The 117,476-nt window shown below is 40.5% G+C and overlaps 7 protein-coding genes across 15 annotated transcripts; 4 read left to right on the forward strand and 3 right to left on the reverse strand.

Moving 5' to 3' along the window:
• Window positions 1-43,733: 43,733 nt before the first annotated feature.
• On the reverse strand, window positions 43,734-46,061 carry LOC108657906 (fibrinogen-like protein A). Its single transcript, XM_018110562.3, has 5 exons — window positions 45,767-46,061; window positions 45,656-45,702; window positions 45,488-45,601; window positions 44,024-44,563; window positions 43,734-43,964 (listed from the first exon to the last, which is right to left on the reverse strand). Exons 1-5 carry the CDS (start codon window positions 45,878-45,880, stop codon window positions 43,823-43,825), a joined length of 957 nt encoding a protein of 318 aa, XP_017966051.1. The 5' UTR covers window positions 45,881-46,061; the 3' UTR covers window positions 43,734-43,822.
• A 114-nt stretch (window positions 46,062-46,175) lies between these two features.
• Window positions 46,176-48,699, forward strand: LOC108657905 (microfibril-associated glycoprotein 4). Its single transcript, XM_089263743.1, has 4 exons — window positions 46,176-46,345; window positions 46,895-47,085; window positions 47,117-47,695; window positions 47,754-48,699. The coding sequence occupies exons 1-4, from the start codon at window positions 46,244-46,246 to the stop codon at window positions 47,896-47,898; spliced, it is 1,017 nt and encodes a 338-aa protein (XP_089119869.1). The 5' UTR covers window positions 46,176-46,243; the 3' UTR covers window positions 47,899-48,699.
• On the reverse strand, window positions 47,931-66,049 carry LOC108657505 (uncharacterized). 4 transcript variants are annotated; one of them, XM_089263742.1, is made up of 4 exons: window positions 54,650-54,850; window positions 54,199-54,385; window positions 50,906-51,058; window positions 47,931-48,349 (listed from the first exon to the last, which is right to left on the reverse strand). In XM_089263742.1, the coding sequence occupies exons 2-4, from the start codon at window positions 54,340-54,342 to the stop codon at window positions 48,197-48,199; spliced, it is 450 nt and encodes a 149-aa protein (XP_089119868.1). In that variant the 5' UTR covers window positions 54,343-54,385; window positions 54,650-54,850; the 3' UTR covers window positions 47,931-48,196. The 4 variants fall into 4 exon arrangements, with proteins under 4 accessions (XP_089119868.1, XP_030242652.1, XP_089119867.1 ...); XM_030386792.2 differs by lacking the exons at window positions 47,931-48,349; window positions 50,906-51,058; window positions 54,650-54,850 and adding exons at window positions 51,304-52,096; window positions 52,170-52,265; window positions 65,727-66,049; XM_089263741.1 differs by lacking the exons at window positions 47,931-48,349; window positions 50,906-51,058 and adding exons at window positions 51,304-52,096; window positions 52,170-52,262 and having other exon boundaries at window positions 54,650-54,838.
• A 2,318-nt stretch (window positions 66,050-68,367) lies between these two features.
• On the reverse strand, window positions 68,368-94,314 carry LOC108657506 (uncharacterized). Of its 2 annotated transcripts, none has more exons than XM_089262981.1 (8): window positions 94,182-94,314; window positions 70,206-71,071; window positions 70,046-70,147; window positions 69,568-69,720; window positions 69,437-69,505; window positions 69,220-69,363; window positions 69,097-69,156; window positions 68,368-68,983 (listed from the first exon to the last, which is right to left on the reverse strand). In XM_089262981.1, exons 2-8 carry the CDS (start codon window positions 70,944-70,946, stop codon window positions 68,642-68,644), a joined length of 1,611 nt encoding a protein of 536 aa, XP_089119107.1. In that variant the 5' UTR covers window positions 70,947-71,071; window positions 94,182-94,314; the 3' UTR covers window positions 68,368-68,641. The 2 variants fall into 2 exon arrangements, with proteins under 2 accessions (XP_089119107.1, XP_089119106.1); XM_089262980.1 differs by having other exon boundaries at window positions 70,206-71,636.
• Window positions 81,990-107,586, forward strand: LOC108657503 (uncharacterized). 5 transcript variants are annotated; one of them, XM_018110133.3, is made up of 7 exons: window positions 81,990-82,228; window positions 86,113-86,282; window positions 98,259-98,366; window positions 104,619-105,001; window positions 105,931-106,075; window positions 106,145-106,366; window positions 106,433-107,586. In XM_018110133.3, exons 2-7 carry the CDS (start codon window positions 86,145-86,147, stop codon window positions 106,496-106,498), a joined length of 1,062 nt encoding a protein of 353 aa, XP_017965622.1. In that variant the 5' UTR covers window positions 81,990-82,228; window positions 86,113-86,144; the 3' UTR covers window positions 106,499-107,586. The 5 variants fall into 5 exon arrangements, with proteins under 5 accessions (XP_017965622.1, XP_017965626.1, XP_089119110.1 ...); XM_018110137.3 differs by having other exon boundaries at window positions 105,946-106,075; XM_089262984.1 differs by lacking the exons at window positions 81,990-82,228; window positions 104,619-105,001; window positions 105,931-106,075; window positions 106,145-106,366; window positions 106,433-107,586 and adding exons at window positions 99,705-100,039; window positions 100,094-101,835.
• A 1,950-nt stretch (window positions 107,587-109,536) lies between these two features.
• LOC108656574 (transcription factor 15) lies at window positions 109,537-110,490 on the forward strand. Its single transcript, XM_018108712.3, has 3 exons — window positions 109,537-110,001; window positions 110,067-110,197; window positions 110,283-110,490. The coding sequence occupies exons 1-3, from the start codon at window positions 109,742-109,744 to the stop codon at window positions 110,420-110,422; spliced, it is 531 nt and encodes a 176-aa protein (XP_017964201.1). The 5' UTR covers window positions 109,537-109,741; the 3' UTR covers window positions 110,423-110,490.
• An 882-nt stretch (window positions 110,491-111,372) lies between these two features.
• dgt3 (dim gamma-tubulin 3) lies at window positions 111,373-113,883 on the forward strand. Its single transcript, XM_018108698.3, has 6 exons — window positions 111,373-111,530; window positions 111,588-111,916; window positions 111,983-112,345; window positions 112,400-113,065; window positions 113,125-113,302; window positions 113,380-113,883. Exons 1-6 carry the CDS (start codon window positions 111,513-111,515, stop codon window positions 113,542-113,544), a joined length of 1,719 nt encoding a protein of 572 aa, XP_017964187.1. The 5' UTR covers window positions 111,373-111,512; the 3' UTR covers window positions 113,545-113,883.
• The last annotated feature ends 3,593 nt before the right edge of the window (window positions 113,884-117,476 follow it).

The raw sequence follows: 117,476 nt of genomic DNA on the forward strand, positions 1-117,476 counted from the left end.
TTTTGTGATTCGGAAAAGCGAAGGACGCTGTCAGGTCAACGGGCGTGGCTGTGTGACAATCCAAGCACACTCACGCACACGCACACACGCACACACACACACGCACGCACACTTTAGTCAGGCAATTCAAATAGAGGAGAAGGCGAACGAGTCCTGGTAGCAATGAACCTTTACAAATTGAATCGCTGATCCTTTTGGGATGTTCGAAGTCAGGACAGTTTTGACACTTGTGGACACACGCGAGCACACGCACATACACACACGCACACTGTGGAGACACTTATGATTGTGAGTAGATGTTGACTTTTTGTTATTTGCTCGCTTGTTAAGTTTAAACGCTGTAAATGGCTTAGAAAACTGCCAGGCAACCAATCATTTTCACCAGCAACAATAAAATTGGACGCAAATAAAAATGCTATTGACACAGTTTGTCAAAGCTGTCTCAAACTTTATTATGGCGTCCCTTTGGCTTAAGGTCCGCAATCCCAGGCGAACTCCATCGACCTCGCCTTCCCCCTGCGTCCGCCCTCAGCATCTGTTTCTCGTTGCTCGTTGCTGTTGTTGTTGGTGTTTGTGTTTTTGTTTGTGTTGCTGTTGCTGTTGTTGGCCCTTTGATATAAGCTTGATAGAGTTGCTATGGCTGTTGCCATTTGTGCTCATCGCTGTTGATTTGTTTTCTCTCGTGTTGCGTTTGCCTTCGCTTTAGCCTTGCCTTTGTTGCTGTTGCCATACTCATTGCCATGGTCAGCCGGCCGGAGCCCTTGGGCAGGAGGGGCACAAGAAATGAGCAGTCAAACTGTTCGCCGAACAAACAGAACAGAAACAGAATCAGAAACAGAACATAGGCCAGTCAAGTGTATTAAATGTTGGCCAATACACACACACAAACACACACAGTCACACACACAGACAGCCCATGAACCGAATCTATATGGCAACACCCGAAAATCCGACACCCTGTGCAGAGGCCCTTCGGTGCGGTGACAATGACGAAGTGTTGACAAATGTGTTAAGGGATTTGCGGTTGGTTGACTTTTATTTTCGTCAATGATTTTTGAGTGTATTGTTCTTGATTTACTTTGCAGTAATTTTACTTTGTTATTTCTTCGTTTTTTTCTTTCTTACTTTTTATTTTTGTTTTCCCGGCGCTGAACTTTGATTATGTATTCCCGGTGATCTGTTGAACCCCGAGTCGATGCCCCGACCCCTGCTGGGCTGTTTAACGAAAAGATGTGGAAATGCTGAGCTTGGGTCATGGGCAAGTGATGAATCTGAATCAGTTGACTGTAAATGGCCGTGCGGACCATGCGCTTGTTTTTAGCCATAAAATCAGCTGTGCAGACGCTATTAGAGCCGAGGGCAACGCTGAAATTTGACTGAGCGTGTGTTAATTGAGACAATCATAGTCCATACTATTGAAATATGTATATTACAATACAAACTATAGAGCTGAATTGGACATTTTAATAAGAAACCATTCTTGAGCTCGTTGCTTATTACTAACCTCATGCAGGTGTTTACTAGAAAGGGTTACTACAGAAGTAAAGAGAAAGAGATGGATTAGCAAATTGGCTATTTTCCTGTATATATCTCTTTCCGTTCGTGATTAGGAGGTGCATCGGATCAAGGCGGGGCGTGCGTGCTAAGTGAGTCGCCATCTTGCATTATTTTCCCCTCTCCCCTCCTCTTTTATATTAACCAGCCAACTGAAAAGAACCCGCTTCCCGCATTCTCCCTGGCATCCCACACCAAAAAATACACTTTTCTTGTGAGAGGACCCTAGTTTTTTACTTACTCACGCAAATGTCATCTCAACCACAGGAACTTTGTTTTGTAGAGGCATTACTATGTTGTGCTCCACAAATCCACAAACGAGCTCGCATTAACATCTTGGAAATTCGATTTCAAAGTCCATACTACTATGGTTCGACTGCCGATAATGGCGAAAGCCCGAACTAATGGGGGATACCGAAGAAACAAACTAGCGTTGGCCAACAAAACCACGATATATAAGAACACCCTAAGCCCTAACTTGGAAATACGCCTTAGCAATATACGGCATTGCTTCAAAATGAAATTTGAACAACATTAGGGTCGCCCAAGCACAGGTTCTGAGTCGAATATGTGATGCACCATCTTACATGAGGGCCCGAGACATCGAAAAGGATTTAATGGTTCCAAAGCTTGGCGATGTCCAACATATGTACATACAGTGGCTCACAGCTTATTTCAACCAGCACCTCGAGAAAAGATCGAAAAATTTAAGCGCAGGTTGTTCATTAAATGACGACACTGTCGTCGTATGATGAAGGGGAAGATGCACGGCTATCATCAATATGATTACCTATATACACATATATACATGCATACATACATACATAAACATACACTAGACGTGGCTCGGGTAATGGCGGGCGGAATGGTCTTGTTGCCTTTAGCTCTGTCGCCGTGGGGGTGCGTCCTGCCATACCGTGACCATATGTACACAAACTTAAAATTTTTAGGATTTCTGGACTTTTACATAGGATCTAGACGGCACTAATACAAACAGACGGACAAACGGACATGGACAGCTAGACAGACGCGGAAGCCGAGGTAGTATTGGTTTCACGCTGTCTTCACCCAACCCTACCATGATCCTCGGTTGCAAATTTTGATCGAAGATCCCAAAAAATTTTCTTTCAATTTTTTTGTATTTTTTCTTCTTTATTTAATTATATATGTATATAAGAGCATGATAGAGAGGGGAAGTAAAGGGTTTATTAAGCACTCACAGCTTTTTCTTGTGTCCACTGATGAAAGGCCTTTCTTCGTAGTGACTGCTGCTGCTGAATGGAGGTTTGGCGATACCTGGTGAGCGGGTGGATATAAAGGTGGGGGTAAATTTTAACAAAAACCGAAATTATATAAAATGCATCTAAATATATATAAATATTTCAAGTCTCTAGCTTTAAAGATGTAGTAGATATCATTTTATAACTGATTTTCCATAAAGTTTTTTATCGATAAGAAATATCGCCATGCTCTAGCTCTTATATCCTCTGAGTAAGGGACGGACAGACAGACAGACAAGGCCTAATCGCCTCAGTTTGTCGCCCTGATCAAGAATATATATACTTTGTAGGGTCTACCACGCCTCCTTCTGCCTGTTACATAATTTTAACAAAACCATTATACCCTGATTTCCCATTTTCAATGTGTTCAGGGTATAAATACTTGCATAACTTTGACAGCCTATTTTAACCTTTGGCGCCAAAATTTTAGCGTCCATTTTCAAACCAAACGAACAGATATGAGTAGCATATTATAACTCGATAGCTATTTACCGATCTCGTTAACTATTTACCGATCTCGATAACTATTTATCGATCCCGATAACTTCTCATCGATCTCGATAGCTATTCACCGATCTCGATAACTGTTTCTCGATCTCGATATCTGTTTCTCGATCTCGATAACTATTTACCGATCTCGATAACTATTTATCGATCCCGAAAACTTCTCATCGATCTCGATAACTATTTACTGATCTCGATAACTATTTACTGATCTCGATATATGTTTATCGATCTCGATAACTACTGATCTCGATAACTGTTTATCGATCTCGATAAAAATACCCTGTAATATATTTGAGCGCAAGCAGCTCCAGCTCACTCTGCGCGTTACATACAGCTTAACAAAACCATTATACTCTTATTTCCCATTTTCAATGGGCTTAAAAAAGTATTAAACAGGTCTCCAGTTCTACAGTTTTTGGTAAAATACCAGGCACACAGAAATGAGAAGTAGAGTGTAAAATGTTCGCTAACATAATATAAAAATAGCACTGCGATTTCCCTGTTATGTAACAGCTTGTCAACATGCCTATGTTGTTACCCCTATAATTAACAGTTTGTTAATATAATTCTGTAAGCTAGAAGTGTACTCCAAATGGACAGTTAACTTACATTTTTCACCGTACTATTCATTTCTGCTCACCTGGTACTTCCAGGACTTCTACAGTTCTCCAGCTCTACGGGTTTGATGAAATACCAGACACACAGAAATGAGAAGTAGAGAGTAAAATGTTAATTAATAACACATTAACAGTTTAGAAAGTCATGACAATATTCTATTAAATAACACTTTACCTTTTTCATTCTGCTATTAATTTCTATTCGCCTGGTACTTTTGAACACAGCCGTTATAATTTGGGCGCCAAGGGCCACTACAACACGCTCTCTAAGTTATGCAACTATAATTTGTACAGAGCATATTTTTAACCGTAGATTTTTAAAGTTTAATTTCCAGTAAAGAAGTCCGGTTAAATATTTAAAGGCAAAGTTTAACGGTGATTAAAGTCTTATCATATGTTATCAAAAAATGGACCCCTATAATTAACAGTTGGGTAATATAATTCTATTAGATAGAGAGACATTGCACCAACCTTCGCAGACAAAATACCTTGGCATCACCCTTGACATATCAGAAGCTTAGCTTTTTCTAACTGTGCTGTTAAGCTACTACATTTACATTGTAAGGATTCAAAGCTTAACCATATAAATTAAAATAAAACAAGGAAAAAGACTCTAGTCGAGACTGCTCGACTAGGAGATACCCTGAACCCTCCAAGCCGATATTCTTATCATTCTGCACTTCTTTTATGCACGCACATATACATACACATGCATCCACCCACCGCGATCTGCTAACTGCGCAGTAAGCAGCGACTGCGCCTGGACTGCGCTGCAGTGTGGACAATAGTATGAGAATTTACTTGGTGAATAACTTCTTTTGTAAACATACAATCTTAATCAAATTTTTAGGGCGTAATTATATAGTCAAAATGTGTGTACATTCCAAAGCACAAGTCTCTAGTACTTGAAATACGTTTTTTGCGAATTGGGGGCGAAGGGGGCGTGGTATCCAAAATGTGTTGTATTCAGCATATGTATATACACAGTAAATTTGAAGTCTCCACGTCTAATAGTACTCCGTTGAGGCTCAAAAAACCAAATCAAAGTTTCAATTATTCTCGATAAAAAGTTATCGGATGAGTTATCGAAAAATAAAGCAAAGTACTGCGTATGGTATACACGGTTATGCACACAAAATTTCAGCTCTCTAGCTCTTAAATCTTCTGAAATTTCGGCGTTCATACGGACAGACGGACGGGCGGACAGATGGACAGATGGACAGGGCTATATCGACTCAGCTCGTCGTGCTGATCAAGAATATATATACTTTGTGGGGTCTGCGATGATTCCTTCTGCCTGTTACATACTTTTACACAAAACCATTATACCCTGATTTCCCATTTTCAACGGGTTCAGGGTATAACAAGTAAAAACGTTGCAGTCCGGCGCTATCGACTGCGGAATACTCATTCACATCCCATCAGCAATTCCGTAGCTAAGTTTAGCTCAAATATTTTAAAAAAATTCAGTTTTTCTCGATTTGACACGCTAGAACTCGGCGTAGACATTTCATTTTTGGGCAGCTCTAACTGCAAAATTTGGATACTTACACTCCAAAAATGTGAAAATTACTGGGTATTTTTTGATATGACATATAATCTTTTTATTAATCTTTATAGTATCATAACATACTATGCCACACCCCCAGTGGGCGGATCGGGAAAATTGTAACACTTTATAAATCAATTCACTAGCTTCAATAGCGCCGAAATAACTAATAACTAAAAACCTTTTTTTTAGCTCAACAGATGTTGGCAAAACTAGTGTCAGTGCATTGCACATTATTTTTGATAACTTCAATTGAGATATTTATAAAAACTGCAAGTCTGAAGGGACTCCAAAAGTAATTCTTCTTATCCATATCTAACGATTAAAAGTAATTTTTCTTATCCATATCTAACGGTTGTCGCCTTGTCACAATGCAAAGTTAATTTGAGATACAGCGCTTCGATATCGAGGGAAGCACGATAATCGATTTCTCAGTATTGAATCTGTCTAACGAAAGTACATACATATGTAAATGACAAGAATTCAACGATCTTTAAATACATATATGCATAATCTTCACATAATTATTCATGCTAATAATATTTGATAAATTGGTGCGGCTATTATACAATATAATTTATATAGACCCACTTTGTAAAGCGCATGCCGGGCGCTCTTTGCCTTAGGAAGTAAAGTAGCTTAGCTTTGTCGGCCCCAATTTAAAAGGAAAAATATGTAAACCTGCAAAGAGTAGTTCACTGTGCAGCAGTACGACTGGCACCGCCGTCGTTTCTTGCTCAGAAATGTATTTAATGCTAGACAAAAGGCGCATTAACTGCAAAATCAGCTAAACCAAAGAAGCAACCAACTCGCAAGGCAATGAGCTAGTAGCAGGAGTTGGAGCAGTAGCAGGAGTCGGAGTGGGGCGGCAGCAGCAGGGACCAGCTAAATGGTTGGTTGCATTGAATTGCATATAATGCATGGGCCAACATAATTTTAATGAGTTTGCTCTTAATCCGTTTGCAAGATGCTGTCAATGAGATCGCGGTGGCCTTTTATCCTGTGTGTCGTGCATGTTACAGAGCTCTCTGTTGTTTTCACCAACGTCCACGTTGTTATTCCCTGGGTGTTGCCCAGGTACTTCCTGTGATTATGTATACCCTGCAAATGCCAAAGCGGGTGGCTACTGCCAAACATATATGTACATTCCTCATCATCTCGGCGCAGGCTAAAGCCATTTGAGAAGAGAATGGATGGAAGTTAAAGAGACCTCAGCTTGAGTCCCATACCTTATTCAAAAGCGAGCCTGAACCGCCTCTGGTTACATCAGCTGCAAACTGTGCACAGGGTATCGCTTTGTCAGGTCCTTTCAGCTGGAGGCGCCGCACTTGTTTCATAATGCAACGCTGCCGGCGTCGCACTGTGGGCAAACTCGGAACGTTTCGCGCTTAAAATCCGAAGGATCTCCAGCTGTATGAATGTCTCGCTGCTTATGTGATTGACACTAAATGATGTGATGATTGCACAGTCAACTTTTTGATAGCTCAGTTGAGCTCTGCGCAATATGCAGTCCGCAGTAGGGTATATAATTAAAGCTCCGCTTAACGGATTGATGCAGATTCGCTGCTTTCCCGCACAAAAAGTTCCTTATTAAAAGCGCCACAAAACAACAAATTGAATGTTTGACAGCAAAACAGTGGAAACTACGTACAGTGCTCTACGGCGTACTCGGCTCACGGCTCCTGGCTCTCTGCAGTTGCAATGAGTCGACTCAACTGCTGTCTGTCATCGTTTAACGCTTCACATTTCCCCAGTGTCTATATATACTATATACATATATGTATTTGTGTGTGTGTTTTTTGGAGGTATGTTTGTCTCTCTATCTCTATCTGTATCTCTGTATGTGTGTGTGTGTGTGCTCATGTTTTCTTTCTATCTGTTCTGCTACAATTTCCCTTATGCCCTTAGCATTTTGCGCTGCCAGTTTATTTTTGCCAGTTGCTGTTTGTTATAATTTTCCGCTCTTTGCAGCATTTTAATTTGATTCTATAAACGTTCTTTTGCGTCTCAGGCCTTTATTTCTATATTAATACCCTTTGCCAAGTCGGCACTATAACTTGCCCATCCTGCATGCCAGACTAATGAGGATTACCAAATGATAAAGCTTAGGTTTAGAGCTTTTATAGTTTTGTATTATTTCATAGAAATAAATTGATTTGGTTTAGTTTACATAAATAAAGTGTATAAAAGTTCTTTATACTTGCCTAGAAATTCTATAAAAAACAAAGCAAACAAATTCATTAGTAAAATTAGTTTAATCCACCACAATTCAAACAATAATAGAGAGGTCTGTGAATAAGTTTGAAATACCATTATCTTTATAAAAATACATTTCAAGACTTCTGCATAGTAGTTGACTCTACTGTAACTACTGAAAAGTTAGTGCTTAGGTCCTTCGACTTGGGCCAAGTCATGTTTTTGCTTGAAGTTTTGCTTTCACAGTTTCCAATTACTCGAAACAGCAACTGTGTGACATATTTCTTTGATGCTCACTTCGCGTTCAGAAGATGGGTATATTCCTTTGATGAAGTGCTCGTCAAGTTGCCCACCCCCAAATATGCGTAGCTGGCATATATAGTGTATGTGTATTTCAGATAGGATCTGTAGGATATTTGCTAAGTCTGTGCGTCTGTGACTCATAAAGTTTTCTGAGTAATGAGAGCAGCGTGCAGAGACTTGGACTCAGATTCCTAAAAACCAAATGGAAGCCTGACAGAAATTTGTTGTGCTTTGAATAAGATTTGCATTACATTTTCGGGAAATGAGGAAGATCACGAAGATCCTCGAGTACAATCGACTATATTTCCTGCAAAGTAAATTTTTTGTGAACCCATACCCGAAAAGGCAGACCATATGATTTAAAGATCTATCTGTGGAATGTGAGAGTTATTGTTACTACTTTAACTAGCAAAGTAATTAAAGTTTATTAAATCTCGAAAACGGAATGACTTTATTGACTTTATTCACTATTAAAAAATATAGATAGATAGATTATGGTACTGTTAGTTATGTAATTTTTCATGTTTGTGTTCGAATACAATAATAATACTAATATTAGATTCAGTCAATGAATAATGGGGAATGAAGTTCAATTACCACAGATAAAGGTATTTGATAGGCTTAAATCATCAATTAAGGAAGTATTTAAACATTTCAAGAGGCAAGGGTACACATGAGTAAAGATATCAAAGTCCTCTATAGATAGATGGACAGCTGGACAACGCCAATATATTCGCTTCATTGTGTTAACGAGAGTATGAATAGAAAAAAGCTGTCTATAAGCAGAATTAAAGGATTTGCACTGCATGCGCAATGAGAGATCAAATTTTATATTTTATTTGATTTTTTTTTTTCAGTATAATTAGAATCAAATGTAATAAAATACATAAATAGTAAACACAACTTTTTCCGGACACAGACGCTAATACTGGCATTTGTGAATTAACTTTAATTAAGCCTAATATAATCCTCCACATAAAGCGCGAAATAAATGGAAAATATGGTTTTGCAGGCGAGCTGTATGAAATTCGAGCTAATTTGCGAGCGGAGGAGAGGCGGAGTGCTCTGGCCAGGTGCGTACGCATTTCGAGCCTGGGGCTGGGGCTGAGTTTGGGCTAGAGCTTGATTTGACCCTTGCCCGGTTGCCTGGAGATGCGCTCAAGGAAATCAGAAATCAGAAACTTCGAATGCCTGTGCAGCCGGCAGGCCGAAATCAAATGCTAAGGCCCAAATCAATTGAGCGAAATACCAATTAAGCAACAAATGTATCTGACCATCGGCCTTCAAAGGGAATGCTATGCTAACCTGCGAATGCATAAGCAACAGTCCGGAATTCGGGGCTCTTCGGCTGGTGCGGCTGTCCGGCCAGGAGACGCAGCTGCTCGCAATCAAAGCGCATTTCGGGTCCGAAAATGCTGAGAATTTCGTAGAATATCCAAACATGAGTTCGCTGCTTGCGGCTGCCGAAACCCAATTGGAGAAGGCATCGGAATCAAAGCTCGCTGAACTACAAACGAATATTTTGGCGGCAATGAATAATAAAAATATCGTGGCATACTTTGGCGGGCCGTAGCCGCAGCCGCAGAAAATGTAAAATATTTTCAATTAATTTGACGCCGCGCTTCATTTCGAATTCTAAAATAAGAATATATTCATTTGACAGGCCAAAGTCAGAGCGAGAGTCAGAACCAGGGCCAGGGCCAGGTCTGAATTCGGCCAACTCACTTTTATGTTGATTGCTCATCTAAGGCCTCAAACATCTTCCACTCCGATTGCCCGGCAGTATTTGCGACCTGGGCCGGGCCGGGGCCAGCCCTTTCCCGGCATTCATTTAATTTGGCAGCGTTGTTTGTGCAACACTCGAGCGCGTAGCAAACTAAAATAATTTATTTTTGCCTGGTGCGCTTGGCTCGCGCTCGTTGCCTGCCATCAGTTTGATTGGAACGTAAGACTTGGAACTTTCGAGGAGTTGCGCTCATATACCTACCACGTGTACATATATGTATGTATGTGTGTGTGTGTGTGTGAGCTGACTTTGTATCATATTTTTTTTGGTGCGCTGCTGCTGCAGACAATTAAAATCGGTTTTTAATAAAACTAAGCTATGTTTTAGTCAAACACACGCACACACAGACCAGCGAGACACGCTGGACCAACATTCAAAGTGGCTGCACAAAGGCCTTGTCGGTAATGCGGCTTATCAGCAATGCGGATAAAGCCAGCATAATCCGTGAGTGTGGGCGATAAACGTGGCCAAATTGATATTTTGCAAACATATAGAGCACATTCAAACACACGCACATGGTTATATATGTATGTCTGTGTGTGTGGGTGTGTGCTTGTGTGCATGGGTAAATATTATATAATGGGCGGCATAAATTCGCATCGTTGTCGTTCGACGAAGCGTGGAACACCGTGACAAGGGCCCGGGCATCATTGACATTCATTGGATTTGGCGGCCATTCGCACCTGATGCCCAGACAGACCCGAAAGTGCTTTACGTGTATTCAAATGCGACAACTCCGTGTTTCGCGATTCGCACTTTGCACTTCGCATTTCGCACTTCACGTGCCCTCAACTGCCAAATGATTTAGAATATGCATATGGAACGAACTTGGGTTTTCCGCTTTGCCTCAGCCCCTGAGTTCAGCTCCGCTCAGCTTGTTTCGCAGCTTTATGGCGCTCAATAATTTTTGGGCGATTATTGTGACCATGATTTATGACACAGGTGAAGACTGAATAAGGCGCACACTCACACCCACGGGCAGTAAAAATAATAACATTCCAAATGAATCAGTCCCAGCTTGTTGGCATAACTAAGTGTATGAGTGTCTACTTCTTGAATTGGGGAATATACTTGCATATACTTCAAGTATAATGGCCATGTCTGACATCTTGAAGGTACTCTTTGCTATCAGTTGATATTACTGTAAGCAAAAATAGAATATGAACCAATTGAATTGGCAATAAAGGGGCTTTACGCAGAGCTACTTCAACAGATTTATACTCAATAGTTGAGGACGTCATTAGTAAGCAGGTGGGCAGCAAATATGTGTAAATAATAACAAATAATTGGTATTAAAATGGGTTAAAGTAACTCACAAATCGAAAGGTTCTGCACCGACATCTTGTTGCTTGCAGAATATAACTGTCTTATGTATATACATAGATACGTGTATATACATAGATAGACGAGCTGAACCCAATTTACGCTTCCAACCGCTACATGTTCTCAGAGTTAGAACAATAACATATAATAATAACAATAATTTTTGTAGATCTAGATCTAGATCTTGTAGATCTAGTTTAAAAACTAACATTTTTCCTGTAATTTTTATACTCATTTACGAAAGTGAAACGAGTATATTGGTTTGGTGCAATGTGCGTCTTGTCCGTCCGTCTGTCCGCATGAACGCGATTTAAAGTTAGAGACTTGAAATTTGGAACACATACTCGTGTATATCTCCGATTTATAGACCATAAATGAGGTACCAACGCCCAGTAGGGGCGGTATTAGAGGTAACCTTAACTACTAAAACGCTGTTGGGATTTGAATGAGTATTCTTCAGTCGGTAACGCCCGACTGCAACATTCTTACTTGTTACATTTTATGTTTATTCTCTTAGTCTTCTTTTAGGTTTCCCTTTAATAAGCTTGGCGAGAAACAAACATACCCCCTAGGATAAATTCACAATTTCATCCGTATAATTTAAATACAAATGCTACTTAAACATATTAATAGTAAGGTATATATGTAGCTTGTCAAGGTAGATCAGAATCTATGTCGTCTTTTGAAATACTTATATGCTTTTCTAATGTGAGATTGTTTGCTGCTGGATCGCTGGTTAATATAAAAAGATTAATTTATCACAACAGAAAATACAATAAAGTTTTAGTTCTAAAATCGTCAAATGATATAAGAATTCTTTACTTTATTATTTTATTTTATGTTTACATAAATCAAATAAGTAAATAACGAAAACTTCATGCCTTGCACATTGAAATATTCCATTAAAAAAAGTGAAAAATTGAAAAGTGCAAACTAAATTAGAAATAATATAAGCTGATATGTAAGGAATTCCAAAATAAATTCCACTCGCTGTGAAAAATTGGCGAAATGCATTTTGGAATTCAAGCTGAAAAATTATGAACCAACTGATAACGATTAAGCTTTAACTAAAGCACATTCCTTGTGACAAATCAGAGAAATATTTTGAATTAATTTGCGTAATTCATGTAGAGTAATTCAATAAATGCATCAAACTGAATTTAGAGCTTGAGCGCATCGGCTAATTTATTTATGTATTTACACTTATTAGGGTCAGATGTGCTGCTTGTCCATTAGATATTAGTTGAGTAAATAATTATATATAAATGTTGCACATAGGCAGGGTAGAGTGCTCTATTAGCAGCGGGCCGACCAAGAGATACCCTGAGAAGATTTCTTGTCATATTCTTTATTCACAACAAAGAACAAGATAATGACATTGTTATGTATTTATTCAGTTTATGTTTCAAGAATTTTAAATACTCTTTGAAAGTTTAGAGGAAGGAGGTACGGTTACTTAAGTCAAAGATATACAAAATATCTGTAAATGTATTACAAAATTACACAGTAGCTGGCGAATCTCCACCTTTTGCGCTTTACTAGATACTCCGTTCATACAGACGGACGGATGAGCCGATATGTGGATATATCTCGATCGGCTCAGCTCGCCGTATTGATATACTGATATACTCTATGGGGCTCACTAGGCTTTTTCAGTTCCCCGATTTCGCGCTTTCTTGTGTTCAGGCTAAAACCTCTTTTATGCTTCTAGATCTGTATTTAAGACAACAGAAACTTATTGGATTACAGCTCAAAGAGTTGAGCTGTCGAACTTTTAGAATTTAAGAAATATTCCTCGAGGCATTATTCCCATGAACCGCTAGTCGTTGCTAAAAGAATAAAGACCAAACGAGAGATCAATAAGTTGAAGATAAAAAAATACATACAAATATAAATAAATAAATACAAATACATGTCTATATGTATGTGTATCATTGACGGCTGTGCACAGGGTATTAGCTGGGAGGGCACCTCGCCTCAACTTCACAGGACTCTCACTTGTTTATTCACCTCGACTGTCTAAAACCATAGCGAAGTTGGAAGCGAAACTTTATTTTGTATATCCAGTCCAACTTTTCTGGGCAATAGCTTTCACCTCACACCGACACACAGCACACAGACACAGACACACCCACATATATCAAATGGTTAACTTTGTACATATACAATAAAAATTGCAACGCCAGAGGAATACCGCACAGACAGACGCTGCCAGACGATGGAGGCTCAATGTGGATGGTAACGACCCGACTCGTCGGCTAGTTTAACTGTTTGCCTCGCCGCCGGCCGTCCCACGCCCCCCGCCCCCCTCCGCTGGTGTCCGCTCGGCAGGTGGACTGCCAGAGTGTCCGGACGAACAGTGACAGCCATCCGTGTGTACGATGTCCAAGTCAAATGTGCATTCTGCAGTGTCCAATGCCAGAGTGACATGTGCATTGGTCAAGGCACTGCAGCTCGTTCCCTGACATGTTGCACTGCTGACCATATTTTATTTCGGCTCACAGCAGTCTGTGCGCCCTGGCAGGGGAACATACATACCTACATGCGTCCATATATGTACATATATATATACATATATGTATGTATATAAATAAAATACAAATATACTTTTGCGTTCATTTTATTAATGATTTCGGCTTATTGTTGTTTAAAGCTGATTTATTGCGTATTATACAAACAAAAGTGGTCCACTTGGGGCGGACCGACTAGAAGATACCCTGGAAAGAGGAGTAATTATTGGCAGTATATATCCAATGAGCATGGAGGTCTACTCCAGATGTGAGACATTAACTGAATTAGCTATATTTTATGCTGAAGGGAAGATGGAGTGTTTAAAATATCTAGCTCTTCAGCTTTGAGATATTCACACTTATATCCTAGAGCAAATGGGCTAGATCTAGATCTATATCTACGTATAGACGAATTCGACGATCTATCACGTCTCTTAACCACCGTTACATACATATCCACATAAACAACATGCCGTAAATAGATATTTCAATGGGTACGCCGTATAAATTGCATTTAAAAGAAGTCACTTTACTGCTATGAAGTCAGCAGTCCAATTTACAGAGCTCTTTATTAACACGAGAATGCTTAAGTGTAATTATATATAGTTCTTTCTTCCGATGTTGCAAATACCATTTATATTTATCGATTTATTTTCCCATGCGCAATGCACTGGCTTTTCCTTACTGAAAGGAGGAAAAACTGTAATTAGTTTAGTCTCATCTCTGGCGCGTGGACAGTGGCTCTTCAATATTAAATATGGAGGCCAGCTCTACTCGTACTGGGCTGGAGTGCGCCTTAGTCGGCCCCAAATAATACTAATGCGAATGCAACCGGACGGACGGGAGCATCACACGCCAGCGACACGTGCAAAGAGTGCAGTTGGTAATTCGGTACGGCGCCGGGGCAGATGAGCTGCTGCCGCCTGCAGCTTTAGGGGAGGGGCCGTATCAGGTGGATTTCGACAAAATGATTTGGGTGCCGGAGCAGAACTGAGCATTCTCATTAGCGCCATGTCTGCAGCCCAAAATCGAGTTACTGCGCAAATGGCACGCCTGCCAGTGCTAATGATAAACAAATTCGAATGGCCTGCCAATGATAACCGACTAGAAAAAAAAAAAAAAAAACCGATTACACTTTGCGCGCATAACTTCTGGGGATTTCGCAGAGTTCAGAGCTCAGAGCGCAAAGAGCACAATGCTTTAACTGAAGCAAATCCCAGGAATGCCTGATCGTACTTCAAGCATCTGTTTCGACTATCGCCTCTGACCTTTCGTGTTGGACAGAACAATGCCACCCATTCACGTTCACGCTCACACTCTTTCGATTATACTTAGCAATTGAATAAGCAATTGAGTATATTGGCTCTGTTTAATGCTCGTCCGTCAGTTTGACAGTTTATCTGTCCGTCTGCTCATCCGTCTATCCGTCCATTTGTTTGTCCGTCCGGTCGTATGTCCCTCTGTCCATCCGTGCATCCGCATCAACGAAATTAATTTAGACACTATTGAAGCGAGAGATTTGGTATTTGGAAAAAGTACATTTGGGTACCATGCCTGGTAAGGTGCAAAGATTTTCCCACACGATTCGATTTTTGGCAATTAGTCCTGCCGGAGTCTTAACCTAAAACGTTGCAGCTGTTTTTTCAACCGTAAAAGGGTATTATGCAGTCAGTAACTGCCGTTTCAGCTGGATTTTAGCTGAACTCCGCTGCCAATTACGGCAACACCTATGCCCGTGTCCGTCTATATAAATGCGTATACTTTATTTATTCTCAATTATGTCTGGCTGTCTGGCTGTCGGATATTGGGGTTTGCTGACCTTTGTCCGTGCTGCGGGCCAAAGCTTTAATGACGTAGCAATCTGTCGCAGGTAGCTCATGAAATTAGACACGAGTGTCCGGTTCGGGGGCGGGCGGGGCTGGGCGTTGCGGTCGTGGCGCCACACCCCCTGTCTCCCCCACTCTCCAATGGGCCACAGGTAGTCGCATAATGCCCGGTGATTTGTTATATTTTTTCATTTTTTTTCTCTCTTTGTTGTTGCCTTTTGTTGTCCCTGGAGATTATTTGGCGGGGTGCTATTAAAGCATTCACCTGAAAATTTTACAATGGCAGCGTGCGACCCATGGTCAACCGGAAGGCTGGCTGTCTTGGCTGTTGGCAAATTTGCCAGCTATTTGCGGTGAATTTCATTTAATATTTATTTAAGTTTTCCAGCAGCCCATGGCTAGCGTTTCGATGGCCTTTAAATACCCTAGCGCTTCGCAAGAGAGTTCCAAATCAAGAAATTTATATATCTGACAGCGTTAACGAGCTCGAGCTATAAAAGTCATTGAATACCAATGCAGACCTCAACCCTACTCAATATATTTATGAGCTATAATACTATATAATAATATAGTAATGAAATAAACCAACAAGAATGTGATTGATTAGATAGAAGTGCAATGGGAACATTTAGTTCATAAACATTTATGTTTACTATCACCTAACTATTTTACTCGATCCATCGATTCCATATTCGTGTATAGCATATCTCATATTCGGCAGCAGAACTAATCTCTTGTTTTCACACTTGTTAAGATGTTTGCTCTGCCTACTTATTGGCTGCTGTTCGACTTGATTGCAGCTAAAACAAGCCTTGAGCACACTGCTCGAGAGCTAATTACACTAATTAGAGCAAGTAGAAGGCTTTAAACTGAATATTTGTCTTGTGTGATTTCTTCCACCGTGCCTCAGACCTTCAAAACTTGTTAAATTTATACAAAAATTCTACCAAAATATGCCCATTGAATTGCAAGCTGACGGCTTAAGAGATCCAAGTCTAGACTTTTGTTGTTTTTGGTTAAATTCACGTAATTAATGACGGTGCTGAGAGTCGAATGATGTTGCCCCTTTAAGGGAGCTCCCCCAGAGGAATGTTCAAGTGAACATAATGCGGCAGTCACATTTTAAGGAACAAAGCCTCTTTGAGCTCGTAACACACTTTGCAAGCAGGCAGCATGTCGCACGGCTGCCAGGGCACGGCTCAAGTTCCATGCACTGAAATAAATTAGTAATAAGTGAAATATAGACAGCAGAGAGGCTATGGGACAAAGAACTAAAGTGGACTGAAAGCGCCATCACTCATCGAATCACAGATCTGATAGAAGGCAAGCCTGACTCTGAGGGAATAGCATCGGAATAGAGAGCTTTTGAAATAGGAAGCTCATTCCTCTGATATGGTCCTCAATCTAGCCTTCTTTCCGAACTGAGCTCGGGATACGCAAAAAGAAGTAAGACTCACACAGCTAACTCAATTTACCTCATATGCCACAAATAGAGTATTGCAGGAGTCGGTGGGCGGGCAGTGCCTTATCATAATTGGTTTTTAATTGTCCGTTTAAAATGCCCTCGCTGGGCGAGAACTATGTATGTAAGCAGGAATAGCATTTCAGAGCCAGCTCAGAGGTTCTCAACTACACGAGCGTAATTAAGAGTTTCAGGTGCTAATACCTGGTTGTTAGCTGAATTCGGGAGATTGTTTATTTGTTAATCGTTAAAAGGCAGCGGCAATGCAGCAGAGCTCGCTAACACGCTTTGGCTTAGACAAATCGAAATAAATTTAAGGCTAATGCCTGAAAAATACTCTCAAGCAGGGGAGCTGCCTTCGAGTTGGTGGTGTTTGAGAGAGAGAGGGAGAGAGAGATAGAGAGGGTCTGTGTGTGAGTGTCTGCGTGGATGTGCGTATAATTAATGTGGTTGTTTTTTTTGCTAGCTGCTCCACCCGCTGTGACTGCGCCTCTCCATGTGGCTGGCCGTTTGCTTTTGGTTACACTTTATTTCAAATTATTTGCTGCTTTAGCGCGCTGCCTCGATAGCCGCAGCAACAAAGATAACAACACGAACAAGTAAAAGCTCGGCAACTCAAGTGTAAACCAACTCGGCCCATACTCTGTACGGCTAAATTTAGTATAACTCGGAAATATTTCTCTTCGGTTCTTAGTGACTCTCTGCGGAGTGGGAAGAAGGAGATTGAAGTTGGCCTTCATGGAAATTTAAAGTCAAGGGCAAACACTATAGATAAACTGGTTGATAGACCTTCCAGACTTTCTCTGGTTGGTTTACATTCTGCATAGCACAATTTGTATTTTGCATTGGCGCAAAATCAATTCGAAGCTCAGTTTTGCTATCGATTCATTGATTTGTTATATCTACTTTCATTTACTTAGTTGAGCCAAATACGCCCGTCTGGCCTGTGTGCGTACAGGGCAACAGAAAAACAGCAACATTATTTTCACATCATTTAATTTAATGTGTAGCTAGAGGCTGGCAAAGGCCAGCCAGTTTGTTTGCTTTGTTTTATATATATTATTTCACTTGTGGTGTTGGCGGCGACAGCGGCTATAACACCAAACATAAATTCCAAGGCAACGCGACGCTCGCACTACAAATTCGTGTACGGGCCCAAGTGGGACGTCGCACGACACGGCGCGACACGACACCCAGTTTAAAAACAGTAATTATTTTAAGGGATTTTTTATGCTAAATAGTATGGCTGACATATGTATAGGCACACACAGACACACACACACACATACGCCCATACATAATTGCCTAGGCCAGGGAAAACCGACATCCAGGCGGATTGAGGGTGGCTTTGACTGCGGTGAGCCGCCAGCCGACTAGTCAGGTGTGAAGTGGCCATGTCGCAGCATTGAATAATTACATTTTAATAGAGTGTCCGCCGAAATGTCTTAAAAACAATTTTTAACAGAGTCCCCCGCATGAGGCAACATTGAATAACAAAGCAGAAATGCCTCCAGTATGACGAATCCCGAATACCCTTGCAGGCGAATGTGGCGTCGTGAGAGTTGTCAATGGAATCCCTCGGACTGCTTTCTGCTCCTGCCTCGATCACCGCACATACTGGTAAAAGATCATCTGTGAAAGGCAGACCATGCCATGATAGTCAGCTGAAAAGTCTGCCATGCGTTGAGGCAGGGTATGCGATGCCGTATGGAGCAGCATGTGGCTGTGGTGGGACATTCCAGCTGCTTCAATAGCCACTTAGTACTGCATTTACAAGTATAAACTTCTGAGTGAAATGACTTGAGTGTTAGTCCTCGCACTCAAGTGTTGCCCAATAACATGGCCTTTACTACACTTATGCTTCAAATTTCATAATTCCGGCCATTTGACATTTCACGCAATTACGAATTTTGTAGTCGAGTGCCCTTTTCGAAATGAATATAAAAGCTATAGCTTTCTTTCTACTGACTTTCTAGGTATGTAGTAGAAGTGAGCGATACAGAGAGAGAGACAGATGAAAAATGGGAGAGAGAAAGACAAAGAAAGAGAAAGAGAAAGAAGGAAAGGGAAAAGTAGAAAGGAAAAGAAAAGATCGATAGTGTATAAAACATAGAAGTATAGAGATAAAGACAGAAAAGAGATATATGTATATAGGAGATAACAGCGAGGAAAAGCAGAAATATATATAGAGAAACTGGAAGAAACAAAGAGAGTGTAACATGAACTGAGCCAAATGAAAAGAGAGAGAGAATGTGAGAGAATAAGAATAAGAAAGAGAGAGAGAGAGAAGAAAACAGAAGCGTAATGAAAGATAAATATATATAAGTAAGGCACATGAAAGGAGAGGACCAAATAATAAGAGATAGCGAAAAGGAGGCTAAGAGAGAGAGAGACAGAAATAGAGATAGTTTTATTCTTAAATACAAAGAGAATAGAGACGTATCGAGTAATACCCTGAGAGTGAGAGAAATACATAGATAAAGACAGAACTTTATACAAATTAAAGAGATAAAGAGTGATGTAGAGATAAAATGCAAAGAGCGAGAGAGAGGAGAGAGGGTAACTCAGACGTAGTAACCAATCACATTTTGTAGATCATTGATGCTTCATATTGCATCACGACTCAATTTGGCTGAGCCAAGCTAATTCCGCTGAATTTAAACAATGTCTACTATTTAAGATTTATTAAAGTGAATACTTAAAAAACCGCATTTGATCTCTTGTAGCAGTCTTTAACTTAATACATTGAAACGCATTTAAGACTACAGCAAAATCAGAGGGATGAAGGTCATATGGTATCTGCTCCCATATTAGAATACTGTTGCTTCTCTCTATTTCCATTTCAGGAAAGCCCACTACAGCACCCTTACTGGAACGCGGAGTAGTTAAGTTAAAAAATATAAGAGCTAACACAACAATCGATGACATATTCCAACTTTTCTTAAAAGAGTCCTGTTCCATCTTAGTCAGGGCACTCATATGTCGGTGTAGCATCGTACCTGTTCGTGTACATACTAAGCCTGCCGTGGCTTCTTATGAGGCTGAATGGCTATTTTTATTGGCCATAAAGTAGCCGGCTGAAAAGAGTTGCTGTAACTACCTTTGGCCGGACGGACATAAAGCTGGGCTGCCGTGGCCATAGTGGGGAATATACTTTTGTTAAAGCCGCTGGCTGAAACGCACAAGATGTGAGCCGTGCACGAGTATAATAATAAATTTCATCAAGTCACCAAGTTTCGCAATATGCCACACGTACGTCATTAATCTTCAGTTTTGAGCTAAATTTGATGAATTAGTGGCCAATGCGTGGCCGAGCGCACAATAACCGGCAAAACAAACAAACTGGCAGGCCGACAAACGGTCGGGCGGGCGGGCGTATGGAGGGACAGACGGACGGATAGTTGGACAGCCGGAGGCATTAAGTTTGCTGAAGGTTGCTTTGCCAGTAAATGACGAACTTGCCAGCTACCGACAGCGATGCTCTGGCAGGATATCAATAAAGCCAAGCGGACAGGCTAAAAGCCACACAAACACAAACACACCCACACCCATACACACACACACACACACACACACACACACACAGTCACAACTTCACATAGAGCAGATTTACTGAGGATGCTTACGTTTGATTTGGGCTTACAACTGCGAGCCGTGAGATTGAGGGCGACTGAAAGAAGTTTAACTAAAATAATAAAAGTCAAACAGTGTACAAACAGCTTTGGACTTGGGCAAGTCCGGGAGAGTGGGGCCAAGACTTTATTTGGCTGTGAAGCTATGTTAGATACGTTTTATGTCGGATACGTCTTGCCGGCGCTTACGTGTTCAGTTTAATTGATATTGTAATCATGGTAGGAGAAATAACATTTTTATGGCCCAGCTCAAGGCTTGAATTGGCTCTTCAATTGTTTTCATTTATTATTCAATATGAGAGGGTAATGGAAATTTAACAGAGATTTTATGATCATATCTGATCTACAGTGCCCTAGCCCTTAAAGGCCTCAGCCCTGTGGTATTGGCAGAGGCAAGCTAATTATTTATTGTCCTATGACATCCGTATCTTTCGTGGGTATGCTTGATTGAGAACGTGGCAACGAATATGCTTCGGTGACTCAAGCCAACACTAACTCTCAGATAAAAACCAAATACTTATAGGCCATAGTATATGGGAAACAATTATTCAGAAGGCAAATGGTGCTGCGTGGCACGAAATAAGCTCAAGGTTCTGTTGTTTACTTTATCTATAAGGAACCACCAGAGCAAGTATACTCAGATATTGTCCCCATAGGTTGCCATAAGAGTCGAATTCGACGATATGTCATAGCCTGAAGCGTCAGGGAGAGGAACATCACGTATAAAATTGCAAAAAATGGAAGATGCAATTATTGTGGCAATAGGTAAATTAGGGACAGTTGAGAAGAAGATTATGAACTATTTAGCTCTTTTCTATTACGATTATTTACAATTTGAATTCATGGACAACTACATGAGGTGGCCAGAATTTAGGATCACAAGATAGATAAGAACACTTGTTTTAGAGGAGAGGCGACTCAGTTTGAACAATTGGAAAGGAATCCAATTTTCGACTTAGTATTTCTGCATCAGCAGCCATGTCACTGGATAACTGCTTAGCAATTTTCTTCACTTTTAAAAATTCAGCTCTCACAGCCCTATACATTATCGAAAAGTTGATCTGCTTTTCAAAGCGAATCGGAAAAGACCAGTGTACGCCCACTAAGACCTGCAGACTTAGTAAGCATTATTATCACACAACCAGCAATTTATAAATTGGGCTTGTGCAGAATCAACTGCCTGCCTGAATGTTCAACACTTTTTTGCAGCAACTGATATTGGCAATCGGTATCAAACAGAATTTACCGAATGAAACAGAAAGATAAAAACAAAGAGAGGTATACAGTATGTCCATTAATTGTTTGCAAAACAAAAATGTCGTACAAATTCAACTTTAACATCATATTTTATTAGGAAAGACACTTTTTCTCAGAATTTTTGTTGTACATTATTACACCCTGAACCCATTGAAAATGGGAAATCAGGTAAGAAGGCTCTAGTCGAGACTGCTCGACTAGGAGATACCCTGAACCCTCCAATCTGATATTGTAATCATTCGGCACTTCTTCTAGGTACACATACATACATACACACGCACGTATTAGAACGCGCGCAGTAAGCAGCGATTACTGTATGAGAATTTATTTGTTGAATAATTTCTTTTGTAGACATAAAATCTTAATGACATATTCAGAGCGTAATCATATGGTGAAAATGTATGTACATTCCAAAGCATAAGCATACTTGAAATGCATTTTTAAGAAATTGAGGGCGAAAGGGTCGTGGTATCGAAAATCTGTTAGTTTTAAAATGTTTCAATGAGGCTGAAAAAACAGAATACATTTTTCGATTATTCTCGATAAAAAAGTTATCGGATGAGTTATCGAAAAAATAAAGCAAACTCTTACTGCGTATGGTATACACGAGTATACACACAAAATTTCAGCTCTCTAGCTCTTATATGTATCTTCTAAGATCTCGGCGTTCATACGGACAGACGGACGGACGGACAGACGGGCAGGGCTATATCGATGCAGCTCGTGCTGATCAAGAATATATATACTCTATGGGGTCTGCGATGATTCCTTCTGCCTGTTACATACTTTTTCACAAAAACATTTTACCCTGATTTCCCATTTTCAATGGAATGAATAACAATGAATAACAATATGGAGTAAGTATGGCAAATTTTGTTATTTTATTAAAAATATTTGCCAAAAACTAGCCGGAATCTATAGAAAATCAAAACAATTCGCGGCTACAACCCAGCTCTGGCGTATTACGCTCGGAACTAGATGGTGGCAAACGGTCGCCGAGTCCTGGAACACAGTGTGCCGGCGCGTCCAGCCCAGACCCTGGTGTATAACGCTCGGAGCTGGCCACGGCGTGTAACGCTCAAAGTTTGTCGCGGGGTCACCACTGCACCCTGGCGTATAACGCAGAGAGAGTGTCACGTGGTCGCTGCAGCACACTGATCGAATAAATTTTTCGCGCTTAGCGCTGAACCTTTGATGCTCAGAGCTTTCAATTCTGCCCGCCGCGGCGTCGCTGTCTATAAGCGCTGCGTGGGTGTTTCAATGTCGCTATGCACTCTCGCTGCGTTTGCCTGCGTTATGCTATTGCAAGAACTTTTACTCTCGCTCTACGCTCCCAACCCTTTGCCGTTGCGCTGCGCCTAGCAGCATAAGAGCTGTCAGCTCTGCCCGCCGCGGCGTCGCTGCATTTTGCTCTTAGCACCGCTCTTAATTATGCATTTCGACTGCGCCACTAGGCTTGTAGCGCTACGCTCGTACTCTCTTTCCCTCGACCGCGCTGTTGCGTGGGTAGAGGCGCCGTTAGATCTCCAATGTTGTTTTCCGTCGTCGTGCGTTTTGTCATTGTTGTTGTAGCTAATGTTCTGCTGATCTGTGTGCGTTGTTAGTTGCGTGGTATAGACTGTACTCGATTGCCGTTTTAATTCTTGTGCGTTGATTTACCATTGCGGTCCGTTTGTCGTTGTTATTGCTGGCTGAGCGCCGTTAGATTTCTTCTGTCGTTTTTATACGCTGAACCCATTGAAAATGGGAAATCAGGGTATAATGGTCTTGTGAAAGGTATGTAACAGGCTGAAGGAATCATCGCAGACCCCATAAAGTGTATATATTCTTGATCAGGACGACGAGCTGAGTCGATTAATCAATGTTCGCCTATCCGTGCGTCCGTCCCTATGAGTTCATCGATCTCAGAAGATGCAAAAGCTAGATAACTGAAATTTGGCATGCATACTCGTATATACCATACACAGGAAGAGTTTGTTTTATTTTTTCGATAAATCATCCGATAACTTTTTATCGAGAATAATCGAAAAATAGATTTTTCTTTTTCAGCCTCAGTATATGTTCCGAATTTCAAGTCTCTAGTTTCAATAGTGCCGTACGGACAGACGGACGGACAACACAAAACCAATATACTCATTTCACCTTCGTGAATGCTCAATAGGAGCTAGCCATAAATATTCGTGTTATTTCATTCGTATCAAGTGATTGGACAATATTCTGCAACATTTTCGAATTTACTTCGTAAAAGAAGTTCAATTCCACAACGAAAATCCAAAGGATCCCCTCAGCCAAGGCGTTCAGCTGTCTTTCGAACTGCAGCTCCGCCACCTATTTAGATCCCAAGTTGGCCTGCCTCGCCTTTCGGCTCCTCTTTATCTTGCCAAATCGAGAGCTGGCCAGTGGCTGCCGCAGAGGTGGCTTTAAGGGAAGCAGCGTGAATTCAAACGGAGCATTGTTACTTGTTTACTTTGTGGGGCAACACAATTTGAGTGCTCGCATTTCATTCTAAATTTCTTCCTATGAATGCCATAATTTAGCTTTTTCTCAGTTTTTAATCTATTGTCGCAATCGCATGCCCCTTGGCTCTAGCTGAACTCCAAAGGGAATGCCCAACTAACAAACCGAAACTGAGAATTACATATATTTATTTCACATAAATAAGTTAGGAGTACAGTTAAGTTATTAGAACCAAATTTAGTTTAGTCTTATATTAGTATATTTCATACATTGGATATGAAATCTTTGCCATGTGAATTCATAACTGGGTATGTGGCAGTCGCCCACCTTCGGCAAGGCTCTTTTAGTTGTTTTTAATTAATTTTTATGCAAGTAATTAAAAATGCCAGCGGCTTGCATTGTCGTGGCTAGTTTTTGTTTTGGTTCTTTTTGTTATGCAGTGCAAATATCATGCAGTGGAATAAGCATGAAGCGGGAAATTAATTACGTGCCCTCGTTGCGAGCGCACGAACCTCTTAGGTTGATAGTCAGCTGCGCTAATACCCTGCAAATGAAAATGAAAACTTTAAATTTGGGCAGACAAACAGTAGACTTTATCAGATGTGAGGCACGCATAGAACAACTCTTCTAATTCACCGATAACAACTCAAACTTGTTTCCATCTCGAATTTGTTAAAATATTCACAAGTCACTTACAAATCGATTGCAGAATTTTTTCAAATATGTTCGGATCAGATCAATCTAGCTAGAAATGCCCGATCGAAGTACATGCTTGATGTTCAAGCATATATTTATATACACACACTCTCGTACCCATATACAGTCGGTGCAAGCCTCTCACTTGACTCGTAAATAGTATCTGCTGCGCTTCCAATTGCATTCATATTTCAAGAGCCTTTGCTATATATGGCATCGAAACGTGTGTTAATTCCGAAAGCGAAATGCAATTCCTTTTAGCTATAGGTCAAATTGTCTGAGTGTTTATATATGTGCCTTACGTGAACACTTAATTCACATTTGGGTCCCAACTGATTGTTAATAAACATAAACTAAAAGCAGACTTAAAGTGAGATGCGGTTCATGAATTAGTTTGAATTTGCTGGTAAATAGGCGAAACTCGGGTTACTTTGAGTATAGTTTAATATGCATACATATACATATGTATCTGTATATACATATAAGTATATGAATGTATGGTGTGCCCACGTATGCCCCTTAGCCTGCATTTTCAATGGGCAGCGGGAATAGACAGCTTGAAGAACAAAGCAGAAAAAACAACATTCACGCGTTGCCACAGCTAACAATAATCTCCCCCGTACTCGTTTAGAAGAGCTCAGCAGAGATTGACATCCATATATCTTCTACATGTATGTATATTTTTTACATCAGTGCTGTCCATGGACAAAGCTTAGGAGCACAGGGTATCAGACAGCTTCAATATGCTTCTTCACTGCGCTTTTAAATATGTATAGGATATCAGCTATAGGCTGGTATTTAAGTCACCTCCGTTGCAATTGCAAATGCAAGAACATTCGCAACTGATGGATTTTAATGAAATAAGTAACTATCCGAAATAAGTGGGTCTATTCAATTTGAATATGTTACCCGAAATGCTCGCCAGCTCGCAGCTGAGCACACGTGGGATAAAATGCAGGACGAAGCAAAGGAAGCAAGGCCTATTCCTTAATGCCTAAGCAGAGCAAAGAAACCTCAAGTTGTAGTGCTATTCAATAACATCTTTATTAGCTGTGTAGAGTGATGATTTCATCCATACAAGTCGTCTGTCAGTATGGACAGCCAGACAGCGAAGAGAAAGCTGAAATGCTTCCTTGAATTAATGTGAAGCTAGGTCATTGAATCTATGGACATTTATGACACATTTAGATCCCCAATTATTATTATTAAGCTTATAATACGTAAGTAAATAAGTATAATAATGTGCGAAGTTTAAAGTAAAGATTGAAATTCATATATACTTTTCCCGAGAATGTGTGTTAATATAGGTACATTATCGCATGTATTGTGTATAAATTAGGATTTATGGGTTTATTATTTTACCTACTCAATATATACATATATACACACATTTAACTCTTCCCACTCACTTGGAGTACAACACAATTCATTGAGAAATAACACTGACGATTTCCTGAGCACCATTGGATCAATATACTTACTAAAACCTTCATCAGTTGCAGTAGAGTTAATGCTGCAAAGCTAGATCGTAGATCGTCTAATTATACATATCCAGTTTATCGAAAGCACAAAATAAGTGTTAAGTGTAAATAGTTAGCGAATTATATGCATGAATTACCATGGAAATAGTATTATTGCTTCAAAGGCCTTTAGTCCACACTAGGTACACAAAAATTTATGAATTCGCTAATGAAAATCGTTGACATTAAGGTTTCTGTTATTATGAACAATGTTTCAGAAGTATTTGATAAAAAGAGGCGTAGATCAGAGAAGAATTAGTACACTCTTTAAATATGTTTGTAGTTGAAATAGGTCATAATTTCATAGTTCATGAGGTAAGCCCAGCCAATTGGCGGAATGGATTGTTAGCTCGTACATATACATAAGAAATTCTGGCAAGGACAGATGTAAGAAACTTTAAGTGTCACTTCATATTAAAAGAGAGCTTGTCTTTGTCTGTAGTTCTATTTAAGAAGTCAATCGGATTTGTTGTGAAAATTACTGATTGCCTCTCTGGCCCGCAGCTCAATTAAAATAACAGCTCAAGTCTGAAACTTCAATCTCATAACTCATAACTCTTGAGTTGAGTGCATGCTGCACCGCATCAAGAAGGAGCAAGTCCATGTTTTTGTTAATTCTAGCTTACTCAATTTAACAAAAATAGTTATTTAAATTGGAGTGTTTCCATATGCCAACCGAATTTCTTTTTGTTCTGCATGCAATTTACAATTCTTTGCTACGTCTCTGCTGCGAGTGAGGAAGACCTTTTCGAATTTTTCCAACGTTTTCGGGTCAGAACCTGAGACTGAACAAAAATTATTAAAACAAAAATAGATAAAATAAAAAAAAATACAGAAGAAAAACAAGAATGGAAACAAGTACAGTTACTTTTGAAAAAAGGAAGAAAACACGACTAGGAAATGCCCTCTGCTGAGAGAGAGAGAGAGAGGTCAGAAGAGCAAGATACTAACAGAGAGAGAGAGAGAGAGAGTCCCCATCATATACAGTTTTTCTCGCTTTTCCTTCGCCATTCTTAATGGGTAGCGTTGGCTGTTAACATTTCATTTTGTTTGCAAATGTTTTGGGCGTCGCAGCAAACATTTTAATTATGAGCCCAGTTTGTTCAGCTCCCTTGTTTGTGGTTATTGTAAAAAAGCCAAATGAAGAAAGTCATATGAACAAGTGGGCCGTCGTTACAGGTGCGGGCGCAACTGCTGCGATGAGATGAATGTTGAATGTTGAATGTGGAATGCTGAATGCTGCATCCCGCATGCCGCATGCCGCATGCCGCATGCTGAATGTACATGTGTATGTAGTCTGTGTGTGGCCGTGCGGACGTGTGGCTATTGCCGGCGCTAAATGAAAAACAAAATGGACTCGTGGCGGCGCATTTTGTGGCGGCTGCCTGGCGGCGACGAAGATGCCAACAATGATACGGACGGAGGCGACGAAAGTAACCAAATGTGAGCCGGAAGCGCAGGAGGAGGTGGCGATGGTAATGGAGAGGGAGTGGGAGTGGGGAGCTAGTGACGGAGATGGACTGCTAGTCATACTGGTCTCATTGCAGTATTCACAATTCAGTCCGATGGCGAAAAGTCATTTTTTAAACAGCTTAAAAGAAGCCAGATCTTAATGTTAAGTACGAAATACCCTTGTACTCCGTTGGAGTACTCTATATAGATGTTATGCCATACATTAGAGATGAGTCTTATGCTCAGAAAATCTATTGATTCTCAAATTAAAAGAGAGACCTTTGTCGCTTGGTAGCCATCGACTGCATAATAAGTGCAGGCATAGTATCCCTAAGGAGTGGAGGCTTATTTCATGCTTATTTCAAGATATATGTACATATATCAATACCGCAATGATAAATATAATATATTCTAGTATCAACATATGTAGCTGTAGATATACCTACATAGATATACTGAAAGTAGATGTACTCATTATGATGTGTCTCATTATTGATTGGATTCTGTTTAGTTATTTATTCACAGCTAAATTTTTTTGGACTATATACCTTCTAAGTATTTAATTTTGTGACATATTCAATATCGGGTAGTTAAGGCAACAAAGTGTTTTCTGGGATAGGGAGTTACCGTGAAATTGATGATATGACACACATGTTTATACATATATGCATTTCTGTTAGTCTTATACATACATATATGAAACACACATATATTATATAATAGAATGATGCTCATAAGATCATTCTAATACCTAAATGTCAGTTTATATTAAGAGGCTCAATTGGTCTATTTCAATGAGTTCAAGTATAGGGAGAAAAAGAGAGACCTGTAGCTATGGTATGTTATAAAGTATAGAGAATCAATCCACATGGTCCATTGAATCAGCTCCACATATGTATATATGTCCAAGTAAAGAGAACAAGAGAGAGGCCTATGGATAGGGTATATTAAAACAGTATACACTCTACTAGAGCAGTTATACATGCTGTGCATGTGCTCTTGTGAATGTATCTTAGTTGCCTCTTTCTCTCTCCCTCTCTCTCTCTCTCTCTCTTGTTCTTGCGACGTGTCTGTGTGTGTGTGTGTAAGTGACATGTTAACGACGGCGCTTAAATGACTTTTGTGCGGTTTTTAGCCAAACTTCAGAGCACAGCAGCCAGTGAGCACTCTCACTGTGTGTGTTCTTGTGTGTGTGTGTGTGTGTGTGTGTGTGTGTGTGTGTGTGTGTTTGTGTTTGTTGCTCTAGCTTCTTGCACTGCTCGTTTGCAGAAGCATTTTTCAATTTTATGGTTTTCAGATGAATTGCGTTTGGCCATAAGTGAATGCCATGCGATGCCAGCTCCCCGTTCCTGATTTAAAAACGTGGCAACCGCGTCAGCTGCAGCAAACAGAAAACAAAGAATCAGATGCGCCCTCCGACCAGTTGCTGCTTTGTTTTTATGGCAGACGCATAAAGTTTAACTTTTTTTTGTGTTTCTGCCATTCCGTTTGTTTTGTGGCTCTTGCGGAATTGACTCTTGCAGCAGATCTAAACAAGGCCGTCTGCCACTGGACTTCAAAGCCATTAATTAATATACTCGTCGCTATCCATCTATATATAACATGCATAGGCGTTTTTTTCGCTGACTAACTGATTGACTGACTCAATGACTGACTGGCTGATTGGTGAATGGCAAATCCTCCTCCACAAAACTATTTGCAATTCAAGGTATGCATCAGTTAGGCAGAGAATCTTCAGCCTGCCAACTCTTATATATTGCGGTTAAGCCTCGGCAGCAGATCTGATATCATCTGCCTGCCAATGCATTGCATACCTTTTGATGGTAATTGACAGAAAGCAACGAATGAAACTGGGAAATGGCACTCTTTGCATTGAGGCCATCAACATATGTATGAATTTTCGTACAGGGTATACTTACTGGGGTCTCCCTCCTTCCCCCCTCTTTCTATATCTATCTATGTATGTATTTCACTTCCCATCTTTTGAAAAAGTAAGCATCGAACATAACCATTTATAGTGCTTCGTGTGCGCTCACAGTGAAGAAGCTTTAGGTATTATTTTTATCACATCGGGCACTTTTCCACTTCCTAGAAAAATATTCAGTTTTCTTTGTGTTTTCTGCTCCTGCAGTCAGCTTTTCTATTTCTTTTTCTGCGCGTAAAGCAGACTTCAAAGCTTTTAAAAATCTCTGTTGCAATTCAGACAAGGAGTTTGGAATAATAGCATGATTGATTGTGCTGCTCCAGACATACAAGTCATTGTCAAATTTACATCTAATCGGTTAAGTTTGGTATTATAATAACATGTGAAAAGGCGTCTCTAAATTTCGGTCGACATCTCTTTTTATGCTATCAAAAGTAAGACTAATTGGCTTCAATGTTTCCTCTAAGCTGTCCACGAAGATTTCTGTTGACTGGAAGGACCAATCACCCGATGGATTTTTAATGGTAATAGATTTAAGCATCAAGTGTTAGGCTTAAGCGACATGACGTACATTTCTCGAATATAGCAGAGCTACTATAACTTATAGTACAAGGTAGCGGGAGGCCGGTGAACCAAGGCGAACAACGGAGCAACGCAGCATCGGGCAGAGCCAACGACAGAACGGACGGAGACAGAAATCAACAGAGCACAGCAACATCAACAACAACAAGGGCGAACATCGGACAGAAGCAACGACAGAACGGACATAGAGACAACGCTGGAAACGTAACGGTGCTGACCAAGGTACAGTCTGCATTTCTCGCTGAGCTATGGACACAGCGGAGCAAAAAAAAAAAAAACAACAACGGTGAGCGAATGTGAGCAACAAGGCGACGCTGCTCAGCAACAGCAAAACAGCGGACATAGACGGAGAAAAACGTTGGAAACCTAACGGCGCCTCTCTGCTGCTACGCAGCGCAGCACTTACAAATGCAATTAGCGGCACAGATCTAAGAGTGCGTAGTCGCGCTGAGAGCAAAAAGCTCTTAGGCAACATAGAGCATGCAAAGGCACACAGCGAGCCAAAAGCTTATGCGCAGCAGAGCGCATGCAAATGCACATAGCGGAGCGCAGACGCGCATCGCAGAGCAAGAGAGAGCAGCAGCAGCTGAGAATCCAGAAGGCATGTCGCCACGCGCAGAACAGAAGCTCTTTCATTTCTGATCAACCACTAGAAGCGAGCAGACGTAGCAGCGGACAACATGACGCCTCCTGCTGCAGATCGCTGGTAAGCCAATGGGCTTCCGTTGGTTTTAGAGAGTGTAGGCCGAGTCGAGTGAGTGTAGGTTAGTGAGTGGTAAACAAAATAAAGAAAGAATAAAGAAATGAGATGAAATAATGACTTAAAATAACAAAATAAAGTAACGAAAATCAGCTGCCAAGGAAGTGTTTACACAACTAAAATAATTAATTCATTATAGTGATTTAACTACTAAAACTTTGTGTTGCCGTGTGTTATACACCAGAGCTGGGTCGAGGCGGTAGCCAGCTTGGCTGTGCCATGGGTAGTAGTGTTTCTAGGTATCTTCTCACAGCACACAGCGGATACCGCTCTCTCCTACTCCGAGTGTTATACACCAGAGCTGGATCGAGGCGGTAGCCAGCTTGGCTGTGCTATTGGTGGTAGTGTTTCCTAGGTATCTTCTCACAGCGGATACCGCTCTCTCCTACTCCGAGTGTTATACACCAGAGCTGGGTCGGGGCGGTACCCAGCAGGGCTGTGCTCGAGGCTGTTCCATGGGTAGTAGTGTTTTATATGGTCACAGCACACAGCGGATACCGCTCTCTCCTACTCCGAGTGTTATACACCAGAGCTGGGTCGAGGCGGTAGCCAGCTTGGCTGTGCTATTGGTGGTAGTGTTTCCTAGGTATCTTCTCACAGCACACAGCGGATACCGCTCTCTCCTACTCCTAGTGTTATACACCAGAGCTGGGTCGAGGCGGTAGCCAGCTTGGCTGTGGTAGTGTTTCCTAGGTATCTTCTCACAGCACACAGCGGATACCGCTCTCTCCTACTCCGAGTGTTATACACCAGAGCTGGGTCGAGGCGGTAGCCAGCTTGGCTGTGCTATTGGTGGTAGTGTTTCCTAGGTATCTTCTCACAGCACACAACGGATACCGCTCGCTGCTACTCCGAGTGTTATACTCCAGAGCTGGGTCAAGGCGGTAGCCATTTTGTCATAGTGCTTCTACGTATCTGGTCACAGCACACAGCGGATTACGCGCTGGTTTTATAATGTAGTTTTTAAACAGTTTTATGTTAATATTTATTTGTATATATGTATATATTTTTAATAATTTTTTAGTTTCAGAGTTCTGACCAAGACTACCGTTCAAAAGCTTTTTGGCTGCCCGATAGAACTTTCGTGTTTTAATGTGTACATCGAGCTTTTTGTCTTTCACAGTCAATATGGACGAAGTGTTAACAAAACATCGGCTACATAAATTGTGCTCATGCTCCGAGCGTTATACCCGAGCGGTAACTACCTGGGCTGTACTCTAAGATAGGCTATTGGTCGTAGTGTTTCTAGCTATCTGGTCAAAGCGAACAGCAGATACCGCGCGCTCCTTCGCCGAGTATTCTACACCAGAGCTGGGTCAAAGCGTTTGAATTGAAATTTTTGTTCAAATGTATGTAATAGCCAGAAGGAGGAGTATATGTAGTTTTGATCAGGGCGACGAGCTGATTCGATAAAGCTCTGCCGGCTGTCCGTCCGTCCGTCTGTCCGTATGTTTGAACGCATCGATGTCAGAAGACATAAGAGCTAGAGACTAGTAATGTTTTCATATATGTATACAGCGGATATCGAGTTTACCTCCTAAATTCAGTAACTTATCCCGTTATTTTTTTATCGATTAAAAACCTTATTGAAAATCAGTGATGAACTTAAGTCTGTTACATCTTTAAATCTAGAGTGTTCAAATTTTAAGTATATATTAAGTCATATTTGTAAAAGACGTATTTCAAATACTAACAAGGAAGAAGACTCTAGTCGAGACTGCTCGACTAGGAGATACCCTGAACCCTCCAAGCTGATATTCTTATCATTCTGCACTTCTTTTGATGCACGCACACATACATAACCATGCATCCAACCTCACGCGCCCGCGCTCTGCTAACTGCGGAGTAAGCAGCAATAGGGTGAGAATTTACTTGGTGAATAACTTCTTTTGTAAGCACACGATCTTAATGAAATTTTCAGGGCGTAATTATATGGTTTATAAATGTGTGTACATTCCAAAGCACAAGTTTCTAGTTCTTGAAATACGTTTTTTTTACAAATTGGGGCGAAGGGAGCGTGGTATCCAAAATCTGTTGATTACAAAATGTTTGTATTCATCATACGTATATACACAGTAAATCTGAAGTCTCCACGTCTGATAGTACTCCGACTAGGCTCAAAAAACAAAATCAATTTTTCGATTATTCTCGATAAAAAAGTTATCGGATGAGTTATCGAAAAAATAAAAAATAAAAATAACCCATTGAAAATGGGAAATCAGGGTATAAAGGTTTTGTGTTAAAGTATGTAACAGGCAGAAGGAATCATCGCAGACCCCACAAAGTGTATATATTCTTTATCAGCACGACGAGCTGAGTTGATATAGCCCTGTCCGTCTGTCCGTCCGTCCGTCCGTCCGTCCGTATGAACGCCGAGATCTCAGAAGATATAAGAGCTAGAGAGCTGAAATTTTGTGTGCATACTCGTGTATACCATACGCAGTACGAGTTTGCTTTATTTTTTCGATAACTCATCCGATAACTTTTTTATCGAGAGTAATCGAAAAATTGATTTTGTTTTTTGAGCCTAGTCGGAGTACTATCAGACGTGGAGACTTCAGATTTACTGTGTATATACGTATGATGAATACAAACATTTTGTAATCAACAGATTTTGGATACCACGCCCCTTTCGCCCCCAATTTGTAAAAAACGTACTGCGTAGTGCTTTGGAATGTATACACATTTTGACCATATAATTACGCCCTGAAAGTTTAATTAAGATCGTATGTTTACAAAAGAAGTTATTCACCAAGTAAATTCTCATACTATTGCCCACACTGCAGCGCAGCCCAAGCGCAGAAGTGCAGAATGATAAGAATATCAGCTTGGAGGGTTCAGGGTATCTCCTAGTCGGGCAGTCTCGACTAGAGTCTTCTTACTTGTTTTATTTTATTTTTTAAGCGAAATTATATTTATATTTTTTTATAGGTCAACGTACTGCTATATTATAAAATAACAGATATTTAGCAGGTCTTCAGAGTGATGGCGTTTGAGTCTAATCTTTATAGCTGCTTAATAATAGTGCGTTACAATACACTGTGAACTAAAATGTACCTTAATGTTTTAAGACCTTACTTCTCATTTTGTTTGCATGTTACTTTACCAAATTTTTTGTATTCTGTGATCATTATACTCATTCACGAAAGTGAAATGACTACATTGGTTTTGTGTAATGTCCGTCTTGTTGTTCATTCGTCTGTGCGCCCACCTGTCCGACTGTCTGTTTGAATGCAGTTTTATTCGATGCTATTGATGCTGCAGACCTGATATTTATAACATACACCCCCGGATTATAAAGTGTTAACATTAGCACTGTTAAATCTGAAAATTTATTTTCCGGTTTGCCATATATCCTATCACTTGAAAACCTAGAACGCAGCAACTTTGAATGTACATATACTCGTGTTGACCACGGATATATCTACGCCCACAGAGGGCGTGACAAACCGCAGTTTAAAAGCTAGAACCTTCAAATTTAGATATTTGAGTTTCTGGTAACCTCCTTTATTAATAGCCTAAAAATATTTACTACGGCTTATTAGGGGCTTGTACCCTGTAACTTTCACCGTGCTAAAGCGTAAGTTTACATAATTAACAGGTATATTAAAATGTTGCCAAAAATTAGGATTGTATGCCAAATGGAGGAAATAGGGTAAACGTGCATTTTGTACAGCATTTGATTTAGAAACACACAACATAACGAATAAATTGCTAATGGCACCCTGTATTGATTAATTGTACACATATATACCGATTTAGGTGTGTGAATGAGTATTCCACAGTGAGTAACGCCCGCCTGTAACGTTTTTGTTGCTCGGCTTTACACAATTCTTTTTATACTCATTATGTATATTGGTTTTGGGGTCTGTCTGTCTTGGGTACATCCGCGTATACGTCTGCCCGTAGGAATGCAAGCCATTTCGCCGCTATTCGAGCTCTAGTTAGAAGATGTAGGGTATCTTCTCGTGCCCCCTGAGCAGTCGAATTCGTTTTTATACCCTGAACCCATTGAAAATGGGAAATCAGGGTATAATGGTTTTGTTGAAATGTATGTAACAGGCAGAAGGAGGCGTGGCAGACCCCACAAAGTATATATATTCTTGATCAGGGCGACGAGCTGAGTCGATTTGGCCCTGTCCGTCTGTCTGTCCGTCCGTCCGTCCGTCCGTCCGTCTGTCCGTATGTATGAACGCGTCGATCTCAGAAGATATAAGAGCTAGAGACTTCAACTTTTTTTTAAAATGTCCGTATATATCACGCGCATATCGAGTTTATCGCTAAAAAACGATAACTCATTCCGATACTTTTTTATCGATAAAAAACCTTATCGAAGATCACTTAAATAATTATATCTCCTACATCTTTCAAGCTAGAGTCTCCAAATTTAAAATGTATATTAAGATGAATTTTATACAATTTCGGTTTTTGTTCAAATTTACCCCCCACACCTAAATCCACCCCCTCACCCTCATCTTTGTAAAAATCGTATATCAAATACTAGAGACTTGAGCTTCGGTATACACATACATTTTAACATTATGATTACGTTCTGAAAGTTTCATTACGATCGTACGTCTAGAAATTAAATTATTCAACAAATAAGTTCTCCAAATATTGCCAACACTGCAGCGCAACCCAAGCGCAATCGCCTGTATATGTGAGTGTGTGTATGCGTGTGTTTGTTTGTATGCGTGTGTGTGTGCGTGTATTTGTATGTATGCGTGTGTGTGTGTGTGTCTGCGTGTGTGTTTGCTAATTATTTTTGAAATATCAGTTGCTTGTAGGGTTCAGGGGATCTCGTAGTCGAGCAGTCTCGACTAGAGCTTTCTTACTTGTTTATATTGTGGTGGCTTTTATTGCAGGGGCATTGCGCATAGAAGCGCTGCTTATATGACTGACCCCGCCCATCCATTAACCGCCATCTGCGCTGCTAATAGTATAAAAGTTGAGAGCTGTTTATTTAGGAGTTAAGCGCGCATTCGAATAAGATTTGATGGTTATAGTTTTTAAATAGCTGAGGGCCTTCAAGCTGAGCTCCGCCAATGCCGCACACTAAATGAGGCAAATAAATACAAGAACTTTAGATGCAATTGGACAATGGCAACACATAATTCTCTATGTAAATAAATCAGAGAATTTCATAAAAACTTGTCTCGCGTCAGTGCGCAATAAATGCCAAGATTTGTCTGCTGTCTTCAGCAACCACAGCAGCAACAGCAACGGCCACAGCAACAGCAACTGTAACAACAAATCATCATGCATCAACGTTAGACTATTTGCTCAACTGTTTTTGCTCGCTCCGGCTTCAGGGCAAAACATACACTTAAAGCCAATGACCAAAATGGCAAAAACGAGAAAGCAGCCAAACGAAAAGAAACGAAAATTTGCGCTAAAAATTACAATAAACGGAGAGCTGAGATCCGGACGCTGTACTCCGCATGCCGTACGCCGTACGCCATACTCCATACTACAAACTCCGGATTCGGGGGGGCAGAACGGAAGAAGCTGCTGGCGCCGCCTGCTGCCACACGTTGACATTTCACGGCTGCTCCGTCTGCTGCGTCTGTGTCGGCATCGCAATTGTTTGGCTGTCAGCTTGCCTCCCGTTATTTGTTGCAATTTAAGTGACTTGGAATTGCAATTTATTGTTGCCTGTCGGATGCCCCAAACTTGGCCAAGCTCATTCCAATTCCACCAACAACAACACATAAAAGAATATAAAGAGGAATGATTATGTCTGGCACGCCGAACCTTAAATGCTCTCAAGACCATATGCGGAATCCGAATCGTATGAGACTAGTCTCTTCACTCGTGATTAGAAAACCGAATCCCATTTCATAACGTATTTCATATTCACATTAGCAGTCTCCTTCAACTCTAGTTCATTTCAGACCTGCAGGGAAGAAAGACTCCTAGATTATAGCTACGAGAGAGAATTTTCGTATAAGTCGATGCAAGGTCGAGTAGATCTTGAGTAGTGCTATGTGTAGTGCTTCGGGTATCAGTTATAAGAAGACTATCTAGGCCTTGGGTGAGTACCTAGGCTTTTGAGGTATTCTTTGGATACCTCTTGGACTCAGTCGAGTTATCGTGGTCAGCTTTGACGTTACATACCGCATGCCATACTGAGAGCACCCTTGGCGAGAATATGAAAAGTAAATAAGAGATTTTAGGTTGACACAGTGTGCCTGGGCAATGCTCTGTCTATATACCCAAGTTTTTTCAGCTACATTAGCCAAGAAACCAGCATGTGCGAATGTTTTCCATAACTGTGCAACTGTATTTATATTGTAAATATCTTTTATCAAATATATGTATATGTATAATGCGAAGCAGTTGACTTCGCATTGAATCCACATTTAGTCAATTCCTATAAGTTTATAGGGTATTATAAGTACTGTAACTGTCTTTTCGCAACTGCTGCGCTCAGCTTTAGCTGTACACAAAATATAAGAATTTAGTGTAATGTAGTTTTTATTGCATTTTCATGAGTGGAATGCGTAGCGCGGCATTAAATCTACATACTCGCATCTGTTCACTCGACTCGTGTGGGTTACGTTCACACGACAATACATTTTAGCTCAAGTATGCTCTTTTACTCCTCCCACTCTTACTCCTTCTGCCCATTCCGCTTCAAAAATATGAATTAGTAATTCCTTTTTCCGTGCGAATCTTTCACAATGTATTTTTAATATGCGCATCACAACTCAGCTGAGACAATATTTAGAGCCAGGCTGAGCAATCCAATGGCTTCTGTGTAAAATAACAGAACACACTTACACAAATTTCTAAAAACAAACCTGCTGTCCTTTCCAAGAAACGGAAACAATATACAGTGCTGTCGATATTAGACGGACTCATCTGGCAACCACATATCTTTAGTACAGCCAATTTAAGAGTTATCATATCAATCAGCGCTGTCAACAAATCTTTTAGAATCAAATACAAAAAAAATGTGTTTTTCTTTAATTACAAAAAATGAGCAACCTTGTAGATTATATCGGACTCTATGAACTACCCTGTAAACAGTCGAAACTGTTCGACTAAAGGATCCCCTGAGCCTTGGAGAGATGATAATCAATTTACACTTCGTTATTCAAACATAACAAATACCACAGCCATATTCGCAATCACTCGCGCTGCAAACGGCGCAGTTGACGCAGTGGGTGAATACTTACTTTTGCATAAACAATAGTATGGGTACAAATACATGCTTAATTGTGGAGTGTAATTTACCAAACGAATTTCCTGCCACCCTTAGTGGAAGCTTATCGTAGTTTTACACTTAAAGGAAAGAAAAAAGATATAAGGTAATGGAAAGCGTATGTTACAATATTTACAAAAACTAATCAAATATTGCAGCAGGGATTCTGTAGTGACATCAGCACCTCACTATTACTTTTGTTTGCTCCTCTTATTAGCAGGCTTGTGTAGCGTAGTTTTACAAGCTGAAAATAATGCTGTCTACTTTCAGGGCTATTGGAATATTAACAACTCCCAATGCATTGCAGGAGCGCATGCAAACGTTAAATATGACATTGGATTTAATATGTAAGTTTACTAGGTCAGACAAGAAGTCTTAGAAGTCTTCGGTCCTTAGCAAAATACAATCCAATATACTCTTTAAGATTCCGACCAAGTACATAACCTTAAATTTGTATGTCTTGCAAAAGAGCTCGATTCCCATGGGTATTCGCTTGTAAATCGAAAAGGAATAAATGTAAGCGTCTAGTTCTACTATTCTTTGAGCGAAACTATAGACCATGGACTAAGTGGGGCTGGTGATAGATACATATATACATAGATATATTTGTGGCAGTCGCTTTGTGCTGCCTGAACTTTTTGACAGAGTCAAAATGTATTAAACAAAAGCAAACAGAGGCAGCGACAATGAATTGCTGCATCCAAATGGGTCGGTTCGCCTGCTTCTTTTTAAATTTTCATAAAACTTTTGCTCGTTTGCCGCTAATAAATTATTTTGCAGAAAGTTTGCACCGTAGGCGACACACCGATGTGGCGGCCACTAAGCTGTCCACAGAAGGGACCCAGCCTCCACACCAACACCAACACCAACTGCAACACCAACACCAACACCAACGCTAGCTCGAATTCCAACTTCGACACCAACTCCGAGTCTGTCTCTGACTATGACACGGATTCCAATTCCGACTACAAGTCCGAGTGCAGATTGCTCCGAGTATTAGTACATGGCTCGTACACTAACTGAACGACTATTATAACGCTCGTTTGCGCCTCTTTGTTGTCCTCGGCGTTTGTTATTCCTGTGTGCTCGCTTTGTTCATAAATAATTTGCGCCACAACTCAATTTCATGAGCGTAAATCACAGTGTGGTCACTTGGTACTCTCCATTGGATTGGACTCGGGCTCTGGCTCTGACTGTTTTGCTTTGGCCATTGGTTTGTGGGGGGGCTTTGGGTCCGTGGTCCGTGGCCCGTGGCCCGTGGCCTGTGGCCCGTACCCGACTCCGCTTTTTGACTGTCAATGCTGTTTATTGTTTCACTTCTTCTTTTCAAATAATTTTTCAACTTTTTCTATTTTTTGGTTCGTTGTTAGTGGCCATTTATCATACAATTCTTTATTTATGTCTGCCCACAGAGCCAACAACAAGCTATAAGTTCCCAGCTCTCAGCTCTAAACTTCTTTGTGTGCCGCAAAACTTTTTTGCCAAGCGCCTTGAGGGAGTCCAACCGAATCAAGCGAACAAAAGGGAGGCCCACTGATAGTCCGGGGCTCGCTTTGTGCCTCTGTTGTTTGGCATGCGAGTGTTAAATCAACACAAAGTTCCGCCAACTTTTCAATTGGTTTGACAAATATAATGAAATTTACAACATCCCATCGAATATGGGTCGCATAAGATGGCCGACAAAAAACACGAAAAACGCCCCAGTCGAGGCAAATAACGAACACTGGGACACAGCCAAATTGACACCAATCTAAGCACTATAATCGTATGCTCGCCATATGAAGAAGTCACGAATCAAAACTTGTTACTTTGCTGAACTCAGTTGAACCCAGTCCATTTATAGTTATTTCAATTACAGCTATCAACTATGGGGTGCGAGCAGTGAGAGTGGGCTTAGAGGCTGGAAGTTATGCAACACTAGCTCCGTATACGGCGTCTTTTTGTTGAGTAAGTTCTAAACGAACTTGTCTTACACCCAATGATGATGATGCAAACGATTCGATTAAATTCAGGGTATATAGATTTTGGAAGTTTTTGTGTGGAAATTAGCCTTTCTATCCAAGCTTTACTGTTAAGCTCTATGGTTTTCTGCAAATGTAAGTAAAAAGCAGTTTGAGCTCCCTTTTTGCTCTTTCATAAACATTCACTGATCGTGTGTGATCGCCAGAAAACAAATTAATCTGCATTAAATATCATATATTAGTTCCCCTAAACCGTCCGCATATCAGCGTTTGTATAACCTTTCCACAAATAAGAATTGAAACGAAATGTCGGACCTTTGCTTAAGGAATATAAGCCATTAACTCATTTTGATTTCTGATGCATAATAACTTGATGTGTTGAAAAACTTTTGTTAACGTTATAGTCGGAAAAAATCAAATCCTAAATTATAAGATAATTGAACCTTATGAGACGAGTTGAGTCAATTTGTCCCTGTCTGTATGTCCGTATGCTTGAAATCGTCGATCCTAGAAGATCTGGAGACATTTTTTCGAGTTCAGATCGAGTTTGTTTCCAAAAATCTCCTTATCGGTTAAAACGTGTAACGAGTTACGTTATCAAGCGCAGATGGTAGAATAGGAGGATTAGAGCAGTGCACGCGCTGGATCCGGCCAATGGGTCATCGGGAGAAGGGAAGGGGGTAAGAAGAGGGGAACTGCGACTCCTAGCGCTGCCAAAATATATTTATTAATACAAACATACCTGTCCAAGCTAGGTCTCGCTGCGCAAGCAAATATGTGCTTGCTCAGCGAAAGTCGGCCTTAGATATTAAGGCGACCGACCGTGCCCACCCTACCTTGGTCGCTGGCTACCTGCCTATATTCTCAGCGACCCCTTTCCCAGCTTGGAGAGCTAAAAACCTATAGGAACGCGCCGCATGGCCCCAAAATAATGAAACTTAATTAAACTTCATTGGATTTAATCTTAACAAAATAATCATACATAGGTAAATAGTAGTTTTGGGCATGAAGAATAAGTGAATATAAGCAGACGAAAAAAAGCTTTTGGGGAGCTTTTTCTCTCAGCCTTAAACCAGCTGATCGAAATGGGGAATGGAGAAGTGGAATAGAGAGGTTAATAATTATGCATTAAGTTCTTTTTTTTTATGCAGCGGGTGTTAATAATGCTGACGGAGAGTAATAAAAAAAAATAAATATGGAAATTGTTAAATATATAATGTAGCTCCACTTACGGTGCTGTCCCGCGATGAAAGCGCTTCCATTTCGGTTTGGCTGCAAGCTGTGCTAACAAAAAAAAAATGTATATGCAACTACAAAAAAAAATATAATGCACAAAATGCGAATGGGAAATGTTCATCGGGAGGAGGTGGAGGTTAAGCTTAATGACTAATATTATTTTTAAATTATTCCATTATTTAATTATTATTTTGTTCATAGTGAAGTGCAAACAAAAAAGATAAACTCTGTGCCTATAATGCAAATTAACACATCAATATTCGCCAAAAGTAGGCCTTCTTAAATCAAATAGGCAATGATTATTTGATGATTATTGTGCAACAGGTGCAGGTGCGGAGATATAAGATGCGGTATTCTGCAGCACTGCTTAAATGTGTTTGTGCGCCGATGCAGCCATCCAAATAGTGCGATGCGTAAATTTAGTTGTGCGCAGATGCAAATATTTAATTGTGCGCAGAGGCTGCCATCCAAATAGCGCGATGAGATATTCAGTATGCGCGGATGCACGTCGGCAAAAAAAAAAAGAATTCAAATTGTTGCTGGGAGCCAAACCTGCAAAGAGGTTTGTGCGAAATGATGTTAGGCATATATTCTGACTTATGGAAATGCCACTACTTTCTTCTTACCGAATTCATTAGTTTGGCACTTGCACAAAAGAAATAGTACTTTCAATTTAAAATTTAACTTTAATATTAACTTTTCACTATTTCACAGTGTGATTTTTGCACAACCTTTTCAGTCGGTGGTTGAGATTGGAAAAGAAAGAGGAAACAATGGCCGATCCCATGAAGCGGCAAGTCATCGCTTGGGAACAGTTTTTTATGGCCTAGGTGAGAGTGACAATTTCTCCTGTTATTAATCCAGATTTGGGATTGCCACATCCGTGATCGCGTGATCAACTTTTCCAAGCCACTCCAAGCTCAGCGGATTGCCTACTTTTAGGCTGCTTCTTTTATTCTATTCCAGCGCCACTACAAACGCTTATCGGTAATCTGTTTAAAACATATATCTCCAACATAGTTTCAGCTAGAATTTTCAAATTAAGTAAAATGTATGTAATGTAATATGTTCGATTTAAGATATAATACTCCTCAAAGCTTCTGTATTTATATTTCTTAAAAGCGTATTTCATTTAGTAGAGAATTGTGCTTTGGCAAATGCACGCATCAAATGTTATTATCACAATCTGAAAGTTTAAGAAAATAGACCATATACAAAAAGTTATTATTATTATGCTATGAATTTATGTTATTAAGTAATTTAAGTCATTAAGCTTTTTAATTTAATAAGCAGGCATATTAGTTTATTGAAGAGTTCAGAAGATCTCGTACATGAGCAGTGTCTGCAGAGGCGCGAATTTCAAACTCCAGGGCTTTATAGGCCTCGCTACCAGCTATTCACAAGTACAATATGTTATTTGTTTAGCTAAGTACAAATCTATTATTTTGTTTAGCTTCAGACTCAAAATAATTGAGTCTACTAGATGAAGAGAGTCTCAGAGTTAGATAGAGTTTGAGTTCAATTGCCTTTCTGTTATGCACTTCTACATTTACAATGGAATTACTATCATTACCATCTATCTACTACATGGGGCACACAGTTCTCAGACCATATAAATGTAATTGTGAATGCAAATGGGCCAAATTTATTTCTCATGCTCCCCGGAAACAAGTTCACATCTTCCGACATTTCCCATTGTTGTAATAGATCTAAGTATGCCAATCAATTCAATATTATTTAAAGTGAAAATCGAATATAATTGCAGTAATTAAAACCCGTTTCTGAACGCACTTAGCTGTTGCATGATGTCATGTTCGAGCTTAGCGTTCGATAAAAATATAAACACTAACCGCAAATATGCATTGCAATCGTTCTGCTCTACGTTGAATCCAGGTTGTATTTTCCCCTTTAACAAAACTCTGTATGAAACAAGAGCAAGTTGGAAAATAACATACTTGCAGTTATTCCTTAGATACTGCACCGGGAATATATCACCAAATGTAGGATTATATTTAACTAGATGGGAAAAGTTTTGATTCCATCAGGTAAATGTACTTTCAATCAAACTAGCGCAATCAACTTTAACACTAATGTGGCTAATGTTCCATCCAATGTCAAAGTGGACTTGACTCAATATAAAATATGGATAAGCTATTTTGCAATCTAATTTTACATGTATTTTTGGAGTATTTAGAGTTTCTTTAGTCAGGTATGTCAAGCAGTGGCTATGACCGCTTGTAGGGTCGGATTAGCATGCGAACATATCGCAAAGAGCCTTTGGGACCGGGCTGAATGTGATTCCACAGAATGCCCTTGTAGTAGTCAATCTGTTGCCCATGCCTGTGCTGGAACGTGCCAAAGAGATTGCTAAAATAAAGCATACATAGGTTAGAGAGGAACATGAGTCAAGCTTATGACGGAGCTACCTCTTAACACAAGTGCGCCCATACCACCAAGCGCCCATATGAATGGGAGCACAGTTCTGGCCGTTGTCGTCGTTGTCCTGGTCGTAGGTGGTGAATTTCTTGCCGGCGTGGTGCTGCAGCGCGTTGCCGGCATTGCCCTTGTAGGAGCCCAGCACGTAGAGGAAATACTTCTCGGCCTCGCTGCCAATGCTGAACTGATCATAGTTCGCGAAGTACTCACCCTCCTCATTTCTCATTATGATGAGCAGCTCGTGGGTGTCGCTGTGGGTCAGCCGGTAGAGTTTGTCCAAGCCAATAAAGAATTCGGAGTTCAGCGAGCCAAAGCCCGTCTTATATGTGTCCCATTCCCGATAGAAATCCTCGCTGCCATCGAAACGATAGGCGATCACCAGCCAGCCACCGTCATGCTTCTCCTGATCACAATTAACGTAGAACGGCTCCATATCCGGCGAGATTCGGATCCGCACCAGGCCATGCTTCTGGCCAATACAATTGCGAGGCGTGTCGTCGACACTTGGTGTCCCAGTCTCAAATAGCTGCCTAACGAGAGACTGGGAATTACTATTGGCATATTTACTATTAGAATAATTCATAGAAAATGGCAGATCTGAGTACATTGTTTTGTTAAATGGATGTAAGAGGCAGAGCATGTGACAGACCCCATAAGATATAAGTATATGTATATTTTTGATCAAGGCACCCAATCGACATAGCCCTTTCCGTATGCATGAGCGCACCGATCTCGGAGATTTCAAGAAGTATGGATCGTGCAGATCTGTTTTTTTTTTCTTCAAAAAATCGATAGATACTCCCGTTATTGTATTATCGTTAAATACCTCATCGAATAATAAAATGATATCTACTATATCTTTAAAGCTATAGGCGGCCACTGCCAATAGATTCACAGTTTACAATATAATTTGGAAAATACATTGCTCAAAATATCAGAGGCTCAGACAGATATGGATAAACTGAAAATCTAGATCGGGCTAGATCTTTCGGCTGTAAGCATTATCAGACCCCACAAACACTAACTTAAAACCTTCACCTCTGTATATCTTTACTTTTACACATAATTTTCAATGTACTGTGTGACATGCTTGCAAGATGTAAAGAGAACTGCAAAAAAGACGCTCAAAGTGCATATTTTTGGTTAGAGATGTATATGTATTAATGTATAAAGCACCAATTATGCATAGTACAGGTAACAGCGCGCTAGAGCTGACATTCCAATCAGATACAGGTACATGCACATCAAAGCACGCGCTCTGCGAACTGCGCAATTAGCAACTAATACGCTTGGTTGGGCTGCAGTATTCGATTTTAGTCGATAAGTAAATGGGATGAGTTATTGAGAAAATATGATGAATTCATACTGCACGCCTACACATATGAAATGTCATGTCTCTATCATTGAGAGTTTTTTTCGAAACTGTTCTATGTAGAACTAGTTGATTCACTTACATCCGCGTCTCTATAGGCCGCCGTGGCGCTTGGCTCTTGTACTCATCGATGAGCTGCTGCACTTCGGTGAGATCCGCGTGCAGAGATTGCAGCTCGGCGGTCATAGAGTGAACTCTGAATGAAATCAACTGTGACATTGGCACCGCCTCACGCTTAAGCATGACTTACCGCATCATCAGAGCATCGAGCACTGCCGCCGGACAGCCAAGGGTGTGCTGAAAAATATAAAGTTTAGGAACATAGGTTCTTCCTAATGGAGTGTAGTTGATATTGGCGTACATTGCGAAAGGTCAGCGTCGAGTCCACCATGATGTTTGTTACCAAGTTTCCTGGCAACGTTGTCGAGGGGGTGCTCAGGCAGGTTAATGCAGTGACCAGGGCTTCCAGAGTCATGCTGCCAGCTGGTAGAAAGCTGCGCTCTCCGCACGGACTCGGACTACTGAATTTGATGTGCTCGCCAGTAGCTCTGACAGCCAACTGCGATGTAATCGACCCGCAGCGAGTGCGCGATTCGCAGACTAGCTACGAGTCGCATAAGCTCAAGCTCGTCTAACTAACTGATAAACTAGTTACGCCACCGACTGCATATAGTAGAATACTCGTTTGCAATACGCCCGCGTGCACCTGTATATAACGCTGCTGACTGGAGCTGTATCCGATGACCTTTGCTGTTGCCCCTGGAGAAATCGCCACTGTAACAGATTCAGCGACGAGAACCTCTAACTTAGTATACTCGTGCATCTGAGCCGGGGCGCAATGTCGCAAATGCTACAGCTGGATGCGCTGGTCACAATGCTGGCCTGCCTAACAACAACCCATAATAATGTGACCGATCAGGCGTTGCCTCCAGACGATGCGGTGAGTCATAGAAATTCCGTAGAGTAGCATAAGGTAGAGGTAGCTCAAATGTGCGAAAGGGAAATCAGAAATGAGATATATTTGTTTGGTTAAAATTGGTTTAGCAGCCAGAATGAGACGTGGCATAAACTATCTATATTCCTGCTTAGGCCGGTGCGCTGAGTCGCTATTACACATCGGTATATTCCAATGCGACGATTTGAGAGCCTAGAGACTTGAATTTTGTTTGTTCCCTGTATATCACGCTCAGATTGGGCTTGTTTCAAAATATGTTTTACATCTTTATAGATCATCAATTTGAATATAAATTCCAATGTATCTCACACTATTTATTTGAATTATATTATTACGGGCCTCAAATTCCACCCCTTCCCTATAGATCTGCAAAATACGTATTTTTTTAGAGATTTATCACATTCTGAAAGTTCATCTACAAGAAAAGTTATTCAACAAATGAAATAGCCCAAATTGCAGCACAGGCGAAGAAGCTGCGTCAACTGCGACTAAGGAACTATCTTTAATCATACAGCTCTTGCATATCCCTTGCAGGCATCAAGCAACTGTCCTCTAGCTACGATTAGCAATCTGAACACAAAAATCCATTCGCTTTCCGAGGACTTAGCCAGAGCCAGGGAGAAAATGGGCATCCTGCAAGAGGAGCTGGTGGATCTGCGACGCTGGGGTAGCCCCAACAGTGCTGCGTCTGCAGCACCGCTGGACAAGACCTTTAGCACACGCATGTAAGCTGGTCCGCTTGACATATATTTTTAGCTTTCTTAGAACACATCTCACACTTAATTCCAGTCTTGATGTACAGCCACAAACGCAGGTGGATCCATCGGATACGCCCCAGAACTGCCTGAAGCAGAAGCACGGCGTCGTTCGGATTCGATTGCAGGCCAATGTGGAACCGTTCTTTGTGTACTGCGATCAGAAGACTCGGGGTGGCGGCTGGATTGTGGTGGCCAACCGTTTCGATGGCACCCAGAACTTCACGCGCAATTGGGGCGACTATAAGATCGGCTTCGGGTCTATCGCGACCGAATTTTTCATTGGCCTCGAGAAGCTGCATCAAATCACCAACAGCGAAGACAATGAGCTGCTCGTTATACTCGAGAACCGAAAGCAGGACCTGCGCTATGCACTGTACGATCTTTTCAGCATTGGAAGCGAGTCGGAGCAGTACATCCTGAAAGTGCTGGGTAAATATCAGGGAGACGCCTCCGATGCGCTGCGCCAGCACTTGGGCAAGAAGTTCAGCACCCAGGACAGAGACAATGATGAGAGCAACGCCAACTGCGCAGCTGAGCAGTCGGCTGCCTTCTGGTACAGCAACGTCTGCACTCTGAGGTAGGTTGAGTTCAATCGCATGAGCTTAGGACTCCAATGTCTTCAATGTCTTCCACAGCAATCCGTTCGGCGTCTATCAGCCCCAGCTAAATCGGGATGTAGATGGCTATCAGGGCATTTTGTGGCACGGCTTCCTGGATGGTCCCAAGGGCTCGCTGAAAAAATTACGCATACTTGTGCGCCCACGCTCCAGCACTGGCTGAAAGATATCCACTATGGTCATACAACATATAAATAAACACAACCAATCCTTTATTTTTGGCAGTACACGAATCCCAAACAAAGCAAAACAAATATTATCATAATACGTACACACATATGTATGTGTGTAAAAAAAAAATTAAATATATAGTATAAATTCTTTAGTAATTAAACGTTAAACTTTAGCCAAACAAATGGATAACAAAATAAGCGCGACTGGGCTAAAGTATCGTATAGCATATAGCAGTATTTATATTAATAGTTTAGCCGCACAGCTGAAGCAGGTTATTAATGTAGGGACTAGACCTCATTTTCTTTAAATGCCTCCTCAGTCGTCGTCGTCGTGCGCATCGTCGTTGTGGTGGTGGGATCCTCGTATCCTTTGACTACCAAGGCATCGCCAAAGACGGGCTTGAAGAACAAAACGAAGCGTGAGTAACGACGTGCCGAGTTCTGGAATAGAAATAATTAAGAGTAAATAAAAAGGAGAATTATTCACATATTTCAACATATAAGACTCAAGCATTTTTAACATGTAAGGGCGCTCTACTCGAGAATGTACTAAGAGATCCCCTAAAACCCTCGAGCCAATCATCATGCTCTTATTTATATACAGTGGCTCACACCTTATTTCGTGCAGCAGCATAGTAAAACTTTGAAACCGTATTCCCGCTAAACCAGTTAAGATATCCCAAAAATTTAAATGAGGTCTTTTTTATTGGTTATTCATTATGTATTAACGCTTTCAATTATTTTTCTATTATAATTAATAAGATTTAAAATTAAAGAAAACTAAAAAAACAGCCCTTTTCCATGTCACAGCTTATTTCGTGCACTTCACTTTCAATGGCTTTATTGTCCAAAAATTCTGTAATTATGATAATTTTTTAACTCCGTTTTGTTTAATCACCTCTTTGAATCGTGATTCCATCCAGTTTACTTACTTTCGGGTGGTTCCGCTGGAGATTTTTGGCCAATCCTCCAACACGGCCGTTTTGAGGTCATTTTTATTGAATATTGACCATTTCCGAATGGCCACGCCCAATTTTGCCCACAAATTTTCTATAACGTTCAGGTATGACCACTGGGCCAGCGGATTTACCACATTTGGACTGTTCCAGATCAGCCAGGACTAGTCAATACCCGGTTTATTGTGTTGGTCATTTGCCTGATGCAATCGGGATCGCCCTTCTAGACCCAGTTCATCTGCATTTTGGAGCAAATTCTTCTTCAAAAAGGATAGGTACATGTTATTGTTCATATTACCATCAATGAAAACTAAGTATCCAACTCCCAAACCCGACCTGCAGGCCCAACCATGCAACAGCCACTGCCATAGCTCATATTTGGTTTTATGTGCTGATCTTAGAGCTCGGTATTTGGTGGGCGCCAGGCAGATTGCTTCCAATCCGACCCATATATATGCACATGAGTCGAAATATTAATATATTTGCGTCGGATGGGTTCCAATATGATTGCCGCTAAGCAAATACTGAGCTCCAAGATCAGCACCTAAAACCAAATATGATCTATGGAAGTGGCTGTTGCATGGTTGGGCCTGCAAGTCGGGTTTGGGAGTTGGATACTTAGTTTTCATTGATGGTAATATGAACAATAACATGCACCTATCCTTTTTGAAGAAGAATTTGCTCCAAAATGCAGAAGAACTGGGTCTAGAAGGGCGATCCCGATTGCATCAGGCAAATGACCAACACAATAAACCGGGTATTGACTAGTCCTGGCTGATCTGGAACAGTCCAAATGTGGTAAATCCGCTGGCCCAGTGGTCATACCTGAACGTTATAGAAAATTTGTGGGCAAAATTGGGCGTGGCCATTCGGAAATGGTCAATATTCAATAAAAATGACCTCAAAACGGCCGTGTTGGAGGATTGGCCAAAAATCTCCAGCGGAACCACCCGAAAGTAAGTAAACTGGATGGAATCACGATTCAAAGAGGTGATTAAACAAAACGGAGTTAAAAAATTATCATAATTACAGAATTTTTGGACAATAAAGCCATTGAAAGTGAAGTGCACGAAATAAGCTGTGACATGGAAAAGGGCTGTTTTTTTAGTTTTCTTTAATTTTAAATCTTATTAATTATAATAGAAAAATAATTGAAAGCGTTAATACATAATGAATAACCAATAAATAAGACCTCATTTAAATTTTTGGGATATCTTAACTGGTTTAGCGGGAATACGGTTTCAAAGTTTTACTATGCTGCTGCACGAAATAAGGTGTGAGCCACTGTATATGAAAATGGGAATCAGGAGGCGTGACAGTCGATTTGGCACTGTCCGTCTGTCTGCTCATCCGTCTGTCCGTATATGTATGTGAAGAAGATATGAGAGACTTCAATTATATCTCCTACATCTTTAAACTAAGATGAATTTTATACAATTTAGATTTTTGTTAAAATGTACCCCCCACCCCTAACCTTTGTAAAAGGCGTATTTCAAATACTAGACTTGTGCTTTGCAAATGCATGCATATCCATGTTATAATCATAATCTGAAAGTTTCATGAAGATAGTCAATCGACGAGAAAAGTTATTAAACTATTAAATTTCCAGGTCCGCCCACACTGCAGCCAATGCGTGCGTGTGTATGCCTGTTTGTGTGAGTGTATTTCTGCACGTACGAATAATTATTGAAATATCAGTTGTTCGAAGGGTTCAGGGAATCTGGAAGTCGATCTCGTAGTCGATCTCGCAGTTAGAGCTTTCTTACTTGTTATATTTTATATTTTGTATAATTATTTCATACTATTATCATAGGAATTTTATAAATAATTAATTTTGTATAAATAATTTATACTGTGCTTCATAAGTCCACAACTCAACCTCAAGTACCACAGGGAATTAGTTATTGATCTAGCTTATCTGTACTGATTTTCCATCGTTACGAAATTTATATTTTCCCAATTGTTACGACTGGTCACTGCTTTGTCCATAGGTTTCTAATCTCTTACGTAAACTAACAAATATATATTTATATATACTCACCATTATTAAGCGGGAAAAGGCTTGAGATACTTGGGTGACCGTGCGGAAAGATTTGGTGAACAAGTCGTCGGGCAGCTCGAATGAGACGTTGTTGCGATCCAGTTCCGGCGCGTCGCTTAGATCTTTGCCACCGGCGCGGGCTCGTCGTTTGGTCTGGTCGAGCCGAGGCAGCGAAACGAGATCGAAAAGAGAAGAAGAAGAAAGAGAGAGGATTGTAAGTAGGCCGACTTATCAAGGCATGCGACATATTAAGCATAATGAAGACAAGGCCAAGGCTAGCGCTGTGTCGCCCCAGGGTTGCATTGAAAAAATCGAGTTTGGTTTTGGTTGCGTTTGATTTTCTTTTTTCATTGTTTCGGTTTTTAATGGATTTCTGATACATATGTAAAAATCACGTGTTTAATTTATCGTTTTATTTAGTCGAACGTTACATTAATATATATATATATGCGCCAATATTTACAAACATGAGTACAATGCGTAGCGTAAAATAAACTTAGATATTGCCCTGACGACAAACATTCGGAAGCGTTAACAAAATTTCAAACTTATGTCTAAACTACAACAACAAGAGAAAAAAAAATCGTACAGAATTAATATGCCAATGAAAGAGTGCGAGCATCAGAGGAAGACTTAGGACAGATCACTCCTCCAGAGTGTGTAGGTGTGTGAGTGTATGTGGCGTGTATGTGTGTGTGTGTGATTTACATAAATTAGAAAACCCCAATGCAGAACGGACAAACGAACGATCCAGATCAGGTTATCCAATTAGCCTGCCAACAAGTTAGCCAGGTAGCCAGTGAGATGGGTGCTCTAATAGCCCGCCTCATCGGAGTCGGGGGCCGGTGTTGTGACGCCAGCTATGCCATTGGCACCGCCCGACGACCCCTGCAGAATGGGTCCCGAGAAGCTCAAGAACTTGGACACGACGTTGCCGAGGCCGGCGTTGGGATTGCCATTGCCCGACGAGGAACCGCTGAACGCAGTTATGGTCGTCAATACGCCGGTCGTCAGATCGTTGGCAATGTTGCCGATGGAGCGTATCTTTGGCGACACCACTGCCGTGATCAGAGTCTGGAAGTCCTTGATCGGCACCGGCGACTTAATGTCCCACTGCTTGTTCTTCTCGATATTCGAGCGATCCAGCTGCTCAATCACGCGAGTCTTTGTATCGAGAAAGTTATCGATCTTCTGCAATGGCATGTGGTTGGGAGCAAACATTAATGGATCAATGAATGGCAACGCATCAAATGGCACTACTTACACCAAACACAAATCCGAGCACGGCATTTTTCGCCTCAAATGTCGCATCGGGCAGTTTTCTTTTGTTGCGCTCGAGCTCGCCGGCGCCTAACACCTCCTAGAATAGAATTGTATAAGAGAGAGAGAACAGACACTAAAGAGCTTGGCTTGATGGCAATCGATTCTTCTATTTGCCAAAGTAAAGCTAGCAGCTGCTGAGAAGGCATTGTAGGGTGCTACCCTCCCAAGGCGGGGCCAATCGTGTAGCTTTCACTCTTGTGAATATATTTATATATATACATATATTTTTGAGTACTATAGTACGATATATATATCGCATTACCCCTTATGCGCGAGCGTGTATTTCAATTACTCAAATTGTGAATCACAAATCTGGTTAGACTTGAACTAATTACGCGCCTGCAAGAAAACCAATTGAAACACAGACATGCACGTGATTACACACCACACACACACAGAGACACGCTTAAACCACTTACGTCTATTCTTAGACCTTACTCTATTGGTATTGGCATAGACTGGGCTTTGACATCGAGGCAATATTTCGGCATTCAATATAACTATGCTTGTCCATGCTTAAAATTCACAGCGTCATTGGCAGCAAAACGCGAAACACTCAATATGTATGCACTTCTCGCATGGGCCCAGCTCCAAATGGACTCATTTCTAAACAAGACGCATGCGCCCGAACCGCCCAAAGTCAAACTATTGTTGCTGTTGCTGTTGTTGTTGTTGTAGTCGGTAGTCGGTAGTCGGTGTTGTTGTTGCACAATTAGTTTATAGTGCATTTGAATGTAGAAGCGAACAGGTAATTAAGCCGTCGAGTTGATGATGTTGGCTTTGTGAATTGCTAAAACAATAGATAGCCGCGGGGCCCTCATAAGGAGCAAACAGCTGCGACTCGATGTCAGAAATGATGAATGCATATTTACTCATGCCTAAATATCAATTGAGAGCTACAGCCTAAAATATCAAGTGATGCATGAACTGTTTTTCAATATCTCTAGCAATCCCATACGAGATCTATTCATACATACTGACACATGTATGTTTCATATATCCATCTCTAACGTTTCACCATATATATATATTGAAGATTTCGTTGTTATTTATTCATAATGGATTTACGAATATTCGCATTATGCTGTAAATTACTTAAACACAATTAACAGCCCTGTAGTCGACTACGAAATACCCAGTCATAATCTCTGCATTATGAATATGACTCCACGATCAATTTCGATTGAAGAATTGAAGCCAGATCTATCTAATATTTGTAACTACCAATCCTTCTATCAATCTTCTATTTAAGGTATAAGAGTCTCTATCACATGCTTACAGAAAAATAGTTTACAGACCATTTTGAGTTGAAGTAAATATATGTGGTCTGTTAAGATAGAGCTCTATATACGTCTATGCTATATACAGGCACGCGAAAGAAGTTTTCTAACAGCTTGCGTGGTAGCTTCTAGTCGGGCACTGCCTAGTGTGAGGCTCCTCTCGAAGATCATGTTATTCATGTTGGCGTAGGTCGTGCCGTAATACATATATCCATTTCTATATATACATATATCGCATTCACGCAAGCTTTCGCTTTCGGTTCAAGGTCACAGTGTTGAAACTCGAAATGGACTGATAATTGGATTATGCAGTTGTCTGCTGTGCGTAGATCTGATCTGGAACGGATCGGGGATCGGATGGAGTGGACAGAGTGCAGCTATGGCGGAAAGACAGTACAAGCTGCGACGTCAGTCGACCACAAAATTAGCAAGCAGCTTGCACAACAACAACAGCAGCAACAAAATAACAAAGAAAAAGGCGCAACAAAGAGGCTTTGCAAGTGACTTTTACGCCTCAGTAGCAACAGCAACAGCAACAGCAACAGCAACTGCAACTGCAACAGATGGTGGGGCAAAGGAGCCAACAGCAACAAGTTTTGCCCCTCTCGTGACACAGTCGCTGCTCGTGGCTCTGTTTGCTTCCTAGTTTACTGTTTGCTGGTGGCGTTTGGTCTGTGGTGTTTACTTTACCTCTGCATTGATGGGGTTCAGATCGGCGGGCTCGCTGCCGTCCTGCAGTTCGAGCACCGCCTCGGCGGGCGCCGATGTCGTCAGCTGTGTTATGGCCAGCAGCAGCAGCAGCAGCGCCATCATGCAACTCGTGGTAAACTGCATTTTCCTTGAGCGTTGGTCTTGTTATCCTCTTGCGCTTTCAGATCTAGCAGACAGAAGCGAATGAAACGAAAAAAAAGCGGAAAAAAACAAAAGTTAAATAACGTTCAGAGGTATTCGTGTTTATTTGCAGGCGTAACACAGGGCGCATGCGCAATGTCGATGATGTTAGCGACCTTCGGCCGTGGGGGGCCCTCGAATATGCTTTACACCTCTTACATACATATTATGAGCACACACACACACACTCACACACCCCTACGCTCACACACACACACATGTGAAGACTCTACACGCTATGGGCACGCACCAACTGAATTGTAGTAACTGAACTCTCCGCTAGCCACAATTGGTATGCAAACTGAAAAGCAAGCGAGGCGACGAGGCGACGAAACAGCGACTACACAGAGGCAAAACTTTTGGGAGCAGCTGCCGCAGATATGCGATACTAGCACGTTCACTAACTTTAAGCAAATGACTGCAGACGAAAGTTACTTCAATGATTTAGCAGTGGCCAAAAATCGGTTACACAGCCAAAGCGCAGTCGTCGAAGTCGAAGTCGAAGTCGAAGCTTTTGCAGTCGACGTCGGCGTCCGCATAGACCTCATTTGGCCAACAGCCAAAAAATACAAACAACTCAAATACATTCGCTTCTCGACGTCTGTCTCACTCTCACTCTCTCTCTCTCTCTCTCTCTCTCTCTCTCTCTCTCTCTCTCTCTCTCTCACTGCTCGATCATACACACAAGTGCACATGCGCGCGTGTATTGCGTGTGCAGTACGTATGATATGTGTAAATGTGAATGTGGATGTGAATGTGGAAGACTGAGAAAACCGAATTGAATTTTATTGCGCGCGCGCGCGCTCGCATAGGCGTCAATGGCTCGGCAAACGGGGAATATCAGTATTCAAGGCGGCGTCGGTGGCGACGACGCCAGCGTCAACGTCAACGTGAACGTCAACGGCAACGGCGACGTCAGCGTCGATGTTGGCGCCGCCGTTGCCGATGGCAGCCGCACTGAAGCTGCGAACACGTTTTGAGCGAAAACTTTAACAAAACAGCTCAATAAAGTGCAAAAGTTGTAATGAACAGACAGCAGCAGCTGCTGCTGCAACAGCAACAACAACAGCAACAACTTGAAAGGCTCGAAAACCTCTTTAATTTGTTGCAGTTGTAATTGTTCGGCTGCCAGTTTTTTTTTCGCATTTTGTATTTTGTATTTTTGCAATGCTCTTTTAATTTGAACTTTTGGATTTTAATTAAAATACAAACTACTCTCATATATACGTACATAATTACATAAACAAATACATACATATGTATGTACGTATGCGCAATCAGTGTTTTTCCTTTTTTCACTCCATTCTTTGCCCAACCGTAGACGATGGCTCGCTCCATAGATCGGGCTGCACTGCACTTGGACTTATGCAGAAGCAACTCGACGAGCGAAAAGGAAAACGCTCATAAGATCTGAAGAATCGTACGTTTAATTTGCATAACTTTATATACCCATAAAAATGGCCATAAAAATGTTTTTGAATAATAAGTGAACCCCGACCCCAATAAAATATATATGTGAAATATGCGTGCCAAGTCAATTAAGCCGTGCCTGCCTCGCCTTCCCCTTAAAATAGTACTTGGCGATTGTGTATGAAATGCGGATAAACTTATTTATTATTTGATTACTTATCCCTCGCCTTAAGCCAAATCTTTGCATTCCTTATAAAATTTTCCATCCGATTTATGGATGTTATTTACTTAATTATAGTTAATTTACAGATATTCTATTTACAAATAATATATTTATTAATTTATTTTTTTTTATAAAATATATGTATAATTTATATTATATATCCATGTTTAGTTTATTTTATTTATATTTTATCTCATTTTTCGTTTTATTTTATTTGCATCTAAATATTTTAATAATTTTTTGATTATTTACTATTATTTTAATTATGGATTTATATTAACTATTTAATTGATTTTATTAGTTTCAATAATTTTGCTGTTCATATTTTTAATTTATATTTAATTATGTAGAGCGATACTTAATTGTTTATTGATTATTTAATTTTATTTATATTTCAGTGGCTATAGAACTTGTTTCATCACCATTTGCTTTCTTTCTTAAATTTGAAAATCCACGTGAAGCCTCATTTGAAATTATAAAAATAATATGGGAAGAAAATTTAGTAAAGTAAATTTTGTAAATTCAGTAAAGCTAAAGTAAATTCTGTAAACAACTCTTAATGACACTTGCATCTCTTCGTCTTTCATGATCAATGAGTGGATATTCACTGCATTTGCACAGCAGATGGCCTTAATTTTATTTCGATATGTTCACAGAGTCAACATGCTTTCGCTTGACTGGACTGAAAATATACTTTAGTAGTTTTCTTTTGGTGACTCTATTCGCAAGGAAAAAAATAAATAAATTACAGATGAATTGGAACTGACTGAAATTGAAGATAACGCAAGTTTAACGTTTAATTTAAATTGCAAAATTAATTTAGTATACCTCAATATTTATTTATTTATTAACAAAAAAATTAAAACCTGAATGCTCGACTGTCAGAGACGAGGAAACCAATATACTCTTTCTTTTGATTTCGCAAGCGAAGCCAAAGACGACAGACGGCAGATGGCAGACAAAAGATAAAGCAAAAACCATGCGAACTGTTGGTAAAAATCCCCAACAAGTGTCATCGTTTGTAGGTCGCAAGGTCGAACCAGTTGAGAGAGCAGCCAGCTAGCTGTATTCACAATTCAATGTCGATGTCGATGTCGATTCCGATGTCGAAGTCGAAGTCGATGTCGATGTCGGCGTCATAGTCAAAGAATCTGTGCCATGTCCTACAGATCGAGCTGTGCGTTTCTCTAGTCAGTAAAGACATATACATACTCTACTTTTTAAATTGTAATACCTAGCAGATAAGACAAGTTTAGATCGCTTACAGCCGCCAACCCACCAAACTTGTCGATATTATTGACATTCAAGCTTTGCCAACTGGCCAAAAACTTGTTTAGATCAATTTATGTATCAGTCAAGTCAATAATTCCATTTAACCCACAGCTCAAATCAGAACATCGATGACAAATATATAACAGCCCTTCAAGATTACAGCTGCTTTAATGGGCTTATCCAAAGATTTTTAATCAGTCTTGAGCAAACGGCCAAAATGCCCTTTGATTATATTCCATGCTTTTAACTAATTCTTAACCAAGGATAAATAATCATTTTGATACAGAGCTTGAGCAAATCGCAAATTATTTATGACTAGAATAATATTGATATTATATTTGTTGACATTTGTCTTTCCGATTCATTCATTGCTATTTATCTATCTATCGAGCTTTTCTATAGAAATAAAAATAGTGCTTGTGATCTTTTTTATACCCTGAACCCATTTTCAATGGAAATCTATGCAGCAGGCAGAAGGAGGCGTGGCAAACCCCATAAAGTAATTTTTGAAATGTCCGTATATATAGCATATATTTATCTCAAAAAACTCGATAACTCTTCTCGTTAACTAAATATCGATTAAGAAGTTGATCGAAAATCAGTAATAAATTTATATCTGCTACACCTGTAAAGTTACGGTCGCCAAATTTGTAGATTTATATATACCTTATGGAATTTGGATTTTCGTTCAAATTTACCCTCCACCCCTATGTCTACCCCCTCATTCAATACTTTGTAAAAGGCGTATCTCAAATACTAAAAATATTTTCATTACAATCTGAAAGTTTCATGAAGATAGTCCGTCCCCAATAAAAGTTATTAAGCAATTCAGTTTCCTTTGTAAGCCCACACTGCCTGTTTGTGTGAGTGTGTTTGTGCATGTGCGAATAATTATTGGAATATCAGTTGCTCGATGGGTTCAGGGGATCTGGTAGTCGAGCAGTCTCGACTAGAGTTCTCTTACTCGTTTCTCTTTCTTCTTAGTCCTTTCGAATGTGTCAATGGGTTAATGGGCGCTGTATGAAAATTGAAAACGGCTGTCAGTCGGGCAGCTCAATTATGAGGAATGGCCATTAAGAGGTGCTGCGCAAGCTACTTGGCCAGCCGCGGTAATGTTGTTTAGTAACTCGAGCTTGCAACTGGGTGCTGTTGCCTGTTGCTGTGTTGTTGTTGCCTGTTGCCATTGGTGTTGACGACTTGCAAATGGGCTCGTACACGAGCTGCACGGCGCTTGTAATACGTTTTAGCTGTGTTTTATTAGGTTTACATTTGATGTAGTCGACTTGGCGCATCTGCACACTTGTCAGAGCGACTCGTTTTGGGGTATTCGACATGGTCAAGACCCCGACGGCGCTCGCAGTTTTAACTGCTGCAACGGCGCGACGTTGTTTTTAATGCTTACATCGACATTTCACCGGCTGACACATTAGCAATAAAAAATACAACAACAAAAGCAAACATAATTGCGATGCGGCTGATAAGCGCGTCCTTGCCCACTTGGCCCGGCTATAATAGATGCGTTATGCGTGCGCCAAAAGTTCATTGCGCAAGTGCTGAACGCTCGATGGGTCACTTGTATAATAAATTCACAAGTCTCTCTGTATGTGTGTGTGTGTGTGTGTGTGTGGGGGTATGTGTGTTACGAATGCATATGCATGTTGCCAGTCATCTGCCATAGACATTTTAGGGACCCAGTTATGGCGCATTTAATGTGTAGTAGCTGCAACTCCGACTTGTTCTCCATTCGCTCGTCAACAGCCATAATTTGGCATTGCCCAATGCGCAAGTCTCTGCTCGTTGTCTGTTGGCGGCAGTTGAAGTCGCGTCGCTCAAAACGATTGTCATTATACATTATTCAGTTGTTTATTAATGTCACATGCTCTCAAGTTCTTTAATGCATTGCGCTGTACCAAATACTCTGTTGTGGACGGATCAGGGCTGCTGCAGCGCAGTGCAGCGCATAGATCATGATAATCTAAACCAGGTCCATTGCCTAACACAAAGTGAGAGTCTTGCCTTATGGCCATAGACTGCAGAGATATTTGAATCTATGCAGAACTCAATTTTAGAGCTTTTGCAACTGCAGATGATGCTGATAATTTAGCGAATTTTGTATAGAATGGCGTGAACTTGCATTCGTGGTATATAATCTATATTGCTGCAATCCCATATGTTAAGCATTATCCCAACTGTTTATCATCAATATCGGCCTGACCATGATTTGTTTGATTAACTTCTTTTGTATGGGCTTTCTTCCTTGCAAAATATCGTTTCCTTTGCTCTTAACCTCTCCCAACATATCGACTCCAGCGCACGTTTCAAAGGCGTTTCACTTCCCTGCCCCCTAGATTGTCAAGGGCATCTGATAGTCTGTGTATTCAGCCGCTGGTTCTTGTCGCATGAACAATGTGTGCAAATTATAATAGTTGAATCCAAGTCGAGGTCTCTCAGCTGAAGTACTCTTACGGGCTACGTGATGTTGTTGCTGCACTTCTAGCCATTTTGTTGGACTTATTAGTGCAAGCCGTCGAGCCGCTGTTTAGTGCAGGCCAAACTTGATCTATGTACGTACGGCAGAAGCCAATGCCAAGATCTGTTCTGGCCACTCGACGTAATCCTATCAAGAATATATTCTCGAGGCGAATCAAAGTTCAAGCTGATGCGTACAGTGTGCACAAATAAGGCGAACAGCTCTCCAACTCAGTCCTCCCATGCTACAGTTGGCAGGCAAACTAACTGCAACATTCTTCTCAACTCGAATGGGCGTGGCAGCCACTTGCAAAAAAAAAAAAAAAAACAAAAGTTGTTTATTTTCATGTTTTTGTAGATTATAATGATTTGTTTTGTATTTTAGAAGAATGCAAAGGTTAATTCTTGGTGCACATACGTGGCTGGAGCTGAATTCTCGATGTCGACTAATCGTGTCTCGTGCATTAAGCTCGTTTACGGCTCAACAATTACAGCTGGCCAGCAAGTCAGCTTATAAAATGTGTATTCATATGTACATAAGTTATTTGCTACTGCGCGAGTCCGAGCGCCGTAGTTAAACGGGCGTGCCAGCCTTGTTTGGATAATTATAAATTTAATATAAATAACTCTTTGAAGGTTGTCCCGAGCGCGCTGAGCTGCGATGTAATTCACTTGAGATAATTACAGAATCAAACAAAATATTTCCATGCACTTGCATTCAAAACTAATCAAATCTTGGATGCATAGAGCGAAGCTCTCAGGCGTTAGTCATAAGTCAAGGAATATCGTACAGTACATGTGTGTGAGAGACTGCTCGTTCGCGAAATGATCGAGCATTGCAATTTCATATCGATAGGGATAAAGATAGATATTCTAAGCACTCAAAATATCTGTACAATTTGATACATAAATCATGCACTTCAAACCTCGCTCTAATTACATAGGCCTTATATAAAAGTTAATGTGGACATTTATTGTAATTTACATTTGAATATTTTTGAATTGGAATACAAAAAAGAGCTCATATACTCTTACGTAAAATAGATGAAATCTGTGAGGCGTGCTCTTACAAAGTTCTACGGCTTTTTGAATACATCCACCAGCTGTTTGGTATATAGAGCAGAAGTGTGCTTATAAAAAAAAAAAAAAAAAAAAAACAACAAAAAAACCAAATTGTATCCTCACTCAAAGATCAAAGCGTTTTGCAGTTTAATCATCAACAGGGATTGCATCATCCAGATGAAACTATACATTTGATGGAGCGACTCGGGTATTCATATTGTGATATCTTGAAAATTCTATGAAGAAAACAAAATGATAGTGATTCATACAAGAAATAGTTTCAGAAAACAGTTAAACGAAATCTGCTTAGCTAGTTTCATTGCTCTACAAAAAATCCAGAATTTTATGAACATTAACAATAATTGTAACATAATCCAGAGACTGTCAAAGAATTGTCACAATCATAATCACACTTACATGTTCGCTCTTCGCACAATATCCTTGTTTACATATTAAAGCCGTCGACCGGTTTGGCCATTGTGAATGAGCTCAGCCCCATTAAAAGTGTCGCTGAGGCACTTAATGCGCCCAAGGTCGCTGCCGTCTGTTCGCCCCGAAGGCAATCTTAATTACAACCGAAGCTTCAGTGCGTACGCAACCAGAAGAGCCTGCCATTGAGTAACTGTGACAAGCTGAAGACAACTCGCACGTTGTCACTGACTTCGGCTGACTGCCGGATCGAATCTGATTTGAGGAGGGCAGCCTGTTCCCACTAACCGAGTCTCAGCCCAGCCCTATCAGCACTAGGCCAAAAATAGAATTTACCAGAGAGCACCTCGTGCAGTCGTTAATTGCATTCAAATAGCATCAGCACCAGCAGCAACAGCAACAGCTACAGCTACGAGTGCTGCGATTACTTCTACTCGTGTCCTTGAAGCTTCGCACAAATTTGCTGCACTTGTTCAACGTCGGCCTTGAATCTCCCTGCCTTCTTGACATGGCGCAATCTGTGTCTGTGGCTTCAGCTCCAGACCTTGATTCGTCTAAAAATAATGCAACGACACCAACTCGTCATTATCTGCACGCCACCGTTCATTTGGCCTGCAAATCCCTTAGCAGTATCCCTCCAGGTGAAGCTGCCACAAAACGATTTTCAGCTGCTGCAATGCTATCACGTTTGGCTAAGATCTTCTGTTCGGTTTCCATTTGAGGCATGATGATGTACTGAACAGGCAAGAAAAGGCGTGGTCTGCATTAACCCAATGAAACATCTCAACCTTTAAATACATATACTTTCCAGTGCACATTACGCACCTATAATCTCTTTGCCGACAATTTTGCTTAACTTAACTAGGCTTAACTTCAATAGTGAAAATAAATATGTTTCATATATGTACAAATATGGATAAAAGAAGCTTAGAATGATTTGAAAGCAGACTAGAGCATTTCATTTGGAATATATATTTATATGTCGGGGCGATGCGTTTATCGTTCATGCCTTCCATTATAACTGCGCGTACCAACGAATTCCCGGTGTCGCTTAGTTCTTTTTACAACGCTGTAAAGGACATAACTAGCTGCCTCGCTCTCACCTAGCAACAGCTATAGTTGTCTCTTTCCTAGTGACAATACATCCTTTGATTGTCACTACAATGCCAAATCCATCGATTAACACGAATTGCTGGTTGTTCTCAACACTGTTGGATCAAGACATCCCTTAGTAACTTCAACATCAGCGTAATATCGCACTAATGCGACATATTGACAATAAGTAAATGAATGTCCAAGATATTATAACCGGACTTCCCATTTTGATATTGCTTTTGGTAATCTAATAAACTATAACTGTATCAGCTATACAAGAAAAAGACTGTCCTCTAGTTATACATATATACACATCCACATACAAGGCCTAAAAACTGGAAGCGTAGCTTTCAACCAGTAGCCAAATCATTATCTCATAGTGAGTGTATCAATTGAACTTGGCACATCTCGGAATCACAATCCATCAATAGCAATGTGCCCTTAACCCCATGGGCCGGGATATCAAATGCCCGTTTGAATTGACTAAATTATAGTCAGTTCAGCAGAGTGTTTAATAAATGACGCACAATCATTATGTAAAGGTAGACTTAATAAATTTACATAATGCGAAAACAAAACCAGAAAAGAAAAGAAACGAAATGAAACGAACAGAAAAGAAATGAAGAGATGAGAAAACCCATAAAAAGCAAATATAATAAATAACAGACGAATGTGTTGATGTAAAAACAAAGGCTGAAGCGCATTGTTTTATTGCCAATTTGATAAGTTTTTCAGTTGCCCAAACTTTGATTTGCCCAACCAATTTGGGGGCACTGAAAACCAAAACTCTGTGCGAGAAATGAGAGTATTCATTACGAAAATAAAGCCATCAAATGTGTTAAAACGGTCAATAAACTTATTGACCGACTTATGCTTATGATGCATACAGAGTCACACACACGCACACACACACACACACACACACACATGCACATACGGGCAAGCTGAGATACCTGTATTGCAACGCCCCCTCGCTAGTTTGCCTTCAACGCGGGCAGATTGTGCTCCACTTTCATGGCATTTACTTTCGCTTTTTATATACCGCACACACACACGCACACGTACGTGTGTGTGTGTGTGAATACTAATCGCTTCAATGCGAGGCTTTGTTATTGTTCAAACTATGTCGATGCTTCTGCTGCTCTGCTGCAGCTGCTGCTCTGCGGTTTATCTTGATTTAAGCCATCGCAATCGAGCCCAGTCAACCCGATGAACGGTCCAAACGCACAGTTTCTCAACGACCTTGAGACTGTTACCGGTTTCTTTGGCCCAGCATAAGCACGACGTATGTGTGTGTGAGTATAATTATGTATGCCTACATGCGTGCATGTGTGTGTGTTGTGTGTGACTGTGACTATCTTTGGCAGCATCGTCTGATTTCACGCTCATCTTCGCCTCTCTAATATGGTATGGGTTGCCTCTAGTTAAGATCATTTGGAACAGTTTTAGCCTCAAATTGAATTATTTACCCATAGCAGTTGCATCGAGCCATCTTTGGCCGGCTTTGCGCGGGTTTCACCATCGCTGCGCCTTCGAATTCCGCCCGCACTACCTTGAGACCTGAGGCAAGCCCACAGTCAGCAGCAAAGACTTCTAGAGTTTCGACTGGAGTGTTCGAAGCTTGTATGACTATGTTTGCAGTTATATTATATCGGATACACATGAATTGTACTACCTATACATAGCCAATGTTGCCTCGGGTAACTAACCTTTGCTAGTTCAGTTCAGTCCTCCGTTGCTATGGGGCAAGTTCAGTTGCAGTGACCATCTCTGGCACACGTCTGTATGTAAATGAAAGTCGAGCTTCGTTTTGTTTGCTTTAGCTGTTGGCTGGGTCCAGCTGGATATTGATTTGGGCTGTTTCAACAGATGTATGATTTATTAATAAGGCTATGCTAATCGGAGCTGTCAGGCGCATGCACACAGCCACTCTCTAATACACACATTTGTTTCATATACATATATTGTTTTATTATAGCTCTTAGCCATGGCTAGCTTAAAATGCAGGTGTATGTGTGTGTGTCTATGTGTATTAAAATTAATTTTAACATTCGCTGCGTGTTGCAATGCGATGAAAGCGTCATTTGTTTTGCAAGCTGCTGGTTTTTGCTACTGTTATTGCGCTTGCCACCAATGCAAACGTAGCTGGGGCTGGCCCATTGCCGAAGCGCTGCTCGTTAGCAAGTTCGTTGCCTAAGTCATTTGATTTGTCACATATATACGCACTGGGCGAACTCGAAATTCAGATGATTTTAAGCGCACTGCGCGCAAAGTGAATTAAAAAGTGGATACAGCAAATAGACATGTATGAGCAAAAACTTAAAGTGGCACATGTAGCTCAGCTGCTGCTGCATTGAGTGGACGTTCAAGATGACCTAAGCTTGGTTGTTCAACCAATCATTAGTATTTATATTTACCAAACTGCTTAGCTCTTGACTTTCCGTCGCATTAGACCCCGTTTGGTGTATCAATTAATCAATAGCATTCACTTGACATGTTTTCTTTTGCTTAAAAGCCTTGGTGTAGTCCTTGGTTCAATAGTTAACTAAAGGAGCTAAATGATCCATTTGTATCGATTCGCTTTTATTGAATTTCTACAATGTTATCATAGTAGATCCCATCGCTTTGATTGTCATGGAAAACCCAGAATCGGAGTAGAATGCTGTTTCTTCTAAGCTTCTCTTTTTCTCAATATTTCCCCTCTCCCTATCTCTATGTTTATTCGTCTGGGACGGGAATCGTCTCCTTCCTCACTTTACATATTCTCTTTTTCTGGCTATGTGTTTCTTTGTTTTCTCCTCCTCTTTTTCTATCTTTACTTTTATAATTCTTATTCTCATCTTTTTCTCTTTCTTGATGTTTTCTACTTTCCTACACATTTTTTTGTTTCTCTCTTTCTATCCCTCTTTCTTTCCCTATTTTTCTCTCACTTTCTCCCCCCCAGAATTTTTCTTTTATCTCTCTCTATTCCCTCTCCCTATCGCATTATATAAATTTCTCTCTCTTTTCCCTTTTCTCCCTCTCTCTCTCTTCACTGGACATTTTAGTTTTCTCTCTTTTTCTCTCTCTCTACACTGAATATTTTAGTTTTCTCCCTTCCTCTCTCTCTGTCAGTCTCTCACTCTTTTTCCCATTCTATCTTAGCATCTCAAAAAAAAACTTTTAATACCCATCTCAATTTTTATTTCTTTTCTTTTAAATTTCATTTCAACCCTGTTAAAAATAAATTGTAAAACATAATACAAGTTTTCATTTAATAATGTAAATCATTATCTATGTGTACCTATGTAAATATATTAAGTAAGAAACAAATGTAAATATTTTTGTTAACCTATACCTATGTATATACTTGTATATTAATACTCACTGCATATATTTTGAGTTTCGCTGGCTGTTAAAATTTTTTGTAGCAACGTGAACTCTCACCGGCACTTAGCACTTAACAACGATACAATAACAACGATATGATATACATATGTATATATATTTTGATATAATTTCGAGCTGGGACTAACGCAAAATCTTGCACTCAAATTTTCTTTTGCACATTAAGAATTTTAGTAAACACCCAAAAATAAAAACACGTATATGACACTTGAAAAAAAAAAGAAATAAAAATAAACAAATAGTTTAAACAGCGCCAAGCCGTCCGGAATGTCACTTGGTCTTGTGAAAGATTCACGCGTAACTGAGGCCGCGCAGCTGACAGACGAGCTCGAAAAGAAATACGTAAAAAGCACAGCGCAGTAATAAGTAAAAAGCATGCTTATAAAGTGCCCCGCACCGCCCTGCCCCACCCAAATGACATTGTTACATGCAACGAAAAGAAAGTGACAAAGTATGCGCTTCACTGGCAAAGGCAGCTGGAGTTGAGAGCGAAAGAAAGGCAGAAAGAGAGCAGCAGAGCGAGAGTGAGAGAGACAGATAAAGAGAGAGAGAGAGAGAGAGAGGGAGAGGCGGTAGCAGTGCAAAGCAATTGCGAATAACATTGGACATTGAAACGGAAGCAACTACGAAAATCAAGTCAAGCCAATCGAACTGCCAGCACGAGCTGCCATTACCATTTGCCCAGTGAAGGGCTGCAGAGCATGCACTCGACTGAAACACACCGCGCATCACACAAATGGGGCGACTGCTAAAAAGAAATATAGAAACAAACCCAATATTGCAGTTAGCCCTTGTTGCAATCATTCAATATGCGTAGCATATGCAAATACACAATAATAACCAAATATTTTTATATGCGCCAACTCTGTAAATATATAAAGTATATAGGAAATAAACATACTTCGTCATCTAGTGTAGGAACTTAATTTCGATCAAAATTAAATATTTTAACTAGTAAATGTGTGACCAACAAATGTGACTATACTAACTAGTACAGTGAGGACAGCTAGAAGAAAAGGAATCGGAGACCATATTATTCAATTTAAATCAAATGATTCAAATGATCGAAAATGATCAATCATTAGCAATTTTCTTCAACGATAAGCAAATGTCACCCATAATTGATAACTTATCTAGCGAAGCTCATTTCAAGGGGTATATACTTATTATTATTATATTAAAGTATATATGTATGCAGACTGATCTTATGTGTAGTTTAAGCTAATAGACATATGCACACACAATGCTATACTCAACTCATCACCGTGATCAAGTGTATATGGAGTACATTGTTCTTCTGCCCTTAATATAACATTATACAAAACCTTTTATACCTAGAATTCCGTTCTTGATGGGTTCATAGAACTTCATTACTGTCTATACACATGCATATATATATGTATATGTAAATATATGTTGGGTTTGGGTGAATTGAGTCACCCCATTAATACTTTTTCAACTGCGCTCTCTATAGAACTCAGAATGTGCTTTAATTGCTCATTGAGAGTGACTGATTTAGAGCAATTGCCGAACAGAATATATTAATAATTGGATAACCAATATATCATTAAAAGCACTCTAATTTTATTTTATCTAATTTTTTTTTTTTTTTCATTTTAAGCTTTTACGAAAATAAGATCACATTATACTTTGACACACACTCTCTCTCTCTCTCTCCTCTCTCTCTCTCCTCACTCTCTCTCTCTACTCTCTCTCTCTCTCTCTCTCTCTCTCTCTCTCTCTCTCTCTCTCTCTCTCTCTCTTTCTCTCTCTCATGCAAACACAAACTCAAATAATATTTTTAGCCTTCCAAGCAGGGTACCAACGAGGAGACACCATCATAAAATTGAACAAAGTTGACCAATTTTTAAAGATCATCCCACTCACTCAAATCTACAATACCACATCATAGCAATTCTACATATTTTGTACCCGTGCTTTACATCGTCTTCATCAGGAACTCTCACCACTTAAGCTGCCGATTATTCCAGCGAGGGGAGTCACTATTGAATTCTCTGAAATTGCGCTTAGAGATAGAATTTATTAGAATCTCTCTCATGTCCAGCCTGAACATTCAAATGTCATTCAAGTGTCGCGCATTATACAATCATTTTAGAGTCCAATGACTGCTGTCTGTGGAACAAAGTTCAGACTTGAGCTGGGCATAGCGATAAACTCATTTCATAAATCGTAGCTAGATAACTCAACTCAAAGTTCCTGACCTCACCTAACCTGATGCTGGGGAGAGCGAGGGGTCAGAGCAGATGCTGCCCGTCGCTGGTCTCGGATGTCGCTGTTCTGTTGAGCCACACAAGCTTATTTAACCGGGCAATTAGCTAAATGAGGAGCATACGAAAGCTCAAGCCGCACGCTCGCAAAGGAAATGTTAAATTGCTCACGGTGTATGTATGTATTTGCCCATAATGACTACAGACCCTTTCGATCTTACTTGGTTTTCGCTTAATTACAGCAGCGAGAGTGAATTTCACTTGAGCGTAACAGACATTTCACTTAACATTTATGTTGGAGAGAATTACTTGGAGTGGCTCGAGTCGGCGCCTTCTTACATCATCCACTCAACTGGCCGGCTACCCAGACAGTCCAAGCAGTCCAAGCTGTCCAAGCTGCAAGTCGTCACGGCTTACGCACATCCCATGCCAGCTAAGAGCCCAGGCAAAACACATCTATCTTCTGCTCGAATAGTGCTTTACGCTTTCTTGGCTGCCCAAGTGAGCGACTATTTACTTTACGGTATTGCCTTATCAACACGATTACGACAACCATGCAAATCTATCGGCGGACCTAACTCTTTATTTCTTATGAACTACTTAAACAAAATACATACAAAAAAAAAAAACAATTGTTTTTAATGCGTTAAGTGTAGATGGGACTGGCCTAGACTTCCGTCCACGATCGGCCCTCGGCTGGCTTCATGTGATGGCTGCTGCTGGCAAAGAGACCCGTGGATGCATGCGACGCCCCGCCCGAGGCACCCAACGACGCATTCAGCAGCAGGCCCAGAGCACTGCTGACCAGGTGCGAGGCGATCTGCTTGATGAACCCGTTGGAGTCGAAGCCACCCGAGCCTTGGGCTTCCTTTTTCTTCTGGCGCGGCAGCTCAGCGCTGCCGTGACGCTCCTCCGACGCCTCGGGCGGTCGCAATTTCGACTCCAGGAAGGCGCTCAGGAAGTTTTTGGTAAATGTGAGTGGCTGCGGGGGTCCTTCGTCGTCGGGATCCTGCAAAGACAACCAGAACGCAGCTGTAGCCAACACGATTCACTCACAATCCCTCAACTCGTCAATGTTAGTAGCACAAACACAAAACAAAGAACATAAAAAGGCTTAAGTACTGCGCTCAACGAGGCCAGAACGGTTCCCACAAAGTTGCCCAGAAACTGTCCATTGTTTATCTGCAAGGCGCAAAGGAAACGGTCGTTAGAGTGGGATCATGGAGAGCGCGCCGCGACACATACCGCACCGCCTCCCCCAGACAGACCATCGAAGGCCGTGCCCACGTACTGGCCCAGGACCGTGCCAAAGTTCTTGTTGCCCGCCAGCAGGCCGGAGATTAGCGATGTCGCCGTGCTGATCAGCGACTCGATGTCCAGGCCGCCCGGCTGTAGCAGGAAGAGAAAAAGAAACTTGAGCATAAGCGAGCTGCCCCTGCACCCCTCCGTTGCCAAAGCTTACGCCGAAGAGCGTCGAAACGAGGCCCGTGAGTGCGCCAATCAGGGCGCCCACATCCGAGCCGCCCTCGCCCTGCACGGAACAAGAGATGTTGGCATTAATCGTATGGATTGCAGTATTAATCGTGTACTCACGCCACTAAGGCTGCCGATGAGGCCAACGAGGCCGCCGCCCCCACCGCCGCCTCCGCCCGGGCCGTCATCGTCGCCGCCGAGTTCTGCCGAGCCGACGTCATCCTCCTGCTTGGCATTGGTTGGGATTTTGGCTTTAGCTGTAATATTCCGCGACTTTATACGCGCATTAATGAGGAATTATTCAACTCTTCATCAGAGATGGAGGCTTTTAGTTCGATTAATTGTCGCGTGGCTCACAAAAAGACATTTCAGACCCTGATTCGTTTTTGCCTACAATTAGTTTTGTTAGCCAGTAAAGCTAAGACCTGAACGACTATGGGATGGCACGAAGCAAATGTGGGTTCTTTACAGAAGGTTATCTGCTGAATTGAATTTTCCTATAATAATCATATCTGGCTAGTCAGGTTCAGTAGACTAGTGAGCTTATTCAAGTTAGTCACACCATAAAACTAGCTATCACTAAACTAGCGACACTCACAGCGTTTTCCAGCTCATCAAATTCGTTTTCCGACTGCGCTGCGTTATTGCCCTCATCGCTCTTCTCGAAATGCTGCACCACCAAGTTCTCCCGGAAGTCGTCCTGAAAAAGGTTCGCAATTAGCGTATATCCCATTGAACTCAGCACGAAGGCAGCTCACCTCCATCAATTTGGCCTTGTCCTGAAGCATAGCCTCGATCTGGTCCCTTATGTTATCGGGGCTCTTCGCCTCGTCGACTGCCCGCTTGTGTAGGACCTTGTGACTCGCCCTGTCCAGTGGGCCGCCGGCTGTGGCATGCTTCAGCAGGTAGTGCAGGGTGCGCTCTATTTTCGTGTCCAGCTCCGTCTTCATCTGAGGCACCTGCTCCAGTATGTGGCAACGCAGCTGCCCCAGTCGCCTGCCCACCTCCTGCTGCTCCTCGCTGAGCAGCGCCTGGAGCTGCAGCTGCTGTTGCTGCTGTTGCTCCTTGAGCACGCTGTGAACTTCCCGACGGAACTGCTGCTCGTCCTTATCATCGCACAACACGTCCATGACGCTGCCCAGGATTTTGAGGGCTTGCTGATCGCGGGACATTTGCTGCTCGATCGCATCGATCCTTGGCAATATGTCGTTGTCCGGCTCGGCCGCGGTCTGCCGCAGCAGCTCCTTGATGGCCTGTACCAGATGCTGCTCCATTTGCTCCTTGGTCTGGCGGGCACCGTTCAGCAGTCCCAGCCCCGTCAAGGCGCGCAGCTCCTCCGGCGGCAGGCTGCGCTCCAGCCTCCTATAGGCACTGATCGCGCGCACCAATTGCGCTTGCAGCTTCACTCCGCCAGGCCGGGCGCTGGTGCTGCTCCAGGAGCAGGCGCAGATAAGCAAAACCAACAGCAGCAGCGCCTGCAGCTGCCCCGTGTTGTTCATGGCTTGGTCGCTTCACTAAAACAACGCCCAGCTGTTCTCTGCACTTTATATATGACCGAACTGTCCATCGTGGATGTCATCCGTTGCGCTCCGATCCGATCCCTCGATCGCTATGGCTCTGCAAGCTAAATGGTTTTCCGCTTAGTCGCATGTGGGCGTGCCAGCGCCTCCTCCGCCTCTTCTTAAACTCCACCCACCCTCGCTTCACTGCACAATTTATTACATTGGGTAATCGTGTATGGATAAAGCAACAGATATACACATACATATATACACATAAGACATAACTGAGATATAGATATAAGCATTATATTTCTATATCTGTTATGTCTTTTGCTGTCCAGTGATCCATGTCCACATTCGATTGCCCAACTGCATCAAGGTATGCAAATTTCCTCAAGTAAGTAATTATTATTGGAGTACGAACAACATCGGAGATTGCTTAGGATATTCTTATAACTGATCGGGCGGGTGTACAGAGGGCAGAGCAATTCTAGAAGTGTCAGCATTGCGCGATACTCCGCTCAAACGTGAGCTCAAATATCGCAATTATACGCTGGCTGCGACTGTCTCCGCTCCAAGTCACCTCTTGGCCTGCAGTAAACGAGCCAGCGCATCTACTTATGGCAGCCATCTTAATATGTCGCCCCGATAGCCGGTCATTAGACTGTAGCCACTGCCAGTCAACGTCTGGTCTATAAAAAGAGACCCAACAATTAGTGTTTGGCTGTCAATCAATCTACATAAATAACATACATGTATGCATGTATATGACACTAATTGTATGATCTGCATCTGTCGCAATCTCATCCACAGAGCTGCCAAACAAATGCTACAAATTAAAAACGAGCCATAGTAATCTATAAGTCGGGACTAGTCGACTACGAGATTCCCTAAATCCTTGCTTTCATCAATGCTTCGTTTCTTTTCTTCCTTTTAAAGTTCTTAATCGTTATATTTTCTGAGACCAACACGCTCATACTACGGACAGATATACAGACGCACAGACGGGTAGACGGACAAGGCTTAATCTACTCAGCTCGCCTGTTCAAGAATACATATACTTTGTGGGGTCTGCCACACCTCCTTCTGTCCGTTGCCTAAATTTAACAAAAGCAATATACCCTGATTTCAGGGTATAAATGCAAGTAAGATTGCTCTCGTCGGGACTAGTCGACTACGAGATCCCCTAAGCCCTGCCAAGAGCTGAATTTCAATCAATCCTTTCTTTTTATGCGTACATCATGCATCTACACACATAAGCATGCTCATCCTGACCAAGAATATGTATATTTTATACGGTATATACATATATGTATACTTTCTGCCAAGCCCCTTTTGCGTCATACATACATTTTCACAAAAGCAAAATACCCTGCTTTCTCGTTTTTAATGAGTTCGGGATATAATGAATCCACATCTCGTAGACGTAATAATAAATCTTTCTATGAATAAATAAATTGCGGAATACACTAAGAAACTTAGAATTACTCAGAATTACAGTCAGATCTTCTTCGTTGCAATCTCAAAATTTGGTCTTGACTATCTGAAGGAGCCAGAGTTAAGGCTAACGGCGAATTGATTCTACATTTGAGTATTTGAAAACAAAACTGTTGATTATTATTTATTGTTTTCAAACCAGATTTCTGGCCTTTCGAAAATGTTACATTTCAAAAGCATATGACCGACGTATTTGGACGAGCCTAACTATTTCATCTGGGGTCTCAACAAAGCCTAACTGAAGCCTAACTAACAGACTGAGCTTGAATTTAAAGTAAGGAAGAGTTCCAGTTTATGACAGCCTTATAATGTAGGGGAACATATGCAATCCAGAAACGAAATATACTTAGTTATCACATTAAAATACATATACATAGATGATCAGTTATTTGATCTTTACAAAAATCTCTCAATTGCCTCTGTTCAAACATGAACATGTCATATACATAATAATAGAGACATTACTCGATAACCTGCGCGTTATCCGACACAAGTAATAAATATATCATCCCTTAGTTGCAGCGACGAATGCAGCGACTAATATACATATGTATGTAAATCTAACGTGAGCCTGGGCCTAGCGATCTAAAAAAAAGACACTTAAATAAACATCTGTGCACTTGTTTGTATGGGAAATGCATCCTTCCAGTGACTGGAAGTAGTTTTAAGAATCTCTGTTAGGTACATAAGAGCTAGGTTTTTAAGCATTTTAAAACAAACAGTTCAGTTTCAATCTTGAATTCGGCAAATGTGGTGTTGTTTTTATTTAACGGTCTAACAGTCTCAATCAACTATACATCATTATAGTAAATAAATCAGCTGGAATAAACATATGTACAACAATGAGATTTGATATGATTTCTTTTTTTTGTGTAGGTAAGCACACAGGTAATACAAAACAAAAAACCATTGTAAGCTCAAATTGTTATTGGGCTTTCCGCCGTCAAAGGCGGAAGCGGAAATAGCGTGGCGAAGTCACGGTTGTGAGCAATCAGCGTCGGCATCGGCACTTGACATTGCCGAGCCGCACAAATCGCGGGCCACACAAAGATAACAGCTTCGTACTTACAGGCGGCGACGCGTCGATCTGGCTTGTCATTGAAGCTACAGATTTCAATCTCTGAGCGTGAAGTGTAAGTGCGGAGATATCCATTAAAGGGCGAGTAGGTAAACTAGTTTTTAGCCACGCTGAATGAGACCTGCCCAGCCAAATGCACATGACCTTAAGGGCTTTTAGTCGTTCGATCATAAAAATACCAGCTATCATTTACAGGGAATTACCTTAGTATGAAGCAAAGAGATGATCTAGGAAATGATGCAAATAAGTACAAAATATTCCTCATACAAGATCTATTTTATTCGTTACTTGGCATGGAAAATGCACATTAGTCAAAATTATATTATAGCATAAGCTGAATTATATTATAGCATAAGCTCATATTTTGAACGATTTCAACAGGTTAATATGTGAAAATTGGAATGGAGATATAGGTAAAAATGCAAATTTGGATTTGAATATAATGTATGTTCAGATACAAAAGTAAATAGAAATATATGAATGCAAATATTTATATAATGATATAGGAAGAGGTTAAGCTTCAGTTATAAATATATACATAAGACATGTGCAGATGTGCCAATGCACATTGACATACCGATCTAGATTGAAATATACGTATTCAAATACAAAAACTAATACACAGAGATAGAATTCAAGTTTCAGTTAGAGAAACAAACAGATTCATATGAGAAGATAGATACAGATACAACAAGTAAGACGGATTCCGGTACAAATACACTATAGTGCTAAATTTCCAGATCAACAACTCTGCTAGAACAACATCTAGCTGATCTATATTTATATGTATTCAGATACAAAAATTAATACATATAGATATGAAATTCAGTTAATGAGACATAGATAAAAGCGCATATATATATATACAAATGTTAGGTATAAATAGTAATACAAGTACAAATACATTCACAATTTCTAGATCAACAACTCAGCTATGACAGCAGCTGAGAGACGATCGAACAGAGGATTCGTCATCGCGCAAACACTCGTAGGAAATTTCCCCCACGTGCACGAGTATCAAACGAACGAAAAACAAATAAAAGTATGTGAAATTTTCCGCCGCAGTCCCACTGTAATGATACAGTTAACTCAGCAGGTAATTTAGCTTAACAACACCGAATATTAAATACCCTTGCAGTGATGGAGGATTCAAGATCTCAACTCAACTTCTTGCAGCTCTAATATCTCCTGCTTCGCTCAGATCTTTTTTGTCGTCAAAGATGTGAAATCTCTCATGCAATATTAGCTTCAAGCTTCAGATTTTTCTGGAATCGGCAGAGCGTAGCAAACGTCGATCGATGACGCTGGATACCAAATAGGAAAAATAATTTTAGCGAAATCAATTAACAAACAGGCAAAAGCCAGCCTGAAGGCCGCCAGCCGCTGGCTTGACTTGGCCTGAACTAGTGTGTGAATGTGTGCGTGTGTGTGCGTTAACACATATCTTTGTGCAAGAAATAATAACCTTGCCAAATCGTTTGACTTTGTTTTCATTAGTCGCCGAAGCTTGGCAAACCCAAGCAGCACGCTGCAATGCAGCTTGACAAAAAAAAAAAAAAACAAAAAAATCAAAATCAAAATCAAAAAGCAAAAAAGTCATAAAACCAAAAGCCAAAGCAAAATAACAGCAATACATAATATGAAAACAGAAACAAAAAACTTATAATTTTATTGGCAAAATAACTATAAACTTTGCACTGCTCTGAGCAATTTATGATTGCATTTAGTGTCGTATTGATAAGCGAACTTTGAGCTGAGGCCGGAATTAGAGCGGGGCCACACACACACACACACACACAGATACAGAGACAGAGACAGCGAGACAAGAACATATTGCCAACTGATGTGTAATACCCATAAAACCTGAGCTCAGTTGATAATTGTTTGGCAAATTGCTGCAATCTCAAAATTGAGAGCAGCCAATGCTGTGATACCCTATGAAAAACGGCGCTTCAATTGATCAGCTGAATAGGCATGTTCAAATCTATATATTACGATATATGCGTGTTTCAAGTCAAATTTGAAGCACAGACGAGCTAAAATCCTTAGGTATTCCAGCTTCTATTTGGCTAGAGATACGTGGACCTGGTTTCGCCTGTTTCATGCTTACGAAGCACATTCAGCTCATATATACATACATACGTGCATACAGAGACATATACATACATAGACACAGCAGGTGCTGACATCGTGGTCAGTCACGTGTGGCGCCATATCTCATGGCTGCCCCAAAGGGCTGCCAAAAGAGCATAAAATCTGGAAGGTTTATAGCGTTTAATTGCACTGGTTGTGTGTGTGATTCAATCTCGTCTCTCAAATCGCCTTTGAATATCTATGCATGAACAAATTCATAATAATGTCCGCGCACTCTTAATGCTATAGGCCCTGACTGTTCAGGTTTCTGGACAGTGTGCATTAAATGGCCAATTGCCGATTTTGCCATCAGGCCACACGCCCTAAGGCCAAGCTGACTTAACAGTGCAGACATATTCAGATGATTATAGATATATAAAGATATGGATAATTATTATAATTATAGTTGGCATTGAGTTGCACTAGACTTATTTGTGAATGTCGACCAGGCTTATAGAGTTGGTATTCATATCAAGCGATCCGACAGGAGTCCTTTCCGGCTTCTTCTGCAGCGGAGTTTTCTAGCAAGCTGATGCTCTATTGTTGAATGTTACTTTATTATATCTCCGACTGAACCATATTAATCAACAAAAGTTTTAGGATCGCCCACACGCCATTTGCAATAGTCCTGCTTATCTAGCCAAAAATCAGCTAAGATAAAAATATTGAAAGGACATTTTATATTAACATCCATTTATGATTCGTCTAATGTATAAATTTTAATTTCAGATTTAAATTAGACATAATATTTCGACCGAAAATTAAATATTTGCTGTTATATTTAAACTCTTTCTATAATTGTATATGCTTAACTCATGGATTGGTCGTAGTTTTATCTGCTTAGGTTCTATTATACATCCATGATTTAAAATTAAATTATTAGTTTCACAATTTACCCCAATAAAAAAGAGCAGCAAAAAAAAAAAAAAAACATAAACGCCGACTCATTGGGAGATTTGTAATTGAATTTTTTCCTAACAAATCATTTCAATCAAAGTCAGACAGGCCACAGCGAAACCAGATTTCGCAAGTCACTTAGCTATTCTTGGCCAGTCTAATTAGTTGACGCTCGCAGCTGACCCCAAGCGCTCAGCAAGAGCCGTGCAATGTCGCCGACTCGACGAACCGGCGACTTGGACTTGTGGACCCAATGAAGATAATAATACAAATGTTGCGCGACAACTTAAAAAAAAAAAAGAGATCGAACTAGATCGGCTAAATCAATATTACCCTTCATAAGCCCTCTAAAATCTAAAAACCTAGTAAACAATAAATTTCGCTCCTTTCATTTGTTGATCTGCATCATCAAAATTAGTTAATTTTGCCTTGATTGTGGGAGAAGGCAATTTAAGGCAGAAGTGCGTGAGGTCAATTTGCCTATTTAGTATACTGAAGAGTTTCAGACCTAGGCTACTCCGTAATTCATGAGTGCCTTCTAGTGCGGCACGCCCCACTGAATCAGTTGTGCGATATTTCTTTCACACCTCTTGACAACGTTAGTCGGCTGATATTCAATTTGATGTAGCTCGCATAGTTGAGTGCGGCGGGCTCCTAACCGGGTCCAAAACTGGTACGTGGACGTATGTGCCAATCACCCAAATGACAGCCCTGCCCCAGCAACAAGCCGTCAAATTACTCTGTGAGCCTGTTATAGCCTGTAACCCATGTAACCCCAATCAGGCTCTATAGCCGTTGTATTGCAGGTGAAGGCGAATCGGGGACTCTAATGTCCTCATACATATTTGGAGTCTACGAAGTATGAAAGCATTCGCTTAATCTCTAATACCATAATGATCGATGATCGATGGCTGCAGGAGAGAGGAGAATTATCTCATTCCTTGTTCCGTTCCCAGCATAACAACTCATTCAAATCCCTTATCCACATGCACATATTAAACTTTCCGCCAGCTTGAACGAACAACTTTTCAATTCAGAACTCGATTAAGTGCAGAGCGACAAAATGGCCGACTTCGAGTTGTGGCGTTGTCACAAAGCGGAAGTTGACTATCGCATCTACATAAGGCAGTCGATATGTCGAAAGAAAAATGAAAAAAAAAAAAAACTAAATGAATAAGTAGCTAAATTAAAGCGAGCGACATCAAGATCGATTTTGGCTAATTCTCTTTCTGAGTTTATTTGATTGGCTTTGAATGAAAAGCGACTCTGACAAGAGATCACAGTGCGAGCAGCTCTTTACCTTCGGCAACAGGTTGTCTCTCTGTACATGTGTGTGTGTGCATGGTCTGAAGGATAACCAGTTGAGGTAGATACACTGGCCACAGTCACAAAATTTGCTCATGTCGCTGGTTTGGGTTAACGACACAGAACAGCCGCTTGTTTTCAAGATATGCATGGAAAACTACAAATTACGCATACGCCGCATGGGCCGCGCGCTTGGCAACAGCAACAGCAACAGCGCAGGCAGGGCAGCGCAGCTCAGCATAGCGCAGATAAACTATCTTGACGCTGTACGATTACAAAATGAAGGCAGGCGAGAGCAAAAATAAATCCGAATCTCAATCCGAATCCGAAACGCAACTCAAACGAGTCGCAGTTTGAGTCGACCCACAAATGTTGCATGTGTTTGAAATCGGTTTAAGGTGAATTAGATTTTCACACACACACGCACACATATACACGCACGCAGACAAAAGATTGACGAATATTTAGTCACAGCCTGTGCTTTGCATATGCGCAGAATTATGAAATTAGTCGCGGTCTCCATTCGCTGCCAAATCGAAATGGCATTAAATGCAAACTAGTAGCAGAGCAGAGAGGCTGAGGCTGCCCGACTAGCAAATACCATGCAGCCAGAGACGAGCTGTAACTAGAGGAAAGAATATTGATATCCTTTCGTTTGTTCATTGATTCAAGTTGGAATGAAGAAAAGGGAAACTCTTTCTTTTTCAGTGTATGACTATTGGATAAATAAAATTTATTTGTATTACATATTATACCATTTTATATAAATATGAATGAGATATGTTTTCATCATGATACGAGTATATATTTTATTCATTTGCAAAGTAAAAATATAAGCAACAAAACATATGCCTCTGCCGACAACTTTTCAGCGGGTTCAAGGTGCAAACACCAAATGAACTTTAGCGCGCGTTACGTTTTCGTTACGTGACTGTTGAGTTTGGTTTCGGACCCGCACTGCCACGACTGCCGCATCCCCTGCATTTGCATATCAGCATAAGGAAGCTTGCTAATTTACCTATCCTGTGAATGAAAACTCTATGAAAACTTATGTGAGTCCTTCTTCCGAGATGACCAAACTCGTGATAATTTGATGAGGCATTGCGTCTTTAATAGACTTAAATGATGTCGACTTCAAAGAAGCACATCCGCATTTAAAATATATGCAGCATTTCGAAGGACAATTTAATCAATTAGTATTTATATGGCTTTGCATTTGGCAGCTTCACAAACAAACTCAACTGAAAGAACTTTTGCTTAACGAATCAAAATAAATATATAGAAATAAAAATCATATTATGTATGTATGTATATACATATATACATGTCGGATATTTCTCCAGATTAGATAATTTTGTGGAGCCCTTCTTCCTCTTGCTAATCAACTGTCCGATTCTTCACTAGCACGTTTGAATACATCTATCGCAACCAACTGGCAGCCCCGTCAGGACCACACGCGATATTAGTGTTAAATAACATCTCACTCAATCAATATTACCCAACACTATGCATGAACCGATATATCGATAAGATATCTATCTACTATCATAAAAAAATCGATAATGTTAAAAATGTAAGTCCCACAAATGAAATTTGTGAAAAAGTATGTAAGAGGCAGGTAGGTAGGCGTGGCAGGCACTTTCAATCAAGGTAACGAATTAGTTTATCTGACTGTCTACATTAGGTATGTAGACTCTTGTAATGAATACGCGGATTCTAAATATGAATTTTATAATTTAGATGTGTTCTCCCACTCCAACCAATTTAAGACTCACACGCCATCATTATACGTCATTATTGTACTCGGAGCTTGCACCAGGAGACTGCATCTCGAACAAAAGTTAATCAAGTCAATTAATTAACTATTAATTTCCCATAGAACATTCATAATGCAGGCCAAGCGTAGCCGCTTTACAAAGTGCGCAGTACGCGAATGTGTGATTTCGATAGATTTATGCTTACAGAGACAGCTGCTCTAGGCTGAATGGGAGGTGCCTCCCAGTCGGGTACTACTGACTAGCGATTGGATACTTGTAGGATTTGCCATCTCACTTTACACTGCCACAATACATAAAAAATGACAATAGATTTACTATAATTTGTATATTTTATGGGGGAAAAAACAAGATTTTTGCTGTATATTAAAAAATTAAAAATGTTTTAATGAACAGTTATTCTGAATTTAAGTTTAAGAAATAAAGTCAATCTTTCAAAATCGATTTACTAGCCCTATAATCATTGTCCTCGCAGGTTTTCTACTTCACATTTAATTATATTTTCCCATTTTAATCAAATAAAACCCTGATACTCTATAATAATTTTGGCTGTACAATTTGCACGATTTGTAAATCAAGCAAATAATATTTGTGTAATCTGATCAGACACTGAATAGCTGCACTAGATATTACTATGGTGCAATATTCCATTAGCCATACAGGCTGAGTTTGTTTCGCTATTGTGGCTGGAGTCTTGAAGCATGAAAATTATGAATGGAGTAACCCCAAATCAGATAAAAAGCCAAGATTATGCGGCTCATGATATGTTTATGTGGCTGTTTCTGTTTCTGTTTCTGGGATTGGCCGCAACTACTTTTTTGTCATGAAATCTTCAACTTGAAATATGTGCTGGTTGCAAAGGGTAAACATTTTTTTTATGTGTGCCTCATAGTCTAAGCGACAGAGGCGGAAAAACTTTAAAGATGAAACGGCCAAGCTTAAAATAACTTAAATTTTGTTCATTCTTCAATCAAAAAAAACAAGAGCTGTCGACCCCGAAAGATAGATAATAACAATATTCCTAAATTAAATTTGATTCCAACTGACTTTGGAGTATAGAGTCTCTCCTATTCGGCCAGCCAGAGTTCATGCCGAGTGCATTTAAATTCTCATTTAGGTGTGTTAAAACTATTTAAGATTGTTAATTTGAAAGCACTGTTTGGGTCGTTATAAATCCTGTTCGACCGCTTAGCTACAGTCCATAGAGTTAATTATATTATTCATTTCAATTCATTTGGCTATTAAACTGTTCCACTTTTTGTAGCAACATGCAATGATTTATACATATACATATTTATTTATATATTTAGTAACTATTGCTAAGCCGTAGTTTAGCACAGCTTAAGAGCTGAGTAGATGTTAAGACAACAAGCTGCGATTTGTTAAGCTGCGAAAACTTCTCGAGAAAGAGAAGATAGCGGGAGAGGGAGTGAAGGAGAACGACTTGGACTTTATGCACCTATTGTTTTTGATTTTTAATTATATACAGCTCATCTTGAAAGCCCGTATAATTATATGCATACCTTTCGTATATAGCTCATAATTTATGCAAACTCCTACAGAATCTTGCTCGAAAGCTGTTTCGCCGCTTCGGCCAGAGTTAATAACATTATCGAAGCTGATGCGACTGCAAAGGTCCCGCACTGGACACTCGGAATGCGGAATTCGGCTATTCAAAGTGCTTAGACCAATGGGTTGAGTAACTAGTTTGCTGGGGCCTTAAGTGCACTACAAATCGAAAGGTGCAATAAAAATGCAAGAGATGCAGACGAGCCGCAGATGCAGATGCGAATGCAGATGGGCAGCAGCTGCGCAGATTGTGTAAGCCTAATCCTGCTGCCCACAGCCTACGACTAACCATCTGACAGACTGTCAGGCGAAGCAAAGTGCGCAGTTGCAGCCGCAAAGCGGAAATCTCGCTAAGTGCCTGAATGGCTGAGTGGCGGTGGCCGATGGCAAGCGGGCCAAAGAGAGATTCGCGAATGATCCATGCAGGCCCAAAGCCTTCGCTCACATTCCACTCAAAGCTTCCACTCAAAGCGCTGCTCAGACAACGGCGTCTGCTGCTGCTTTTCGGCTTTGACTCACTTTCGTTTTTCAATTTTTTGAGTGCAGCGTCACAGTCAAGGCGTTAAGCGTCTGACGCCGAAACGCGAGCAGCGGCCACCAGCAACAGCAACAACAGCAGCAACAACAACAGCAGCAGCAACAGCTGCTCGCCTCCAAGCGTCTGCTGAGCAGAGCTGCCGCCAGCTGCTGCTGCTGCTGCTCGGTGCTGCTTGCTGCTGGCGTCGCAGTCACTTGCGGCGGCTCAGCGCTTTGTTCGAGCTTTAGTCGCTAGTGTATGATAAAATCACGTTAGTAATCAATTGCAAGCTCACCAGCCAAGACCGCATAGCCAGCGCCAGTTGCAAAAAGGTCCCAAATATTAATCAAAAACGAAAAGAAAACTAAAAAACAATATACATACACATTGAAAAATTTGAAAAAGAAAGAAAAAGCAAAGTTTGAAATCGTATTGTATTTAAACAACAAGCGAAAGAAAAGCGTTTACGTACTCGCCGCCGTTGCTACCCGTCGCCGTCGCACCAAACGTGAGGATATACTTAACACATACATACACTAGCATACACACACACACACATACACACACACACACACACATAAACGTAACGTAATCTTGAGCTAGGTAAAACAAAACAAATAAGCAACAACAACAACAACAGCAGCAGCAACATTGCAGCTAATGCAAATGCAACAACAACAACAACAACAAAAACAACCGCCAAGCCGAAAATAGTTACAACAAGCGCAAATTCCGCAAGTTTCGCCCAACATACATATCTATTTATATGTATATATATATATATATATATACTATCATACATACATACATGTATCGTATACATGAACCAAAGCACAACTAAATCCAAAAAAAAAAAAAAAAAAACCAAGCCAAATCCGAAGAAACGCCTAAAGTTTATGACGAAATTCATTTAATTAAATTTACTCTTTTTGCATATTTAAATTTATTTTATTTTATGTTTTTTTTAATGATTTTTTTGTTTACATTTTTTTTCTGTGCTGTGCATATTTTTTGATCGAAAAGCCGAAACAAAATTTACGCGTGTGTTGAACTGTTTTTTTTTTTACATTTTTTTTTTTTTTGTTTTTTTTTTCGTATTCGGCCTATGCCGTGCCCATACAAATGGATTAAAGGGTATCATAAGACCTTGTGCAGTACGAACGCACGAACAAACGATCGTAACGGACAAGAGACAGACAAACACGATATTCCAGAAACGATATACGATACGATAACAAAAGTTTATTCATGCCAGCAAATTGCCAAAAGCAACAGAGACTTCTAAAGAGTTTATTATGATGGGATGAGCATAGAGAGTATCGGATAAGAGGGGCAAGAGGAGCTTCGACAGAGAGGAGAGCAGAGCTATTTTGCATAGACATTCCAATAACAAAATCTGTGTATATTTACATAAATAGAAAGAAAAAGACGAGAGAGAGAAAGAGATAGAGAGAAAGAAGGGATTCCCCATGTAACCAATTTGGAAATTTTATTATTGTCTATCATCTATTATTTCAATCATTTAAGATAGACAGGAACTAGCAGCGGCCTTGAGATCAAAATAATCTTTGATTAACATATCTCTTAGCTCGAAAGGCGTTATACTATAGCATATATTTAGCATGTTATTATGCAAATTTCAAATACGAAAGATATAGGAAGGCAAGCTGAAAGATTAGAAGAACCGCTATAATAAGAGTGCATCCAATTTAAGCCGAGGTATGCAAAATGAAAGATTTGAAGACCTAAGACTCGATATTTTCCATTGAATAGGTTTAGAGTTGTCTTAGATCTTGTAGAGTCATATTGGAGCAGGCAAATTTGAAGACTGGAGACTTCACTGAAATTCACATTTAGTTGTTCAATCTAAGAATCGCCTTAGCTCTTATGTAAGCTCGAGCAGAGTGACAATTGAATCAAAATAAAAAGTGTTCAAGCTCAGCTTCTCTGGCTTTCAAAGACCCAAAACTCTAGCCATGGCACGATCGCATCATTACACAAATTGTTTGGTCAATGCGAAGCAGCTGCTGCCTCTACCGCAACTGCTGCCTCTACCGCTGCTGCTGCCTCTACCGCTGCTGCTGCTGCTGCTTTAATTGCAGAGAGAGAGACAATTTTTCGAGGTGGAGTACGTGGACAATGACAGGAAGTCGAGGCTTTGGCATTAATTAGAGGCAGCAGCAGATCGCGCCACTGTAACACCAGTGTGCAGCGTCATTTTGGGGTCCGTGTCATTCAAGCCACGCCCTGTTGCAAAATCACCTTCGGGCCAGCCGCTAATCAGACTTTACGGATTTCTTTTTTGTTAGGCTATACCCCTTGAACAGAGTGAGAGAGCGAGGGGTAGCCCACAATTGAGTTGTATTTCTATGATTTTGAATAGATGTTCAAGTCCGTCGAGGATTGACAGATCGCGCGTAGCACTCATAGATACCCCACTCTCTGCGGCACTCGCTAACGAATCAGGCGGTAGCTGCTAGTCGAGCATGCTCGATTTTTATTCACTTTGGCTCTTTGCTCGTATTTATTCAATTCATTAATAGACTATTTACAGCGTTCGGCATATGTAGGTCAGTTTTGAATATATGAATATATGTATTAAGTGGCATTTCAATGCCAGCTGAGCAACGCAATCAGATCAAATATATGGATAGATATGCATAGTAATCGTTGCTAAATTAGCAATAGTAACTACACAGTTGGTCAACTGCTGATGTGCCAAAAAAAAAAAATAAAAAAGTGAAGAGAAAGATGAATATTGGGGCTTTGGCTAAAAAGTAAAAGCAGATACATTAAAAATTTGCTGCCAGATGACATAACCATTGTGGCCGAGACGTCAAACGGGCTCCGTTGTCGTTTATTGCCGGTTTCTGACAGCTCTCGCAGTTAACACTCCACGCCGACTCTGCCGTGCGGTGTTGACAACCTTCACTCTCCCTTTCTACGCTGGCCAGCGTCTTTCGGCTTTGCTCCCTCTCTCGCTCACGCACTCTCTTTTCGCGTCTGTCTCTTTCCCACTTGCTTTGCTTCGCTTCCATTTGGCTCTTGGCGCTACGCCCTACTTAATAGTCGCTGACCGTTGGCCGTCGGCCAGCTAATCAGAGGCCCATAATTCCCGCCTAGATGAGTCGGAGCTCGCGAGGATCCCATCCAGCGTGCTGAGGCGGATGTGGAGCTGCGAAGGTCACTATAAAACCGCCAAAAGGGCATTGATTGAAGTGCACCTGCTAGGCGCATGACTAAAGCCGTCCAGTCTAAGGTCTAGGCCCTTAGTCAGCCATATAGACAGTTTGAGTAACCGCAGCTGAGGCAGTACGATATTTACTTTGATCTCAATGTCAGCTCTCGCTTCCTCCCGCCCTCGCCTTGATTGAAATTTCCCTACTTTTATGACATTGTCAACATTTAGTCATATATTAGTGTGCACAATCTCTATAATTAGCGTTGCCAATTCGCCATCATCATTAGGCATCGTTTAAAATGGCATTGCGACTGTCTCCCGCTCCGTATTACGCTATAGTTTTAGGGATATATCCATTAGCTTTTCGCCACATTTCTTACAATTTTAATATCTTTATTTCTCTTTCGCCATCGCGTATTTAAAAGTTTAGTTTTTCCATTTTGTTGATTTCCAGCGAATTTCTTAAAACTCTGTTTAAAGCTCACACACACACACACACACACAGACACAGTGGAGCACCACTCGCTTAACGCCGTTGGCGTCGCTGTCGCCGTCGCCGTCGCCGCCTCTGCCGACGTCTGCGCTGTCTAAATAAAATTACATAATTCTTATTGCGGCGTTTTCTATTGTTGTTGTTGTGATTTATAAATTGCTTTAACTGTTGTTGTTGCTTGGCTATTGCAGTTGTTGTTGTTGTTGTTGCTGTTGCTGTTACTGTTGTTGTTACTCTTGTTGTTGTGCACACTTTCCACACATAATGCGCATTACTCATACGACGTGTTGCCCAAGAAAGGTTCAATATTTAAACTTGACACACACTCGAACGACACGCCTAATCGAGCCACTTAAACGACAGAGCACGTGTAACGGACATGCGAAAGAATCAAAACCTGGCCACTCAATTTGCTTGCACACTAATTACAGCAACAACAAAAACAGGCCAGTGAACAAGGCGTTAGACCTTGCACCGGCCCTAAACGGAAAAGTAGCCAAAGTCGAGGCAAATCTAGATATTTTGTATTTTTTACTTACATTCATCAAATATAATTCAATGCAAACACACGCACACACACATATATATATATATGCATACACATGTATATGGACACATCCACTAATTGAACTCAATTGAAATATTCTTAGACTCGCTTTTATTTGCGGATAGTTTCTCTATTCTTACCCTATCTATTATCTTGTCTTATCCATTACAGATCCTCCTTTACACTTTGCTATCGACAACAAAATGTGGCAGCCGAGTACACAGCATTTTCTGGCGCTGATCCTCTGCAGCGCCGTCTGCCTGATTAGCGCAAGTCCTCTTCCATTGCCCGCTGGCAATCAGGAACTGGATGTTCTGCAAATTCCTCTAAGTAACGGAAAGGTAAGTCGAAACCTTAAATTCCTTTATCCATATATAAATGGGAATAGGCGAATGGAGGCTGGGTTGCCCTGAATAGAAAGACATTTTCTACTCTACTTACTCCACTTTAATAATATATAGCGAAAGATTTGAGGACATGTTTTGTATAATACGTCGCTATGGAAGGTGGGCGGAAAAGAAAGAGATGGGGATAGAAACGATAAGGATAAGTGAAACACGTACATGATCTTTCATGAGGGGATATCTCAACGTATTCTCTCTTTGAGCAAATAGACGAAATGTGAAGGGTCTAGTGTTGTCAAGGTAAATATCCACTCAAGGATTTTGACTAATAGCGTTATCAGAAAGAAACACTATTTGAAACCCTCACTGAAAGCGTATCCTGGAGATCCTGACACTTTATAAGGCGAAGGTACATAAAAGTAAATGTTCAAAATTTCCAGTTTCTAACCTATGCGACGGACAGACGAATAGACAGCCAGGCGGATGGGGTATAAATCAAATATTCTCTAGAAAATATTATATTAGCTAAACTGGGGCCTTCGGCTTGGCAAATCCAATATACTCCTCTTTACTGCTTGAATGGGTATAAAGGCAGGAGAATGGCTCTGACTAATTGCCACTTGGGTTGTAGCAGAGACTTTAATAGTGGTTGCATAATACAATCAGGAAAATGGATGTAAAAAGTCAGAGACTAGACATAAATTTGAGATGCATAAAGTCCTGACACTTTAGCATTCATATAAATGCGCCGGGCAACAATTCGGATAAAGCGAACTGTAGACGAGCTGCCCATCAACATGGAGCTCGACATTTATTGGGCATATTTGCTAAACACTTCCTGCTTGAGTGTCTGAGTTATGGCAATGATCTTCAGCGGCCCAAAAGTAGCATTTTTCGCTTGGGACGGCGCACGCGCTCACATTACGTATACGTCGCGTGCTCCTGCTGCCCTTTCATGCTGCTGGCGGCTGCTGCTCTGCGCTGTCCGAGTGGCTGAGGCAGGCGAGTGACTTAATGGAATTGGTTGTCCAACAAGTTAGTCGAGCTTGGGCAGCAAATTTTCCTTTTACTTTTCGACTGCTGCTGGAACGGAGGCTGGAGAAAATTCAGGTCTTGGGGTCTATATGCCACTAAAGCCGAAGTCGAAGTGGAAACCCGCGCAACCAGTTTGCCCGATACCAATTGCAAGGAAGTTGGCACACTTGCTACCAGTTTGCACGGCTGGCTTTAGAGCAATGGACCAGACATGTGGCTTGGGTGTTGGCCCAATCCGCGTAATCCCCGCTTCAAATGCGCTCGGCTATGACTGGCTGGCTCTATGCCTGGCTATCTGTCAAAATGTCCACGTACAATCACAGCATTATTTAATGGCCCAAACAATTATGAATTTAGAGTCTATTTCAGACTAATTTTGCTTTCATATTGGACAATTTAATTGCGCTTTCAAAATCTGCAAACGCAAAAAAAGCAACAACAACAAGTAAGAAAACTCTAGTCGAGAGCGCTCGACTAGATACTACCCTGAACCAAACTAATAGAAAAGCACATTTAGTATGGTTCAAATTTCAATTTCGATGTATTTATTTATTTATATAAATGAAATAGAAAACTCATTTAATTAAATATATAAAAATTTTGAAACAATTAAAAAAAAGAATTACGACACGCTCTGGGTTTGAACCCGAGTCCTCGTGATCAAGCGCAGCGCTTTCTTCCTTGACGCCACCCTTCTGTTCTAATTTTCAATGTCAAAACTGAAATAGATTCACTGCTACAGCGCCATCTACCAAATCTAAGCCAAACTAACTGCTGATGTGACTTTAAGAATGTGCAAGAACAACCAAACTAATAAAAACGTACATATAGTATGGTTAAAATTTCAATTTCGATTTTTGAAAAAATATAAGAGAAATTTAATCAAATATATAAAAATCTTGAAGCAATTAAAAGAAAACTACAATACGCCCAGCAGGATTTGAACCATAGACCTCGCGATCAAGCGCCGCGCCCTCTACCATGACGCCACTCCTCTGTTCTTATTCACAATGTCAAAACTGAAATAGATTCACTGATGCAACGCCATCTAGCAGAACTAAACGAAACTAACTGCTGATGTGATTCTAAGAATGTGCTAGAAGATGTTTGAATGTATGTGTGCACACGTATAGGAAAACTGCTGTTGCTGCTGCACGTGCGTTTGTTAATTGGCCAAACATTTTGTTATTTTTTAAAGTCGATTGACTAAACCGAATTTAATGAAACTTTCAGCATATGATCTACATATTCTATTGAATATTTGGCATTTTAAAAAAAAAACATGTCAAATCATTCACAATTAGCTATACTAGAATCTGACCTTCACTGGGGATTCTGAATTTGGAGCCGGTATCCAAAATATAACAAAAACCGAAATTGTATAAAATGCATTGGAATATATTTTTAAAATTTGGAGACTATAGCTCTAAAAATGTAGGAGATATAAATTTATAACCTATTGCGCTTGGGTTGCGCTGCAGTGCTGGCGATATTATGAGAACTTATTTGTTGAATAATTTAATTTCTAGACGTACGATCGTAATGAAACTTTCAGAACGTAATCATGATGTTTAAATGTATGTGTATACCGAAGCACAAGTCTCTAGTATTTGATATACGACTTTTACAAAGATGAGGGTGAGAGGGTGGATTTAGGGGTGGGGGGTAAATTTTAACAAAAACCGAAATTGTATGACATGCGTCTTAATATACATTTTAAATTTGGAGACTCTAGCTTGAAAGATGTAGGAGATATAATTATTTAAGTGATCTTCGATAAGGTTTTTTATCGATAAAAAAGTATCGGAATGAGTTATCGTTTTTTAGTGATAAACTCGATATCCGCGCTGTATTTACGGACATTTTAAAAAAAAGTTGAGGTCTCTAGCTCTTGTATCTTCTGAAATCGACGCGTTCAAACATACGGACGGACGGACGGACAGACAGACGGACAGGGCTAAATCGACTCAGCTCGTCGCCCTGATCAAGAATATATATACTTTGCGGGGTCTGCCACGCCTCCTTCTGCCTGTTACATACATTTTAACAAAACCATTATACCCTGATTTCCCATTTTCAATGGGTTCAGGGTATAAAAACAAACGGACAAATATAAACAAATCTGACATAGTCCAAATGAACAGCCAGTGGATAATTTTTGCATCCATCGATGCCAGCTGCAATTTGTCTCACTCTGCACTGTGATTAGCGCATAGGTCACTGTTTAATTGTCGATTACGCGCTGATTTGTTGGCCAAGACAATTGAGGCAATCAACGGCGTAGCGCAGACCAGCTTTACGGAATAATATGCCAATTACGGTTGATTTGCATGACTTTTGCTGCCTCGTTTGAATGGCGACGCAACTATTTCGATCTCGAGCTGACTGAATATCCAAGATGTGAGGTTCTTCTGATCTGAGCCGTCAGAAATACATATGGCCTGCCTATAGCTCTATAGATAGCGCATTTAGATTTAAGAAACGGCGGACAGAGAGAGAGGATGAAGAGATGGACGGAAAGGATGACAGAAGGACGATTGAAAGGATGCACCGTAAGACGAACGGAAAGAAAAGGACAGAGAGAAGCAGGCAAAAACGAACAGACGGATGGTTAAAAAGACAGATCAAACACAGAGAGAGAGAGAGAGAGAGAGAGAGAGAGAGAGAGAGACAAGACAAAACGATCGAGAAACAGTGAACTTAGGCAAGCCTTCTTCAGTGCCTTACACGTAAAGACTCTGCTTACCCATTGTGCTGGGTATAGAAACACAGAAATCGGACTTGCTCAGCTGCATGGGGAGTCTTCCTTGAGGGAGGAAATGATTTATTCATCAACTTCTAAAATCTGATGAAGCCCAGTCCTCAGAGTCCTGAAGATTGCTTTGACATTGCATGTATGGATACTTTCCGCCTAGAGTATTTGCATAGAGTGTCTCCATGCATTTTCATTTATTTAACTATGAAACGATATAACTTCAACAAGGGCAATTGAAGCGCTCTGACTTTCAAATGGCAACAGAAGAACTAGCTGGAGCAGCATCAGCATCAGCAGCAACACGTCAGCCCAGACAATCCAACAATTTCCTCTGTGGGATTGCCCCCTAGTGACACACACACACACACACACACACACACAGAGAGACATAGAGAGAGAGGCAAGTCGAGCAGCTCAGCTGGCTGAGTTGGCACAGCTGCCTTATATAATCTTTGAGCTAGCTGCTCGTCGAGCAACAAGCACACATCACGCATACGACGCGTTGCGCCCCGTATGCGCCGCGACGGTAGCCACGGCAATTGCAGCTTGTTGTTACCATTATAACATGTTGCTAGCACACAGCACAGTGGCAGCAACTAGCACGCAGCGATTATAGTATATTGTTGCTGTTATGCTTGATGTTGCTGCTGATGCTGCCATTGTTATGGTAGACAATTTGTTACTGGCTGCATTTTCAAGTGGCAAACGAGACGCGCTTGCCAGTCAGTCATTAAGTCGCAGCCGCCTGCGGTTGCCGTTGACGACGAATCAGCGCGTTCCAGTCGGCTGCAACCGACTGCGAAATACCCGTTTACAAATAGATAAATCGCTTGCAGTTCCCATTAGACATAGAAGATGCTTCGACCCCAGAGCAGCCCCTAGCACAATATGCATTCTCGAGTAAACAGCCTAGTCTCTGCGATCTCTTTAGTAAGCACCCCATGTACTCCCTCTCCACTCTGAAACGTAGTGTATGACAGACAGTCAGGCGTTAGCCACATCGAATGCTGTCAGCCCGCTCCAAATGCCAGTGCGACAAATTTATTATTAATTTATTTTGTGTGATCGATAATTTCCGACATGGCTCTAAAATCTTTGTGTGATTCGATTAGCTGGGACATGTCTGCTGCATGTTAAGTGTATTTACACAGCCAGCCTTGTGTGAGGCAAGTGGGAGGTGTGCCCAACTAGGAGATACCCTGCACTTAGCCCGATTTCACAACGAACACCCAATCAACAGAAGACTCTAGTGAAGAAAAAACAAGAAATATGAATATGTGCGGGTGTGTGTGTGTGGGCGAGTGTGAGTAAAGATATATGCATATATGTATATATTTTAATATGCATTACATCAGATAATTTGAACATATTTTACATAAGATTTGGACTTAATACACATGTATTTTTTGAGAGAGGAAAATGTGGGCGAATTATTTGGTTAAACATTGATTTTATGTATGTCATCTTCTGCAGCATCATGTTTATGCGTGCAACAGTTCGCCTCGAATAAGTAGTTCGACTTATGGCAACTCACTTGCCCAACAGATTTCTATGTAAATTTTATTTGCTTTGTGATTTATGGCGATTTGCTTTTATTACCACATAAAGTGCAGGAACACGTCTTAAAGTCATTTCGGAAAGACTTGAGTTTGAGATCTGAGAAATGTGGCTGCAAAATGGAGCTGAAAATTTGTGGAACAAATCTCAAAAAGTTCACAGCGCCCAATAAAAAACTCTGCCAATCTGTAAATCCAATTTGCAATTGCAAACAGAAATATGTATTAAAAAAACAAAATATGTAAATCTAAGCATCTGCTGAGCTCAACAGTTACATATAATTATATATATTAAAGATTGGCTGCGAACACCTCTTCGACCAAGCGACTAATTATTAGTGAGAGGCTGTGCTAAAGCTGTGTCAACAGCGTTCGCTTTAGTGATCATCGGTCGTAGGCTCGCGTCAGGTTTGCTTCAAGTTTTGGACTCGATCGCTCGGCCCCCGGCAGACTACAGCGTGTCTGTCCTTCACATTTCAACTGTGCCATTATGACGCAGCATGGGGCACTTGTTATACGATCCAAAATACAAATTACAAAAAAGAAGAAAAAAAAAAAAATACCTCAATACTGTTGCTGCATGATTTTAAAGTACTCGAAGCAAGTTACTAATTGGACTTGAGCAATGATCAGCTCAGCTCAGCTCAGTTCGGCCTGAGCACAAGCAGCAGCACTTATGCATTATTTATAAAGGCAGTTGAGTTTATGCACTCACACAGCGCATAATAAGTCTCAGCTGTGCGTGCCGATCCTTTAAATATTTAGCAGTTTTTTAGTCGCGCATTAGTTTCTAGGCTAAGTTGCTGTGCTTAGCCGGCCATAATGAGGGCTAATTGAAACTGAGAGCTGATCACTTAAGTTGTCGTAAAAGCTTTTATAGCATCTAAGCTAATGGCCACATTCCAATTTATGGTGAACTTGAAAAGACGAAGGCTCTCCACTAATAGACAGCTCCGAATACTTCAGCTGAGGCAGACTGCTCGAAAATTCCATCCACAAGAGCGGAACTCATCTAGCCTCACTCCTCCAAGTCGAATTAGCTACAGCTACAGTTTGAGACGCATTGCTTAGCTATGCAGTTTAAGAGATATGAATTTACGTTCTTTCCTGGCCGATCCTGTTTGCCACATCTTATGTGTGGCTCGTAGGGTATGCCGCATTCGTTGTCACTCTGTTTTTCTTTCCCTTTTTGTGTGTGCTTCAATATTATTTTCTGTTTCTCTCATACATTATCATATATTAAGTTGGTTAAGGTCAAACAACTTATCCGAACAGACGCAGATTAATGTGTATCTTGAATTTTATGTTAATGCGTGGCTGAAGTCCACTAATGAAGTATGTTTTGTCAAATTCATTTGTTTGTTCACTCCAATAAAATGCGATAATATCGGGGTGCCAAAGCTGAAATAATCAAATTGTCATCCAAGTCGAGACATCACAATGGTTTTACCTGCATCCGTAGCCCTGGCCCTCATTTCAGACCCATTCATTAACGTGGTAGAGATGCTTGAGTGATTCGGTAGATCAGAGCTGCGGCTCGAGCTCCACACACTTTCCGGACTACGGAAAGTTCACCCATTGAACTAGTTAAACCGCTTAGCCGGAGTCTTCTTCAATGGGAATTGGTTACCTTCAGCCGTAAGCCACAACTAACTTCCAAACTGCTTCGCTATGAACTATTGATTTTCGCAGATTGTGTGGGCGAGCATGGCGTAACCGCAAACAAAATATGCTGGCCCTTGCCTCGAAACTTTTCGAATATATCGCTCTTTGCGGTTTGCCGGCTAATTTACGTGGGCTTGCAATTTTAGCACTTTGTCTGATGCGATTATAGCAAAATGTGTATAGATATGTACGCGTGCATACACACAGCTGTATATATTTTTAATTTACAGTCTCTAGTCTGGGAGGCCCTTGAAATATATCCATTCGTTCAAACAGTCCGACAAGAAGCTATAATTTTTAATGATCATACTAAAATTGTATTGCCAATGATAACGAAGTTCACAAGAGGAGCAAAAATATTAGTTTTGACACAAAAATACATAACACAATTATCATAATTATTTAAAATAATAATGGCAACGAAACTGAACAAAAATATGAAAATAAAAAAACACTATAATTAAATTTAATGATAAAATCAATTACAAGTCACGTATAACTATCAATAGTAAAAGTATTATATATATTAATTATTTAAATGAGAAAAAAACATTTGTTTTGCAAATATTTTGTAGCTTACATAAGTATTTTTAGGAAAAATTATTTATTTACAACTATTATAATTGCTATGGGTCATAAATTATTTCCATGTATCTTAAAATATGTAAAAACAAATAATATGTGATATTAAAAAGAGTTAATAATAATAATAATTATGTGAGGCTGAAACTTAAATAAAATCTCCAAGTTTTATTTTGGGTTAAACACAGCTACGTTTACGAAAGTTTCGTAAACTATATCGTTGATCGTATATATGTGTGTGTATGTATGTATGCACATAGACACAGCCGCTGTGCGTTAAAAATAACATTTTTGTCTGATTACCTTATTGACAAGCCTCTTCCGTCCTCAGTGCTAATTGGTATCCAGTATGGGTACACAGCAGCAACGACTGCGGCTGCTGCTTAAAATGCACAGCGTTTGCTTTGATGACGTCGCCTGGAGTGTACACAGATACATACATGCAGATGTAGGAATATGTACACATACATGTATGTATCTCATGCTACCTTGCGTCGATTGTATTCGAGTCAGTTTGGCCAATTTGAAATTCATTAAGACTAGCAATAAAAATCAAACAGCTTTGGCCCAAGAGTTGTTCCTTCCCTCGTTAAAACTTAACAATTGCCGCACTAAGTTGACAAACTGCTTAAATATGATAGATCATTAAGGGCAGCAGCAGCAGCAGCAGGGGCAGGGGCAGGGGCAGCTGAAGGGCCGGTTCACCAGGTGACGGCGCACAATGGAGAGCGGCCGGCAGCTCAGAGATGACAATAGCGAAACAGTTTGCTGCTGCCCAAACTGAGAAAAGTTTGCTTTTCTTTATAGCTGCGGTCGCCGCCGCTGGCACTAGCATCCGTCCGTGTATAAAGGCAACTTCCGCGCTGACTTTTGAGACAATTAAACACACAACAATAACAATAACAGCAATAACAATGACAATAACAACAACGAGTCGGGTAACTCGCAGATTAACGTCTCGCTAAGCAGCCAGCTCCGCCTGGGAATCGTATTGATAGTTGTTGCCAGACAATGGACTCGCATTAAAGTGATTTAACTGTATTTAAAACTACTGCGGCTCTATGCAGTACTTCATTGAATATCAACACAAATACACATTCACATTCAATACCCCCGACTCAAGAAGTCAGCCCATGCCCGCTTCAGTGCTCAAAGCGGCCGTATTAGCTTTCCATTGCGTTCCTTGTACTCAGTTACTTTTATCTAAAGCATAAAAATAATTATGGTACATATATATATAATATATATGACATGACATAACAATCTCACGACAGTCTTTCAGATGTTTGAACTTGATTTTGTCTAATATGAAAACTTTTTCTTTTACATTTATCTTCTCTCTCTTCGCTTATGCCTCTTATTGGTAAAGCCTCTTTTGCTGATTATAGCGTGAATTTATACGTGCAATAGGAAATCCCTTTATAAATCAAGCACAATCTTCAATGTTTTCAGTCCCTCTCACTCTCTCATTACTAATTTACCTCGTCTCAGATTCAGTATATTTGCAGTATAAATGGATTCTTTATTATAGAACTCTGTGGATCTGTGTTAGCTTAATTCAGATTGACACAATTGCCTTAGGGATAAATCAAAGAAGATTATACAGTTTAGACCGCGATCAGCATTTACACAGCACACAAATGCTGCCTATCTATGCCTAATATAGACCCACTCGAGTCAGGGCTCTTATATTAATTATAAATATATATAAATATTTAAATATTAGTGTACTATAAGGAGATCAAAACATATCAAAATTTAAGTGGAATATAAGCCTTCTTTATATATGCAAATTTGGATGATTAACTCTGTTTTATATTGCTATACTCACAAGTATAACTAAACTGAGCAAAAAGGTTGGGATAAAAAAATGGCTCTGTGAATGACATATTTAGCATTTCGCAATTTCAGGCCTTGTGTTTGTAGCTTGACGCTTATATATCGCCGTTGAAGCCAACAGAAACAAATGGGCATATTTTGCAGAGCATTGTGCGCCCCGAATATACTCTTCGGGCACTTGGTTAGCGAATATAAATGACTACAACAAAAAAGAATAAAATTCAAGTTGAATTGGTAAAGCGTCTATCGAGGGGTACCTGCATATTAAATTGTTGCTGCTGCTGCTGGGTAGCAAATGCAAAAACAATTGTTATAATAGGCAAATGCAATTATCGTTGCAGCTATTGCATGTCCAATGACTCGTGCTGTTGATTGTCCAAGTCATCTCGTACGGCTGCCGTGCAAATTGAATGCACTTAAAATATTTTTGTGCAATATTTTCTTGGACTTAGCTTCGTCGCAATTGTCATTAACGTTTACAACTTTTTGTACCAGTCATTTACCGGGGAGTCCGCTCTCCTTCTGTCTTCCCCCCCCCCCCCCTCCTCCCCCTCTCTTTCTCTCGGTCTCCGTTGTCCGTACTTGTGTTTACCTTTAAGTGGAAACTGTGCAAGTTATGAACAAGTTTTTGTTGTCCGGTGGCTAAAATGACTACAGACTATCGAGCGGGCGCCCCAACTGGGACACTCAAGAGCGCTGACTGAGTGCAGATTAAGGCCGAGTTCATCAGGTGAACAAAAGAGGAAACACAACTTGGCGGCTTACTGAAAGCTTACCAAAAACTAAACACTTTTCGGATCTCTTTGGACTGCAGCGAGCCCATTGAAAATCGTTGAAGAGCGAAAAGACGTAATTATCAGATTTATAGAGCAGGCTGAGCCTCGCCGGGCGTCAGCTCTACTTGTAAAATACAAAAGTATTCAGGTATATCAAGTGCAAAAAGTATAGAAAGTACATAAAGTATCAAAAGGATATAAGGTATGTGTGGTTAATACATTCTATAAAGTATGTAGAGTACATAAGGATTTGGAAATGTGTAAAGTATATAGCGTACATAAGGTCAATAATGCATTTGAAGTAAAGTATAAAGTACATAATCTGTAGAAGGTATAAATTCTAGAAACTATATAAAGTATATGGAGTAAAAATATATAGGAAAGGAAGGTGGAACTTGAAGAGGATTAAATTAAATGTAGAAAGAATAATCTATTTTTGTTATATTCTATATATATTGATCAGAGATGCAAAATTCTTACTTAGAGATATTTTTATAGAGCTTAAGCTTTTGCTCTTATAGCTTTTGATTTAGCCAGATAAAAGTAAGTGTGATTATTCTCTCATATTTTATTTATAATAGAGATAATTTATTTAATGAAAATCGATTACTGGCTAATATCAATTTATAATTATTTTCCAATTGATCTAATGGGCTTAAGATATTTTATATTGACTATAGAGTCAGTATATAAAGTTAATTTAACAGAATGCCGATGCGAAAAGCAATAGAACATAGGGAGTATGTTATCATATAGTTATTATTATTAGTATTATCCTAATATCTTATTGGACTCTGCAAGCTATGCTTGATTTAGTTAATGCTAAATACATATATATATATTTTCTTGGTGCAATATTTGTTTATGCATGTATGTTCAAATATTCGTACACATCCATAATACATATAACTCCGACTGAGTGTCCGCCCTCTCTTGGCCCATTAGTAGTTCATATTTCTATAGCCTGTAGAGCAGGAATTGATAACCAAGTTGGGCATTATTTCTATCATTAATATGATTTTTCATTTGAGTACGGATCTTACCATACTCAAATGACAAATCATATTGATAATAGAAAGAGCTGAATAGCAGCCAAAACATAAAGGAAAAGAAGTTTCACTCTTATCAGCTCATGCCCTTAAAACATATGTACATTTTGCTATATAGTTACAGGGTATAGACGAGCCTTCAAAAATTGGCAGCACTGCCAAATGTGGGTCATTTGAATGAACGTCAATCAGAGCTGCAATGAGAGCGCACTACAAATAATAAATATCGACAGCAGACATAAAGTTTATACAAATGGCAAAACACTAAATAGATTTGCAAACCTTTTTTTTGTTGTTGTTAAAAATTATTGCAGTTTTTGAGATTTGATTTTGAAGTGTGCGCGTGTGTGTGTATGTATGTGTGTGTATGTGTGGACTTGAAACGTGATTCCAAATGGCAGCCGCAAAGCAGCCAAAAGACGCGACGACGAGACCACCGACTCATTGCCTCATTGTACAAAGTGAAAGTTCGTCAATTGTTGTCTATGTTGCTGCTGCTGGTGGTGCTGTTGTTGTTGTTGTTGTTGCTGGTGCTGTTGTTGCTGGTGGGCAGCAATCTTGCGTTTTGCCGTCTCATTTTCTGTTCGGTTTTGGGGCCGTGATTTGTGTTTGTATTGTATTTTAGTGCCACTTGCTGGCTTATGTAACGTGCATTACATTAAATTGTCTTTGTGTTAATCTGTTGTTGTTGTTTTTCGTTTTGTTTCGCCTTGCAGGAAATCGATGTCTTGACACTTGGCGCCAAAGATCAAGATCAGTTGATAGCCGATCGCAACAAGAGAACCATTGGACTGCTGCGCGAGCTGTTTCCGGACATAACCAAGGTGCGTATGATAATAGAGCGTAACACCCAGAGAACCCCCCCGAAAGCCCCCTCCGATAGACATATCAATCAGGTTAGGCCTATATCGACTTAGATCTGTAGCATCTGTAGCCACGTAGATCACAGCCGAAACGAACGCTGTTCAGCTATGCGGAGCGGTGTTCGGCTCTGTCTTTGTTAATCGTTGTATTGCCCGAACATTTCCTAGGAAATCAATACGCAAATCAATCGTGTAGTCAATAATGTCTTGCAACGCGTCGGACCCGTCGTCTTGGGCACGATTCTCAATCCGGGGCTAACGAGCCCGGCGGCGCGCAAGCCCAATGCCGATGACGACGACGATAACGACGCCGATGCCGATGCCGATAACAATAACGATGCGAACGAAGTGGGGCGGCCGCTCGATAAGGATTACGAGAGTCTACCCGATGAGCTAACCAACTTTGAGCCCGATAAGGACTTTGAGAGCCAGCCGCAGGACACTCCGGCAGGCAGCCCGTAGATTGCGTAGATCTAGCGTTTATTGGCCCCCAATTGATCCACTAGTTGATTATCTCATTTACCCAATCAAGCTGCATGCCCTCTATGTACTATACCCGTATCCGTATTTCTAACTAGACCTACGCCACTCCACTTGTCAGTAGTCAGTAGTGCACGTATCCACTACCCCAAACTAGACCTATACCCTTGCCTCTGCCTCTGCCTATGCCTATGCCTGTGCCTGTGCCTCTACCTCCGACTCTACCTCCGCCTCTACCCACGCCTGTGTCAACTCCTCTGCATGCCACCTATAAAAGCTTGACCAACTCTAACCACTACACGAAACCAAAACAGAACCAAAACAAAGCCAAAACACCGACATCCAAAGCCCAAAGCCAAACAGCAAATTAGAGCACATTGAGTCCAACTACACATCCATCAGACAATTGGCCAATCATCGAGTTGCAGTGCACAAATTTTAAAAAGCGCCTCAGACAATCAACCACAAAATAGAAATAACCGCAGCAGGCACAAAAAATAAAAATGAAAATGAAAATAGAAATAAAAAAAGAAAAACAAAAATAAAATAATAAAAAAATTGGATTAAAAAAAAAAAAAACAAAGAAAGAAGCAAAACAAAATCGAAACAAAATTTTATCATCTCAGCAGCAATTCATGGACGCCCGCAGAGGCGAGAGTACAAAAGTAAAACATAAACAACAACAAATGAACAACAACAACAACAAATGAACAACAACAAGAACAAGAACAAGCTATCATCAACTCAATTCACGGCGATACAGCATGGCTGTGAAGCCTGTGACAGTTTTTTGCATACCTCTCTGTCTCTCATTCCTAGGAAATCGACTCGATTGTGAATCGAATTATAGCTCAAGTAATACGCGTTGCCGGGCCGGGACTGCTCAATAGCATTCTGGCCGGGAATCGCGGCGCAGGTCGCCCTACCACGCCCTCCAGCAGCTTCGACGCCGATTTCGATGACGACGGCTTTGGCGATGATGACGATGATACTGATGATGCTGCATCGACATCTACATCGACTGCATCCACACCGCCCTCCTCCGACGACACCGGCACGCGGATCAAAATCGATTTGCCCACGGTAGCGCCGACAGCAGCGAACAAAGTGAGTGCGCGTAAGAGGCAAGACAATGTAACAGCATCAACAGCATCATTATCATCAACATCAGCAAGTAGTACTACTAGCACCACTACCTCCACCACTACCACCCCAAGCACTACCACCGCCAATAGTCCTAGCCCCAGCCCCAGCCCCAACCCAGCCAATAAGTCCTTAACAATGGCCAGTGAGATGCCCGTCGAGTTGCTGTCACGCGTTCTGGGCATTGAGCCAATAATCAAGACAACAACTGCAGCAACTGCAACTGCCACTGCAACTGCAACAGCAACAGCAGCAACAGTTGCAACTGAAGTGCCAGCAACAGATGCAACAACGAGCGCTGTTAATTCCCAATTAGCACCTACCTTCGACATCATTACCTCCACCCAGTTTCCCACAAATAATGACAACAACAGCAACAACAACAACAACGACAATAGCAACAACAACAACAACAATAATAATAGCAACAACAATAATAATAATAATATCATCGACGAACCACAATTGCTTACAATTATAGCCGATATAAATCGTTTATTAAACTCTACCAATTATTTTATTACAACCAGAGATAATTTAACAACATCTCCAACAACAACAACAACAACAACAACAGTGGCGCCTACAATTGACAACAACAAGAACAACAACATTACGAAACTTTTGCCCATCTATGAGTAACAACAATTGAGACACAAACACACACACAACAACAACAACAACAACAACAACAGCAACAGCAAAGGGAACAACATGCAACATGCAACAGTCAACAACAGCAACAACAACAACAACAATCATCAACAACAATTCTTTAACATTTTGCTGCCCCATTCACAATTGGAATTCATTCAAGCCGCCGCCGCAGCAGCAGCAACAACAACAACAACAACAGTTCAAGTAGTCTGGTCAAAACTAAATAGAAACAACAACACCAACAACAACAACAACAATAGCCATTTTCTGTTAATTGTATTTGTATTGTTTCTGGTGAAAGCAATTTAGTCGTCAACTAACTAATCAACGATATTAACCTTAGCTCTAAGCCAAATCAAATCTTTAAGCAAAAGCAAGCATTATTTAGCCACATCATTTGTCTAAGAGCAAACAGTTGCAGTAGTCACGCCCCTGAAACCGCACCCACCCCTCGCCACTCGCCTCACACCCATGCCCATGCCCACGCCCCCCGCACCCTAAGCCACAGTCTCTTAAGTGGTTTGTCTGTGTATCTCTGTAGCTGTGTATGTGTTTCCGTCCATGTGTACGCCCCGTCCACAGTATGTTAATTCGCAGCCCCTTAATTCTTAGTTGAAAAACCCAACAGTCGAGTCAAATAAACTAACCGTTCTCTAAAATGTACCCACCAATTGCACACACGCACCGCAATTCCTGACCACCATCAACAACAACAACAACAACAACAACACACAACAACCCACAACAACATTGCGCACACCCCGCACTCCGCACCACGCACCACGCACCATGCACCTCGCACCCCGTACTCCGCTCAATGCTCACCGCAAACCGCGTGCGAATCCAAAATCCAAATTTCAATCCGCATCGGCATCCGAATCCGAATCCGGCCCCGAATTGAAACCTGGTTGTTGTAGCAAATCGATGAGCAAGCGAACCGCATCATCTCCAAGCTGCTGCGCGCTCTGGGCCCCACCGTGCTGCGCACGGCCATTCAGGGCAACAGCGCGAACTCCGCCCGGCAGGACTTCGATGCGGACTTCACGGACGATGACGACGACAGCAGCAAGAGCGACAGCTCCTCAGGCTCCAGCAGCACAAGCAGCAGCTCCAGCGGCACTCGGGTCACCATCGAGCTGCCCACCTTTGAGCCAGAGGATGAGAACGAGATCGATGCCGATGAGAAGAGCAGCAGCAGCTCTACCACTAGCACCACCGGCGCCAGCTCCGACTCCGACTCCGACAGCACCACCGAGAGCTCCAGGCGACGATAATGAAATGTGCGTGTAATTTGCTACAACAACTAAGCGATGCATTCCGAAATTTCCATATGAATTGGCATTACTTTTAATGATTATCAAATTTTGTTCCGTGTTTTCAAAACAGCAGCGAAAATTGGCAAATCTAACCACAGCAACAACAACTGCAACAACCACCACCAACACGAACACGAACACCAACACCACCACAACCACAATAGGCACTAGACTAAATACAGCAAAAAGAAAATGCAATTTTGGCGAAATAGAATTCTATATATTTGTTAATGAACATTTTGTAAAATATTTTTATTGATGCGGGCATTCCTGATGCACTTCTAAATGTTGTCTCTTTACTCTATTAACTAATGTATTTTGAAACTATTGATAGCTACGACTCTCTCTCTTCCTCTGTCTCTTCTCTCTTTTCCTGTCTTTCTTTCTCTATCTCTCTCTATTTTTTGTGAATCTATAAGTTCTTTGAGACTCCCACTTAAAGTCACTTTCAGATTTTTAATATCTTTTCTTTTCAGTTTCCAGATTGAGTTATATTTATTTCTAGCTATTTTACTATAAACTTCATCTCCTTCAATATAACATTCCTTAAATCTAAATATATCTCCTATGTCTTTGAGACTCTTCTTTTCAGAAACGTTTTTACTACTCTTAGCACTTCAATTAGATTCTCTCTTTCTTTCCCATTATATAGATTTCTATACATTTTTATATACATGTAACTCTATCTCTATCTTTCTATCCATCTATTTTCTCACTCTATCTCAGCTGTCTCATTTCCTCTCTGTTACTCTATCTCTCTTTATCTCTCTCTCTCTCTCTCTCTCTCTTTCTCTCTGTTATTTTATACCTCTTCTTCTTTTACCTCAACAAGTTTTGAGTCTTCAACTTTTTTTTTTGTTTATTTAAATTTAATAGGTGATTTTTTACATTAACATTTAACTTGTTTTAGTTGTTAAAGCCCTTGTACATATGTATGTCTCGTATATATGCATATATGCACATATATGTCGATGTATCCATGTTTCTAAAATATATAAAAATACCTGTACTCCTTTGGCATTCTAGTGTTTATATATTAAGCGTGTATTGAAACAACTATCGAACCAACATTCATAACTGCACTTGAAACATTCATGAACGGGCTCACAATATTCACGGCTGCATTCACGATCTTCACGTACATTCCTCGATGCATATCGCATCGGCAGAGCGATCCACCTCAGATGTCATTAGTTCGCCTTATCGATATCATTAAAGCTTGAGCTCTCAAAGTAATTATTTGCTTACCATTCTATATACGCATATATATACCTATAGCTGTATATCAGAGATCTGTCAAGTCATATATCATTTGAGCCGAACAATCGTTGCAGTATTCGCTTCGAACTGAGTCCTCCGGTACATATAGAGTTTTTGAATCTCATTTTGAGTACTATGCAGATATAGTATTGGATAAAGTTGAGATTGAGAAACTGGTCAAATCGAAATGCTTAAAGCTCTTATCAGATCAGATATCAAAGCTTAGTAAAAACTCTTTAATAAATCACTTTCTCAGTCTGAAGCACTACTCTATCGCTATCTGTATATGTCTCCATCTATCTCTCTCTATCTGTCTCTATCGCTCTCTCACACTCTGTCGCTCGGATATCCATGGCCTAAGCTTAGAAATTTTTGGGTATTCTGCTGCAGCAGGGGCGCCCTTCCGCCTCTGCTCCCTGTGGCTTTATTGATTGCTCATTTGTCTATCTGCCTTTGTTTTCTTTTTTGTTTATTTTGAATCTTTTTTTCTTTATTTTCATGTTCCATTAAACCGATTCGATTTGTGCAAATAACCAAATATACAAATAATAATAATATGAATCGAACCAAACAACCAAACTGCAAAATGTTATAAAACAAACCAAACACAAACAAACAAAATCGAACCACTCTTTCGCAATGAAATCACCAACTGCAATTGAAACAATCGAAACAATAACGTTCCCAATCGAAATATTGTAAAATGTATACATAAATACACCAATTGCATTTGTGCACGTGCATTCGCTCTCATCAACAATTAATCAAATCGAATTTCGAACTTCGAATTCGAATGGCAAATCGGATGCAAATAATTGCAAAACAATAATCAAAAAACAAAAAATCCATCAACTGGCTAAACCCAAAACTCATAATGCCAAAACGAAATGTGTGCAACAAACCCTTAAATAACACTCCACTCCTGCCTAACCTTATATAACCGAAAAACTAACACACCCCCTCACACACCCCCACACACACACACATACACTCATACACGTTGACCGACCGTTGCCCGATGTCCCTGTGCCACCTTTTGCAAACCCTAAAAACTCTGCTACTTCACACACCCACACACACCCACACACACACACACACATATTGCGCCAAATACCGTGTTATGCAAACCAATCAATACACCGCAAAACCGCACTCACACACACACGTAACCATTTCCACACACACACACACACACACACACATACGCACATGCCAAATCCAAATGTACCACACACATGTACACACATATCAAATGCACATAATCAACTCCAAATTCGAAATTCCTTGCAATGCAACAAATGCCCATACATATGAAATTCCGTTGCAATCCTGCGGGCGAATCCTGTTGCGATCGCAGAACGGCGCAACCGATACGAAAATCGATCTGTCGGCGATCAACAAACAACTCGAGGAGACCATTCGCGTGGCCCGTCAGGTGAAAGAGGCTGAGGCAGCGGCCGCTGCCGCCGCCCAATCCTCTGGCTCGCCCATCGCCCAGGCGCCCATTCCCCTCAAGTCGAACGAGCCCATCCAGCTGAGCTTCAACAACGAGCTGTCCTCGGTCAGCGGCAACAGCGGCGCCAGCAGCGGCAGCAGCAGCAGCAGCAGCATTGGAGCCACCGATGTCAAGGCCCTCAACACCAACGATCTCCAGCTGTCCGAGTCAAAGTCTCCGGCCATAGACGAGCTGTCCTTGGACTCCGTGGAAGACACGGCCGACCTGGATGATCGCAACAAGAGGTAAGCGGCAGACCCCGCCCACCGGGCTGGTCCCACAACCACCTACGACACCACCCACCACAACAGCCACAAGTCACCATTGGCCGCCTAGAAATTGCTGTAGATTGCCAATCGAATCCAACATGAGTTAGAATCAACAAGTCTGAAACAATAGAAAAAGAGTTATATATGAATGTTGAATACTATGTTTCAAGACTTATAGTTCCATAGTTTCTTTCGAGTATTATAAACAGTTTGTTTGCAATTATGATAGTTTGTTTGCAATCAGTACGAACTTCCTTCTAAGGTAAAGACTTGACTTTAAGAATCAATCGTAGCCCTACAATGCCCTAATAAATAAAGATGACACAAGTTCCAGTTTTATATAGGTGAAAATGCATGTAGACTGTATCTAAATATCTAGGTCTGTTCTATCGATCTAAATATTTCTCTAAAAATTCTGTTTAATGTTATAAACATGTCTTTTATTGTATTTCCTAGTCGACAAGATTTTATCCAAAAACCAACACCTTGAGTGACATTTACAAGCTTATAACATTAGAAACTAATTCTTAGATAGGACTGCTTAGGAACATTTAAGGCTAAATAAATCGAGGCTCACATTTCAATTACATCACGATCAAGCATTCAGGTCTAGATCAACTGTTTTTCATAGATATAGAAATATGTAGATGTGGATGTATTTCAATCATGAGCAAGCATTCAGATCTGTAGTTTATCCATCAATTATTTACGATAAATAGGTATGTGAATAGATATGGATATATGTATGTATTTCCATGCTGTTCGCACAGTAATCATTTTGGATTCAGTGGCAATAACGTTAACCGATAAGACTTGAAAATTATACCCAATACACTCGACTAATTGCACACTTGCGCCCACGTTTCCTTCAATTTCTCCTGCAAATGCAATCGAACAAACATAAGTAATATATTCAAAAGGTTCCTGAGCTTCGGTGGTGCCGGCCTGGCCGGCGGCTCCAGCGGCGGCGGTACGGGCGCCTCGCCCAGCGGCAACAGCTTGGGCGGCGGCGCTGGAGGCTCCGGCAACTTCCTCCTGGACGTGGTGCGCGTAAGTATATAGCTCAGAGCTCGAGGCCCGAGTCTTTGGCAGCCGAATGACGCCCATCTCTCCCCTCAGCTCTTCTCAGGCAGCGTGCAGACCCAGCAAGGCGACGAGGCCGCCAACTCGGTCAGCGGCGGCGCCAGCAGCAGCAGCGGCAGCAGCACGGACGACACGGATGCTGGCAGCGACAGCACGCGCACCGCTGACGGCTACACCGAGGGCATTCCCGGCCCAGTGACGCGTCTCGTTGTCCTGGCCAATCGAGGACTGGCCAACCTGGTGCAAGACTTGATACTGGTGAGAGTCGAAGGCTTCGCTTGCTCGATCTATTGTCTCTAACATTTGCTTATCTCCTTCCCTTAGCGTGTCGCCGCCACGAGTGAGAAGTTCGTGAACTTCAAAGCCAAATTGATAACGGCCCTGATATAAGCCAGCTTGTTGATCCTTGGCCAACTCCTCACGGCCCTGCCTTAGTCAAGTCAACCCAATTGTACAGAGTCAACGCAGCCAGCTGCACCACGCCCACATTTCTACACACAGACACACACGCACACGCACACGCACACGCACACACACACACACACACACATAACGCGACACGCGCGCAGTACGCACACTCGATACTCGTCCACTCGTCCATCACATTAACGTTGTTGTGTTCTTTTATTTGACAATGGAAAACAATTTACAATCTTTAGCGAAATTTCTATTTCTTATATAAATACATACACACACACACACACACACACACGTATATATATACATATATAAATATATATCTAATTCAACGCTCTAAGTAGAGAAATATGTTTATCAAAATTTACAATACAAAAAGTGAAAAAGGAAAACTTTTTATTTATTTTTTTTTTACATGCAAATCGAAGAAGAAGAAGAAGAAGAAGAAGAAAATCACATACACACACACACATAAATACGATATACGAATGAAAACAAAAATCGATCTTGCTTTCTGTTTCTTCCAAACTTTTGCTTTCGCTTCACTTTTGTAAATATTTTGCTATCCTAACTTAGTTTAAACGTTCGCGATTTCCATCCACTCTCCCAAGAATGTCCCTCCCCATATATACATACATACATATAAATATTTTTTGATTACTAAAAGACGAAAACAAAATCATGACTGTGGTGTTTTTTTTACTATTATTTTTAAAACATAATTTTATGTAGAAAATACCAGTTTCCTTCACACACAATATATGTATTTTTTTTTTTTTATTTTTTTTTTTTCGCTTACCTCTTTGCCTTAATTATTAAATAATTAAACGAAATTTTCGAAACGCAAATTCATAAAAACTTGCTCAATTCTCTTAAATGTCAATCAGGATATGTTTATACGGATACACGACGAAGAAGAAGAAGACAACTATTTTTAAATGCAAACTGTTCTAAAATTATTTACCGTTTTTATTTACACTTAAGCAAATGTGTTTCTATGATTTTTAACAGTTTAAGTAAAATTTTACATGTATATAAAATAAAAAAGTTTACTTAAAATACTCGAAAAGATCTTTAAATGTATGGGCCGAATGAAACAAGTAGATCGTATATAACAATAGACCTCAAGTCTATTGAGGAATCACTTTTGATCAGAGAAGTATTTTGTAGAATTTCTCTGTTCTGGCTCTTCCCTATCCCGTCGACTATCGTACCCTGAGCTCATTGCAAGCGAGGCGAGATTATAACCCATAACTATATATATACTCTAATCCGTATCATTTCTTTTAATTGGGTTACCTTGACAATAAATATACTTTTGTGGGATATTTCCGACTTTGGCTAAACAGTTGAGTCATTTAAGCATCCAGAACCATAGTTAATAAATCATTTTTGTTTACCATAGTGAGGCAGTGAACGTATTCATGTGTGCGTATGCGTGTGTGTGCGTGTGTGTCTTAGGCCAATTAGAATCTCCAGGGTATTTGCTAGTCGAACACACCCAACAAGATAACCCTTGCGTATCTACAGTATGCAATTATTTTTACTTGTTAATAGAATAATAAATTTGAAGAAAAATCAATCGATTTGCTTTTTGTGGTTTTGCCTTTGATTTTATGGCAGTTGAAGGCCATTCAGAAGGTTGTGCGCCAAGATGAAGGAGAACCACTCGAGTTGGCATTGCAAGAGTTGGTTGTAGACACAAATTGAGTGGCGATAAATGTACATATACATGTATTTACATATAAATGTAAATAAAGAAAAACTAAATATATACAATAATATATGATATAAAATATTAATTGTATTATGACTCGAATGTGATGAGGGAAGACGAAAAGCATTCAACTCTTGTAATTAAGTCTTGGCGCTATTTTGATTAGAACTTCTAGGAATCACAAATTAATCCATCTAGAGATAAGCCAATGGCTTATTGGAATTTCAACTTATGATTCCTTTCAGGAATGCGAGCGCGCATTAGCTAGTCAGTTGCACCCGACTACAGAATTTTTACTTGATTTCAATGCAAATCTTAGCTTAGAGAGAGCCTGTAGCTATGCAAACCTGAACTTTTAGAACGATTCGAGAATCTTATAAAGAGATACATTGCGTAAGCGAATGTAGAACAATTCACCTTTAGTGCACTGTTTTATGTACATAGGAATATATAACAGAGCATACGACGGCTTTCGTGCGTTTTATTTGAGAATGTCTTGCTTTTTAGGGTATTCCCTAATGCCAGCATTATCATAATACTCAGTAGTACTAGTATCTCATATTTGTGCTCAAATACAATATTAAGTCTCTGTAGTACATACCCTTGTAAAACTAACTTTAAAATGTGTATTATTAAGTACCTGGATTTCATATATATGTACATACATACATACATATGTATATGCATATTGATACCGATATAGCTGACAACTTCACTCTTGGTACCCATTCCACTGAAATTTAGGGAGCTGGGCGTGAAGGTTGCGCGTGCGCTGCATGTGGCACAGACGTCATCAGCAGCCAAACGCACTTGAAAACCACTTCCGGTTAGGGGCACTAGGCAGGCAAAGAAAACAAACAGAAATCAAAAACAAAAACAAGCAAAAATATAAAAAATTTTACTGCTTGCAGTGCTGACGACGCGTCGACGGTCAGCGCAGATTGGCTGAATGCGAAATACGAAATGCGAAATGCAATAAGAAAGAGCAGCCACAAATATGTGGTTCACTGCTTATCCTGGGACGCGTCATTTCGAGTGGCGCACGAGCAATTAAAATTGCACAATTTAAATGCTTGTGCAAGCGGCGGCACGCGTCTTGTGTGGCAGAGCGGGACGGGCGAACGGCCCACGCGGGCATAGCCAGCGAAGAGAGGGAGAGAGGACAAGGAGCAGTGCGTTTGTTTTGACAAGTGCGCATAAGTACTGTTGGGATGTTTAGTTGTGTTGCTATCGTTGTAGTTGTAGTTACGACTGCCTCTGTATACGACTGTATATGTATATGGGCATACATACACACAAGTGTAGCGGTTCATGCACAATTTGTCGTCACTTGCGGCGACGATGACTTAATTTGTTTAGCAGCAGCCCACAATTATAGCAGCTGAGTCCCAGAGCTGACCAAAGAGTCAGCCTCTGCGGCCGTCGGCTGCTCATTCGCACTCTGAGCAGCGCTGCGTCCACACATACACATATATGTAGGCACGTTCTCCAGCACGAACATGGATATGGACATGGATATGGGCATGAATTTGGGCATGGACATGGCCATGGAGAGGGATATCAACATTAATATCAACATCAATGCAAGCGAGACCCTTGAGCTCTCAACCTACCTCCTGTCCTCGTTTGCCAGCGCCGACAGCAATGGCAGTGGCAGCAACTTTGGCGCCGATTCCGAGGACTCGCTCATTGGCCAAACGCGCAGGCAAGCACCGCCTAGACAGAAGATTAATGCACGGGAACGCCATCGCACTTTCAAGTGAGTTGTCATTTTGCAGTAATTGCCAAGTGCACTTCATTTGAGTGGTATTTACATTTGTTTAGCGTGAATGCTGCATATGAGGCGCTGCGCGGCTTGATCCCCACGGAACCCGTTAATCGCAAACTGTCCAAAATCGAAATAATACACTTGGCCAGCAGCTATATAACGCACCTACGGAGCACATTGCACGCAGGCAAGCAAAGCTATTACTTATTCGTTAACTTGCCGGTTATCCTAACACACAGTTCTTATCCAAATTCCTCTCATCCCGCCAGCAGGAACCGATAGGCAGCCCTGTTTGCGCCAGAAGTGGGAGCACAAGTGCGACAACGACGGCAACAGAGCTGCGGAGCGTGTTAACATTTGCACATTTTGCATGCGACCAAAGTTTTCACCACCTACGAGAAATGTAAAATAGTCTCCAGTTGATCTAATTGAATATAATATTAAATGTGTACATAAATAAATGCTATTCGTAACGCGATATTCTTACATTCATATGCGAAATTATTACCGCCACCTGTGCACTGGTAACGGTACTAAGCATTTTGAAATGACTTACCGAACTTAACACAATATTCAAACTTGACTTGTTAAATATAATGGTAGTCTGAAAATAAATTCGGACGACAAAATAAAAAATGTATTAAATTAACATTATATGTATGTACATATATAAAAGGACAACATACAAGCATTTTATACTCACCTTATATTTTTGTAACAGTCGTATATGAGTAATTCTTGCAAACAGAAATAAAATAAAAGAGACTTTTGTTGAATAGAGAAAAATTTAACTAATCCTAATTCTTTTAGTTATTTAAAGGAGAATTTCTTAGCATGGCAGTCTGTTTTAATATACAACAAATAAAATAACAATTTAACATACATACATTTTTGTTAACAGTGCCATAATGAGTTAAGCAACGATAACAAGTAGGAGCATCGATAGTTTGATATGGTTAGTGCTGATAGCCAGAAACCAACATAGATTTAATTCCATATATAATTGGTATTTATTTATTTTATAGGTATATTTACATTTTTTCGTGCACTGAAAAGCACCATATATAAATAATAGGCACATAAAAATATAACTTGGTGCTAAGCTTGCATATGAAATGTTCAATCGAAACTAACGTGCATTTTTTGCATAGGATTACATTCGATAATAACACTGGTCAGTGATAATAATAAGGTCACTTAATCGATAGTTAATAAAAAATGTTTGAAAATCACGATGACCTACTGTTAGCAGATAGATGAGCCATCTGGGTGTTGTATCGAAATTTACTCACATGACACTGTAAAACCTGTAATATTTGACAGTTAATTTTCAAACAGATGGTCGACTCATTTAGGCACTGTTAACTGTTTAGTATATCGGCTGTAAGAACTAAGACTATTCGATTACCGTACATGGCATCACTAACGCGTTGACTTGCAAATGGTAGCGGGATTTATTAAATTGTATTAGATCTTTATAGGTTTACTTTTGCTTTTCGGAAATGGGCGATATGCTAAATGTAAGTGAATACATATCTGCATGTCTTGTGTGATTACATGCATTGTCGTTCTTCTAGAATTCAGAGATGCTTAAGAAGCTGGGCATCGACAGCTCCAATCAGTGGATTATTTACGACGAGCAGTTTGAGAAGTTCTTCAACTTTTTGTCGGAAAATATTACCGACTCCAATATTTTAACAGAACAGGAATTACTGGAGAGTGAAGAGATGAAACTACGCGGCGCATGGCTTAAAGAGTCAGAGCGTGTCCTAAGACTGCAACAAATAGAATCGGAAAATCCTGGCCTACTAAAATACACGGCCCATGACGTTGACGCACTTGCCCGCGAGGTGGAAGCCATTAAGGAGGCAACCAAGGATTATTGCATACTGATCGACGAAATGCAGTAAGCAATTTATTAACAGCACAAAGCGACAATCTTGATTAGTAATACAGCTTCCATTCATCAAAGGAACACAAAGCACAGTCAGAGCAGCAAACTAAGCGAGCTGGAGTGTTCGATTCTATCATTGAGCAATGGAGAGAGGGAGCTATTAGGGGAGTGCCAGGCGAAGGCTCGTCAACTGGAAGAGGTGCAGCGAGAAAACTCCAAGCTGAGCGAGGATGCCAACAAGGGCTTCACCTTGCCGCAGGCGCCGCCCCTTTTCATGCACCAGATGCCGCTCGAGCAGTATTTTCTAAAATGTGACTCTTTTATGCAATACTTTACGCTCTACATGAAGGAGAATTTCAAGATACAGGAGTTTACTGAATTCGAGGACGCCGAGGTGAACATGCAGCACTTCAATAGCAATCTGGAGAATCTGCAAAAATCGTAAGTAGGCAAAGCGAATACATGAACACAATAGGTAATACTATTCACGCACAGCATTCAGTATCACACACTGGAGTATATAAAGGAGAAGGCCAAGGCGAAGGCCACCCAGGCGCTGATTGATCACGTCGATCTCAATAAAATCCATTGCATCAGCTTAGCAGACATGTTGCGCGAAACACACGAGCTGCAGCTACTCAACAGGAATCACCTGACGAGCACCTACGACACTCTGATGAATGCTCTGGCCATGCACGTCCAGCAGCATACGCAGCAGCGCATCGAGCTGGTTCTCTACGAGAACACCAAGCTCAAGTTGGAGCGGGCATTGCGTCGCCGCGAAAATGACAAGCAGCTGACGACTGTCATTTCCGATGCACTGTCCAACGCTGAGCTCATCTGGATAGGCATACAGCTGGACCTAGAGAAGAAGCGAAACTGTACGGACAGCTCCATCGGTCTCTGTATGCAGGCGCAGTCTAGCTGCCAGCGTATACAGGCGATGCGTTCGTTGAACGCCTGCTCTAAAGGCATCTATGCCGAGTTTGTGCACGAAATCGCCAGTCAACTATCAAGGCATCTCGGTCAGAACGTTCGCTCTGCTGAGGCCAAGAGCTGCTTGTTTGAGTATGAAAAGTTTGGCCGCCTCTTGACTAACTCTCTGTACAGTATGTTGACCCACAAGTCAGAAGGGTTTGCGCACAAACAGCTGGCCGAACTGTAAGTAGAGCCTTGGAATTATTGATCTGAATCTAGGGTTTATTGAATTGGTTTTACAGCAAAGACTTGGAGCAACTGCTGTGCCCGTTCGTCTATAATTCGCCGCTTGATCAACCCATGTTAGAGAACGTTCGATACTTGTATCCCATGTTTGAAGTTCGACAGCAACAGTTGCGCTTCGAAGACTCGCTTCGCCAGTTGCGCACTCAGTTCCAGGAAACGATCCTAGAGCGTATGGTTAGTCAGCAAGGAAACAATGTTCCCTCAATAATAGATAGTGCTTTTAACGTTTTGTCTTTCCCTTTCAATAATAGGACAAAGAAAAGCTTTGGCGCTATAGCAAACTCTTGTGGATTTGGTTTCTCACTGATCCGCAACGAATGATTCATGCCATTGATGAGGTAAAGAAGAGCTCAGCGAAGATCCCGGCGCTAACAACCGCCATGCTGCGCCCCATCGGCGGACTACAGCGCAAATGAATAGAATACATATTAACTAAGTAACAATATAAATAACATCGAATATTTATAGTAATGCATTCAGTGATTATAAATTGCAAAATGTCTGATAAAACATAGGTAAGCAACCGATGAATATTGCATTTAATACATAAGTACCTTAAATGAATATAAGTAATGTTGTTTTGTTGTCAATTCAACGAGAAACGAAATGAAGCATTTGGCAATTTGATGTGCAGCACTCTCTACTCTTCTAATTTGTGGGATATTCCGTCCCTCTCTACGTAGTGTTGGTTTGAACCCCTGTGAATAGAATAAAATATATGTTTGTATGTATGCATGCCATTTTGTATAAATTAATTTCACACTTTTAGGATAGTAAACAATTAGATAGGAGTTTAGTTGCAGTAAACGAAATTCTTACATAAATGTTAAGATCTTATTAATTTCTAAAGTGAATTTAATTAGAGCTAATATGTTTTAGAATTCAAATTGAAACACACCAAAAAGATGTAAATGTTTTTAATGAATAATCGATCAAGATAGTACATAATATGGTCACAAAATTAACAATCTGTTAAATGATTTTGTTTTCAATCATTTACAAATGTTAATTAATGAATTGTAGTATATATTAACACATATTCATTTATATTCAAATTCCTACACAAGCTATTTAGAAAAAAAAAAGAAAACTTGCCTTAATATCTACAATGTGTACAACTCTAACTAAATTCATGTACATAAAGATCTATAATTTGTTTCTGTAAATATAAAAACCTTTTTGCTTCCAACGAACTACTAGATACGTTTAACGGAGATACTAGCCCAGAATAATAAGATTAATATTAATCTATTATGTGTAATCTACTATCTGTAAATTATCTTTGAAACTACATAAGACTGTTATTGCATGTACGTCGATGGGCCTTAGGCTCTGAGACTTTAAGAATTATCGAAAAAATATGTTTGCTAAAAAATAAGCACTAAATAAGACCTAACAGGAATACTGCCATAATCATCTTCGGAAAGAGACTTAAAGAGTTCTTATAAAAGCTGGAATTAATATACAACACATTCTTTTCTTCCTTGTTAAGGATTTCTCGTCTTTCGCACAAAGAATAAGTACACAAATATTTTTATACAATTTATTGCAAATCATGCTTGAAGTATACTCCATGTAATTTTGCTCTTAAAAAGTCAAAAAGCAACGGCGCCTCAGAAGAGATGCGTGGGTATGCGAACACAATTAAGAATGATGTAAAATCCATCAAAATGAGTTTTTTGCTACTTAAACACTTACATTGCAAAAATGTATTCCAAATTCAAATATGTTCATTATAAGCCACAAGCTTAAACAGTTTTGATCATTAAGAATATGAAAATGACTCTGATATTGGTAGATATAATTGTCATGCCCCTACATTGATACCTTGAACCTTTTGAAAATTGGAAATAAAGGTATAAAAATTTTGTTGAAAAGTACATACATATGTAACAGGCAGAAGGAGGCGTGGCAGACCCCACAAAATATACAAACATATATATTCTTGGTGCGTATGCGTGAGTGCGAATTTTTATTGAAATACATATCAGTTACTCGAAGGGTTAAGGGGATCTCGTATATATATTCTTGATCAGAGCGACGAGCGAATGCTTGGACATGTTGATCTCATAAGAGCTAGAGACCTGCAATCGATAACTGCTCCCGTTATTTTTGAATCGATTTAAGCCATTATTGAAAATAAGTTATAAAATGATATCTTTTATATCTTTCAGGCTACAGTCTCTAAATTTTGAACACAGATTTTTGTTTATTTTAAAAAATTTCGTATCTATCTTAAGTCCTATCGCCACCCCCACCACCACCCCATCTCCCCATAGTTGTAAAAGGCGTATCTCAAATACTAGAGACTTGTGCTTTAGCAAATAAACCTGCTTCAATGTCCACAAGAAAAGTTATTTAACAATTAAGAACTTTCTTAATTGTTTGTTGCTCCCTTTGGTAACATGGATGGACATGGATATCATGGGGTTTTGTATCCAACAGTACTTTTACTACTACCACTTTTACCGCAGGTGAACCTAATTATTAGACAATCTCCTAGTGACAAAAAGAACTTTTCAAATAAACAATTTTTTGGACGGGCTGAAGATTTCTTTTACATACAGTTATCATATTACAAGACATCAAGCCGAAGTAGATTACCTTTTTTTTGGCATTGTCGTTAATTGCTATTCAACACGCACAGTGTGATTCTTGGTTAAGTAATTTCTAGAAATTTTGTTGAGCTGTGTAATTGGCAATCCTCATCAGCAACGATTGGTATTTCCTAAATTCAATAAAGGATGCCAGGCACACAGACGTGAGCAGCGGCTCGTCCCATGTCCGTTGAGCGGAAGTAGGCTATCAGACACCTGGAGAGGACTCCACGCCGGCTGATGCATTCGCTGCGTGCTTGGCATTTAATGTGACTGGAACGTGCAGCGGATGCATTAGCCAGGAGCTCTTGCCAGTTATGCCAATGTTAATAACATCATAATTTCCTAATGAATAAGAATATTGTAGATTTTAGTGCCATACTCTGTATGACGATTTAGATTTGTGAATGACTCTAACGGATTAATATTGATGAGAAAGGTTTATTGAAGACTATTAAGGACTGATGAAATTAATTATGGTATTTCTTCCAGAAAATACAAAGACAAGAATTCGATAGACTTTGAGTAAGCTGATACCAAATCTGTCCATTCGAACTCATTCTACTGTTTCTATCATATTCTGAGGACTTTGCAGTACTGTTATTTCCATATCTTGATCTAATAGGCTCATGAATGTTTATACTTTCGGATTGGTCGTGGATTCGATGCTTGAACAATCTTAATCGGAATGTAAAGTTAATTAAACTTGATTTGAGAATTCACATTTATTTAACTATTGTTAAAATGTCAAGTTCCAAAACGTAAAATATTAGTTAATGTGTATACTACTCTACATATATTAAGTAATGTACAAAACCAATATACCCGTTTCGGCTGTGTGCGATACACAAACGTCGAAATAAGTCTATTAACTGGGTGCATCGCCGAAAGCAAATGCAAATAGATATGGAAATAGTTCGAGTCTGGGCTGGGGAAACGGAACTCGGGCCTTTGTTGCAAAGTCAGAGAGAAAAAGTACATATGTATATACACTGGGTGTGAGTGTGTGAAGGGGAGAGAGAGGAAAGCCAAACAATAAAGAGGAGTAAAAGCAAAGTAAATAAAAACAGCCAAACGACTTGATAAAATATTTGAAATTCATTTCGCGCCGCCGCTTCGATCGGCATTTCGATGACAGCATTTAATGGGTATTATGTAAAGGTTTTTTGTTGTTGATATGCTTGGACGTTGGCCAGCAGCGGTAACAAAGGTCAACCACACGCATGCGCGCTGCCGTTGAAAACCTGTAACAGCAGTTATACCAGCTATATGGCTGCAGACATTGATTTTGGTTCCGGCCAAGCCCTAATATACATAAGTATCTCTGCGCTGGTCTTTCTCTACTCTCTCTCTCTCTCTCTCGCTCTCTCGCTTTTTATGCGCAATAAACGAAGACCATGCCCCAGCAAGTCAAACAAGATTCATAACGAAGACAACACCTGTTGCAATTGACCCAGTTTAATACAAGACCTAAAGATGATTCGAACCAAATGGCAATAAAAATATACTTTAATACAGTCCCCAGAAATCAAATTTCATTACGTTGACAATACTTTTGATTTTATTACCAATTTTAATTATTTTTATTTGTTCGTTTTTGTTTTTATTTTTATTTCACCTATTTACTTATTTATTTTTAGTTTTTTTTTTTTTTTGTGAAAGCTGAGCTTGCTTACCAATTTTTTTTAAATAACAATAACACTTGTGTAGAGCTCTGTAATTTAAAACTTGTAAATGCTTGAATGCTGTTC

This window comes from Drosophila navojoa, chromosome X, assembly GCF_054131105.1.
Source record: "Drosophila navojoa isolate 15081-1374.11 chromosome X, UAZ_NAV_1.0, whole genome shotgun sequence".
Classification (NCBI taxonomy): Eukaryota; Metazoa; Arthropoda; class Insecta; order Diptera; family Drosophilidae; genus Drosophila; species Drosophila navojoa.

Coding starts and splice junctions, on each gene's coding strand:
- LOC108657906 (XM_018110562.3), bottom strand. CDS start 45,880: ATGACTCTGGAAGCCCTGGTCACTGCATTAACCTGCCTGAGCACCCCC. Junction 45,602..45,655: donor CTCGATGCTCTGATGATGCG/GTAAGTCATGCT, acceptor GATTTCATTCAG/AGTTCACTCTATGACCGCCG. Junction 43,965..44,023: donor GGGCGCACTTGTGTTAAGAG/GTAGCTCCGTCA, acceptor GCTTTATTTTAG/CAATCTCTTTGGCACGTTCC.
- LOC108657905 (XM_089263743.1), top strand. CDS start 46,244: ATGTCGCAAATGCTACAGCTGGATGCGCTGGTCACAATGCTGGCCTGC. Junction 47,086..47,116: donor AAGACCTTTAGCACACGCAT/GTAAGCTGGTCC, acceptor ATATATTTTTAG/CTTTCTTAGAACACATCTCA. Junction 47,696..47,753: donor AGCAACGTCTGCACTCTGAG/GTAGGTTGAGTT, acceptor TGTCTTCCACAG/CAATCCGTTCGGCGTCTATC.
- LOC108657505 (XM_030386792.2), bottom strand. CDS start 54,342: ATGCAGTTTACCACGAGTTGCATGATGGCGCTGCTGCTGCTGCTGCTG. Junction 52,266..54,198: donor TGAACCCCATCAATGCAGAG/GTAAAGTAAACA, acceptor ATTCTATTCTAG/GAGGTGTTAGGCGCCGGCGA. Junction 52,097..52,169: donor TGCTCGGATTTGTGTTTGGT/GTAAGTAGTGCC, acceptor ATGCCATTGCAG/AAGATCGATAACTTTCTCGA.
- LOC108657506 (XM_089262981.1), bottom strand. CDS start 70,946: ATGAACAACACGGGGCAGCTGCAGGCGCTGCTGCTGTTGGTTTTGCTT. Junction 69,364..69,436: donor TCGTTTCGACGCTCTTCGGC/GTAAGCTTTGGC, acceptor TTCCTGCTACAG/CCGGGCGGCCTGGACATCGA. Junction 69,157..69,219: donor TGTCTGGGGGAGGCGGTGCG/GTATGTGTCGCG, acceptor TGCGCCTTGCAG/ATAAACAATGGACAGTTTCT.
- LOC108657503 (XM_089262984.1), top strand. CDS start 86,145: ATGTGGCAGCCGAGTACACAGCATTTTCTGGCGCTGATCCTCTGCAGC. Junction 86,283..98,258: donor TTCCTCTAAGTAACGGAAAG/GTAAGTCGAAAC, acceptor TTCGCCTTGCAG/GAAATCGATGTCTTGACACT. Junction 98,367..99,704: donor TGTTTCCGGACATAACCAAG/GTGCGTATGATA, acceptor TCTCATTCCTAG/GAAATCGACTCGATTGTGAA.
- LOC108656574 (XM_018108712.3), top strand. CDS start 109,742: ATGGATATGGACATGGATATGGGCATGAATTTGGGCATGGACATGGCC. Junction 110,002..110,066: donor GAACGCCATCGCACTTTCAA/GTGAGTTGTCAT, acceptor ACATTTGTTTAG/CGTGAATGCTGCATATGAGG. Junction 110,198..110,282: donor ACGGAGCACATTGCACGCAG/GCAAGCAAAGCT, acceptor TCCCGCCAGCAG/GAACCGATAGGCAGCCCTGT.
- dgt3 (XM_018108698.3), top strand. Junction 111,917..111,982: donor ATACTGATCGACGAAATGCA/GTAAGCAATTTA, acceptor CATTCATCAAAG/GAACACAAAGCACAGTCAGA. Junction 113,066..113,124: donor CACAAACAGCTGGCCGAACT/GTAAGTAGAGCC, acceptor TTGGTTTTACAG/CAAAGACTTGGAGCAACTGC.